The 139,873-nt window shown below is 45.5% G+C and overlaps 7 protein-coding genes and 1 long non-coding RNA gene across 27 annotated transcripts in view; 4 read left to right on the top strand and 4 right to left on the bottom strand.

Annotated features, from left to right (window-relative positions):
• Positions 1–1,409, bottom strand: part of CLPS (colipase) — a gene marked incomplete at its 5' end in the record, with an annotated part of 4,601 nt that extends 3,192 nt beyond the window's left edge. For 2 of the 6 annotated variants that reach the window (XM_080367293.1, XM_080367294.1), the window contains 2 exons: positions 543–633; positions 901–1,409. In XM_080367293.1, the coding sequence (XP_080223419.1) occupies positions 543–633; positions 901–1,409 (600 nt within the window). Of the gene's footprint in view, positions 1–542; positions 658–746; positions 761–900 lie in introns of those variants that run through there. The other 4 variants (XM_080367295.1, XM_080367296.1, XR_013924097.1 and 1 more) reach the window with 4 other exon arrangements.
• Positions 1,410–1,675: 266 nt separating this feature from the next.
• On the top strand, positions 1,676–8,149 carry LHFPL5 (LHFPL tetraspan subfamily member 5; the record flags this gene model as incomplete). Of its 2 annotated transcripts, none has more annotated exons than XM_080367302.1 (4): positions 1,676–2,087; positions 4,437–4,673; positions 4,952–4,984; positions 5,232–8,149. In XM_080367302.1, the coding sequence occupies 3 exons, from the start codon at positions 1,676–1,678 to the stop codon at positions 4,966–4,968; spliced, it is 666 nt and encodes a 221-aa protein (XP_080223428.1). In that variant the 3' UTR covers positions 4,969–4,984; positions 5,232–8,149. The 2 variants fall into 2 exon arrangements, with proteins under 2 accessions (XP_080223428.1, XP_080223429.1); XM_080367303.1 differs by lacking the exon at positions 1,676–2,087 and adding an exon at positions 2,998–3,758.
• Positions 6,345–34,631, bottom strand: SRPK1 (SRSF protein kinase 1). Of its 3 annotated transcripts, none has more exons than XM_080367244.1 (16): positions 34,610–34,631; positions 34,033–34,093; positions 21,918–22,036; positions 20,046–20,154; positions 19,536–19,623; positions 19,243–19,330; positions 17,672–17,778; positions 16,812–16,977; positions 15,756–15,781; positions 15,051–15,264; positions 14,337–14,762; positions 12,848–12,948; positions 11,834–11,941; positions 10,361–10,430; positions 9,722–9,814; positions 6,345–8,842 (listed from the first exon to the last, which is right to left on the bottom strand). In XM_080367244.1, coding segments are annotated over exons 1-16 (1,962 nt in total). In that variant the 5' UTR covers positions 34,611–34,631; the 3' UTR covers positions 6,345–8,657. The 3 variants fall into 3 exon arrangements, with proteins under 3 accessions (XP_080223370.1, XP_080223368.1, XP_080223369.1); XM_080367242.1 differs by lacking the exon at positions 34,610–34,631 and adding an exon at positions 34,177–34,564; XM_080367243.1 differs by lacking the exons at positions 34,033–34,093; positions 34,610–34,631 and adding an exon at positions 25,470–28,834.
• Positions 34,632–39,180: 4,549 nt separating this feature from the next.
• On the bottom strand, positions 39,181–60,488 carry SLC26A8 (solute carrier family 26 member 8). Its single transcript, XM_080367247.1, is given in 19 exon segments — positions 39,181–39,781; positions 40,923–41,101; positions 41,230–41,284; positions 42,855–42,866; positions 42,870–43,214; positions 43,464–43,522; positions 44,389–44,509; positions 44,598–44,690; positions 45,525–45,594; positions 47,002–47,108; positions 49,747–49,860; positions 50,809–50,956; positions 51,318–51,400; positions 51,635–51,784; positions 52,474–52,582; positions 52,584–52,636; positions 53,151–53,326; positions 57,128–57,779; positions 60,402–60,488. Coding segments are annotated over 18 exon segments (2,178 nt in total). The 5' UTR covers positions 57,219–57,779; positions 60,402–60,488; the 3' UTR covers positions 39,181–39,568.
• A 262-nt stretch (positions 60,489–60,750) lies between these two features.
• MAPK14 (mitogen-activated protein kinase 14) lies at positions 60,751–86,978 on the top strand. Of its 2 annotated transcripts, none has more exons than XM_080367292.1 (12): positions 60,751–61,036; positions 68,310–68,439; positions 71,791–71,849; positions 72,221–72,332; positions 72,859–72,888; positions 73,357–73,404; positions 73,856–73,970; positions 75,017–75,088; positions 82,925–83,004; positions 83,547–83,625; positions 83,929–84,102; positions 84,555–86,978. In XM_080367292.1, the coding sequence occupies exons 1-12, from the start codon at positions 60,921–60,923 to the stop codon at positions 84,620–84,622; spliced, it is 1,083 nt and encodes a 360-aa protein (XP_080223418.1). In that variant the 5' UTR covers positions 60,751–60,920; the 3' UTR covers positions 84,623–86,978. The 2 variants fall into 2 exon arrangements, with proteins under 2 accessions (XP_080223418.1, XP_080223417.1); XM_080367291.1 differs by lacking the exon at positions 82,925–83,004 and adding an exon at positions 80,734–80,813 and having other exon boundaries at positions 60,766–61,036.
• On the bottom strand, positions 85,775–88,966 carry LOC308054447. Its single transcript, XR_013924104.1, has 2 exons — positions 88,872–88,966; positions 85,775–88,768 (listed from the first exon to the last, which is right to left on the bottom strand). It is a non-coding gene; the product is annotated as an uncharacterized lncRNA (long non-coding RNA).
• On the top strand, positions 88,767–106,170 carry MAPK13 (mitogen-activated protein kinase 13). 3 transcript variants are annotated; one of them, XM_080367286.1, is made up of 12 exons: positions 88,767–89,618; positions 93,389–93,518; positions 93,889–93,947; positions 95,055–95,163; positions 96,203–96,232; positions 96,659–96,706; positions 97,673–97,787; positions 98,168–98,239; positions 98,758–98,837; positions 99,296–99,374; positions 100,650–100,826; positions 101,152–101,959. In XM_080367286.1, exons 1-12 carry the CDS (start codon positions 89,500–89,502, stop codon positions 101,229–101,231), a joined length of 1,098 nt encoding a protein of 365 aa, XP_080223412.1. In that variant the 5' UTR covers positions 88,767–89,499; the 3' UTR covers positions 101,232–101,959. The 3 variants fall into 3 exon arrangements, with proteins under 3 accessions (XP_080223412.1, XP_080223411.1, XP_080223413.1); XM_080367285.1 differs by lacking the exon at positions 101,152–101,959 and adding an exon at positions 105,277–106,170 and having other exon boundaries at positions 89,485–89,618; XM_080367287.1 differs by lacking the exons at positions 88,767–89,618; positions 101,152–101,959 and adding exons at positions 91,612–92,887; positions 105,277–106,170.
• On the top strand, positions 105,874–139,179 carry BRPF3 (bromodomain and PHD finger containing 3). 9 transcript variants are annotated; one of them, XM_080367224.1, is made up of 15 exons: positions 111,275–111,412; positions 112,680–112,850; positions 113,470–114,398; positions 116,983–118,385; positions 119,449–119,605; positions 121,062–121,193; positions 123,173–123,301; positions 123,680–123,992; positions 125,090–125,356; positions 125,525–126,025; positions 128,792–128,885; positions 131,363–131,460; positions 133,416–133,513; positions 135,557–135,711; positions 138,447–139,179. In XM_080367224.1, the coding sequence occupies exons 4-15, from the start codon at positions 117,001–117,003 to the stop codon at positions 138,628–138,630; spliced, it is 3,513 nt and encodes a 1,170-aa protein (XP_080223350.1). In that variant the 5' UTR covers positions 111,275–111,412; positions 112,680–112,850; positions 113,470–114,398; positions 116,983–117,000; the 3' UTR covers positions 138,631–139,179. The 9 variants fall into 9 exon arrangements, with proteins under 9 accessions (XP_080223354.1, XP_080223353.1, XP_080223351.1 ...); XM_080367226.1 differs by lacking the exon at positions 113,470–114,398; XM_080367228.1 differs by lacking the exons at positions 111,275–111,412; positions 112,680–112,850; positions 113,470–114,398 and adding an exon at positions 105,874–105,979.
• Positions 139,180–139,873: the final 694 nt, after the last annotated feature.

Below are 139,873 nucleotides of genomic sequence, written 5' to 3'. Positions count from 1 at the left end.
CTGCAGCGGGGCTGTGGGGACAGTCCCCTCCCTGCCTGCAGCCCCAGCCAGCCCTAGAGCTGACAGGGGGGTCCAGGGGCACGCAGCCCCCCACGCCAATGATGCTGTACCCCATGCACCCTACTCCAGGGGGGGAAGACCCTGGTGATACCAGCTGGGAGGGCGGAGGGGCACAGCTGAGGTGGCACAGCATCTGGGACACATCCTGAGGCACATGACACATCCTGGGGAGCATCCCGAGGTGCACCCTGGGGACATCCTGGGACACATCCAAGTGCACGGTGCAGCGCAGGCACATCCTGACACATGTCCTGGGGATGCACGGCACATCCCGGGGCACACAGCGATGCCCAGAGGGCACAGGGTGCATCCCGGAGCACAGCTCAGGGGCACAGGGCACATCCCAGGGCAGATCCCACACGGGCCTCATCCCACAGGCACTGGGCACGTCCCAGGGTGCGTCCTAGGGCTTGCGGTGGGGACACAGGGTGCATCCCCAGGGAGCATGCCCGGGATAGAGGGCATACCCTTGGGACACATACCAGGGGTGCATCCCTGCGGCACATTCCGGAGACAGAGGGTCCATCCCAGAGGCTTATCTCGAGGACACAGGTCCCATCCCAGAGGTGCATCCTGGGGACACAGGGTGCATCCCAGGGGTGTGTCCTGGGGGTACAGGTCCCATCCCAGAGGCACATCCCGGGAGCATAGGTCCCATCCTGGAGGCACAACTCAGAGGCACATACCGGGGGTGCAGGTCCCATCCCGAGGATACAGGTCCCATCCCGAGGCGGGCAGGTCCCATCCCAGCGGCACATCCCGGGATCCCATCCCGAGGACACAGGTCCCATCCCGGGGTGGGCAGGTCCCATCCTGGCGGCACAACTCAGAGGCACATACCGGGGGCGCAGGTCCCATTCCGGGGTTCCATCCCGAGGACACAGGTCCCACCCCGGAGGTACATCTCGGGGTCCCATCCCGAGGCGGGCAGGTCCCATCCCGGGGGCACATCCCGGGGGCCCATGTCCCATCCCGGGACCCCATCCCGAGGACACAGGTCTCATCCCGGGGCGGGCAGGTCCCATCCTGGCGGCACATCCCGGGATCCCATCCCGCGGGCGCAGGTCCCGTCCCGGGGTCCCATCCCGAGGACACAGGTCCCACCCCGGCGGCACATCCCGGGGTCCCATCCCGAGGACACAGGTCCCATCCCGGGGGCACATCCCGGGGTCCCAACCCGAGGCGGGCAGGTCCCACCCCGGCGGCACATCCCGGGGTCCCATCCCGAGGACACAGGTCCCATCCCGGGGGCACATCCCGGGGTCCCATCCCGAGGCGGGCAGGTCCCATCCCGGGGGCACATCCCGGGGTCCCATCCCGAGGACACAGGTCCCACCCCGGCAGCACATCCCGGGGTCCCATCCCGAGGCGGGCAGGTCCCATCCCGGGGGCACATCCCGGGATTCCAGGTCCTACCCCGAGCCGCTCCGCCCGGCTCCTCCCGCTCCCACCCCAGCGGCGGGGGGGGTCGCGCCGGCTCCTCCCGGGTCCCTCCCCGGCTCCTTCGTTACCGGGGCGGGCGGGGCCGCCGCTCCGGGGCGGGGCGGGGCGGGGCAAGGCGCGGGGCCGGTACCGGGGGTCGGGGGTCCGGGGGTCCCGGGCCGGTGCCCCCGCCATGCCCAAGCTGCTGCCGGCGCAGGAGGCGGCGCGGATCTACCACACCAACTACGTGCGGAACGCGCGGGCCATGGGGGTGCTCTGGGCCCTCTTCACGCTCTGCTTCTCCATCCTGATGGTGGTGACCTTCATCCAGCCCTACTGGATCGGCGACAGCATCGACACGCCGCAGGCCGGCTACTTCGGCCTCTTCTCCTACTGCATCGGCAACGCGCTGACCGGCGAGCTCATCTGCAAGGGCAGCCCCCTCGACTTCGGCACCATCCCCTCCAGCGCCTTCAAAACTGCCATGTTCTTCGTAGGCGTCTCCACCTTCCTCATCATCGGCACCATCCTCTGCTTCAGCCTCTTCTTCTTCTGCAACGCAGCCACCGTCTATAAAGTCTGTGCCTGGATGCAGCTGGCAGCAGGTGAGCGGGGCCCAGGGGCTGCTTCCCCCTCTCTGCCCCCCTGTTGACTCCACCATGCGGGGGCTGGCCAGGCAAGGGGCACCAGCATAACCTCTGTGTCCCATTTGCTCCCCCTTACTGGTTACCAGTGGGGAGCTGGCAGTAAGCAAAGCCTTGTTGGAGCAGCTGAGACCCAGCGGACTCGCTGCACGTTGGCGACGCTCTCCCCCGTGCACTGCTGCTGCTGCTGCACCACGCGGCACCAACAGCCCAGCCACGGCCCGTCCCCGCTTACCTGGGGGAGGTTTCCTCTGGCCATCGCTCCTGCTCAGCTCCACGGTGCAGCTTCAGAGCATCGGTCCAAGAGCACCGCATGCCGCAGGGCCGGGGCACGGGGCTCCCTGCCGCGTTCGGGATCCTGTGGGAACGAGGCAGGGAGACAGTGATTACAATTGCTGGGTGATTTTGGTAACTCCCTGAGCCCAGCAGATGATGTACTGGGGAGGTAGAACAGGAGGACGGGACTGACCGTAGTAGCACTTGGTACCATCACCCACATTCTCCTGTTTCTCTGCTCATCCCTGCACATCTCCAGCCTTCCCCATCCCTCCCCCAACACTGCGAGACACCCGAGATACCCGGTAACCCAGCTCCTGCAGTCGAAGCCTCAGCTGAAACCCAACCCAGCCCTTTGCTGCTCCTGAATCATTCATGCCGGCACCAGCCGCAGCCCCCGGGTGCCCCCCCGGCAGGGACCCCCCGGCTGACACCCCCCGGGAGGACAGCTACGGCATCGGGGTTGCTCCAGTTCCCAGCTAAAGCAGCGGGGCTCAAGCAAAGATTTAGATAAGAGGCTTGGGGCAGCTCAGCCTCCCCAGGGAGCAGAGCAGGGAAAGGCTTTGCTGTCGTATCTGGGGCTTGTACATACGATTTTGTGCTGGATGGGGGAGAGAAACCCAGCACCGGCAGCTCCAGCCCCACGGATGAGCCTGACCCATCCCCAGCAGCCCACTTTCTCCACCTCAAACGGGCTCTCGGGAGCTTTTGAGCTGCCACTGGGCAGGTGCTGCTGCATTTCTGGGAGTTATTGTACAGAGGGGGCAGGCGACGAGAGGATCCATCTTCTGGCCTTTGCACCAGGGTGTGTTTTCATGGGAGAAGTGATTCCTTCCCGGCTTCCCCCATTTCTGTGCGCCCCTCCTCTTCCTTAGCTACAGCGAAGAGTAATTAAATACAGGAGAAACCAGCTGCTCCTCAACGAAGAGAAATGCTCCCTGCAGACATAGGAGGCTGCCCGCTGGCCTTGCTGCTCTCCCATCCCCAAGCCAAGGGGAAAAAACCATGGACAAAGCACAAGGCAGCTGCCCCAGAGTGTTTTCTGGTCGACCGAGCACCCAGAGATGGAGAAAAGGCACCGGCGTGGGGCAGGGAGCATCTTGCTGCTGCTGCAGGAGGCTGCGACGTCCAAGATGGGCAGGGACATGCGTGTGCTTGTCCAGGGCTCCCACCACGGGGGTGTTTCAGGGCTTCACACCCGCACAAGAACACGTGAAGGACCAGTGACTCCCGTAACAGCGGAAGATGCGAAGAGCCTCCGTGAGTCACATCCCAAAGCCTCGTGGATGAGCTGGGCTCTTCTCCCTCCCCAGCCCCGTCATTCTTCTCATCCAGCAAACGCAGGGGTTTCTCTGGGTGTGTGTGGAAGGAAAAGCACTTTGGAGATTTTGGGATGGGAGCTGCTTGGCAGCTTCAGCCCTTGGGCAGCTGGTGCTGAGCCTGGTGCAGCTCCCGCAGCAAAGCTGCACAGGCGCTGTGCCGGGGACCTGGCTGCGTGTGCCGGGGCTGGAATACTGCGGGAGGAGCTGGTGGCTGCCGGCCGGGCTGGAACCACCACAGCTGAACAAGCAGAATAATCTGTTGGCAAAGCTGCAGCCGATGGCAGCTCTACCACACGCTGAAATCCAGCTACACGCAGGGTGCCGGTGAGGGTCTCCACCTCGCGCAGGCTGCACCCATTCGGGTTTTGCTTGGAGAAAATATTTCTTTGGAGCCACGTGGCCCGGGATGCGGAGGCAGGAGAGATGTTGCCTGGGCAACGCAAGGATGGAGATGCTGCTGCAGCATGTCCTTGACTGGGAGCCTTGCCCTGAGCCGGTGGGCAGGCAGCGTGCCGCATCCTGCTCCGCCATGGGAGCGGAGCTGAGCCCATGCGTGATGGGCAACCACAGGGCTGCTCCAAGCCTGGTTAGCCGGCCCGTGGTGGTTTATCCCTTTGCAGCACGGTGTGGCCGTGCTCCTCCGCTCCCCATCTCCGCACGCCAGCCGGGCTCGGTAGCTCGCAGCCGCTGTAACATCTCCCTCTCCCCGCAGCTACCGGGCTGATGATCGGCTGCCTGATCTACCCCGACGGCTGGGACTCGAGCGAGGTGAAACGCATGTGTGGGGACAAGACGGACAAGTACACGCTGGGCGCCTGCACTGTGCGCTGGGCATACATCCTCTGCATCATCGGCATCCTCGACGCCCTCATCCTTTCCTTCCTGGCCTTCGTGTTGGGGAACCGGCAGGACAACCTCCTCCCATCTGATTTTAAAGTGGAAAATACAGGTAAAAGCACCTAGGGCTGCTGCAGGGCCTCTCCACCCAGCAACGGATTCGTGTTATTTGGGAAGATGGTGGCTTCCTCCAGCGGGAGAGTAGGAGAGCTGGCGCTGGCCACAGATGCCAAACTGAGCCGGGCTGCATCTCACACACCTGGGCTTTCTCCCCATCCTGTTTTTATTTATTTTTTTACCCCTTTTTGAAAATAAACCTAGAAAACACACCTGCATCCTCAGTTTTCCACCATACGCTATTAACACTGCAATTATCTTTTTGTTTTACAGAAGAGGGTGAGGACTGACAGAGCTGATCACCACGTAAGTGATGCCCATGGTGATTCTTCCCAGCACACGTTAGATTTTAATTACTGAAGGACTGACTATAAATTTTGGTGCTATAGTCCCCCCCTTTTTTTTTTGTGATTAAAGGGGAAATACTTCACTTTGCCTCCAGAAAATAGAAAAACAAATCCTTGCCTAGTGACCAAAAAAAAAAAAAAAAAAAGCTTAAAATTGGAAGTCACACTCTATTTGGTAACATCTGACCTATTCTTTCTGTTCCCAGGATCACTGAGAGCTCTTCCTCCATCAGCCCTTCACTTTAAAGTGACTTTTCCAGGAACTTTACACTTACCAACTTCTGTGGATTTTCTACAACCGTTCACCAAAGGGGCCACCGTCAGCTCGCACCGAGTTTATTGGATAGAAATAGCCCAAAGTGGACACAGGATTTTTTGGGGGGAAGGGAAGGGGAGGGATAGTGATTTGCTGCTTCTTGGGTTTGTACATCTTCTTTCAAGGAAATTACTTCTGAATAATAAAAAAAAAAAGTGTTAGTGTTTTGGATTTTGTGCTAGTCTCCTTGGGGCAGGGGACGTCCTCTGCCACATCCCTGACTGCCCTTGTCCTTTAAGACACCGTGACACAGCCAATTCCCAGCAAAGCCATGACTCAGCTTTCCACTCCGGGCAACAATAACCAAACACAACCTTGGAAAAAGGGCATTTTTCAGGGGGAGGAACAGAAGCAGGGCCACAGCAGCCCTGTACCGGTACCCGCAGACTGCAGCAGATGGGGCCAGGCAGCAGCACGCTCCACCACCCAATTAATCCCCCGGAGCCATCATTCCTCATCACATCCAACACCCATCTGCAGCAGCCTTTGGCACACTTGTGCAGAAGACAAAGCAGCAAGTCATCCTGTCCGGCTCTTACCTGGTCACAAAACCCCCAAATTAGCCTGTGTTACCATTTTTCATCTCTACTGGGCTCTAATTTTCTGGGTTCCCGCAGCACATTCAATTCAGTTCTAACAAGCACCGTCCAGTTTTACGCTCCCCAAACACTTTTTGCGAGGTTGTTAACACAGCAGACGCACAACAGACTTTGAGAACATCTTTTAGAACAGAAAAATTCCAGCAGATTTGTCCTACTATTGACTACTCTTCTCCCCTTTTTAAAATACATCACAATACCAACAGCAAAATCTTCAGCTGCACCATCTCCCTGTGTCTCATTCTGGAGATCCCAGTGCTCACTAGCAAAGAAAATGGAATCAATGGGCCACTAGCTCAGAAAGAACAGACTTACAGAGGGAATATATAAGGAATAGGGCTCAGTTATTAAATAATCTGTTTATTGTACGGCTTTCACAAAGAAAAAAAGACAAAGCACCCAAGTAGAAAGAATAAAAATGTATTTTCCTTCAGGTTTTAGACTGACACAGCAAGTACAAATCCTTTAGTGTGAGCACTTTACGGCAATTTGGAAATTTTAACAAACCCCAAGTGGATGAGCACACGGTACAAGACTGAATCCTGACAGCTCCTTCTCCAGGTCTTCAACTGACAAGCTGAGTCTAGCCTTGGCCATCATGGTCACAACCTCCTCCTCCACTCGGGAGGCAGAGGGAAGGGAAGGAGCTCTCAGAGTCGAAGCGTGCAGACAGACCCCTTCTAGGAAAAGTTTTCATCAGCCAGCCTCAAGCGCACAGGACCGGGTGAGCTTTCAAGACAACAGAAATTGGTTTTGCCCTGCTAATATATCTTCACAGTATGTAGACAGTAGGTATTTTGGAACCCAGTCCTGTCTGCAGGGACGGAAGTGACACGCAACTGGAAAACTCCAGATGAAAGGGGGGAAAAAAAAAGTCAAATCAGCAGTTTAAAACTCTTGGTATGTTACCTTCCTTTAATTTTAGATTATATGCAGAGAGAACCTGATCTACCCCTAAAAGAACATGCAGCAGGATTTGCATTAATAAGCCCAATCAGGCACTGGACCAGAGAAACTCTTTTCAAGTGGATTAAATGACGCCAAGGGTTATGAAGGAACGACCCTTACGAACCAGGATTTCCAAACACACATACAGGAGTGACATGTTAACAGCGGTCTTGGCAGCTTTGGCAACGTCATCGTCTCAGATAGCATCTGTGTGGCCTCCAGCGCGCTCCTGCAGCGACTTCTGTCCTCTGAGAGCCACCAGGAATCCAAAAGGCCTGTTTGGTCCGGGGTAAGGAAGTGCCTCTGAAGTCTCAGCGCTGCCAAATCTCGCTTTAGAGTAGAGTAGGATGCACTGCATCTGTAACAGGATGTGCAAGTCTAGAAGAAGCCATCATAAAACTATCAAATGCCACAGTGATTTAACTTTTAATTAAAAATTAACCCATCTACTCATTATATCCAACCGCCTCTGAGAAGTTTATGTAGAAACCCCACAGAACATTTTCATTTGGGGTAACTCTAGAAACAGCTTCTAATCCAGTATCTACATGGAAAAGTCAGTTCTCTTCCACTTCTGCTAGCTCTCCTTGTGCTAACGGCCCAGAAAATAAAAGGCAGTCCCTTCCAGGGAAGTTATTTCTGAAGGCCAGCACCTGAAGCAAGTTAAGGGAAAAGAAATCTGTACACTGGGCCTTCAAGTGTTGATTTTGAAAGTCACGGGCTATAGCATGGCTGTGATACAGCCCCTGCCGCCCTTTTCCTGGGAAGAAAGTGAATGGTCAAAAATTAAGAGCCAGAGTAGACTGCATCAGTGAAAGCCAGTCTCTCACAGACACAGCAACTGCTTCAAGCAAGGCAAAAAAGTGCCAGTAAGGGGTAAGAACCAAAAAACTTAACAGCTCACTAAAATGTTAAAAGAGTTGCCTGTAACAAGGCTGCCTCTGCAGCCAAAGGGTGCACCCGTCAGTCTGCTGAAGACCGTGCATCCCGTCAGTTCCAGCTTTTGCTTATCACCTTTTAGTTGCAGGCATTAAAGTAGAAAATGTCACCGAGTCCAGAAACTATTCTGACTATCTGGGCACAGGGAAGGAAAAAGTAAAGGCAGGGCACTTCGGAGAAAGAAATTAAGGATACTAAACCCTAGGCTTAAATAGCTCTTTACAAAAGATTTAAGCAACTAGAACTAAAGAAAAGTTATGTGACCGGAAAGCAAAGAATACAGTAGACGTCTAGAAAATGATGGAGGATTTTGAGGTCTTTGCTCTAACAAGGAACTAAACACCACCGTGGTGCCATCTGTTACTTCTCACCCCATTGCTAGCTACCGGATCAACAGCAGGGAATCGACTCCTGAGTCAGGGAGATAAGGAGGCGTTCAGATCTTCACATCCCCCCCCACGAAGAAAGGAGAGCTGAAGGTTAGCTAAGAGAGCTTATGCGGGCACAGGGCGAGCTCACATCTGTAACACACGGTGCGTAACAGTGAGCAGACTCAGGGAAAACTTCATATTCTAGTCAATTAAGTCTTTGGCGAAGCCCAATCAAGGCAAAACACAGATGATGCCCACTGGCTGAGGAGAGTCCCCATCGAGTCACACAAGCAAACTCAGCAGAACAGATTAGATTTATCTAAAATCTTGGAATCCGTGAAGGAAGAACTTCACACGGAAAATGAACAAGGGAAAAAACAGATCTGGGAAGGGGCAGCTGGGTGCGTGTACGCTATGCTGTAAACCAGAGTGTAGTGCTGTGGCATCGGGCTGAAGCCTCTAGGAGTTAAGCCAGGGGTGCCTGAGACACTCTGCTGCTGTAGCTCGTTTCTCCGGGATCAGCTCCAACATAGGTAATAAGAAGTCTGTGAATGCAGCTGCCTCATCTTGGGACCACTCGTATTTTTCCACCAAGACTTCAAAAAGGCCCCACGGCTTCAGTTTGGTGATGTGCTTCAGATCACCTGGAAACCAAGACAGACAGGTTAAGTGCAAGACACGGGACCAGAGCAGCTGAATAAAATAGGCTGAAGAGCTACACAAGACAGACTGAATTCAGAAACTGTTCGGAGTAGCCGGCTGCAGGGAGCATAAAACGGTAGGGCGTGCTGAAGGAAGAAATAAAATTAAACTAAAACCCCTTTTCTATCTGCTTTTGAAGACTGTTCTAGAAATGTACTTCCTTGAAGGCTTTTTTTCCCCTCCTGCTATTTCTGATCAAATACCAGCAAATTATACAAGTTGACATGGCAGATAAACACTGTGCCGTTGACTTTGGAATACACGAAGCAATGTTTGAGGAAGCAATACACTACTAACAAAAACGCGTTTGTCTTATAAAGAAGTATTAAACTAGGTCAAAAACTTCTCGAGACTCAGTACATTTCTGAGGTATTCAGGGCTTTATGATAATGGTATAACGTGTCCTGAGCAACACGGCTCAGGATACAAAGCACTATTTAGGTGACTGGCATGCTAGAAATGGAACAAAGTTGTCTAGAGACAACTTCAAAGGCGAGTCAACACCTCTAGTTGACAAAGATCAGCTAAATAAAGCCAAATCAGTACTGCGGGTATTTCTTCAGACTTGTTTTTCTACCTGGTGTATTTGATCTACACCAGGATGCCAAGTACTAGGATGTAGGATACTTTTAGCAGTTAAGACAAGAACGTCTTATATTTAGCTGCTGTTTTACTGATTAAGTCTTTCCTTTGTTTTATGAAAGGCTTTAAGAGGCATCTTTGCCAGCATCTATTGTTAATTAGTATTTCCAGCAAGGTACTCTTGTGTATTTGGGGCAGGGGATGAGGGGATAAGTGACATTTGCTTTGTCTCCTTTTACCTTTTTTGGTGAAAAACTCCTTGGAATATTTTCCTGCCAAAATGAGCTTGCGAGGTATTTTCCCCAGAAGTTCTATGATCAATGCAATGTGATCTGCATTTTTTTCAAAAGAAAAAGACAATGAGACACATCCTCACAAGACAACTGCCTGTCCCCGTCTTTCTTATAAGCCCCCTTTCAGTACTGCCAAGCCACAGTAAGGTCTCCCCAGAGCCTTCTCCTCCCAGGTGGAACAACCCCAGCTCCTCAGCCTGTCCTCCCAACAGAGGTGGTCCCAGCCCTCTCATAATTTTTGGGGCTTCTCCTGGACCCATTCCGAAAGGTCCATGTCCTTCCTATGCTGGGGACCCCAGTCAAGGGGGAAGGGGAAAGAGGTAAAGGCAATTTGAGGCACGATCAGTTTGAGAAGCAAGACAGACTCCAGCGGTAAGAGGAATGGGAAACACCAGAACAAGAACAGGGACTTTATTGCAGTGTTTTACTGCAGAGGCTTGAGCACAGTTGGTGCCAAGTTGGGTAAATAATCTTTTTGCAAGAAGGCGCCTTTGCATTGCTAACTCGTAAGAGAAGGCTCATCCTGAAGAAGCAACCTGTATTTCGTGGCCCATTTAAAAAAGGAAGAGACTTAGACAAACATACCTTCATCCCGTGAGTAATCTTCCCCAGAATGAGGCTCAAAGAGATAATCTCCTGTTGCTAACTCAAAGGCCTAAACAAAGAGAAATGAGCACATTAAATCACTTTAATACATCTCGCACACCGTCAGATGTGCTGCAGATTGATTTTTGCATATCTCTGTGGGCCAGAAGCAAAGCTGCTGGAAGATTAACCTGCAAAACTCCAGTACATCATTACCATCTGAAGATGTGCAATTACTTTGCAACATTTTAACAACTGCATTAAACAACACCATAGACATACTTATGATGAATTCTGGAACGCGGGGTAATGCAGTATGCTTGCGTGAAACTGTAAAAAGTTAAGGCATTTCATGCGCTTCGCCTCTCTTCTGCCTCAACAGCATTTTGCAAAATGATGTCATGTCCAAACTCTAGGGTTTGTTTGGGTTTTTTCAGAAAGATTCTCCCCTCTCCCCAGATTTCAGATGAGACATTTTCCAAACAGTTAATTCCTGAACATTTGTCTGTAGATACAAAAATGTTTTAAATGAGAAAAATATTTTATTCATTTCAACTCACTGCTCCTAAATTCCACGACATTCACCCATTACATATTCACTTTTACTCAAAACAGTACCTCTGACTTTCTGTATTCTTAGGTTTTTTTAGGGACTGCTGTTGACAAACTAGTAAATTAGGACTCGTGAGTAACCACTGTATCATTTTGGCCCCACGTTCTGCAGAGACAGCATGACCCTACCGCATTCTCTTTCACCACATTCATCAAAATCTCAGCTTGTTCTCCCAGACAGCGGAAATTATTTTACTCACTATTTCCCAAGTTTAAAATATAAACCTCAAGCTCTGATTTGTAGAAAACAGAGAATGGAGACACCAAAGAGGTACACTGAGTAACTGACTAGACTGATTATTTTTTTTTAATCCTCATATTCTACATTTGCCAGCTATTACGGGAACAGCTACAGCCTCATCTCAGCATTACTCAGATTATAAAAGGATTCCAAACATGCAGAGCATGCATACAATTAAAATATGAAAATATACTGAAGGTATCTGTGAAACAGTGCTGAATGCAGCAGAAAGGCTCTTTATATAGAAAGATTTTTGTCTTCAGAATTGCATAGTTGTCTTGTTTTTCCAGAAAGCATGACGACAATGTACAATCATATTTGAAATCTGCCAGTGCTGTACAACAAAACTTTCAAAAGGAAAGCCACACGTGGCAAACAGAAAAAAAAACCAACCCAAAAACCAAACCAAAAAAAACCCCACCAACTAAAAAAAACCCAAAACTCCCCAAAAATTTTGGTATGGAAGCATGGTATTCAGCAAGTCTGTAAGTTGGCTGAACACCTGCAAGTTTTTTTTGCCAGGCCAGGCTAGTAACTTGGCAGTCCAGAGTGTGCAGCACCTGAGTTGCCCCGAAAGCCCTACAGAAACAGTTTAAAATCCCCCAGATGATTGCACTCACCATGCACGCTGTGCTCCAGATGTCAGCAGGGGTGTTATACCCTGACCCTATCAACACCTCCAAGGATCGATACTGTCTTGTCTGGATGTCTTCAGTGAAGTGCTTGTGCTAAACAGAAGAAATATTTTACTAAACAGTTATGAGACTGCTTATAAGAGGAGAATCAACAGCCTGGAAGGCCAGAGTAGATCAAAGCCATTCCTGTTACATTTAATCTGAATTTTACATCCTCATTAAATATATCCTTATATTCCTACAAGTACTGTTTAACTGCTCTACGTGAGACGCTCCTACTTAAGTAAAACAGTCCAGCAATTTAGAGAAAAGCAAGCCACAAAAATAGAGTAAGGAAGGACTGTTTCAGAAGCTGCACCCTCTCCGATCGCGACAGACAGGCCACGACACAGCTACCTTCAAGTGGATAAGCAAGACCAATGTAAGAGAGACCACCCTGCCAGGTGCTGCAAGCCTGGTGTGCAATTCTGAGCCTGAGCCTCATCTCCCCCATGAGATCGGAAGTATTTTGCCATTTAAGAAGCCAAGTAAACCAGACACTTGTTCTATTTGAAATGTCAAACCTTTAAAAGCAGCACAGCCATCAAAGAATAAAACTCTGAGTCTCTTTCATGTGCTCATGAATCCACTGAAATGGTTTGACAAGCTAATGAACCACAAAACTAGCACATCAGAGCGGTTGTTTGCAACTCACTCTCTCCAGGAGAGCCAGACTCCTTCAGAAGTTTCACATATGCAGATTTCTACACATTATATGTGATACCATTCACAGGCCTATTAGAAGTGATGTCATGACCAGCGAGAGGCACCCAGAACACAGGCTGAAATCCCACGTTAGAGTCTCCACTCCCTTCTCTTCCCCCCCCAAACACAGCTTCAAACTGCCACTACTTTCCCAAGCAGGCCCAAGAATTTATTTTGCAGATCCTTTCCCATCTTGGCATACTGTGAACGAATTAGCAGGTTTAAACAGTCAATGTGAAAAGATTGTAAACTTACCACCCAGCAGGCATTTCCTAGGTCAGCTATCTTCACTTTGAGCTTATCTGCATTCTTGGGCTCAAGAGGATTAAGAAGGAAATTCCCAGCAGTTGATTTTCCTAGAGGCAACATGTACAACAGCTGATTAAAGCTACATGGCCAGTGTCACCATCTGTCATCCAAATCCCAGCACCCTCTCCCTACCCAGGAAGGGGTTTTGCTTATGGATCAGAACTTTTCCCTCCCTGAAACCTAGGTATAAAACCCAGCAGCCCGCGCTATCAACAGCAGAGATACCACCATTAACACCCGACTGGTGTTACAAAGCAGAAGGACAAGTAAGCGTATGCAATTAGCGACTGTTTCCCAGCCTTAAACAGTCTGTCTATATCTAACCAAGCTTTTTAAATAAGGGCATTGCCAGCAACAAAACAAGCCTCTCTCAACCCTCAAGTCCTCCTAAATCTTTGAAAGAGAGTTCACCTATTATAGCATCTTTTGACAGAGCCATCACTCACTGCTGCAACACAGACAGTTACAAGAGCTAAAGTATACATTGAGAAAACCTTAATGACACAGCAGAGAGCAAAAATACCAAGTCACTAAATTACATCCAGCTGTAGGTCTAAAGCAATTTGGGAGAGGGCTGTGAGAAGCAAAATACACCTAGTAATCTAGCAGGTGCATTCAACTAAATGCGGTTCAGGTTTCAAAATCTTTAAATCTCACTGGCTACTTTTCATCCATGTAACTCCCCAGCAATACCCTGCCAAAAAATGCTACAGGATTTTTTTAGAAAAGAAGTACAAACGTTAGTTTCTCCCTCCTCCAAGCAGAAAGTTTATCAATTGATTCAAGTTTTTAACACACACACACTGGAATGCATTTAAACTGCAGTTTAAACTATTGATTGTCTTATATTCTCCCAAACTACAAGACTTCCAGTTTTTTCTCCCTGAAACAAACCATATTTAAACAAAGGCATCTTTTTTTTTTTTCCCTACACAGTATAAGCTTTGCTTTAGAATGGCTGCATTTCCAGTTGTGGAAACGCATTTACTCATCTCAAGTAACTGAGAGGAGTTACCCATGCCCCATGATAAAAATAAAACTATCAGAACACACTGAGTAGTACTCAACTCATAATTTAACAGCCAGTGACAATTTTTAGACTTAATTTCTAACTGTTAATGCAAATCACATGTGCAACACTTGATACAAAGGAGTTCCTATACTGAAAAACAGATGTACAGGTACTTTTAAAAAGCGGGATATTATGCAATAGTCAAAACTCAGGTACAACTGTAACTGGAAGCTACAAACAGTGTATGTCTCAGAGTAGGACTGTCAGGTTAATTACTCCTGGCAGGAAGAGTCTCAGGCAGGTGGTTCTGATCACTCCAGCCTACAAAATTCAGGTTTCTATTAATACTCTGATGAAGCGTCGTAACACAACTCTCCCACACAAAGGAGAACAGAGCCCTTTCTTCCAGGGCTCCTCTTATACCTTTGTTGTCTGACGGGCTATTATTCTCATTCTCGTCCTCCGACGGTATCTCTGTCCGGATGCTTTCTTGCAAATGGTTAATCTCCTGCTCATTGAAAGATCGTTCTTCATTGGAGGTGGGCTGACACACCATGGAATCTTCCGAAACTAAGGGCACGAACGAGTCCGACATTGCTTCTTGAGGCCTGTTCTCCGCTTCACCGTTACGCTGGCTGTAATTACAACTATGGAAGTTCTCCTTCTGCGTACGAGGGTGATCGCCACAGTCATTGGCATTGTGAAGGTCATCCTCAAGTCGCACAGACCCTTGATTGCCGGAGTCTGGGAAGTCCGTCATTTGTATCACTCCGTTGCAGTTTATTTCTGGTACGCATTTTTCTACGCTGCTTTCCATTAGAACAGATGGCTCTTGTACAACGACTTCAGCTGGAAGGGGGGAAAAGAAGAAGAGAGCAGAATATATCTCAACAGAGTAATAGCTGAAGCTGTTCAAGGGAGCCCTCGGAAGTAGGCAGTTCTCAAAACGTAACCAAACACAATCATTCATTAATTCAGCTTGTTAGTAAGAAACTGCCTAGCCTCTTTGGGTTGGTAGAGCGCAATGCAAACAGGTTACAACAACAGGCCACCTCTGCTAAAGGTGCTCACTCTACTCATGCCAGCACGAGTAAAAGGACAACGCTGTGCTGCTTCAGCAATACTTCAGGTCCATACCTGTCTTTTTGCTGACATTTTCCTCCGGTGGACTAACTTTTATAAGCATTTCCAGAGGGCTCTGAGCTTCCTCTTCCTCTTCAGGCTGTGTCTGCCCTGGGCTTGCTTCCTTCTCCATTTCCTCTATCTCTTGCATTCGCTTCTCTAACAACTCAGCCTGCCGTTTCTGCTTCTTTTTCAACTTCTTCTTCTTATTCTTTGACATTTTGTCAGCCTACACATAAACAAGCAGAGAAATTGGACTTAGCATCTCGTATTTCAGTAGCTCCAAGACATGTCTAGTTTTAATTTATTTAAGAGCTGAGGAAGCAGTCTGGGATGAAAACTCTAGAGACAGCTGTTCTCCAAAATGAAAAGCAGTTATTAAGGTTTTTGGAGCAGTTGTCTATGGCTCTTACTAGTGCACATCTGTCCTGACCTGAGAAACCTACAGCATTCGCCAAATGAAGGATCTCAGACGCCACAGACAACAGTCACCTTCACAACAGATCTCGGGACCACCAAAAAGACTACGCACTCTGGAGATACATGAGCTAATACTCCTTGTATCTCCAAGACAGCATGAACCCCATGCCTATGTATGACAAACACAAATCACACTTTTCCTTCTGATATAAGGCTGCTTTCCCTTACTGCTGACTGCACTACGATGCAGTAGATACTATAAGTAGATATATACTTACGCACAAAAACTATTACACTTACTGGTTTTGGCTGTGGTGCAGTGCTTACTGAAAGGGAAAGGAAGATCAGGAAATTAGTATGTTCATATTAAGAAACTGCAACTGCCTTCTTATCTGAAGATAAGCTTTTTCCTGTGTGGTTTGGTAACAGCATTTTAAAGATATTGGCAAATGTTATTTTGAAGGCTTATTTCTCTACAAAAGTACAGCCAGAATAATTAAAAAAAAAAAAAAAATCGAGAAAAACATGAAATGAGTAAATAAATACATAATTAAAATCACACATAGCAGACTTGCTTGACTGATTATCAAAGACTTACACTTCCTGCTGTACAGCTTCATTTACTGCATGTATTATACATCTTACAGAACAGAAAATGCAAACCAAAGCATTAAAATACCAAAGTTAAGGCAGCTTCCCTAAGCTCTGCTATGCTATGACGGGCTCAGCTAAATGCTGGTGTTGTCAGATGATGACAGACAGCCTTCCAATACACACTGCAGTAGTTCTTGAAAACTACACACTGGTACAGATGGATATTCTGAGGATGAAAATGAGGAACTAGGAACAAGAGAGAATTTGCTCTCAGATCTTTAGGTCAGTTAGCACATGAAGGAAGCTATTTCTGCCACAAGGCTTTCAAACTTCTGCAAACTGACGCCAGGTAAATCATCTTGTTGAGAGGTTCATGAAACGCATTTCCAGCACCACGCAACAAAAGGAAATTAACTGCTGAAGAAAATGTGAGAAGTGCCTCACCACATCTTCACTCCAGCACTGTACTGAGTGCATTAGCATTTCTGCAGTGTGCTGTAGGAGACCGCCCTACTTTACCAGTGCAGCTGATTTAAAAGCAGGTGCCAGCATGTGTGTATCCTCCATTTTTCTTATATAAACAACTGCCTTCCCCATCATCTTTGAGTTACAACTTATCACTAACGTCACAATTTACACTTGGCTTTTCAGAGCTGACTTGCATTATTGTTCCACTGTACTCAGGAGGTTTTCCCTAGTGAGATTAGTGATGATTTGGGGGGTGTGGGGGGAAATAGCACCAATTTTCAGGAAAAGCAGCACCTGCAGAGCCAGATGGTGGGGGAGCCCCAGATCTCTGCCACTCTGTTGCTTCTGCAGCCAGCCTGCGTATATACTGGTCGTTAACGCAGAGAAGAATGTTCTCAGGTTTAATATCTGTATGAATGATTCGACATTTTGTGTGCAAGTAATCCAGACCCTGAAGAACCTGCAGACAGGACAGAAGGAAATCAATCATTAGAAAAAGCAAAGAATAAGCAAGCTGAGAGTGAAGGGAAAATGCAAAATTGCATAGGATAATTAGTCAATCTAAAGGACTTCAGTGTTTGAGAATACAAATTAGAGTTAATGTGATCAGTTGTTACTACTCAGTTCCAGAAAATATAGATTTGCATACAGATTATACCTATGAATTTAAAATATTGTCTCTTTACCCTCATAAGTTAAGGTTAGATTTTTCAACTGTGGCAAGTTAATACCCTACAATAAAATCCTGCTTTCCTCCTTCCCTCCACCTCACACGCAGAACAATGTTTCTTCTTGGGCAACCATCCAGCAGGAAGAACAGGTTTCTCTTGCTCTTCCCATCACTGAGCGCTGTACTTACTGTGACTTGATTAAGAAAAAAAAAAACAAACAAAAAACTTGCACTTATGAGGAATAACCAGGGTAAGAAGAGGTTAAAAGCAAAGCCAGCTTCCCATTATGGTTTAAGTGTCAGAAAATAAATATCCGTAGCAGAAAGTTTTTGCAGTAGAGAAAGGCAATATTAACCCAAGAATGATTTCGTTGCATGAGATACATCACTGACTTCTAACTTTTGTTTTCTTGGATCTGAGAAAGATCATTGAAAGAGTTCTCGCTGGGTCCAGGGGAACAGTGCAGTCAGAACTAGGGTTTACCTGTTTGATGATCTTTTTGACGCAAGGGAGCGGAAGCCCCTGATAATTTGACTTGATGATCCACTTCAGGAGATGATGCCCTAGAACTTCAAACACCATACAGATATCTGTAACTCAGTCAAGGAAAAAGGCGGACACCCTGAATCAAGGAGCCCTGAATTCCCAAGACTGAGGATCAAAAGAAATCCATACCAGTTAAGCGCTTTATAGTGAAAAACCCTCTTCCTTCTGACACAGCTTAGAGAAGCTGCCTTCCTTAACAGCACCATCCTATCCCACACATCGGTGTCATTATCCCAAACCTAAAATAAAAAGGAATGGAGTTGGTTAGGGCAAAAATAGCAAACTCCTGCTTTGGGTGGAAGCCAGTTACACAAGCAAGCACGCATCAGTATTTCCAGCTAGTATTGAAACAGCTTCAAGCCAACAAGGTGCATTTTGGAACAGCGTAGGCTCTTGCCCCAAGGAAAACTCAATGCCAGATCTCTCTGTACCAGCATTAACTGAAAAGATAATAAAATTTCCATTTCATAAGTCATTAATTTCAGAACAATTAAGTTACTTTCTCTGCCCTTCCTTGCTTCTTTACCAGCAAAACAAACTTTTGACAAGCCTGGACTTCAACAATATTTACATTATCTGCTTTTTGTCTGTAAGATCTCAACAGCTACAGTCACTTTAGTGACATATTTAGTATTGCACGTTTGCTTTAGAAGCCAAACTTCTAGGAGTTTATTAGGCTGCTTTTGTTCTACACTGGCAGAAAGCATGCATGTGTTTCACAACAGCAAAAGAAATATAAGATCAAGACAACACTCAGTGCTAGGTATCAGAAAAAATAGAGGAAACTCATTATGGGGCTATTGTTTTCTAAGAGTGTTAAAATGTGTATAACCTACAGCTCAGTTCTCTCAAGCACCCTCTTAATTCTTGCTGAAATAAAATTCAAGGTACTGCAAAGCAGAAACATGCACAAAACTCTATAAATTTCAGATGTTAAGGGTGTATTATTAGGACTTTGCACAAATCACTGCTTACTAGAAGGGCGTTCACAGAACAACAGCGTATTTTCAAAGCAATACACTTCACACATCCTAACAACATTGATAAAAGTCCAAGGTAAAATGCTTCCCTAACTAGAAAACACCCTTATTATCAAGTTACAGACTGCATGGTTTTTTTTCATTAGCGATCTTAAAATTTTGTACTGCTTTGCTTAAATAAGAGGTTACCACCACGCTGCTTGCAGAATTGAAGGGCTGAGCCAGACGGGCTCTCTTACCACAAAGGCACATCGGACATTCAGTCCTGATTCACAAAGCAGATTCAGCCACCCATCTCTCTCGTTAAAAGCGTGACTAAGCAGCGCCGTCTCCACAACTGACACATCTTACTGAATGATCATCCTGGACCTGAGCTTAGCAGGCAGTTTGGAACCAGATAATTCTATGGCAGGTTTTCTTGGACAGTGAAAGGGCTGCCTGGGCATCACACACCAGCCCTGGCATGACAGCTATCCAGCAAATTCCCAACTTTATGTAATTCTTTGCCTTTATTTCACAAAAGGATACGAGAACCATTAACTCCTGAGATCTTGAAGTCATCTAATAACTGAACAACTCTCTCTTTACTTGGATCATTTGGATCACTGTTGCGAACCTGCAGAGAAAAACAGGATTGTGTTCCTTGAGGTAATTACCAGGCAAGAATATATTTTGAAGTCAGATCTACTGCGTTGCTGTTAGGTTCTTGTCCAAACTCTTTGCAGCTAGACGACCCAGAAATATCAAGCACATGATGAATATGAACTCCCCAAAATTAATAAAAAAAAAATAAAAATTGAACCCCACTCTCAGGCACTCACCGATTTTAGCAACTTGATTTCATCCAGTGCTGTCTCTGTGTAGTGCTCTGCACTCTTCACCACCTTCATGGCCACAAATCTCCTCCCTCTACACACACACGGTAAGTAAATTGGAGATTGTTAATGCTCATACAAAGAATTTATTCTCCAGGATTATCCTAACTCCTTTGCACCTAAGAGAGCTACTTATTGAAGGCATCATGGAAAAATAAGGTTCAAGCACTCATGAAGATTGCCTTTGGGTCTCATTTTGTAAAACACCCATGTTAAGTCATTTCTCAAATAAGTCAGAGATTACTGAACACAAGAGCACTCTTGCCACATACATGGGTTGCCCTGTTAATTCCCTCCCACACATTTGCGTGCGCCATGTCAAAAGAAACTTCTGTGCCAGGATGTGGACAGCTACGTTTTGCGTTTCTGTCCAAAGGTGAAAAGATGCTTCCCGATCATGTTTGTGCAACGCGGTGCACGCCTGCCAGAAACTCTAGCTAGAATAGCAAGACTTACTGGATGTCCCAAGCTAGCCACACAGTGGAGAAGTGGCCCCATCCAAGCTTCCGAATCACATGGTATCGTCCATTAAAGAGATCTCCTATTTTCACAAGGTGGTAACCACCTAGAAAAACAGCGGGAAATTGATATATCAAGAGATCTTCAGAAAGTGCGGAAGAGCAGGTATGGGGAACAAGCATCACCCCTTGAGGCAGACTTACCTGATGTGTTTAAATTTTTAATCATATAAACAAATGCAAATGTTTCTCTAATTGGATCTTGCTAGAACATAGACACAGTATGTCAGAGGAAGAGCTGTGAACAGCCCTCTAGCTGATTGAAGAGGAGGAAAAGTCGGTCATTCTAGTTCAATTATATTAAAACTTTTCAATGTAGGTCACCACTGCAGCATCACAGAAGACTACTTCCTCAGCGAAAGCATCTGAAGTCTGCTAGGCTGAGCCCCTTTGGAACACACAGCTTATGATGTTCATTAACAGTCTTACATCTAAATACCAGCCGTGCTTTTGCACGCTCCATCCCCATAACAGAGTACTGCAGCCAAGATCCCCGCAGTTTCCCTTGCAACTGCCTTCCTGACCGAAAGGCACTCTGCCATTTAACATGGCCACTGAAAACAGGCAAGTCTCCTCCCTGCACCCCTTGTATCTCTCACACTGCTGACTACGCAGGAAGATTCCATGATGGAAGCAAAGACACGAAAAGCCAGACAAAGACACAAGGGAAGCGCAGAAAACAGAATGAGGAGAATAAACTGTGATCGTTAAGGTCTAAATTTTTGCCAGAACCTGGAATTACACCCTAGACTCCAGGCACTTACTGTTATTGTGGTCAGCAAGTATCACCCATGAAATGCATGCTTTGCAAGGAAAACTCATCTCTCTTGATTGAGTTGTTCACAAACAAGACACAGAATTGCTATCCATTACTTCATTAGCTCAAGCAGCAATAGTCCCTTTTCTTCGCTTAAAGATTTCAGTTACAACAGTGACAGCTGCACCAATTGCCAATTCATACAATGGCTTTCTTCTTTCCACCAGCTTTCCGACAAAAAAATCTCACAAATACTCTGGCAGCATGCTGAAAGCAATGTACATGCTTTGAAGTAAAGCACTGAAGCGTAAGAAATGCTGCAACTGAAGTTCCCTGTGCTATTTCTACTTTGCCTTTTTTTTATACATATATATGGCAGTTGTTACATGCTTCTCCCTCTGTCTTATTCAATATATACAATAAATATAAGCAGTCTTACAGAACACTTGGAGGTGGGGGCACAGACTCAAGCTTCAACTAATTGACCAGCTGATTTGTATGATCAGTGTTCTATCTTTTTTTAAGAATTTGCTATGTTACACATAGAGCCTGATCCTTTTGATATTGAATTATATACTGTGGCACCCCCATTTGCTCTGTATTTAGTTTCTGCTCAAAGAAACAGCAGAAGACTGCATTTGCAGACACAAAATTATCTGAGGAATGGATATTAAGATGATGATCTTCAAAAAAACCCTGAAGAATCTGAAAAGCGTCCTTTTCCTGATGAAGTTCAAAAAGGAATCGAATGCCTACTTGCTTTTACCAATTTTGAAAGCCCACTGGCACAGAGGAAAAGCTAACAGCTTTAAACATGTTAAAAAAGCTTTTCAACTCAAATACTGAATGGTAATAGAGGGAACCTTGGAGAAATGAAGAATAGTTTCTCCATTTCAGGTTAGGTTGAAAAATATTATTGTTATGCAGTTTAGTTTCAAAAAACACTTAAAAGTAAGAGGGAGTCTATTTTCATTCTCCGTAGTGGATGGGAAATCGAGGGAATTTCTTGATTACATTGAAAATCCTGCACCTTAAAACCAGGCAGGTTCTCACCTTTACAGTAATCATTTGGATCCTCTTGTTCGTCGTCATCTGATCCCAAGATTTCTTCCTCTTGCTCGGGAAGGTCATTTTCTGAGTGAGCAGCAGGGCCCCGATGCTGAGTGTCGGGTCTGAAAGAGAACACACTGCATGTCTCACACACGTTACTCTTCACTCCAGTAGCTTTCACGTCACATGAAGCATTGCTGATAATGGAGGAGATGCAATATTCAGCCTTCAGAAAAACTTTTCACATTTCAATGCTTTTACTCTTGAGCCAGTATAAAAGTAGATAGAAACAATTTTCCATATACTAGTGAAAAACAGAATTTAATGCCCTAGATTCACTTTTATAGTAGAACAAAGAAAAGACCAGACAAGCTTAGAGATCCCACCAAAACGTTAGTCTCTTTGAACCCCTTCTCAGCCTTTCCTTCAGTGAGGACTTTTCTAAAGTGAGGTTGTATTTTTAAGATGTCACATCACACAAACCCCGAAGATTTAAATGTTGATGAATGCTATTTTAAAGACTAACATCAACCAGTTCTTAGCCTTTTGGGGAAAAAAACCCAAACAACCCAGTTTTAGAACTGGTGCCCTTTGTCCCTTTCACCTTTTGAGATCAAATGAACATTTAACAATCCTCCTGCTTCCAAAACTTGAGAACTCTCACATCCCTAAGATTGCCCTTGATTTCTCCTGTTCTCATGTGGTAGGCTGCATTTCTAGTTTGTCTCTTCCATGAAGGTCTAGAATTTGTTACAGTTGTCTGAACTACAGGGAGTAGGAGTATGCAGAGCAGATGTTCTGTAAACCCTTCTGAGAGTTAGTGATTGCAGAGGGCTTGAAATCAGGCACTGAGGTGGTGGTGGTTTCCCCCCCACACACACTTCCACATTCATAAAAAAGACCATTAATTTTGTTTTTAACTTTCCACCAAATGTGCTACTCTAAGCTCCTGCTCGTGAAGGTCACGTTGGCAAGGGCGACCTCATTGCTCTCACGCATTTAAGCTGTGTTTGAGCTCCCCGAACTAAAACACATCACTACCCCCGCTGCGCCCCATGGCACCACACTGCTTGCAGCCAAACAGTTCAAGAAACAATGATACTAACAGGTAAATTATTTACTTTACAAAGCATTACAGCAACGGTTAAACGTCTACAAAGTTTAATCCTCAATATCCTTTTGTACAAAGCAAGCGTTTATAGTGAAAACAATGCCTACAGCCCATCTGCACTGCCAAGAGCTAATGGCAAAGCACTGCACAGTATCAAAATTAAGCCTCCTTTTCTTAGAAGTGTAAGATATTAAAAAGAGCTGGACTTGCCCAAAGAGGTGGGCAACAAATTTCTTTACAGCAATGACGTACAAGCACGAGATAACATTCTTTACAATGAGCTTCCCCGTCTGTGTGAATTAGCGGAAGTTTCTTGTATTGAAACTATTGTTCCAGTGAAGCAGCAGATATAACTGATACCTTACACCACCCTATTTCAAATTCGACTCATTTTGCTCAAAGGAGTAACTGCTGAGAGAGCCACTGATTGTGCCAGTGGATACGCTAACGCATGTGGGCTTTTGGATGCAGTTTTTTTAGCTTATAACTGAGTTGGAGCTCTGTGCATCATATCATGGCCACACTGACTAATCTTTTTAGTATTTCAGTTTTGAGCAGTTGTATGGCAGAATGGACGTTCAGCATTTACCTACTACACATGCACTCTGCTGAGACTTCATACATTAAATACATACATAAAATATGTGAAAAACTACAGCCACCTTAAACAGCTATGGAGCATAAAAAGGAAGAAATCACATGTTCCAACCTGACCACGACTAAACTTAGAGCCGTTTACAATCTGGAGCTGAAGTTCGTTAAAGAAAAGAAGAGCTACAAAGGTCATCCCGGGCGCAACCAAACCACCTGACGTTCACTTTCAGTCTGTTGTCAGAGCTAGTAAATCCTGCTGATTTTTTAATTCAGGAACACATAAGCAACACAGATTAGTGGCCCAGCACCATAAAACAAGACTGCCAGACAGTCCATTCCACTGCTGCCAGGCTACTGAGGCATTTATTAACAACCTCATAGCTTGTTCCAGCCCCAAGATACTTAGCATTTAGACTTTCCCCGCCCTGTGAGCCACAGATTTACAAGTCAGGGGTAGGAAGAAAGCAGGGTAGGGGGTGGGAAGCCTTGGAGGTCAAAAAGCTCCTTGAAAACTGCTGCATTCCTTTGGGGACAACAGAGCTACAAATAAAGTCATAGGCTATCCCCACATTAAAAGTAGGTAGCAAAGGCAAGAAAGGGCCACGGACAGAACCGTTGAAGGGGAGACTGGATGGTCATATATAGCAAATCCTATAGGCTGGGTAAAGAGAAGCAGAATGCAGCATTGAATAGAAAAGAGAATTTAAACCCAGCAGCCACACCCATAGCATAAGCTCTAAAGAGTAATTCTCCCCAACGCCGTTTCAAGATTTTTCACTTTTGTAACTGTGCAAGATGTAGGGGATTAGAAGGGATTCAAAAGAAAATTCATCTTAAGAACCACTGATGCAGACAGAAACATCATGCCATCCTGCAGTCCCAATGCTTCTCAATAATAAGTCATTTCATGCATCAAGGAAGAAGTTACTGGAAGCACTAAACCCCATTCTCTTGGAAGCTTTCTGTGCCCCTCCTAAGAAGGGACTGACGAATCATGCTGCTGACAACCTCATACACGACACACCCTGTGGTCTGCATCTGAGTCTGTCCTGGGGATCCAAAAGCATTTTACTTCTGTATTACAATCTATTATACCAACTAATGCGATAGTGAGCCGTATTCAGGTCACAGACATTTCTACAATGCTATTTCCTTTATGAAATCAGCTCCAAAACGCATCTCATTTGCCTTCCTGTAAAAATTCAGTAGATGTTATTATATCCCACCACCTTCTTCCCCCAAAGTGATCGTGTCAACTGCAGATGCAGAGACTTAACCAGTGCAGAATGTGTATTAATACCAAAACAACCTGAGACACAAAACCACGACCCTCATCCGTCTGCTTTGCTCACACAGACAGTACTCTTAAAACACAAAAGGCTACTAAAGACAGCAGAAAAATCCATGCTTAGTACTTTAAGATGACAGCTGAGACAGCTGTCAGCAACACTGCTAAATGCAGGTAAAATATAGGATGAGTCTATAAGAAATTGCTAATAGTTTACACATTAAAAAATCAAGTGTTCTAGGGTACTTTTTTTCACAGCCACCTCTGTTCTACTTAAGAACACCTCGACCACCTTTTACTTTTGCTCTCTTGACGTGCTAGTTAATCATTAGAATTAACTGGATTTGCAGGGTCTATCTAAAACTATACAGCATTATTTTACTTAAGGAAAATGATGTAAAAATGCAATGCTATGCCAAAATGCTAGATCTTTTATGGAATTCGTGTGGATCCACAGCTAGAGACCCTCCCAAAAGTCCTTATTCTCTCAGGAACGCCTGAAGAACTACAAATTCACAAGACAAAAAAAAAAAACCCCAAACAATTAATGAGGGTAACCTACCTGCATGAAGCACGGCCTCCCATTGATAAAGATATTCCCGAAGACAGTCCAATAGTTTTCGAAAGAGCCATTAAAAATTAGATGCCACACTGTTTGGGAAGCAGGGGGACATCCACGGCAGGCAGAGGGGCTGGTTCTTCTCGAACGCAGCAAAGCTTTGTGCAAGAGCGATGGAGAAGAGGGATTTGCCTCCACCACCTAGCTGCAGCTGCACAGCGCTGCATTGCAGGTAAAGGGCCTTGCAGCAAGGCTGGGGGTTGCTCTCAGCTGATCTTCCTGCAAATTCAAGTCGTGTTAGGGGTTGAGCATAAACAGATGCATCTCCTCCTCTTGAAGTTTACCTGTCTCAATCTTCCCTCTAATACAAGTAGGAATTCAGTCAGATACTGCGTTTCATCTTCCTGAACGAGCCGGTTTTTATTTGCCTATTCAATAGCCCACTGGATTCAAAGCTTGGATGAAGACAAGGATCATGGTAATTGCCGACAGTGCAACCCTTTTGATACAGAAATGCCAGCACAATCCCACAGGAGAGAAAGGGCGTTCAAAGGAAAAATGAATTTTCTGAAGTAATTCCAAACTTCCCTATCCAGAGTTATGAGAAAAATCGATCCCTTATGCTTAAAAGCTACAAAACAAGCAGAAGGAGTCAAATCTTCTTTAAAAAGGTGAACTGAGTATTTTTCACAGCAGCAGGCACTTCACATCACCCTTCAACGATGCAGAAGAACTACCAGCCATTTCCTGCGCCTGTTTATCCTGCTGGTTTATGTAAGTAATAGGGGAAACAAGTCAGCAGCAATGTGACATAGCAAGTAATAATTTATTTTCTCTGCTACGGAGGACCTTTTATTAGTGAAAGACACTGAAGCTGGCTCCGTGGTTTTAAATCAAGAGGTTTAAGGAAAAATTGGATTCATCTGATTGTGTATCTGAAATATTTTCACCTTAAAAGCTTACTGAGGTTTGAACATCCTTTTAACAGTGTAGCATTGCCAAACCTCTTCATGTTCGAAGACGTGCTAACAACATGCAACATTTCCCACTGCAGCCAAGATTTTGCTCCATGTTCATTGAATACATCACCCAACGACTCTGCTCACCTCTGCAATGCGCAGCGGGGACAGTAACAGCTATTTGCAGGAACTAAGATTTCAGTCACTCCTTCCTCACAAAAGGTGTTCAAAGAGTTTGCGAAAAACCCGTTTGTATTCTCTTGCCAGTTTTCCACAGAATCACTCATCTGGTTCACACACTAAAATTAAGGTGAAATTGATCGTGTAACGTGTGTTCTTACAGACTTGCACTGAGGTAGATCCAACAGCATCAGGAGGATGAGACCATGGGAGACCACAGTCACACCCGTCAGAGAGTGCATCAAAAAAGCAGTGTTCTTCAAGCTGTGGAGCGGCACCGGCACGGGCTCCTTCGCTGTTCTCAATAAATTACGTCAAGCCATCCCAGCAGCCAAGCCTCCACATGCAATTTCACAATCAAAACTCAGAACGTTTCTCCACTCCGATAACTTACAGAACAAAATGCTTGAAGAGAAGTGTTTGGTTCTTCTATTTAAGGGCTACTTCTTCAAAACTCTTCTGTACAGGAAACAAGTATTTTTCCTTGTCCCTAAACCAGCAGAAATACTGTCCACGCTACCCATCTACCTGCTTTGAACAGATACAGAAGCAGATCCCTTCCCCCTTCAAGCAAGGAAGGCAGCACACATTTAATCCAAATCACTTGTGTCACACCTATCACCCTTATATGTGTGCTAACAAAAAAAGATATTCTCCTCACTCCTCTTCACTTGTTTGCCATTCCCTTGGTATTTGCAGAGATGACACCCATCTGTAGGAAACCAAAGACAATTGCTTTCCTAAATGATTTTTAAGCCGCCTGCAGCACAGTTATTATAAACACTGTCATCCCTTATTTGTGAGTGCAAATTACACACACGCACACCATCCCCTGACAGAATTCAGTTCAGTGAACTTGACTAATGACAAATCCAGCTTGTAGCGCAGGAGACAGGGGTAAGAGTACTGTAACACACCCCGGGACTGTTGCTGAAGCGTTGCTTTCCACCTTAACCATCCAGCCGACGATTTCCAGGGCTGTACACCCACTGCAGCAAGATCTCGCCTCAAGTGCTGTTAAAGATTCCTTGTTTTCATTTGGGGAAGAGTGGAGGGAAAAAAAAAAAAAAAAAAAGCAGCTCCATATGGCACGGTGAAAAGCCAGGATTTCAACATCTCTCTCCCGTTTTCACATCCCTGCATCCAGACAATGTCTCTTTAAGGGCATGCTTGCCAGACTGCATCTCATTACTATTCCTTAGCACGCCTCTTAATTTCAAGATCATGTTAAGGCACATCTAGTCAGAATGACTGCTTCTGGTGTCAGCTTCCAACATGCTTACATGCAGATCTGCTGGCAAACCTAGTGTTCAATAAATATTGTAACTGCAGCTGTTTAGACTCAAACTTTCAGTAGGAATTCTGGTCTGAAATGATAGAATTATTTTGCTGCCTGTATGCACTTTACCTTTCTGCTCAAGAAATTGTTAAGTATTTGAGGGGATCATACATCATAGATTGTGGGGGACTTATGAGCCTGTAATCCACGTTATTGTGTGATTACTGCAATTCATTCACTCTTGCATCCCTATTTTTCTGAATAAAGAACTGGTACTTTCTGCCAGTGGGGCAGATCCACAACACTTGCTGCTGCAGGGCAGCCATCTCCGACCTACAGGAATACTGCTGTCAAGAACTTAAGAGGACTGTAGATGGTCTTTCAAAGCATTTAGTTTGGAAAGAACAGTGCTCAGAGGCACCGAGACATACTTTCATTTAGTGGATCTGTGGGAGTTCAGTTTGAAGTAATAATGAATTTCACGTAAGAGTGGTGCTAACGCACGAACAGAGGCAATCAAGTTTCTTGCTCCCCATACCCACTCCCCCACACAAGCACTTAACAAGCTGTTTGTAGAACCGTCTGCCATCCCAGCTATTACAAACCAAGGGATGTCCATGGAAACCAGCAGATCTTCAGTTGTGTCCTGTCATAGTCTAATAATCGCTTCTGCGTTTGAATGAAAAAAATCCTGTGGGCGATGCATTCTGACTCTACCCTAAACTTATATTCAAAATACTTATGAGCTATGTAGCCCCGGCATTAATTATGAAAGACAAGGGAGGAAACACAAACTGTGATCCTGGTCCCAGGCAAAGTTTTGAGTAAGGAGGTTGAGGAAGAACCCAGGAGGGTCAGAACTCCAGAGCTCCACAAAGACAGCACGAAAGTGCTAACAAGCAAGATATGCAATAACAAACTGGAACGCATCAGACTCCACTCAGAAGTTTCTGCCCCCCAGACTGCATAGATGGAAAAATTACCAACTTCCTCCTCTCTCTCCATAGAAATTCTGTTGAGGAAGAAGAAAGTGAGGCTTCACTGCATGCCAAGAGTCTGTCCAGAAAATCACAAGTAACTGTAAACCAGCTTCTTGAAAACACAAAGTATTGCATGCATTTGGGAAGAGGGAGAGGAAGCAAGACTGTACCAACTCCGCTCTGCCATTGCCCTCCCTCCAGGAGTAGAAAGTGCCAGAGGAACTACTCAAAGTCCTGTGAAAAAATCTCTCCCGCTCAGTAAAGCCTGTACGAAAGGATTAAATAAATTCACCAGTGCATGCAGAATTAATACTTCAAATCATTTTTCAGAACAAGCCATATACTGTAACTGTATGGCTGCCACTACCTTTGTGATTATTCATGCTTACAGTAATAAAATGTTCTGCTCTGAGACACAATCGGTTCGACATCCTTTACACAGAGCTGCTGGTTTTGTGCACGAGTAGGCCAACTTTTCCTGAAACATAAAAGACACTGCTGAAGCGAGACACTGGACTTGATAGGTATGTCATTGGCAGGCCCAGACAATTACACTGTTTCACCATCTGCACATCACACAGACCTGTGGTCCAGTTCTAGTAATACACTTGTTTTCTTAATTTCAGAAGAAATGACCTGTAATATGGAACTATTTTTCAGTTTCTTGTCTGCTTCTCTAACTGCTTTGAATCTGGATGGGCTTTTTAGCCTAGTTTTTAAACTCCAGGTCTTAATCTCAGCAGTAACCTAGAGTCCTTTTTTCCTAGGACACAGGGAACAGTTTGAGCTTCTAAGGGTTTGCAACATACAATGCAGGTAGAAAAAAGCCAAAGTATTTTACTGGCAATTATGGTCTAACTGTCACAAGTGCCAGATTCCATTACAAATTACCAAAGCCATTGCTCAAGTAAGTCTATATTTGTATTTTAGTTCCAATAGAAGCTTGTGTTTTTGAATGGAAGCATGGTTTTGAAGTAAATACCAGACCTTTCTTACACATTGGGCTTGTGTTCACACAGTGCAACAAGTCTCACAGCACAGGAAATTAATCTCTTTCAAACAAAACCCTGCAGACAGCACACTCCAGCACCTTTTCAGGCAGGAATGGACATTCTGTTCACACAAGGGCTAACTCAAAGCAACATTCCCCTCCAAACAGCACTTGGGGTCCTTAAAAATCAAGCTTGTAACCAATCTCCTGTTTGCCTGCACCGCTTCTTAAACAGACACTACTTTACTGCACCAGGGCGTTACAAGTACACACGTGGCTGGGTCTGTGCTACGGGACCTGCAAGCCATGGCGCAGCTACCTCGTGGCTGATGAAAGGCTCAGACGGTGGGACACCCACCGCTCCTTCCTCCCGCTGCATTCACGGACATCCCCATCCAACACAGCTCATGAAACACCAGAACACGGGAATTCCGTTTTCAGTTTCTTAGAAGTCGTACGAGGACCTCTCGCACAAGAAGTGTTGCCAGGAAAGCACCGCACAGGTCCCCGCCTTCCTAAAGGCCACTGCAAATATTACACCTAACACATCTGTCTACTGGCGATAAACTCCAGAGATACTAGTAACTCCTTCAAAGCTTCTGTGTTTTTGACAACTGAGCAAAAATAACTACTGGAAGCACCTCACCACATAGACTGTACACTCTTCAAACATTCGTAAGTTTTAGTAAGAAAAAGAGCTTGTAAGCCTACAAGCTCCTTTTTTAAAGACAGGCTTTTTTGACTGCTTTTGGGAATCAGCTGACTGTTACCGCCTGAGATCTTCACACCTCATGAAATGATAAAATTAATACATCCCCAAGCAGCTTTCAGCGAAGCTATCTTTTGGCAGCAACACACATTGCAGTAACCTATGTACCAAACTCCCAATGCTTTATTAGCAAGTAAAGCTTTGACATGCCTATTTCCTGACATATTCTTGATATTAAGGAAAAGGCCAAGCAGAAGCTTGCCTCTCATTTTCTAAAAATATTTTCAAGCAATTTTAATTCTAATTTCATGCTTTTTTGATGGAAAGGACTAAGAAGAAACTGAAATCAGTGCTTCACTCAAGGTCACAAAGCAACCCAGTGATAGTCAACATCAGCACTCGGGATCTCCCTGCACCTAGGCTTGTTTTCAGTCCCTCCAAGGCATTCAGCCTATCACTCTCCCTGTCCTCCCTCCTCCTCAATTCCCACAGAAACGGGAGCTGGGCAAACGTACACAGCCACGACAGTCTCCCAACTCCACTATGGTAGGCACGGGACCGACAAGCAGGCTAGGCAAGCAGAAACTTCCTAAGCAAAGCCGTGAGATGGCTGGTTCAGCGATCGTGCCAGATCACCAAAAGATTTGGGCTAGTTTTACTGGAGTGGGAAGACACAGGTACCTCACCTTTGTATTACGAAGAAACTTAGCCTGCTCCTTCTAGTGAAGAGTATGTTATGATGAATGCACTCACTTCTTCACTGATATCAAATAAAACAGAACAAAAAAAAAAGGCAGGAAGGATGGGAAGAAATAGGAACATCCTGAACTTGGGGAAAATGAAGAACTTGGTTGACCTTCCCATTGAATAAAAAAAAATTTTATACATGGAACTGTGATTAGTATTTACAAGGGTCTCCTATAAATAACCAGTTTGGTCTGGTCTTGTCTGAACCTAAATAGCAGCAATTTTAACTATTGAATGATGAAAAAAAGCAGTGACTTTCCAGTTTTGTTCTATACACAGTCCGTGCTGATTATTTTAACCTTTCCAAGTGTTTTTTTTTTCTGGTTTTAACCGGATTGAGTTGATAGGGAAACATAAAGCAGGTGTAGTTCACTTCTAAAGTGCAAGATATTCTGAGTTACTTTAAATCCCTTTGGAACATTCTCTGCATTTTTATACTTACCCATACTAATTCCTAATATTTACCAACCTTAATCTTTTAAAATCAGTTGTTTCATGCTTTTTCCTACTCTTCCTATAGAAAAAAATAACACGCGTGCGATCTAACCAACTACCACGGAACATTAGATGTTGAAAGGACATTCCATATGGTTTCAAGATTAGATTTTATGGAAAAAGTCTTGCAACAACCCAGTTAAGCTTATTTTAGAAGATTTAACTGGAGCAGCTTTGTATTTAAATAGCAAAAATGTCATGGAACTGCACCTGAAATTAGAGGCTGACACTGGGTTCATTTTGTCATAGAACATAAAGCATAAAGTACATGCAAGGTTCTTTAATTTCCGAGGCAGGATCTATGGTACCAGGCAGAGTTGAAGCATGTAGTTTAAGAAGATAAACACAGCATTTTACAAGTAGTATGGTTCTCCACCCAAATCCAGGTTAGTGGCAAAATCAACAGCTAACCAGCAGCGCGGTTGAACCTGTTCTGCCTACAAGGTTAAAAAAGATTTTAGAAAAAAAAAATAAAAAAAGCTAACATGCCAGCACTGAAAGTTACCATTCAGCACCCTCAGAATTTACAGAGAAATCAGTCTTTCCAGCCCCAACTGTGGGCTCTACTGGCAGAGCCACTATTGTTTGTCTGCAGCTGGACAAGAAGCAGAGTAACTAACAGGTATAGAATTAAACAATAGATTATTCATTCAGAAATTAGGATGCAAATAATAGTAAAGAAAGAGAACAGAATTTCAAAACCTGTCCTAATGCTATCTTCAAGAAATACCAGGAATACATACGTACAAAACAGCATGGAAATGTAACGCACATCTGCCAAAGAGTTTAGTTAATGCTCTTTACCCTTCAGAAGCCACATTTCAAAATAACTGGATCTTTGCTGGAGACAACGGGCAAAAATTTTAAAATCCCCGTGATCTGTCCGAGGAAGTGACTAAGAAAGCGTTACTCTAGGCCTAAAGAAAACCCCTCCAGCTCCCACCCCAAAGCCTTACTTACTAAATCCTTCTGGTTCCTAGCCCCAGGCGAGTGTAAAACCTCCTGAGGTGCCAGAGATTTGGCACAAATAAGCGGCATTTTACCGAGCACACAGAACCGGCTCGAGGATCTGTATCACCTTTCCCTAGAAAGGAATCCGCGAGCAGCACTGAACGCGGTATTTAACGCAGCCTGGCGGGAGCCGCTGTTGAATATTTACTCGCCATCTTTCCATTTTGATCTCTGCAGCCAAAAAAAGTTCACCACACAGAAAGACTTGGGGAAATTCCTGCGGTAGGAGAAAAGCCACAGGAGAGCATCAAAGTTAAAAGGAGTAAATGAGAGATCACAGAGGTTTTACGGCAAGATTAAAAGGAAAATAAAAGGGGGGGGGGGGGATGGTGAGGCAGGGGATGCACCAGGCATTACTGAACTGCTGGGGGTGGTGGTGAAGGGGGGGTGGGGGTGCACCAAGCATTACTGAACTGCTGGGTGTGTGTGTGAAAGGGGGGGGCAGCAGCAGGCGTTACTGAACTGCTGGGGGGGGGTGAAGGGGGGGTGGGGGCGCACCAAGCATTACTGAACTGCTGGGGGGGGTGTGTGAAAGGGGGGGGCAGCACCAGGCGCTACTGAACTGCTGGGAGGGGGTGAAGGGGGGTGGGGGCGCACCAAGCATTACTGAACTGCTGGGGGGAGGGGAGTGAAGGGGGGGCAGCACCAGGCATTACTGAACTGCTGGGGTGGGAGTGAAGGGGGGGGCAGCACCAGGCTTTACTGAACTGCTGGGGGGGGGGGTGAAGGGGGGGTGGGGGCGCACCAAGCATTACTGAACTGCTGGGGTGGGGGTGTGAAAGAGGGGGGCAGCACCAGGCGCTACTGAACTGCTGGGGGGGGGGAGGGGACGGCAGCCCCCGCCGGGTAGGAGCCTGCAAGGGCAGAGCATGACACGAAGCGGATGGTCACGACTGCAGATCCATCGTGAAGGTCTTCTGGGGGGAGGCAGGGAGCGGAGAGCCTTCCCCCCCGCCCCAGCGCCTCTCCCTCCCCTCAGCCCGCCAGAGAACCCCCGGGGGGGGCGGTGAAGCAAAACCCGCCGCCCCGGGCCACCGGCTGCCTGCCTGCGCCGCCAAACGCGCCTCTAATTAAACTCGCGTCACGGAGCCGCCCAGCCCCGGAGGCCGGCGGCTCCTCCGCCCCGCAGCGCCCGCCTGGGCCGGGGTAACAAAGGGGCGGCGGGGCCGGGGGCGGCGGGAGCTGCCGCCTGAGGGGCACGGGGCCCGCACTCACTTCCTCTGGGCCTTGTCCTTCTTGGCTTTGGTCCGCTTCTTCCGCGCCTGCAGCGCCAGCACTGCGGGAGAGAAGGGGAGAGAGGCGTGAGCGGCGGCGGAGGGGGGGTTGCGGGCCGGGGGGCCGGCGCGGCGCGGCGCTCACCTTTCCGCTCCATGGCCGCCAGAGCCGGCAGCGCCGCGAGCCCCGCGCGCCTGCGCGCCGCCCCCCCCCACCTCCGCGCCACGCCGGGCCGCGCCTGCGCAACCCGCCCGGCTCCGGGCGCCCCCGCGCGGCCGCCGCTCAGCCCCGCGCCGTTGGGGCCGAGCTGGGAGCGGAGGCCCCGGCCCCGCCGTGGCGCGCACCGCGGCCGTGACGTCAGCGCCGCGCGCTGTGACGCGTATCCGGGAGCGCCTGCGGGGAGCTCGGGCTCGCGCCGTGGCGTCAGGGCAGGCGCTGCCGCGGGGTCGCGCCGCCGGTTACGCACGGGGGGGGCGGCCTCGGGGTGCGGGGCCCTGCGCTGGAAAGGCCGGTACATCGCCTGCCATCCCCGTCACAATTACAGGCTCTTAATCTTATTAAGTTATGTATTACTTACTATTAAAAAATTAAATTTTTCGGCTACTGGGCCATTCGGGCACGTCGCTGTAAGCACCGAACAACTGCCCGTGAACCGTGTGCCTGCAGCAGAGTGAAATCCCTGTCAGAATCACAGATTCTTAATGTTATTAAATTATGTATTAATTACTATTAAAAAGATTAATTTTTTCAGCTACCGGGCTATTCAGACATTTCGCAGTAAGCACCGAACAAATATCCATGAACCGTGTGCCTTCAGTGGAGTGAAATCTACCTTAGAATCACAGACTCTTAAATTATTTATTCAATAATTATCATAAAAAGGAATTAAACTTTTCAGCTGTTGGGTCATTCAGGTATCTGGCTGTGGAGCACTGAACAAATACCTGTAAATCATGTGCTTCAGTGGATTGAAATCCTTGTTAGAATCACAGATTCTTAAATTTTTATTTAATAATTGCCATTAAAAAGAATGAAACTTTTCAGCTACTGGGTCATTCAGGTATCTGGCTGCTAAGCACTGAAAAATACCTGTAAATCATGAGCCTTCAGTAGAGTGAAATCCCCATCAGAATCAAACATTCTTAAATTATTTAATAATTAACATTTAAAAAATTAAACTTTTCTGCTATTAGGCCATTCGACCATGTCGCTGTAAGCACTGAACAAATACCCATAAATCGTGTGCCTTCAGTGGAGTGAAATCCCCGTTAGTTACAGATTCTCAAATTATTTAATAATTACCATGAAAAAAAACCACTTTCCAGCTATTGGCTCATTCAGGCATTTTGCTGTAAGCACTGAACAAATATCTTAAAATCACGTGCCTTCAGCTGAGTGAAATCTCCATCAGAGTTGAACATTCTTAAATTATTTAATAATTACCATTAAAAAAATGAAAATTTTCTGCTGCTGGGCCATTCGGGCATTTTGCTGTAAGCACTGAACAACTACCCACGAACCGTGTGCCTTCAGTGGAGCGAAATCCCCGTCAGAATCACAGATTCTTAAATTACTTATTTAATAATTACCATGAAAAAGAATTAAACTTTTCAGCTGTTGGGTCATTCAGGTACCAGCTCTGAAGCACTGAACAAAATACCTGTAAATCACTTGCCTCTAGCAGAGTGAAACCCCCGTTAGAATCACAGATTCTCAATTAATAATTACCATTAAAAAAATTTAAATTTTTCAGCTACTGGGCCATTCAGGCATTTCACAGTAAGCACTGAACAAATACCCATAAATCGTGTTCCTTCAGTGGAGTGAAATCCCCGTTAGAATTACAGATTCTCAAATTATTTAATAATTACCATGAAAAAAACCCCCAACTTTTCAGCTATTGGGTCATTCAGGCATTTTGCTATAAGCAGTGACTAAATATCTTAAAGTCATGTGCCTTCAGCCGAGTGAAATCCCCATCAAACATTCTTAAAATAATTACCATTAAAAAAAAATAAATTTCAGCTATTGGGCCATTCGGGCATTCCGCTGTAAGCACTGAACAACTACCCATAAATCGTATGCCTTCAGCAGAGCGAAATCCCCGTTAGAATCACAGATTCTCAAATTATTTAATAATTTCCATCAAAAAAATAATGAAAACTTTGCAGCTGTTGAGCCATTCAGGCATTTTGCTGTAAGCATGGAACAAACGCACATAAATTGTGTGCCTTTAGTGGAGCGAAATCCCTATTAGAATCAAAGATTCTTAATATTATTTAATAATTACCATGAAAAAAAAAATTAAACTTTTTAGCTATTGGGCCATTCAGGCATTTTGCTGTAAGCACGGAACAAACTCCTGCGTTTTAAGGTGGTTATAGATATTCACCTTAGAACTTTTACAAGTTCTGTTCCTCTCTGCACTTTTGCTTAATACTAATTTTTTTACTTCCCAAACCTCACAGCTCCGTTACAAGCACGTTATATATTCCACCGGGTTTCCATCAGGGCTTCTCACCCCCGTTCCTGCCGGGATACCGGCAGAGGGAGTTGCAGCTGGCAGCCGCCGCCGTGGCGTGAGCGTGTCGCTCTGCTGCTAATTTCTAGGACGTGGAATATTAAAATGTGCCCACACGCAGGGCCCGTTGGCTCAGATTAGAAATACTTTCATGGAAACACAGGTCTGTATGTGTGTAATTTTGGAAGACAGAAAAATCCTTTTCAGAATTTGCAGTTGTTGCTGTTACTACAAGGATGAGATGATTAGTACATCTGTTTTGCAGAGTTCTGCGTGAGAAACTAGCAAGATTTTGGGATGATAACACAAATTTCAGCCTTTGCATGACTACTGCATTCAAGGTACTGCTGAGCTGAAAGACCTCAAGCACGATGGAGACCCCCCTGCTAGCGTCACACAGCCACTTCTTACCTCAAAGCTGTCAAAAAATAAACACACAGAAGCTACTGAAATCTGTTCCTAGGTAGCCTGTCTGTCGTCCTGTATTTGTAAAAAAATGACTCGTGCAGTTGGCTCTCCCGAGGTTTGTGATACACTCACCTCTCCACAACCAGCCTGCCACTAATGGCTTTTTTTTAAAGCAGAATAAATGCCCCCAGACGATGATGCCCACACCTAACTGGTTTATCTGGTCCTTCCTCCCAGCTTCCTGCATAGGGTGACACACCGCAGAGCGTGGCCCCAAGAAGTGCTGCTGCCACGCTCTGTGTGACTCCCGAGGTTCCTCAGCCGCTTTATATCTTCTGCACCCATTTCTGCACCAGGCAAGTACGTTAATAAGACAAATTTGCACCGTCTGCAATGATAATGTATGTTTGGGAATCTTTGTCCTCTTAATGCAGTGGGAGAGCTGCCTGGGCTTCTGCAGCACGCGTGCCTTGCTAGGAAAACCCTGTGCCATCACAGTAGCCAGGAAGGACATTAAAAAGTTGCTGTGTGCACAAAACAACTGTAGTTGTTGCAACTAGGTCAGGTGAGAACGTCAAGCTGCCTACAACCCCATGATTACAGGCAGGCCTTTGAACTCTGTGACTTCTGTGGTTTTTTAGAGGTATAGGTGGAGTCCTTGGCCATAAAGTACGTGCTTTGTCACTTCACAGCTTGTGTCCAGGGGTTTGCGCTCGGCTAAACACAGAAGCCTTGTGTACTTATGCGGGAGCAGAGTTACGGTACCGCACAGCTGTGAGGGAAAAAGATCAGGATTTTCTGGACTTCCTCTCAGTGAGATATTTGTTTTGCAACATTAATACCCATAATTTGAATGCTAACATACTGACGTCTGAGTTGTCCCCTGGTGCTCAACTTTGCAGAGTCGTGGGGGTAGGAAGGAAAGATTTGGAACTTGGCTGAACAAGCAAAAAGAAAAACCCAAAACTTTTTAAGTTTGCAATGGAGACTTTCGATGGTGCCAACAGCTAGGAATGCCATTTCGTCTTAAATCAAGGCTGCTGTAGGAGAGCCAACAGAACCTGGAAATCAGGGCTATGCTTTTCATGGGTTTTTTATTACTGTTTTGAACAGAGCTGAGAGGAGCTTGGCGTGAAGCCACTGTCCAAAACAATGTAGGGAAGCATATGTGGTTTGAGAATTACTCAATACCATTTCAGCTTTCAGTTTTTCCTGTCTTCCAATCCAAAAGGTATGAGGGTTCCAGGACTCAGTTTCCTCTACAGTAAGCAACTCCACACAGTAATGTTCACTAAAATCCTTTACCATTGCAGTTTACAGATGTGGTACTGTGGCTTCCCTCTAGAAACTGCTTGGAAGCAATATGAATTTAAATGGAAAAGTTGAAAAAAAACCTTACAGGAACTCACTGGAATACATTACAGATAGTTTAATATTAATATTCCTATTAGCCATCTTATCATTGCTTAAATTTAGCAGCCAGGAGCAGCAGAATTCAGAGGAGCCACCTTGCTGTTATTGCACATTCAGAAACCACACAATGCCCAGCAGCAAAAGTTAGAGCTCTCCACGTTAATGAATTTAGCCCAGAGCACAGGATCCGTGCACAAAGGATCCACCATTCACATCCAGGCTTTGCCCCAAAACAGGGTCGGAATGGTGCATGTACACACAGTGCTGGCCACTCATCTGAAGTCAATTCACCTGCAGCTCTTCACACTAGGGAATTTGTGCTACGGGATCGTCCCCCAGACGAGGTCACGGTGAAGCCTTGTGATGTGCATTGCTGCTGTAGTGAAATGCTTCTGCTTTCAGTGGAAACCCAGCTCACACCTCTGTCCTGGTATTGCTGCATCGAACTCTATGGCTGATCTACAGAAAATATAACTAAGCTGATTTTTTTCCCCTCAAGTGCTAACTGTATCTAAGGCTACAATTCTCCTGCCTTTTCAGAACGAAGTGATTACTTTCCTCCACTCTTCACTACTTCAATAAAGGACTATAAAAACCATGAAAAAATATTCTGTTGTTTACTGCGATTTAGTTCTGGTGGATTAGAAGGGGACTGAGGAAGAAATAGTGGACGGACACCATGTTATGTTAGTGCAGATAATATCAACTTCAGCACAGTGTTGAAGAAGAATAATAAAATTTTTCTTTGAAGCTTCACATCATTCTAAATACATCTAAAAATAATGAAACTGCCTGCATGCAATCTGTTGAAATATGGCAGATTGATTTTACTTACTAGCAAGCAATAAATAAATAAGAAGTGCTAATTTAGGACATTTCAACTTCTACAGAATTTCAGAAAACAAGCGCAAATAATTTGCTAGAATTAGCTACAAACCTAGGAATTATACATCGAAATTTCCCTGCTTTTGGCATTGCTGGGTAGCATATCTGTTTGAATTGAAAGCAGTAACATAAATGTTGCTTTTTGTTTAGAACAACAGAACTACTGGAGGCATTAGTCAGGCTATTTTAAGAACTCTGGAACAGAAAAAATAAAAAGAGGATCAAAGGCTGATTAAGAATCGCTAGAACTGTTGCTTAACTGTACCTTTCTCCTCTCTACTGAAATCCCAGTTCCCCAACAGTTGCAGTTCAGGGATTCCTTGTATACTTCCATGTCTTCCCCCAGCCTGGGTCCTGGAAATCCGATTGAAGGGGTGGAGTATCACACTGCTGGAGAGAGCTTGGCTCTGCTTTATTCTGGGCTGAACATGAGATATCTGATACTGGCTCTTCGAGCAGAAGTTTGTTGTCAGAGTTCTTTGCAAAGAAAAAAGCTTTATTCTTTAAGAGCAAACTTTGTTCCTGAAATGGACACAAATGTTACTGTAAACCAAGGGTGGCCAATTTGTTGAGCCAGTCAAGTGTAGTTCCCATGCCAAGGCAACATGAGCAGCGAGAGGGTCATGCTGGCATGGGAGCACAGGGTCGTCCAAGTCCCCAGCTGCCAAGGAAATGAGCTAGCAGAGACCGTCAAAGCTGACATCACTGAGCTGCCGTGGGTCCCATCCACACACCCAGCCCAGCCTCATCTCCAAGTGGGCTCTTGGGGAACCATTGTCACCTCCTGCCTGCTCCCAACCCTCCTGACCATGTCCATTAAATGGAGACTGGGTGAATATATACTGTCACCTTCAGTCTTTGAAGTTTTTTCTATGGGGGAGGGAGTCCGGAAGGTCAATACCCTTGTGTTAGACTATTCTGTACAATGACAAGATAAGAGAGTTAAACAAGTTGTTCCATGAGAGGCGGAACTCAAGAACCCTGTTTTCCTGCAGATTTGGGTAAATTTTTGCCTTAATCCTCACCTCCTGCAGCTATAGCACCCCAGCCTGGCAGCATGCATCGGATGATTAGCCAAGGCTAGGTTCTTTCCCTAGGTGGGGCAATTACTGGAATCTTCCACTCAGAACAAGGGCTTTTCCTGGAACTTGCAACAGTCTGCCCTATTCAAACTTGGCTGAGACAGCCAGTGAGCTTAAAAATTGCAGAGTACTGACAGAAAGAGCATGTGCATAAAACTTCAGTTCTTCCAGAAATCAAGCTAGCACTGTCCTTCACTTTCCTCATCAGCACCAAGGGAGCTGGCGCGGTAATCTCTGGAAATAAAAAGTCTGGAGCTTTTGCTTTGCCCTGGCAGGGTCCTTCCTCTGTCAGAAAAATGGAAACAATTTAAAATGCAACAAAGTCATTGCCTGTCGCAAAACTCAGCTGGATGCCTTTCCAGCCTGCACACAAAGATGCCTTTCCCCAAACAGGAACAGAAGATTCAAAGAAACAAATTGGATTATCGATCCATTGTAAAAAGGCAAGTACCTGTGAAAAACTGGAGAATTCAAAAGAGCACCTGCTCTGCCCCCGTTTTCTCAGCCACAGGACAAGATTTAAGCTACTGACAGGACAATTTAACAACATGGAGGCTTAAATGTTAAACTAAATATTCTACCTTCTGCCGTTCAGCTAGTGGTTCTTGAGCAAACTCTTTTGCAGTAGGTCCTAGCTCATCTGGCTTTTGATGCTTGTCCAAAGCAGCCAGCACAGCATCATGAAGGGTTAGAAAGAACCTTTCTTTGGTGATGCAGCTGTCAAAGAAATCACTCTTCTCAAAGTCTGCTATCACAGAGACTATAAAAAAATGGGGGAAAATAAATAAAGCAGCAAAATCCCACTGAGCAGCACAGCTAAAACATTCCACTTAAGTTTAAAACTTATCCTTGGAGACAAGTCAATTAGTAAACAAATACTATGCTCACAGTGACAGCCAGCTATAAGGACTGTAAGGCCAATATTGTGAAACATATGTATGATCTGTGGAAAGAATTCAATACAGGCATTAGAGCAATTCTGTGTTATACAAGTGCACTAGAGGGGAAAACATAAACAGGGAAAACATCCCTCGTAGTGTTTTGTCTCTGAAGAAAACCCTTGCTCTGGTATCTCAAATCCTGTTTTTGAGTTCAGCACATGCTGGCCCTCCTGCAGTACGCTACACAGCACACTGTGTTACTTCTTCACTTAAACAAAAAGTTCTCACAGGAACAGACAAACTTGAAACATCTCTCTGTACGCAGATGCCAGGCCCATGTGTAAACAAGAACAGGAACCTATATTTGCAAGTGTGACCTGTAATTCTGGTTGTCTGAATTCTCATGTTCAACATTTTTAGATATATCAACTTAGTGTTAAAGGAATCAGAGTTCAGAGTAGATTCTCACCATGTTCTCAATGCCTAACCCTTTGTAATGAAAAGATCTCAAAGCAGTTAATTGTTTTTTAAAAGGCAATGAAACCCATTATTTCAGAGAATCACAGAATTTCAAAATATGGGGCCAGAAGGAATCCGGAAGGACTGATTTTACCTGTCTTTCCCAATGGAAGGGTCATTTAATAGGTGGCAAATAAATCTTCAAGGCTTTTAGGGACATCAGTTCAGTCCACAAGTATTCCCAATAGGTGTTAGTCTAACCTGTTATTAAACAAAAACCTTTTGAAGCTGAGCTGCAGAGTCTGAGGAAGCTGACTAAGAATCCATCTGGAACTGTATCTTTCTGAGAAGCACAGCTACATTAAATTTATTTTTGCTAAATATATATCTCCATTGGCTAGGCTCCCCACTTGAAAACTTAAAAGTTCAAGGCGTACTTCAAAGAAAAGGTTAATTAGGTAGTCAGCAATAACAACAAAATCACTCTAGGAGAAGACAGCTGGTAGTTTTATATTGTAGAATCATAGAATCGTTTAGGTTGGAAAAGACCTTTAAGATCATCAAGTCCAACCATTAACCCACCACTGCCAAGGCCACCACTAAATCGCGTCCCCAAGTGCCACATCTACAAGTCTTTTAAATACCTCCAGGGATGGTGACTCCACCATTTCCCTGGGCAGCCTGTTCCAATGCTTGACCATCCTTTCAGTGAATAAATTTTCCCCAGTATCTAACCTAAACCTGCCCCGGTGCAACCTGAGGCCATTTCTTCTTGTCCTGTCGCTTGTTACTTGGGACACACTTTGAAACACTTTGAAAGAAGAGCATTTTTTTAAAGCATCCAGCCAGAAGAAAAAGTAAACTGCCAAAATGGAAAAAAACAAAAGCAGACATTTTTATACATGTGGCTTTAGTTTACATGATTCTAGAACTGGTCACAGTGGAGGATACGTTTTTGCATGCCCTTTGTATGAAGAGTGGGATTTTTGTTTTTAAAAGAAGTGGTTTTATGGAAATTTATTAATTTCTGAAACTCGATAGCTAAATCTTGCACCCTTAAAGGTCACCTGGAAGGTGTGCAGACTGTTATATAGCAGGACATTTTAGGCTAACAGGGAACCTAAGACATCAGGTAGACCAGGTTTCACATTTACGTGCTCTTAGGTTGCTTACCTGTTGCAGTAACTAGGAACCTATCAAATCCACAAACTGCACCATGCTGAAGTCTAAAATAATGGTGTGAACTGGGCACGGCAAATGCCTTGGCTGTTCTGCCTGATGTAACTGTACTGAGGAATTATCTGTTGCAGAGCCTGGTGAACGGCCGCCTCTTCGCCTTTCGTCCTCGTTCTTTTCAGTCCTAAGTGCCCTGTTACAGCCTGGGGACGTACACTGTGCATTGGCTGCTCCCATCAACAGTGTCCTAGAGCTGAGTTTGTCTCCATACTTTGACCAATGTACCAGATTAACTGAAGATGACGAGGAATTGCTGTCTGTGTGACATTGCTTCACCAGCTTCTCTCTACATGGTATCTAAGATGGAAAATGGGAGAGTATACCAGTGATTGGAAGAACAGGTCCAGGAGGTGGAAAACTTTTTGGTGCAAGTAAGACAGCACTGTAAATAATATGATATTTCCTTCTCTCATGGTAAAAAAACACAACTGAGACAACACTAAACATAGGACAAAGCCACAAGAGCATGCAAAGTAGCAGGTGACTTAGGCAAGCCTCAGATGTTGTTAGCAGAGTGTTTTCAGCCACCAAACAGTACAGTGGTACCTTACTCTTCCACACTTTGAAATGGCCTGTGATACCGGACTCTGACTTGCTACTTCCACCTTTCAGGAACAAAAAAGAAAAAGACTGTTCATGGCCATTGCATTTCTGAGCAACGGTAAGCTGACCCTTACTGGCTGAGTTCTGCAGGCCTTTGATTCATCTACTTTCTTGTATGGCAGCTGGTCACATTTTCTCTCTCTTCATAGTTCCAAATGTGTTTTTTTCCTTTTTATAACACAAGAAAGGAAAAGTCACTCTCTGCATTTTTGTACTTCAGAAGATGATGTTAAATTACCTATCACTTCCACTTCCTAAGCACCTTGGTGCCACTTATGTTTCCCAAACCACTGTCTTTCAACCCATTTCTCATACAATGGCTTTTACAAATCACATATAACTGCTTGAAAAATATCTTCTGAAGGCAGTCCATTGTCTAAGACAATTCAGAAAATTCAGATAAAGAGGGATACAAGTGACTCTAGAAGAGGCACAGTGGCCAGTTATAGTAAAGATGAGAAATCCTCTCATGATAATTGTAGCTGCCTTTGAGGTACTCTGCACTTGCACTTGGCAGTATTGGCAGTGGAACAAATTCCTTATAAGCAAGGGAACTCTCTCAGTTCTATGGGAAAAAGGAGAAAATCCTCACTGAAGAACCTGACAAAATTAATTCTTTCAGCTGAGGAGAGGATATGATGAATACTTCAACTGCTAGTTAATTCAGCCAGCCAGCTGAGCTACTATTGTTCTATCACATAAAGTATGTGTAAAGAAATACAGTGGTAATGTTTGACTATTTTCATACAGCAAATACACATATGCTTTATATAAACATTTACAGCTTTTTCAGTACTGGCAAGTTAAGAACATTGTCCTCAGTAACATAAAACGAGGCATCTCAATCAAACAGACTAGGTAAACACACTTTTAAAGCTGATCCTAGGTGGTGGTAGAACTGGATGACAGACACAAGAGCATTTAAGGTCTTTTCTTTCCACTCCAGCCCTCCCTTCACTTTCATCTAGAGGCACTGCTTTCATGTCCATCTGAAAAATAAAGGCAGTTTTATTAGAGTTTTTATCTCCCTAAGGCAGGCTCTTAGAAACTTCCACTGACTGAAAAACTGGCATTTACCTTGTGTAACAAATAGGTTTTGAAGTGATTCATGTTTGCAAAAGAGATGGAAGAACAACATTGGAAGATTTTGATACCTTCAATCTCTCTTACCTGTAACACAGAAGTTGTTATCTGTGAGGGTTGTACCTGGCAGAAGCTATTTTTCCCCCTCCTGCCTGTGTTGCAGTCTGCAAGGTCCTACCCTCAGGACAGTTTTGTCTGGTGACGTTGTTGGCTACACTACACACTGGCTGTGGCACTGGCAACATGGACCTAATTGCCATAAACTAATCTGCTTCTCTTGCAATTAAAAACATACCTCCAGCAGATCTATCACAGATGACAGTTGGCTGCTTTAATATAAACCAAGCCAAATTATTTGTAATGCTCATTACAGAAAACGTACAATATACCTTTGTCTTAGTAATGCCCTTAAATTATTCTGATTTTTGCAAATCCATCAGCATAGCTTCGGGAATGTACCCATGTGGCAAAGCTCCCTACTTCTATATTGCTTAATTCTGTATGGTGCAGTCTTGAAAATAATGTGTTCAAAAGGCCCGTGCCCTACCTATTTCCCCATCACCGGGAAAACCTGTGAGTCAGTCTAGCACATGCACAGCTGTTACTGTGAAAACACAGGCAGAGTGGACAAAACCAGACTAAGAAAAGCAGGTCAGCAAAAAATGCCAAAGAGCTGTGGAAGTGACAGCAGCGCAGCTTCTACCATGGGGACAGCACAGACCAACCCACGGAGCTTCACAGGGCCCAGGCAGGCCAAGCTAGGTGTCTGAATCCCTTCACACTACAGACACTTCAGCATTCTTCAGTTTTCAAAGTTTTGAATCAAATGGACTGAGTCTGAATGGTCACCTCCCAGGCATTTAAGGGAAGAAGCTGGATTACACAGAGAGATTGAACATTTGGTTTTTTGTTTCCTCTTACGGCTCTGTAGACGGATAAACTTCTATAAATATTCATGTTTGGAATCTGTCCCAGCACCATCATCTTCCTTCTGAAACAAGATGTTTATTAGGTTTTCACAGAGAACAGAGAAAAACCATCTGTTCCCAAAAGCTAGATCTCCATATTTCTCTCCTCATCACTGGATACACCAACTGTAACTTAGAGAGTATGAGTACAAAAAGTTATTCACTCATAATTAGGGTTCTTTGAGTAGGGGAGCACTATGCAAGCACAGCCCCCAGCTACACTGGTGTCCTCAAGAATGTACGATGTTTCATTTCTAGCGCTGGAACACTTGGATTATTGTTATTATGCTAGAAAGCGTGTTCCCTCTCTGTCTCCCCACTGCCCTCAAAGATACATCCACACAGACAGGTTGAAGCAGCTGTAACTTGTGCTTAGAGCTGGCTGCACACAGGCTAGGTTTGATTCAGAGGTCGTCTAGCAGCATTAATGCAGGGGTTTGCCTCGAAGGAGAATATCCTGGTTGGGGTACCATGCTTTTCTGCATTGTTTTGGGGCAGGTTCTGGTCAGTTCAGGGCATGGGTGTAACAAATATGTGGCTGGCTGGTTGCTGAACTGGAAGGCAGCAGACTCTGATGTATGGAAAACTTGTCAAACACACTCTATTCAAAGCAATCAGTTTGCAGATAACTCCCCGTGCTTTTTTGAGTGTTGTTGGCATAATGCTTTCACTGGTAGAATGACAAGTGGTTATATATCCTGAAAGTAGTATGGACATCAGGGATACTTAACGGAACAGCAGCTGCAGAAATGCCCTTTCACAATGCTGATTGAACCCCAAGGTAAACCCAAGAGCGTAACTGAGCAGAGTTTCAGACATCAACTGAAACTCTTCCTGAAGGTATTCCTTCAGAGCCACTCTGGATCAGACCACAAGCAGCTGAATATCTGCAGCAGCTGTTACTTCCGATCTCTGTCCATGTTATTCTAGAGGCTTCGATCTACTCAGACAAACACCTCCCTATCATGGTAAATCTCAGGAGGTGTGGCTTGGATTTATGAATTATTTTCCTGTTTGGATTAGGAGCTAATAAACTGAGTAATGTGTGCCTGATGTAACCTCCCTCCCCTATCACAAACTGAGTTTATGGAAAAGATAAAGCAACTTGGTAAATGGCAGTGAAGACTGAGGAATGTATTTGAAATTAAGGCACAACATCTCATTTTATCCCTATAGCAGTATTTATACAGATCGCCTCTCCTGGCTGATGCCTACACCACAATAAGCAGTCTTCAACAGCAGAAGGGATCAATCCAGAGCCCATAAACTCAAACAGATTACTGGTTTGGGATAGCATTAGGGAAGCTCCAGAATAACCTGACTGAAGTGTTGACAAACATGAAACAGCCTTTTCACTGTCAAGTGTATAACTATCTCTAAAATATCAACTCTCAGAAAAACTAGTATTTTGTTTTAAAAGTTACAAGTACCTGTGTGACCTAATGGTGATTATGAAGAAGGTAAATCCCATGGCGATCACTAAACCGACATCAAGACCAAAACAAACCACTGCAGCAAAAGTTACAAGCCAAATAACCTTTGAACAAGAGACAGAACATGAGCAGTAAAAAGATGCTAAATGACCTCCAACTCAGCCCCAGCATTTGCAAATTGCAGACAATAGAAAAGGCTAGAAATGGTAGCATGTGAAAAGCTTTGTTGGTATACCTAGACTAACCCAGTCCTGGAAGCAGTTGCAAAGAACAATCACAAATCACTGTTCAAATCTCCAGAGTTTTTAACAGAGCTTCAATTATCAGGAAAAAACACATCACATTGGGTTCCTTCTCTTTATGAGAAATCCTGCATAAGAGTTGACATGAGAATGTGGCCCTGGATGGCAGCTAGACAATCTCCTTCTTTGGGAATCTGAGAAGCAACAACAATATTCAGTTTCCCCTGTATTCCCTGCTTTGCCCTGCCCTCCCAAAACATCCATTTCTCCCTTTAAAACACATTCTAAATCCTAGGTGGCTTTTTTTGTCACTTACAGAACGATACTTATCCCATCTCCACAGGATGGGGATGTCCTGAAATTTTTCAAGAAAAGGAAGCATGTTAAATACCACAATAGCAGCTAGTATACCCTGTGCAAATCAGAAAAATAGCATCTATTATTATTTGGTTATTTTTTGCTTGCAACCACAAACATGCCAAGGAACAGACATCCATGAAAAAAAACCTGCTTGAAATTAAAACCTTGTAATAGCTTTATTTCCATGGTTTGTATAGATACGTATAACAGTTCTCTGAACTGTAAATGAGCATGAAACTAGGATATAACTTCTTGTTTGATTTCACAATCGCTTCTGCCAATACAACTGGACTTCCTCTTGAAATGCTATGTGTAGTTTCCATTACAGTGTTCTTTAGTGAATCCCCATGCCTCCGGCAGCACTACGAGAAAGGCCAACACTATCTACAGAATTAAGAGTTGCTGTTTCAAAGAATGGTTTCAATTAGCATGCATAGTTCATTGCCAGATTTAGGAAGTTGTTTGACACCATTTGTTGAAACAGCCTTTTGGCAAAGAAAAGGAGACCAAAGGGAAGTAGATAGTTAAATTCTCTTTTGTCAGCTAGTTTTGGGAAAGGGATTAATTCTCCCATCGTACAAAGAGGCCAGGAAAAAAATCAGGAAGTAATGCTCTGTCAGTGATTCCTTAAGAAAAACAGGGGAAAAAAAAGGAAAGTCTAGATAAAAATTTAAGGGAAAAGCAGAAAACTGAGTACTTTGAATAATCTATAATAACAAAATGTTTATATTTCTTGTACTGGCAATGCAAAATCCACAGAAGGAAGTTTAGGAGTCCATATGGCTTTAAAATAAACCTCAAAGACCAAGCTAGAATCAGAGAAACTAAACCCAAGTTTCTATTTGGAAGATTTTTTTTACTTTAAAGATTTTGAATCACCTGACTTGGAGCTACTTCTACTGATGCAAGAGAGAAACTCATGAATTTTTTTATAGAAGTGTGCAAAAGCTTGGAAGGTGTGAAACCAAAACTGAAATACAATGTTTAAATTACAGAGGCTGGCAGTGAAATTTCAATCCAGTTTTAGCCAATGAATTTTAGCTTGTACTGATCAGTGGGAGATTGGAGAGAGATGCAATATTTGTTAGCTAATATGTTATCCTGCTGAAATTTAGGAGAGTTTAAAGTACTTGTTTTGGTTTGGTGCATCTCTGAAAACTATTAACTCTACAGCATGATATAATCCTTAACTATCCCAGAAAAGTCTTCACATTATGCTTAGAAACTCTATTTTCATTTTACCTTTAGGAAGCAAGTAGGTTGCTGCCATAACTATTTCAGGGTCACTTACATTAGGCATCATCTGGAAAAAGTGTCCTAGTTTCAGCGCAACAACCAGCATCATAGATGCTCCAATCACTGCTGCTAACTGAACAGGAACACTTTATTAGAGGCCTGACAGAGCCATTTACTTACTTGTCTGCTCTAAACCAGTAGGCATGGCCCACGAACCACCACTGACTGGGAGGAATAACCAGCAGACAATTAACAGAGGCCACAGGTATGCTGCAATGCATGGTGCAAGTTCTAGAATACTCAAGCTGAAAGAGTTTTCTGTAAATATAAATTTGGCCTTAACAGACTATTCTTAGGCACAACAGAACAATGCAATGCAGGATTTTGGTTTGAAAATTTCTCCTGAGTAATAAGATACTTCTCTTGCAAGTCAGACTTTGGAATCAACTCTGTATTAAATAGAATTATTTCTATGCTGCAGTGAAGCATGTACAGACATTCAGTTAAGAGGCATGATAAAAACATTATTACATATTAGACTCTCCCCCTAAAAAACCAAAAGATCACGAAGTACTCAAGAGTTAGCAAGAAGTGGCAGAATGAAGGGTGCATGAACAATCTTCCATTTGGCTTTTTGGGTATATTCACTAAAATACAGTTTTAAACTGCATGAACATACCCTATTCTCCCCACAGGACCTCAGCTTCCTTCATGGCACATCATGTGCTGTAAATATCATGTAAATATAGTACATAATATAACAACACAGAGAGGGTATCTGAATTCACATTGCAAGATGGGTAACTTTTATCTCTCACAAATTAAATTAAATGTCAGCCTATACTCGGCATACAGTGATTTCAGATGAAGATTTGGAAGTTTAAACCAATCCATCCCAGCTCACCTGTGTTCTTCCACCCGTCTTCTCTCGAATGATGGTTTCAGAAATAGCACAGCTGACAACAAAGCTTTTGAAAAATGAGCTGCAAATATTGCATAGCCCCACAGCTATTAGCTCCTGTAAAACAGAAACAGAAGGAAGCTGAGAAAACCCCAAATGAATTACTTGCCTTCATAGAAATAGTTTATCAGGAATTCCCTTCCTTTTGTTCACACTTGCTGGTTGCTCATCTGTGTCGCTAAGCTCAGGAAACCCTCTCGAAAGCAAGGTCCCCCATGGTTAAATGAGCTCTCTTAAAAGGCATACAATTTTCACAGCTGAGGATCTCATGGACCCAAAAACTCAGTCCTTTCTTTCAAAGAAATCCACTTAGAACCCCAAAGCTATGAAGCACTGACCTTCAAGCTAACATGTGGCAAATCTCAGTGTGTAGCATAGTAGACCTGGACAAAAGCTGAGTGGAAAAGACATTCCCTTCGTATTTATCCCCAGAGGCTTCAAGAAGTCAGGGCAGCTTCCTTACTGGCTTAGTTCCATTCCAGTAAAGATACAAAGCCATCACAACAAGCTAAACATGGAGCAGTGCAAAACACCTAATGCTTACTAAGTCTATCACACTGGGAATTAAACAGTTTTAGCTTGAAAGCCTCTCAGAGGAATCACTCTGGGCAGAGAATCCATACAGCGGGATAGTAGCCACATATAGAGAAGAACTACGGCTGCTCTGGCCATATACAATTTCAGCTATTATAATTCTGTAGTCTCATGGATTCATGGCAGCAATGGTCCTCAACGATCGGCCGCAGCACTATGTGTGTGTGAGGTTCACCCCAATCACTGGGAACATACAAAGGCCTCTTGGCTAAAGGTGGCCATGTTTTGGTCTTCACATTATTGGCTTAAAACATCCACTTTCCATAGGGAAGGGTAACAAGTTGCTACAAAACCATCATCTGGCACATTCACTCCGTCCTTACATTTCTACCACTGTCAGATAGTTAGTGGCGTTGCAAGTTGAGTTCAGCTTGCTTCTTGGCCTAGGAAGTACGGTAGTTTTGTTCTTACCTGATTGCTGGCAACATTGTAGTTGTGAAGTGAAGCGTACTTCTCCCCAACAAAAACAAGAAGGAAATAGCTTACAATAGCAAGGGAGAAGGCATGCAGTATGAGCTTGCTCAGGTTTGATAAATCTGGTGGTGTAGGAGGCAGAAACCTACAGGATCAGAGAACAGATAAGTTTAGACCCGTTCTGAGCTCTCTCCACGTTAACTTCAAACCCAGGACTGTCACCAGAGGCATCCAGCACCCCACAGGAGATGCTCTCAATCTGTAAGACATCCACCTGACAATAAAAAAGCAAATTCCCAAATTCCTTTTTCTTGTGTACTAATGAAACCTGAATCTAATACAGAAAACTGCATGTGCTTGGACAGATGCAATTAAAATTCTTGAACAGTTACTCCTCTAGCTGTGCTTCCCAGTAAAAGTCAGCCCATGTCAGATTTCAAGAAAAGGCTGAAGCATCTCTTTCGTACCTCAAAAGTATGACTTGCTAAACAGCATAGATAACTAACCTCTGAGGAATCATACTGATCACAGCACTACTAGATTCAGCATGCAGATGAATGCGGTTAGAAATAACGGTGACTCTGATAATCTGGGAAAGAAACCAAGAAGTAATACCAGAGATTATACAGCATTTGCTCCTGAAACTGTACACAGTCCATCTAAAGACAGTTAATCTTGCAGGAGTATTTAAAGGACTTAAGCACAGATTCAGTGTGTGAAAGTAACAGCATTTTGAAGTAATATGTGAAATGTTTTTTGAAATAAAGTATATTATACTCTCTGTTACTTCAGTTATCACAATGGCATTTTGAAGATCACTTACCAAGAGAAGTTCCATAGGAAATGCAATAGGAATATGTTTATAAGTTATCACGATAGATGTACTGAGTTGTAGTGTGGCCACGCTGAGCAAAAATAGCAGTATGCTGGTTGCATTAGCCTTTGGGAGAGCCAGGATGAAATGAAATAGATTCTGAAAAAGAATCATCATAGACAGGATCAGAGTCAGATACAACTATTTTTATATTCCAGGAGACTGACATAGGTTGCCCTGACATTTGCAACTCACCCTTTCTGCTATGGTGGTATCTTCAGTTAGAAGAACAATGATGCAAAACAATATTTAAAACCCCTAACTTTTCTATTGCTATCTGCAGAGAAAACACTGCCACAAACAGCTCAGACCTAGTACCATCCTTCTTCTCTCTTTTACACTATTCTCTCAAGTTGCCTGGTTGACATTATTAAAGTAAATTAGGATGAATTAGCTTTAACTTGTCTTTAGCTTGGAGTCTGCTGCCTCTTTGACAGATATGACAAAGATACAGTGTGCCCAACAGCTTGCCCATGACGACCTATTGAGGAAAAAAAGTACCTATTTCTCCTTCCTTTGCTTTACTACAATTACAGACATGCTGAAAATATATAATAGAGCTACATAAGTAATTAAAAATATGCACAGAGTTTTCTTCTTGCATGTAACACAATAAGCTCCAAACACTGTTCAAGGCAACAGGAAGGTGAAGTAAACCACAGCTGAGACTTGCACAAATATCCCTTAGCAACTGACTTAGATTGAAATTGCCTTCAATTTCTGAAGGTGTTCTTTTCTTTCCCTTCCAAGAAGCATGTATTTCTTCGACTAATAATGGATTGACTCACATAGAAAATCTCCAGGGGCCTCTTAGGGAAGTCAAGCATGATGTCAAAAATAAAGGTAAACTGTGACACAATGACATGCAGCGCTGCTGCAGTGAGGTAAGCATCACTGAGTCTTCGGCACATCTGTTGTTACAAACCCCAGGCAAAAGCAGCCTAGCAGCAACTGTATGGAACAAACGAGAAGTGAGATGCGATATAATTATCTAAACCTGTCCTTCTTGTTTTCATATTTGAAGAGCATGACTCTTCCCTGCCATACATGATGGATAGCTATTTGAACATGCTATTTGCATTATGCACAATAAAGTCAGACACTGCCAAACCAAAATAGCAGTTTACATCAAGTGTGTGCAGTTATGCAGGACTACCTAAGGGTCCACATAATGCAGAACTGGTCAGCATAACAGATAACCATTTACTTTTTACATTAATCACGAACACATTAATCTTAACCTATCGTATCTTTTTCAGACAGCATGACAGGAAGAGACAGACCTTCATGTTCCACTTTGCACAACATATGTATTCAAATGGGCTAAGCTTAGTATTTGTTCGAAGAATATGCAAGCAGTTCCAGTCCTTACATTTGTATGAAGAATGCACATAAGGATACATCATTAAGATATATCATTATATATCATATATATATGAGGATATAAAATAGATTCTTCTTCTACCTGAATGATGCCAGTCAAAAATGTTACTGATGCGGTAAGTGTGAAGGCCTCCATGTAATCTTTCATAAATGTCGGGTCTGAGAAGTTGTTCAGTGAACTGTTAGAGGACAATGTTTGGTTGAAATTATGAGACTTCAGAATGCTTGTCAGCACCATATTTAGGATGCTGAACGACCCTGGAACCAACAGAACAGAGAACAGAAAATAGAACTGCCTGAGGTGTTGCAACAAAGACTTACCTTAGAACCACACATCTATCTCTCCCCTCCCCATCAGTCTGTGCAGTATGAGACAGTCTATTGTCATTCATATATATAATCCACATATATAATTCATTTTCACTGTTTCTGAGTAAGTACTTTCAGTAAGTTTTCAAAGTCCTGCCTGAAATTTTCAGATCCCTATTTTATGAGCGAAGTCTTCAGTTCGTCACATGGACAAAGATTTTAATGTAAAGCACAGAAAATGGATGCATGACAATAAGCTGCCAGAGAGGCTGAAAAATGAAGTCAGTCAGAGAAGGAACTGCCAAGTTACGTAAGAGGCCAGAGCCCCACATACCCACTTATTATGATAATGTGAAGGCCCTTCTCACATGTAAACAGCATTTTAATAAGGTAGCTTCTTAACAAATTAAGAATGTAAACCCATCAACAGTTCAGCCATGGCAAGAAACTGCATATAGAAAACCGTGGGGAACACCAGAAGCCAAATCACGATTCACAGTAACATCCTAGGGGTAAATGTGAAGCAGCTTCCCACTGGTCCTCCATGTAGGAGACACAGGACTCTCCATGACACTCCAGCCATCACCTTTGCACTGGTGTCCGTGATGATACAGGAGCTCGGTCAGCTCACATCACGGGGGTACAAAGCACCTCGCAGCTGCAACTTGACCGACTTGGTGAAATTCTCACCACAGGTCAGCTGCAGCAGTGGAACAACAATGAACTGGGAATCCGGGGGGTCTGGATTCTCACTTAAGTAACATCCACCTGTTAGATAGGACATCGTGCCAGTTTTTTGAAGCAGCACTGAACATAATCTCCAAGTTCTGCAGAAACATTCCACAGTACAAAATAAACCTCACTAATTGAGATATGATGTGAAGTCCCGAATATAACATGTATCATCGAGCAGCAGACAGCAGAAAGGAAGCCATTGGTATTTGGCAGAGGTAACCTGGTCAGCCAAATTCCTAAAAGCCCTGAAAAGCAAAAATCTATTGCTAAAATCAAGCAAATTAGGAAGGCTCTCTGTCTTTGGTTGCTATTTTTAAGTAAAATTTTGCTGATGAAAACCTGACCACCTTTATGAAAAACCCAGCTGTTCAGGACCTGATAAAGACAGGCTAGTTAGTGACAAAAGCCAATGTTGTTTTACCACACGAGCCCTTGCTAACTAGAAATTAGACAAAGAAGCAGAACAACTCTTCCTGCAGGCCATCTATTAGTGGGGTGGCTATGCAGGTGAGTATCTAAGAGACCTGGTTTTGTAAGGTGGATTTTAAAGGCCGTGTTATTCTGTTTGCAATATAGGAAAATGCTGCTATTAGGTTATATTTTGAGTAGTGTCCTGTCCTTGAAATTACACCATGTGACATCTGATTACAGAAAAGAAGTTCTCCTGCAAATATGCAAATAAATAGATTTAAACTATGTGACATCTGATTACAAGAAAAAAGTTCTCCTGCAAATATGCAAATAAATAGATTAATGATTTAAGGAACTTCCAAAGTTCAAGTTCCCACATAACCTGATAACATTAGAAAGAACAGAAACACACAGAGGAGACAGATTATGAAAAGCATGATAGACAAAGGAAGCTAGAAGTTTTTTTCTTTTCTCTCTGCCTGCCTTGAGGAATCTGAAACATCCCAGAACTTAGGCCTGCATGTAGATCCCTCAAGATCCATTCTCTGAACCGATATGAAAACAGCCAGTTCAGGACAGGGAACATTTTGAGTGTGATCTTTCTGCACCTTCCCCAGGAGAAGCTGAAAAGAATCAGATAAACTAAGCTATATGCAATACCTTTTACAATCTGTAAAGCACTTCTCTCTGCAGCACTTTCACACGGCCTGATGCTCTGCAGGCACAGGAGCCATACTGCTACGGTTAGCTCTCTGCAGGCACCATATACCATATACCGTGAGCCCGCACAGGCGTTAGCCTTCCGCAGATCCAGCTGGCACATAACATGAATCCTACATAGGCACCCCCCTCCCTTTACATTCCATTCAGCTGAATCGCAAATACTCTGTGTGCCATTCATATGCTAGTCTGTCAGCACAGGAGCCCAGAGCGCTGAATGCATCAATTACTTGACCTCATTAACACCGCAGAAAAATAGGAGATGGTATTTTGATTCCTCCTATTCTGATCTAGAAAAAAACCCATGCAAACACTAGATCTGGGGGGCAAAAAACCCCAAACCTGTCCTACCTCCAAAACACAGCCAAAATTTCCTGTATTACGTTATTTAACAAGGAGATGCAAGCAGGACTGGACCTAGATGATTTATTTTGCGTGTATGTTTTTGAATCAGAATTTCCAGTAGGTAAACTCCAACTAACCCCACAGTCCTGTGGCTCCTTCTTCCCCTTTTTAATCCCCTGGCAACGTTGGTGATTTTCTGCTTACAAACCAGATGTAAGTGATGTAGTGTCTGCCCAAGGCTTCTGGCAGCCTTGAACAGTGGCTGTGGGGACTGACCCCAGTTAACACTATAGAGCTAAATCCCTGGGCTGACAAGTGGATAAAAAATGGAGAACAGAGAAAACACATGAGATACGGAAGTGGAAAAGAAACAGGGGGAAAAAAAAAAAAAAAAAAGAGTATGAGGAAGCAAGGCAGACATGATTCTTAAATGATGAGCTGGGGGAGGGAATATGGAGATTTTCTTATTAAGCATCAAGTGCAATGATAAAGTTTTCAATAATATTAGCTATGACTTTAGAGCAAAATTCTCCCTTTGATCTCTGGGCAAGATTTATTTTATTGCATCAGGTGTGTCTGGACAGACAGACTGTTAGCTGTAGATCACATGTCATAATTATACACAATTCACCCTTTTCCATCAAGTAATTTTGTTTCTCTGACTCCAGAACTTCATCCAATCTCCTTCTTACATTATTTTTTTTTTAATATATAAAAAAGACAGCGCTAGAACAGAAGGCTATTGCACAATCTAAAGGATCTCACTATTACAGAGATTAATCTTGATGATAAGTCTTCATGGTGAATGAAAACGAGAAAACACAATAGCAACTCCAACTATGGCTCCACTTGCCTTCACTTATCAGCAGGAAATTACTTTACAGCAGTGTTAAGTCAGACGTGACCCATCGTTTTAGGCTGCAGTCCCACAAACAGCTGAGCTGATGTAAGAGCTAGTTACACAGAATGAGAGAGGTCTGGCTCCCCTACTTCCCTTTCCCTGTGTGGTCCTGTCCCTTCTGGCAGCAGCAAGCTGCTAGATTAGCTCACCACACCTTACGGAACCTCACCCATAGCTAGACTTGAGTCTCAAGTCCTACCATGGTCTCAAAACAACAGTTTAAGTTTCAGTAGATGTTCAGCACACATGCTGAAACAAAGCCCATATAACTGATGATTCAGAGATTTTGTATTTACTTTCTTAGGAGGACTTTATAATAGAGTCTACACAGCCATAACAGCTGACAGTCCACTCAATCCAAAAAAAGATTGAGAAAGAAACCCAAGATATTCATAGTCAAACAAAACTAACAGGGAAGCTGATGAACAGGCTCCCTATTTTTTATTATATTTGCCTTGCTGGAAGAGCATCAGGAATTCTCCTATGCTGCCAACAAAGACCGCCTTCTAGTGAGCCTGCAGGGCTCCTTTGGCAGAAGAGATGCTTCTGCTCCTGGTATAATACCCAAAAGAGAATTTTGGCAGATGGGAAAATGAGGCTGTGGAAGCAGTAATGCTTTATCAGTACCCTAGCCTCACCCGTTCTCCCCAAAGAACACAGGACCATGGCTCCAAAATAATGCCAGAGCAGTTCAGTCAATCCCAGTCGTACCATTATCCAACTTTCCATGTCTTCAGCTAAGAGGGAACAGGAAAAGGCTCCTGAAATTCATGAAATAAAAGTATCAAAATACACAAATAAGAAAAAAGCAAATGAGAGCCTGTGTCTGACAGCTAGGATGAGGGAAGCACTGGAGGGAACTACAACTATCGGCACTTTCTCTTTACGGTGCATGTATCCCTCATACTATCACGGTCCTAAAGTGAACAGACACTTTCGCAGATAGCAAATAGCAACTTGGGTAAAGATCAGCGCTAAAGTGATCTTGCACGTTTCAGCTGCAAGCTGCTGTGTACTGAGTGTTCTGCTTTGGTTATCAATGAGTGCCGTTCAGCATTTTAATTACCAGCTGTGGTACTAACTTTTTTTACACTTGGGCTTGAAGAGCCTCCTTAGTTCCTTTGCACCTGATAAATTCCTGGCATAGAACTCACCTGTGTTGTAGTTGTCTGCTCTCCTGAAGGACTTGTAGCGCTCCACCCAAGGTGGAGGACGGTTCTCTTTCAAAGTATGCCTGGAAGTGCTCCTCTGTCTGCATTTCTCTTTGGACCCTGAAATCTGCTTGGTTGCCTGTAAGTACCAACAGTATTGTTGTCAAGCACCATATTTTCCTTCTGAACAGTCAGTTAAAACCAGAGAAACAGCAAATGTGGGAGACCACAGTGAACACTCTCTTTCTTGGCAGTGAGACTGCAAGAGAGAAGCAGTCACTGACTGAAATACCTACTAAAACCAAACCAAAAAGTATGACACGTGATCAGTCCATCCCAACATAACTCCTGTGAAGCCTGTAGTTACAGCAGGGATAAGCAAGGCTCTGGAGACCGAAATCCACGAAAGATGTGCTGCTATTGAAAGCAAACAAATCAATTGCCAAATGAGTTGCAGGAACACCAGGTCCTCCTGGAACTTGCCTTGTCCCTACCCTGTAGGAAAGACCAGTCTGCATCCCCTCCATTTTGTGATCCCAAAAGCAGGCCCATGTTTAGGGAACCAAATACAGTCCTTCTCCATAAACCTACCACAGCTGAGGAAAAATTTTGAATTCTCTTTGTTTCCAATCCTGGAGGAAAAAGACTTAGTCAGAGAACAGCTAACTCTGAGGCTCTGCGAATGCCAGAGCTTGCTGTATAAAATCAGTATCTAATACCACTCAGGTTTTTAAATCCCAAAGATCTTGGAGTGACATTCCTCAGAATTTTAATATCATGAAGGAGATCTGAATTCAGTCACTGTCACTCAGAGTAGGTGAGATGTGAGCTCCCAGAGTTAATACTGTGTAAGTCAAGGTCCAGTGACAAAGTTGTCACACCAACAGCTGAGGCAGGAAAAAAAAAATTCAAATCCAGAGCTACCAAGTGAAAGTACATGTAAGAAGGGTGGTGACATATAGGAACAAATTTTTTTGCTATGGGCAGAACAAAGAAAGAAAAGAGGAAATATAAAAAGGCTGTGAGTGAGCAGCTGTGAATCTATCCTGAATCCAAGTTTAAAGTCTCAAAACCTGCAAAAAAATTCATTGGGATTTACATTTTCTCCTCGTATTTCATTTCCTGAACCACCAGGATCAGTTTGTACAGGTCTGGTGCTTTGCATCACTGAGATCTGCTATTGCTAATACAGCAACAGGGACTCCAGCACAGTACTTACTGTTTTGTGAGACATCTACAAACACGTACACATGCCCCGGTCGTTCTAAACCACAAAGAGAGCTAGCAGTAGGCAAGTTTCAAACACACTCCATCCCTAGGGCATAGTTTCTCTCTCTGACAGAAGAGAGAAATCAATGTCTTCCACAGGTGAGTTCAAGAGTAATTTTGTTCATTAGCTTCTCACACCCAGTACGAGCTTTTGAAGCCTTAGCCATTTCTGACATCTTTGAGCACAATCAGCTCTTCTCAAGGCAAGGTAATACAACAAGCAAAACTAATGTGAAGCTAGAGTTTGCAAATTAAAAGCAACAAAACCCCCAGCACGCCAGAAGTGTGTGCTTTTTAGGTGCAAGCAGTGGTAACTTTCAGCTGTTCGCATTTAGACTTCAGTGATGACTCACAGCAGCAGAGTGCAGGGTCCCACTCTGTGCAGGGAAAGAAAAAGGCTTTTTACATGGGAAGCCAAATGTTTTAAAGGCAGGCTTCCATACCCCGTTCAAAATGCGCCTGTCTTGCACAGCACTGCTAACAAGACGCATCTTCCTCAAGCTTAAGATCAAAAGCTAAGTGGCCTTAAACTCAAATCCTTAACATTATTTACTTGCTGTGACATTCTGTACTTACTACGTGGTAAAGGTACCGCGGGCTCCACTCCAAAACGTGCTTAACCTGCTTGTTACAGTAAGTCATGACTTTGTTGAGTCTTAGGCATGTACTTGAAAGCAAGCACATACAGATCTTTGATATTGCAAGGCCTATTACAGTATTAAGAAATAGTTTACTCTCCAAACACACAGAGGAAGATCAGGACAATGGGAAATCTGGGCAGGGAGAGCTTAGCACTCCCCATCACTCCTGGCGTGAAGCCCCTGGGAGGGAACAAAGTGTCCTTAGGAAGCTTCTAAGAGCAATTAATACCGGCTTGTAAGACTTCAGAAGCACTAGAGCTACGGTTACCCTGAGGCACTCCATGGCGGGCTGCTACTCACCCTAACAGGATACCCTGGGCCTGCAGAAATGCTGCCTTAGAAAAGCTTTTTCATCTATTTCCCTTTTTAAAATATTTATCTAAAGCACACGCTAAGGTGAGCCGCACAGGAAAGCCAAGCAGGGCTCGCGGAAAGGCGAAAAAGCAGCAGCAATTCCCAAATTTTAGCGTATTTACAGCGCTGCAGGTGCACGTCGATCCATCCTCCTCCCCCCCCCCTTCCCCAGCCCGGGAAACACCCGCCAACCTCCCCCGGGCCCCGCCCCGCGGCGCCGCTCTCGCGAGAGCCCACCGCGCTGGTTCCATATTGGGTCATCTCTGCCCTGAGCGCCTCAGCTCTCGCGAGAGCTGTCGTGACAGGCGATTGGGCTCAGCCGTGGCGGCGGAGCGGTGTGTGTGGGGGGGTGTGTGTGTGTGTGTGTGTGCGCGCGCGTGTGTGTGTGTGTGCGCGCGCGTGTGTGTGCGCGTGTGCGGGGCCGCGGCCAGGCCCAGCCTGGGCTGCGCCGCTCGGGGCGGGGCGGGTGGTTGGGGCGTCGCTCTGAGCCGCCCTACCTGCAGCGGCAGTGTCTCCCCTCACCGCCACCCTGCCCCGCTCGCTGCCGGCTGAGCGAACCGCCGCCGCGCCTCGCTTCACCTCAGCTCACCTCCCGGGGCTATCCCGCCCCTCAGCGAGCCGGGGGAGGGGGTAGGCGGGAGAGAAGCAGGGCGGGAAGGCGGTGACAGGGCCGCTGGCACCGCGCCCCCATCCCCCCCGTCGTCCCCCCCGCCCCCTGCCCTGAGGTGAGGGGAAGGCGGGAGCGGGACGCGCGAGCCGCCCGCCTGAGGGGGCGCGCGCGAGCGGCGGCGGCGGCCCCGGCGGTCGGCGGCGTGAGGGGACGGCGGGGAGGGCGTTGCTGCTGCTGCTGCTGCAGGGCCGCCCCCACCCGCCGGAGAAGCGAGGCGGGGAGAGGAGGAAGGAAGAAGCCGCCGCTGCTGCTGGAGGTGGTGGTGGCGGCGGTGGTGGTGCTGCTGCAGCCGCGGGCAGAGCCTCCCCCTCCCGCCGGGCCGGGCGGGGCGGGCTCCGGAGCCGAGATGTCTCAGGAGCGGCCCAAGTTCTACAGGCAGGAGCTGAACAAGACGGTGTGGGAGGTGCCCGAGCGGTACCAGAACCTCTCCCCGGTCGGTTCCGGGGCCTATGGCTCCGTCTGGTGAGTGCTGGCAGGGGACCGGGGGTGTGTGTGGGTGCAGGGTGGGGGTCACGTCAGGTTGCTGCCCACCCCTCGGCCCCCTCTCCGCCTGGAAACCTGGCCCGGCGTGCAGGGACCCGCGGTGGGATGCGTGCGGGGCGGGCACGGCGGGAGGAGAGCGGGGCTGGCTTGTCCTCCGGCCGTGCCCCTCTCCCCCAGCTTTTTACCCGTCTCCTGCAAGGAATGTTTTTCCTCCCGGTTTAAGAGCGGCACTGCTGGGAAGCCGCAGTCTTGGCTTTGGAATGCGTCGGGGATTGCACCACATGGCAGGTGGCACTAAAACATTTTTGCAGGGGAAGATAATCATGTCCCACCCCCCCACCCCCCCGAATGATCTCATATAGACATATTTCACGGTGCCTTCTCGCAGTTAGTAGGTGGGGGGTGGAGAGGGATGGAGGCTGGCAAGTCCCCCTTAGCTGGCTTTGCAGAGCTAAGGGCCTGGCAGTTCTCGTCCCAGTTTCCTTCTGGACCTGAAGTGTAGATTGTATTTGAGGCAACTATATTTTAACTGGAATCTGTTGATAGGGAGGGAAAGTAGAGGGAGGGCTACCGGGGCTCTTTTTACATCCCAGACTTGTAACAGTGGGTTTACAAGTATTTCTTTTTTCTTGGCAGTAGTATATTAACACAGGAAAACTTCTTTTATTGCTATAGAATGACAGAATTACTGCAGTATGCGCTGCATGGGAGAGTAAAGTCCTGCAGAAATACAGAGAGCTTGAAGATAAGAGTTCAGTTTTTAATGTTTACCTGGTAGGAGCAAAACATATGACAGGTTACACGTGCAAAATACAGTACGTCCTTAATTTGTAGTTTCTCTGCTGAAGTATGTTGGATTGTTAAACAGAAATTAACTGGCTTGCATACATTGTTTAATCTTAAAGACAAGGTTGCATTTGACTTGGTTTGACATCTAGACTTGAGCAGTCATGCAGTAGACCTGTATAGAAGTGTTCACAAACTACTGTGTCCTTCTGCTAAGAAATGTCTTCCACACAAACTTTCTGGGCTTTATTTCATGTTCTTTTATTCGGTGTCTAGACTGTGCCTTTGCCAAAAAGGTTGGACCAGGTGATCTGTGAGGTCCTTTCCAACCTGCTGTTCAGTGATGATTCTGTGATTCCTTGACTCTGTCCAGGTGTGACCTGAATTTTCAGATACAGGTGCATAATGATTACACAGCTGCTCTGTGGCTATATTTGAGCAGGCATGCATATTTTTTCATTAACATAATGTGCAAATTTATATCGAAAATATAATTTATGTTAAATCATAATGAGGGGATACATACTGCACTCTGCTAGTAAAGAAAAGGAGTTGTTTTGAATGTGCCGCAGTTTTAAAGAAAGTTCTCAGCTGTTCTTAACCTGCTGCTATAAAATTGTTAATAAATTCAGCTTAAATAACATGCATTTCTTAAAAGTGCTGTGCCTCAACTATGCAAATGCTTGTATTTCATAAAAGACAAAGGCTGGTCAATTCTAGTAGCAAGATTAACCAATGTACTTGCAGAGGTTTTTTAGAACAGATGGGTTTAGTTTGTTGAAGGAAGGGCCTCACTGCCATAGCTGATAAATACCCCTGTAAGTGCCACGGAGTTGTGTAACTCCCCAGATGTAATAGGAAATGAATCTTAGTGCCTTGTCCATTGTATTTTTAAGGTTGATCCTTTGCAGTCTACGTTCCTCTTATGTTTTCCCCCTCCCCACAATCTCAATTGTGCATGTAATACTTCCAAAGTTTGTTTTCACAACCAATAACTAGAGTTTGCATCATGAATTTCCTGTTTTGCTGTGTCAAAACTTTTAAAGATTGTGCAACTGTGTTCAGGCCAGATGAAACAATTTTGTATTGGAAACAATTTCAGCCATGTGGCATGTGAGTCTTTTTACAGTCTGTGCTAATGGCTTTCTGTATGTTCTTCTAAAAAGGTGTTTCAGAAAAGATTCAGTGATATAGCTTCTTCAAAAAGACTGGTGATATGGAGAAAGTATGTCAGAATTAAAAAAAAAAAACCAACAACAAAACTACAAACAACCCCCCTTGCATTTATATGTAATTTTATTAAGCTGTGAATGATGATGCATAGTATTTAGGCTGTTCCTGCAATGACTTGTTCTGTACTCTGTCCCTTTAGAAATTTTGCTTCCCAGTAAAAGGATACCTACTTTCATTTGGGACTTTGGTCTTCCTCTCTGTTGGGATAGTGAATTGCAGGGCTTTAACCACCCTTAAACTGAATGGTTAACTATATTTCCGTGTATGCCTACTGCATTATTATATTAGAATTTAATAAAATGCTTTGTTGTTTATTTTGTTGTCAAGATGAGGCATTTAAAAATGAGGAGTTTCTAGAAAGTGGGGGGAAAATAATAGAAAAGAAAGAAAGCAGAGTAATCATTTAGACTATGGAGCTGTCTGCTCTAGGCTGCTTTAAATGTCTAACGCGAGTATGACTCGGAACACCCTAATATAAGAACCTGACTTTATTTTGTAGTCAGTGGATGGAGAGAGACAGCAGGCAGCCTAAGGCACCCGAGGCACGTGCTTAAATTTAGAGCAAATAGTCCAGTGTTCTCTGAAGTATTGTGTGTAGTATTGGAAGAATGACATCCAAATGGCCAACTCTGGTATTTTTCAGGATCTGTTTTTAAAAAACTGCAAGTATGTGGAGATGCAGATAGGAACTCATTTCCAAAACTTCGAGAAACATTGATATGTATTATCAGATCGATTGTTGCTAAGTCACCTAACAATTGCTGTGACATCTGTTGTGTGAAATGCTGTTTCATTTATTCTTGCAACAGTTTTGTATATTCATACAACATAGTCTTTTGCATGAAAAAGATTTTGTAACCAGGTCTACACTAAAACACATGCAGGTTTCTGAAGTGTCAGTGTCTTAAGGAGGAGAGGGCTGAGATAATGCAGCGTTTTGCAGTGGGAAGTTGCTGAGTGGAGATGGGATTGATCGGTGACTCACAGTTTAGCTGCAGGATTGCTTCGTTTCTGGCATGTGCTGGAGGGAAGTCTCAGCAAACGGCATTAGTTCAGCCAGCTCTAAGCTAAGCAAAGAGGTGTTTTGACAGTCTTTGTCATCAGTTTCCAAAATGCTGTGAAGGCAGACTTGGTATGCTCTTAGAGGAGTTTACCTCGTTCTTTTATTTTTTGCAGTGCTTCTTTGTGTGTTGTATCGATAGCTTTTGTAAAAGAAGGTTTTTGTTTTATTGCTTTGCAGGCTATCTGTATTGCCTTATTTAATTTGGAAAGGAATCAAACAGCCAAGATTTGCTCTTCCTCAGAATCCTGCAAAAGAATTTTTTTAGGGTTTTTTTGTTTGTAGACTGTCAGGTTATATAGCCCTTCCAAAACCTGTGATTTCTTCCTGTGTGAACCCACAGCTGTACCAACACAGACTCTGAATTTCCTGGGTGTTATGAAGATATTGAGATAATTCCCCTCTTTTTAAATGAACAGAGAAACACTATGGATTTAAGACATTTTAAAACATGAGACTCCAGAGGAAGTGAAGTAATGACCCTAAATATGACCTCTGTAACAGTTTCTCAGTGGATTCTTTTTGTTTTTTTTTAACCAGTCTGTGTCTTTAAGCTTATCAAAGTGTGCAGGTGCCTCCAGAGTAGATATGCACTTGGAGGGACAGGTGCCTGCTTCTCCAATAAGGTGTGGTAGATATGTGAGGAGTGATATGAAAAGAACTATAAAACTGAATGGGATGAAGCAGCCGTACAGGTAGGATTAGCAGAACACATGTGAGGAAGGGGGAATTGAGTAGGAAAGATGGGCATGCACAGAAAAGCCATGGGCAGAGCTCTGAAAGCGAAGGTAGTTTGAACTTCATGGGAATTCTGTATATTAAGAAATTAAGTTAGTAGTTAGTGTGAGCGCATCTGTCCTATAGGGAGATATTTTTTTTATTGCCACTTTCTTAGAAGCAGAAGCCAATGTAGCAGAGCAGAATAGGGTTTACAACTTTCTGCAGTGTGTTGGGAACATTGACAGGCATGTATATATAGCCTGAACTCAGAAGTGACTGGTGTTATTGATAAAACTGTCAGGTACTGAGAACTGTGTTTTTTCTGCCCATAACTAGGGGTGCATAAGCTAACTCCAAAGTTACACTGAAGAGATTTGGTTAGCTTGAGTATTTGCATAGGTGCTAGCGATGAGCAGCATACCGTTTAGCAAAATAGTCTTTGCACAAAAATTAACATTCTGATCATCTAATGTTTAAAAAAATTGCACTCTTAAGTAGTTTTGTGTGTTCTTCAGTTCCTCAGGCTACTTTACATATTGCTTCTAAGAAGATGTAAGTTGAATCAGTGGGTAGGTTCTCTAAATTATTGTTTAATTCTAGCTCTTATGTTGTGGATTCAATTCAGGTTAGCTCAGAGCTGTAGTTTTAGCTCGTTTAGGCTGAGGTAGATGCAGTTCGTCTGCCATAGCACAATAGTATGCAAGAGGTTAAAAACGAGTGATAAATGCTGAATTTGTGCTGATCTTGTTTTAAAAGGGATTTAAAACTGTGGCTCATGCAATTTTTTCCCGATTGGGCGTTTTTAGCTGAATATGATCAGTGTAATGCAGCTGTTTTAAGTCGGTGGTGAAAGCCAGCTTAATGTTCTTTAAAACATTCTCCAACATGACAGCTGTTCTGTAGCTCTGTGTTCCCTACTCATGCAAACCATTAGGTGGTTATCTATATTGGCAGAAAATCACTCAGCACGCCTTTATCTGTAGGCACATAGTCTTTAGGCCTCAAATACGACTGAGCTTAGAATTCTTCTGACTTCAAGAGTAGCTCTAGATTGCGACTGTGCAGTAATACAAAATGTTCTTTCCCGGGCTTGTGCATAATGTCCTTGTGCTGGTGAAACAGTTTCTCGGTACTGCTGATTGCAATTCTCCTTGGAGGTTGTGCATCTACTACAGCAGACTTGATACAACCCCAAAAATCTTGTTAAGAAGAAGGTGAAATTAAATTTCCTTTGGACTCTGAAATAGCTAATATCATCTGGTGGCTCCGAAATCTTGTCTAAAGAGAATCTTGTGGGAACCAAGCGAGAAGTCTCGACTACGTAGCTGTGAAGGTGGTTAATATGCAGGGGATCCCCTTCTTTTCGAGATGAAAGTGATACTGATATATGCTGCCTTTTGTACCCAAAATGCTTGAAAGCTGGTAAAGGTTCATGACTAATTCACAGCAGCATGTGTTGAATTAGGATGACTAATCTTATTTTTGATCAAAGTCCTAGAAAACACCTTGAGTATCATTAAAATATTGTCATATAACCACAGCCTGAATTAGGTATGTTTGTATATTGCGAAACGGTGTATGTGAAGCTTTAAAAAAAAATAAAATTGAATTCTGTGTTTCATGAAGTGTTACAGCTTAAATATTGATATCCTAGTGGTGTGTGAAAACTTGCTGATTAGAAATCAAGGTTAAAAGATGAAGGCTTAATAGCTTATTTTGTCTGCCCAGGCTGAGTGAGGTGTACAGAAAGGATAACTCGTGTGCAAGTGGTTGATAATGGACATTCTTTGAGACAGGATGGTGTATACAGCTTGAGTACTTCAGCTCTGGCAGTTCACTGCTCCTGTCATCTTAACTGTCTAGCTGTGTTTTCGTATCTTTTCCAGAGAGCTCTTTCCACTGTGTATACAGGTGCCCCATTGTAGAGGAGGAGATGCTCTTCTTCCATCGTGCACAGTGGGTTTTTCCATTCTCTTGCAGGACCTGGGGGAGGGATTGCTGTTCGTAGGGTTGAGCTTGTATTTTGTTTCCTATTTCTCATAAACCTCATATAGCAAGTTCCTTGGAAAATGAGGAACTTTGCAAAAAGACTCCTTATATCAACTTAATTCCAGTTAGTTGCTTTAAAAATAAGTGACAACTAATTCACTTCAAACAGCTTCTTTGGCAGGGCTGGGGGGTGAGGGTTGTATGTGCAGTTGTGGGTTTGTTGTAGAACTACTTTTGTGATTGGTTTTGAAATTTCTGTTAGCTAGGCTGCTTCACGCTTTAGATTTATAAATGTGTAGCTTTCCTTTTCATTGGTTTTGTTTTTGAGTTTGTCAAGAACTAGTGCATACTCATTTTTAAATCAGGAGCTCGTCCTGAATCAAAATGCAGCAGAAAAATAAACAAATACTGTCCTTCTCCAACTTTATCCATTCCATACTTTCCCCTGTTTATCTTGAATCAAGTGTAACCTTGATTTCACATCCTCTTTCTCATCCTCCTTCCTTTTTGACAAGCCAGAGCTGTTTTAGATAAGAACATCAAAGAGAAAAAAAGAGGGGTAATTTGGTTCAGAGTTAAAGACCTATGTTTCTTTAGTTCCTTGAGTATAAGCCCTGGAAGATTTTTATGCAGTTTGTCAGAAATTTAACATAGTTATTAATGTATTAAATTTTTGGTTGTTTCAGAAGTATCAGGCTTTTGCTTCTTAATATTATAAATAAGTTGTATAAAGACATACTTCAAAAGTTTATTTTTACAGTACGAAATATATTAAAAAAGTGTAATAAAGTTAACAAATAGGATGGAATTACTCTTTATGGATTCTAATATTTGTATGTAAGAAGTTTCTGCTAAAGGGACAGGTTTTGGTAATGCACAGCAAAATATTCATATGCATTTTTTATAACAGGACTTTACAATTAGATGTGACTTACTGAAAAAAATTAATTTTAGTTTCAATTGTGATGAACAACTGTTATAGTTGATTTTTTAAGCACAGGCCTTGTGTTTTTGTATGGACGTAACATAAAGGATAGTATTTTGAGCATAGCCATTTGTGATGAACTGTGGTGTATGAAAATATGTTTAGGAATACAGGTAATATTTACAAGTACTCGTCTTCTCTCCAGAGTTTTATTGCCCTATTTATGTTTGAGAGCACCACTGGTTTTAGACAGAAAAGTCATAACCTTTTCTCTTTTTTTTGAAAAAAATTCCTTTTACTGTGTGAAGAAGACTCATCTTTTAAACATATTCTGTAGAAACCAGCAGTTGTGTAAATATGTGGGGATCTTGAGTGGGTGTGCAGGCTGTGAACCAGGATACCTAGAAATTATTTTTACTGGAGAAATATTGTTGACTGTGACTCTGTGTCCAGATAGCTGCTATCAGGAGTTGCTAAGTGTGGATTTGAAGGTGTTGATAAAGAATATGTTTTGATAATTTGATTACTCTTTATTGTAGTTCTGCCTTTGACACAAAAACTTCTTTGCGTGTGGCTGTAAAGAAGCTGTCCCGACCATTTCAGTCTATCATCCATGCCAAAAGGACCTACCGAGAGCTACGGCTACTTAAGCACATGAAACACGAAAATGTAAGTTGAAGGAGGTGGTGTGAAAAGTTGGTCTGAAGTTGATCTATCCATTGAGCATCCGTCATGATTGCATTTAAGGATCTTGTTGCATACCTTTACTAAATAAAAAACTTGCAGTAGTCCAAGGGATTCTAGCTGTAGAAGACAATGCAGATTAAAAAACCAAACCCCAAGAAATACATAACCAATTTTGTGTTAAAAGATCTTGGTATTTCCTAGAGTAATCTGGAAATTACTGCTTAGCAGGTTCATGCTGTCTTAAGGATTTAGGACACAGGTGATAGCACGTATATTCTCCTGCACGCTTGCTGTAGTAAGCTGTAGTTTTAATGTTAAGTATTTGTTTTAAAAAAGAAAATCTAAGCTTGTTTCTAGTGTCTCCTAGAGGGTTTTTCATACTTGTTTTGGCTTGCCTGCGTCAGAAGGGTGTGGAGTAGATGTTCACTAGATTTCTGTAGGTAAAACAGGGAGGAAAAAAGGGAGTGGAAATTGAATGGCTTTTCATACAAGCCATCCACTTAAATCATCAGCAGGGAAACAAAATAGGATGTGACAAATATTATGTTGAGCTTTTTTTGATATAACCTCCATTTTGTATAGAAAACAGGTGGTTGACCAGATCTTTGTGTTTGTGGCATTAACACACCAACATATTTATATTCCATGCTGTTTGGAGCAAATACTACATGCAGTGGAGCAAAAAGTCCTGTCCTCTGTAGAGCTGTCAGAATGTCAGCAGGAGAGGAGGGCTCTTGATTTCTGTTGTCCAAGCAAGCTCCCACTTAGCAGGAGGGAAATCTTGTTTTGGAAGCAAGCTGAGAAAACCTGGGACCTTTATCTGGCACTAAAAGCCAAACAAGCATAATTCCATTGTAAGGTTCTCCTTGGGTGGTCTGTTCAGAATTTCTTTTGTTGTGCAGTGGTGGTTGTGTGTGATGGCTTCAAACTACCTCGGTCAGCGGCTGGTATCCTCTAAATCTTCTTGGTGTTTTTAGTGTGGCCAGTGTAATTGGCACTTTTGAGACATGTACGTACCATTGTCAACAATTCTTCCTTAGTGCCTCTGTACGATACCATTGTCTCGACAGTAGGGGTAGCATCTGATCCTGCTTAATATCCATCCCCTGGAGTTTTTTCTGGACCTTTTCTCATAGCTGAGATACTCTCCAAACAAGAAAGCTTTGAATATCTGTTGCCAAATTAAAAAAACAAAACCACAACCAATGGTGTATCAATCCATTTTGTCTAAGCTAATAAAGTTAAGCAATGAAAATTAGGTTGTGACTGGTGCTACAACAGTTCTGTGTTTGGCATTAATTGGTATTTTTGGATTAGTATTGTGAAGAACCTATGTAGCTTTGAGTAAAGGATAAAAGGAAGTGAAGTTGTTTATATATAGAAATACTTACTATCAGTTCATCTTACCATCATCTATCTGTGGGAAGTTTATCTAGGTTGTGGTTTAAAAATCCTGCAGATGCAGAGATGTTCAGAGCTGGTTCAGGCAGTATCTTGACTATTCAGGTCTCAGTTTGGAGGTAAAATGCTCGGTTTTACGTGGCACAGAACATGCCAGCAAATCTGGAAGGTATGGTAGTTTAAGAGGCTTGACTCAGAATGGTTTTCTATATCCTGTATCTAGCCTGGCTCGTGATGATCTTGAGCAAATAAATGGACCTGCAGAGCACTGGAGTGTGTCTGCATTACATTTTCAAGTTCCAGGAGGTCTTGTTAGTGTGCATAAAGCACAATGCTGAGCAGATACAGGTTTGTTGTCATATGAAGATGTTAATAAGTTCTGTGACATGCTAAAATGCTGGGAGGGGAAAGCAAAAGATGAAGAGTTGGATTCTGAATTCACTGGTGTTCATGCTTCCATAGAAGTGAGTCAGTTATTCTGCAGCACATCACTGTATTTCTGAAGTCTAGATAGCAAAGTCAGTTTTTGTCTTTCCATGCTAAACTGGGTGGATAATGTTGAATTTTTCTGTAAACAACAATACAGAAGAGTCCACCAGAAAAGGAAACTGTAAGCACGAGAATTATTAATGCAGGATGGGTGTGAATGTTTGAAGAACATGCTGTCTAGAAATGGAATTGCCACAGTATATATCGGGGAGGCAGGGAAGTGTTTTTCTTTCCAGTTTCTTCAATAAAAAGTAATCTATAATGTATAATATAGATTAGACAGAGACTTTTATTTCCTACCTACTTGCTCTCTTCCAAAAACATAGCCTAGGTTCCCCAAAGATACTGCTTTTAGGCAGAAAAACTAAAGACAGTATCTCAGTTGATTCTGACATCCTTGGCAAGTGTAAACAATGGGATAAAAAGGATGGTGCGAAGGGGAACAAGGGGATCCAGCTCTTGATTTTGTCTGCATGCTTGAGCCGTTACTGAAGTTGCTGAAATGTGTGTGATGCTTGTGTATCTGAGACAGGCGAGCTGCTGACTTGAAAAGGGGAGTGTTTTGGAGGTGGATGAAGGAAACCTGTCTCTGTCTCACATTCATAAAATATTATTTGCTATTAAGAGAAGGAAAATAAGGTTTAAAAGCATGTTTCAGTGAATAACAGACCAAACTTTATTGACCAGATGGAATATATTTTTTTTTTAAATGCTGTAAATGACCTAGAAGATAATTATGGGATAATAAGGTGTAGCTCTTCTTTTGCACAAAACACATGCATATCCTTTTACCCTCAAATAGTTCAGCTGTTAAACAAAAGGTGGAGTAGCTACTCTTTGGGCAGAAAATACAAATGACAGTGTGAAGCTGTCAAGTGTTTGTGAAAATTGGGTCCTCATTGCATTGCACTGTTTCCCTGACTACTTTTCTAGTGTCATCGTCATTATTCATTGCTTGTGTTATGGATCCTTGAATTTTTCTAGCCATTACACAAGTGAAACAAGTATAGTCTCCCAATTCTGATCTTAGGATCTAGTCAACTAAGAATTGAGCAGGAAGCAAACAGTTTTGCCTGGTGGTTGTTTTTTTTGTTTTTCTCATCCATTTACTTCCTGAACAAACTTTAGTTGATTTTGGAAATAAGATATTCTAACCCAGTGTTTACACCTGCTTTTTGTTATGGCTCCTGTTTGATGCTTTCAGTGGATGGCTGGTGTGCAAAGACAGCTGTACATTTTTAACCTTAATGGTTTTATTTTTTTTTACACAAGAATTGGAATGGTTTTTGCTGATCTTGCATGAATACTAATTTGTCTACGTCTGAATGATTCATGTAGCTGGAAATGAAACATCTATTGCAATGAGTGGTTTCTGTTCCACAAAGGATCTTAGTACCTATGAATGTATTTCACAGCTTTTTCACTTTACTGTTTTCTTTCTAGGTGATTGGCTTGTTGGATGTGTTCACCCCTGCCAAGTCCCTAGAAGAATTCAATGATGTGTAGGTAACTTCTCTGAAGACTGGAACAAAACATCTTTTGTATCTTCCTTATATCTCCCAGATTATTTTAGAAGTATTTGCCACCTTAATTTGTCTGCTGTCATTCCAAAAAATTCTGAATTCCAACAAAAAGATACTAGGACATCCTAAACTGTTGGACTCGTCAAACTTGTTCATTTGTGTTTTGTTGACCAGTGCTGTAGGAATCAGTGTACTAATCTACTATGTTTTTTAAAGCGTTGTGAACTATATTTCATTCAGCGACATGCTTTTGGACAGTCAGCCCTGCTACTGGAGCTTCGTAGGGAATTTTTATCTTAGTACTGCTGAAGGGATTGCTTCATAGCCTATGTGTTTCCTTTTGTTTGTAGGTACCTGGTGACACACCTTATGGGAGCAGATCTGAACAACATTGTGAAATGCCAGAAACTCACTGATGACCATGTGCAGTTCCTCATATACCAGATTCTTCGGGGACTGAAGGTACTTGCACCTGTCCTACCTGAATGTTGATGGCTCATCGACAGAGGTGGAAGTTCTTGATGAATGTCATATCCTCAGAGATTCATATGAGTACATAGTGGGGCTTCTGTAACTTTCCTAATGTATCATAGGATAACCTTTTACTATCGTTCTTTCACATCATACGTCTTTGGAGCTCTGTATCAGTAAAGTTGTATATCATTTAAGACTGTATTTTTATATGTTTCTGTGGGCAGAGTCTGGAATACCATGCTGCCCTCTAATCTGCTCAGACTATGAATCTTCCATTTCTTCAGTTTTGTTTACTTGTGTTGTTCCGTTCGTAGTGGCAGTGCTGGGTGTTCCTAAGGAGAGACAAAGTGAAACACCTACCTGCTTGAAACCTGTAGACGCGCACTCAGTTCCTTCTGCAGACGAGCTGTAGCATTTGAATTGTGTGGGATGGGGTAGGGCAGTATTGTCTAGTGAAGAAATGAGAAGGAGGGTACTTGGACTGATATATAAAATTTGTCATCTTGCTTTACAGTACATCCATTCAGCTGACATAATACACAGGGTAAGTATTTATCCTAAGATTGCTTCCTGTACTGAACAGATGTCTTTAAAAAAATGCAGCACAGAATCTTACAACATGGCACCTATAGAGACCAGGAGAAATTTTCTGAGAATTATTTTGGTTAAACAGTCAAAAGGTTAAACATGGGAGGTGGTTGTCAAGATGCTTAGTTTCTGTTCCAGCCTGAGTTTGACTGTATCTTTGTGAAATACGTTCTCTATTTGTTAAATATACCTCTGCGGCGCTGGTGTTGTGATAAGCCTTTTATGCATTTTTGCTTATACATGACACCTGTGAGGACCACAGAAGAGATAGCTGACTCTGGGGTAAAATAATTTTCCCAAGTATGGGAAGTTGATATCTACAGCCAGTTACAATCTATTTTCTATCTGCATTTACATTTTTATCTACTTTGGACTTGTGAAACAACATATATACTAGTGTTAATGCTAATGTTTAATTTTTTAGGATTTAAAACCTAGTAACCTAGCTGTAAATGAAGACTGCGAGCTAAAGGTAATGTAATCACAAGGTCTAGTTGGTTTGACTGTGATTTGAGTGAATGCTGTGCAGATGTCCCTTGGAATTAAAGAGACAATAATTCCTTATGGCAATACTTTTGTGGGCCAAAGTAATAACATCCTTCCCAGCTGTAAAGGCTGTAAGGATGTTTTTTCTGTATTTTTTCCTGTTTTTTTAATGAATCATCATGAAAGTGAAGAGTTAACAAGTTTAGATCGGGTTAATTTTTTTAGAAGCAAGATATCCAGACATAATTCTGATTGTTGAGTCCTGTGCTGTTCTAGGCTAGTTTCTTTTAATGGGTTGTGAAATTCAGTTTCATAATCTGCTTTTGCAGCTGCAACACTTCTCCTTCACCCAATCCAATAACTTCCTAGTGGTTTGCTCTTAACTCGTTCGCATCATTCCACTGCAGTAGTTGTTAGATGTCTTTTCTATTCTGTAGATCCTGGATTTTGGCTTGGCCCGACACACAGATGATGAGATGACGGGGTATGTGGCTACCCGGTGGTACAGGGCTCCAGAGATCATGCTGAACTGGATGCATTACAACCAGACAGGTAATGCATTTAACTAACACAGTGCTTTTCAGTTCCTGACTTGTGGAAAAAGAGAGGTTGTCCTTTGTAGGTGCTCCTTTCCATTTGATTGCGTAAGTTGGCAGTGATGGTAACTACGCTTCAGTAAGGGTGATTAAAAGAAGGAAGGCATAGAATTAGTATTCAAACCACAGTGGACCAGACGTAAGCTAAGAATCGTTGTGATAGCATTCATGAGACTTCTTTAGGCTTGAACCTTTGAAACTGCAATCAGCAAAATACTGTCAGCACTTATCCCTTATTTTTCCTAGCACAGTGGTTTTTAAGGTGAGTGAAATGTATCTGGATGAGGAGAAAGTGTGTTTCTAGGCAGCTGCTGGAAACACGTTGAAGAATGTCTGGAGTTACGGTGTGAAGATATGCTAAAAAGTGTATAAATCTCCATTCCTGTCCTCTCTTCTTAGCCAGTTCTTCGCAGTTTTATCTTCCTCACAGTTTCCAGTATCTTCTCAGCAACACACTGTGCTTCCCTACAATACTCCCAGTTCAGGCATAGAGAAGAAAAGCAAAGGCGAAGAATAGTTCTTGTGCAGGAGAGGATATGGATCAAAGAAAATAATGTGTTACTCTGATTTCATACTTCACTACTTTTTCTTCTTTTCTCTTCTCCTCTTGCATGTATATGGACTTGTCCTGTATCCGTAGTATTAACAGTTGGTGGTTGTTTGGGTAGAATTTACATGAGGCCATATGCAAGCTCATTCCTTAGAGCTGTCTTGAACAGGTTTCTTCCTCTTCGATTGCGTAGATTCCTCCCCAGCTCTGTGGTGTTCAGTGCATGTTACGCTCTGGAAGGAGATTTTGCTTGGTCTAGTGTTCCGTTACTTGGACCATTCTTAGACTATGTAGTTACTGAACGGTATCAGTTAGCTTGCAATGTTTCATCAATTGTTTCAATGCCATAAAGCTATTTAAGGGGAAAGTTGTTTCTACTTGTTGGATAGGGTGGTTCTATTAAGACTGTATTCTTCTGCATTACATTGTTTTGTTTATTTTATTTTGTTTAGTTGATATTTGGTCAGTGGGATGCATTATGGCTGAACTGTTGACTGGAAGAACGTTGTTCCCTGGTACAGACCGTATCCTTTAAAAGTAATATATTTTTTGAAATGGGAGTTAGAGATCTTCACTTTCACATACTTGACAAGAAAAGAAGTTCTGGGGTTGGTTGTGGGGGTGGGTTGGTTGGTTGTTAAATGAATGGCTTTTTGCTCACAGTGCGATGAGGTGAGTTCTTGGTTTTACTGCACATGAAACAATTATGGTGTGCAAGAAGGCAAATCTCTTTATTGTCTGTTAGCATCACTGGAATTACTGACATGTTTGTTTCTGGGAGTTACATTCCTTTAAGTTTATTTAAATTCATTGCTCTAAGAGTTTGTGGAAAATAACTGCATGGAGTAGGCTGTCTGCTAAGAATTCTCTCACGCTTCAGGTTTCTAGCAAATGTGAAGCATCCCTTCTGGCCTCTCTTCTGTATCCTGGTGGTATGCGGGGAAAGCAGTGGGTTTGCACATTCTTTAATGCCAAGGATCTCATTCCAAATAGCTCTGAAATGTTTAGTTTCCGCTTCCATGCTTGAGTGTAAACAGATTGAGCCTTCTTTTGCTGTATGCTTCTACTGACGTGAAAAATCAAGCTTGAATAACTTCTTTTAAAAATTATTTTTTTGCTGCACCGAAGTGGGACAGGTAGGACACTGCCAAATTTATGAGAGTGCACTTCATGAGAGTTGCTTGCATTTTTCCCCAGGAAATTATAACAATCTGTGTCAAGTGTCAGTTCTACTTGCAGCTTTTGTTTGTTTGGCTGCACGATGTACAGCAGCAGTTTACTACTGGGAAGATTTTTCATTGCCTAGAAATTGGGCTTTATTTGCCAGAGGAAATTACATTGCCCACCATTTAACAAAGTTTATTCTTTCAACTGCAGTTTATTTCTTTTAATAACTTTTGTTAATAAATTATTAGTATTTGTATCCGTTAAGTCAAATATGTTAGCATTTGCTGAAAAGAAAACTAGTGTTAGAAGTGTTGGCCTGTATACTGCATTACTTCTGGAAAGCATCTGGATTCCAATACTCTTTGAGCAGGGGGGGAGGCTCTCATTCCAGTTTTGACAGTTTCACCTGCCTTTTCAGTGTGCTTTAACCCTTTTTTTCTGCCTGTCTCCATCTCATAATCTCTCTCCACATTTGTTGGACTTGCTGTACTTTACTGTTTAGTCATCTCTGCTGTATTTTTCTGTTGTCAGAAACAGAACTAGAACAGCCACACAAAAGTGGTTTTGAAGCTAGGAAAAAGTTGCCATATTTCTGTCCGCTGATTTAGCACTTATAATTTGGTTTGGGCAGGTTTTTTAATTTCTTTTCAGGAAAAAATGAGAAATTGGTAATTGTTGATTCAAACAAAGCAGAAGGCTTTAAGCTGCTGCCATTATTTGACCCTAGTAACAGGGACACTTTAGATTTTTAAAAATCTTGATACTTGCAAATAAAATAGTTGCTGATAAGATTTGCAATATGTAAGAAATACTTTGTGATGGGTTCTTTATGAATTGAACAAAAGAGTTATCTTCCAAGCCTGAGAAGTTGTTTTTTCTCTAACACTGTTCTTAGCTGTGAATTGCAGCCAATAGTATCCACAATGCAAAATAAGGTTTACTTTTAGGATTGAAATTGTTTGCTTTGTCATATTAAGATACTTTACTAACTTTTATTTCCCAGCAGATGCTTGTGATTAATTTCCTTAAATGCTCAATTTCTTTCACAAATGGCAGTAACGCTTTTGAATTAAATTTGATTTTAAGAAAAATAAAGCCAAATCCTTTCCTTTTGTAGCTAAAACTTGGTAGTATTATAGTTATGGTTTGTATGTGATTCCCCGCTTTATGTAACCTATATGCTGATTGATCATGAGGTGAGAACTGTCAGGGGAGCAGCATTTGTGATCTTGTTTGTGCATGTAACATTTATCCAAGTCTCTGGAAAGGCACCAAGCTGTCAGCTTTCACTGCAGTTTTGCTGACATCTAAAGAGAGCAGCCAGGAGTGAGGTAACAATTGGTTCCAGCTTCTTCCTGTCTTGGAAGTTTCTTTGAAATCATTATATGCGCGTGATTTTTGGAGCAAGTTTTAGGAATTTTCCAGATGTAGATCCTGTTGGGTGCTTCTGGCTCTTAGTAATTTCTTTGTACCTGCAGATTTGTTGAGGCCTCTGTTCCTCCTGTAGTGACATTATGCAATTGCTGACTTAGTGACTTCGCAATTAATATTAATATGCTTAATTCAAGGTATATTTACCATGCTTCTGGGAGCCAATGATACAGTATATCTAAATCCACTGCAGTTCTAGGGAATTTCCTTTGTAGTTGGAGGCAATGTGACACTGTATTCTGTGTGTTTCAGGAAGCTGCAAACTGTTCCCATTTGACAACTGAAAATTTGACGTCGTTCTTGCATTTTGGGCTCAAGATGTTGATTTTCTTAACTCTATAGCTTCACATTTCCAAAATTAAATGGATAGAAACAGAATAGGTAGTGCCTTCTCAGGACTATCATCTTCCTGTTCAGATGGTTTGTTTGAAATGCTATTCCCTTTAACCCAGGTTGTAGCAGAAATGGTGTGAAGTTATTTACAGTCCATCAGATGTTTCTTTAAACAGCCTGGAGATGCATGTATAACTTGTAAGGGGCTTCAGTACAGGCAAGCTGAACAGTTAATTTAATCTGGTAAGTAATAAATTTGTATTCTGAGATGATCTTCAATTCTGCCTATGGTGATTATGCCACTGATAATGCCAGATTTGGTTTTAAGTTCTGAAGGACTTAATCTTTAGAGGTTCTGAACATGGCTGTCATTGACATAAAGCAAGAATGGTAGGTACTCTTAGGAAAAAACCCTATGATTAATATCTGCTTAACTCTGCAGGATTGTTATAGTATTCCTAACTTAAAACTGAGTGTAAGCTAATGGAATTGTTGCTATTGTAATCAATGGATGGAAATACTTGGATGAAAGATGGATTTCTCATGCTGGTAAAACCTCTGCCAGGAGGCAGAGAAAGGGAGCAAGACTGTGGGAAAGACTAGCCAGAGACAAAAAAATTGAGGTGATGAAAATCAGAGTCCTTTGGGCTCTTAATGAGAGGCATAGCTAGAAGCTTTCCTTTTGGTATTACCCTGTCTTATGCCAAGATTAGTTTCTGTTAAACATGTATATTCTTCATTTTTTTTACAGCTCTTGTAATGTGAATGATACATACAAATAAGTAGGAAAGTTGACTTTGTTTGACAATTTGACTTGCATAAAATGATATAAAGTACAAATAAGAATATCTTGAATGTTTCGTACTAGTTTAGCCAATTTTCTGATTCTGTATGTTTTGAGTTGACTGTATTCCCTTTAAACTCTGAAGAATGTGTTTATTACTATTTTTATTCAGTAGTAAAAGACTTCTATGGTAACTAACCAGTCTGAAATTACATATTCTTCTGATACATCTTACTCTTGCTTGTGGTGGCAGCTAAAACAACTTCTGAACTTTGCTTTGCCTGGATACGCTCTTACAGTCTTGTGGTGCCTGCTGCTGGTGGTGATGGCAGGTTGTTTTCTGACTGTTAGAAATCAGTGAGACTCATCAGCTGTTGGAAGTACCTCGGTGATGGCATTTGGGGTTTGCATGCTGTGCTCTCCTTCTCCATGCACATGTGGGTTTTTTTTCTTTTGCTTTGTATTTACTAAGTCTTTTTTTCCTGTCTCTTAATTGCTTTATGGCTCATTTCTCTGGGATGTGGTAGGCCCTGTAGTTAAATGAATGGTGTAATTCAGCAAGTTGGAGATGGCAGGCCTAAAACTGGAGGCGGGGCTGGGGTTTGGTGTGCTTATGGCAGGGCTGGTTACACGTTCTGTGTTTTCTTTGGTTTATCTGAAAAGTCACTGAAGCGTATTACACAACTATCTTCCAGTAGCAATTTTCCCTGGGAAAAGAACTGACAGCAAACTGGGCAGTGCTATTGTTGGCACACCTGGTGCACGCGATATTAAATACCTTTAAAAGAATTTAAATATTTAAACTGAGGTATGGCATGTGACTTCTGAGGCAGCGTGTCAGCAGTCTGATTTGCACCACTGTTTCTTGCACAAGAATGAGTGAAAGATGTAAGGGCTGTTTTAAATGGCACTGAAGAAAAGCCAATTTAATTGAGCTAATTGCGGTTAGTATAGCACCTTCTGCTAATTCTCCTACACCAGTGGATATACTGATTTCATTTTAAGCGTTGACAATTAGGAGTCGGCAATTCAGCAGCTAAGCTAAATTCTACTAGATACATTAGGTGGGAGTTGGCCAAGCAACTTGAGAAGTGAGAAATTAGTTCAGCTGTTCTGACAAAGTACTATTTCCAGGGCTTTTAATTCATTTCATATGTAAAACTTAAGACCAAAGTTTACATCAAAAGATAAATGTTTCAGTGAAGTACTGGTGATTTCCTTCAATAGGCAGTTTGTGCCAGTATTACAGGAACTCCAAGGCATTTTTAAAAAAACAGGAGACACTTTTTGAAGTTCGTGTAGTACTCAAAAGATATTCTGTCAAGGATTTGTAACTGTATCTTAAAACATCAGGAAGGCATTGATCCCTGAAAAAACATTGTCTAGTAAGTAGGCTACTTTTATTGGAAGGAAAGTGTGTGACTAGCTCAATATAATTTTAAGAGCAAATATAAACTTTACAGACAGTCTTAAAATCCTTAGTAGGTTTTGAAGGGCAGCATGGTGGATAATTCAGAGAAGAAGGGAGATTATTCTTTTAATGGTTTTGAAAAGATAGCTTGTGTCTCTTTACTATCTTGAGGTTTTTGACATAAAACTGTCTTTAGTGGATTTTTTGTCCTCAAGTATATGTCTTGTCATTTATGCTTTGTTAAAGAGGACAGCTGAGGGTGGTACGTGGCCTGGTGGAAGCTCTGTTCTGGATAACACTATTTGCATCTGCGATGTTATGTCTTGTGAGCTTTTTACACAGAGATTCTAATTCTGAGCTCGTATTATGTTTCTCTCCACCACTGCAGCAGGTCTGTAGGCAGAAGGGAGATGCAGGTGCTTTGGCCTCCCCTCATGCTGGCTGCAGGGGAGCTGGCAGGGCCAGCACCCTCTGCCAGCTGCGGCGCCCCACCTGCTCTGGGCCTGGGACACGTGCACCCCCTGCTCAGGTGGAGGGATGCTGTAGGTCGTGAGCAGGGTCCAGACACTTTCTTGCTTTCTAAGTTTTAGAAGTGCCTGAATTACCTTGGAAGGTGTTCACAAAAGGCCTGACTTTTTTAATATTAGTGCTACACTTTTCAGCCTTCTGCTTAACTTCATCTGTCACTAACACAACCTAATCCTGCTGACTGCTGCTACTTTGGTGTGGGGCCTGAGAGGGTGAAGTGAGCATGTGAACTGATCCTTTGCCAGTGGGGCAAAAGCTTTGACTTCTGCTCCTTGATAGTTAAGGATGCAGTGACTGATTCGATGCATGTGGTGTATCTGTAGACAAGTTGTTCAATCTGTCTGATATGGACAGAGCTGGTATTCGATTGTAAACGAGAGGAATGAATATGGTTTGCTCAAAACAGCTTTTCAGTCGAGGCCTTGGCAGGCATTAACTCTAAACATTAATAGGCTGATATATCGCACTTTTCATTTTGATGTGTCCCAGCATTTTCCTTTATGGTCCATCATTAGATATTGATCAGTTGAAGCTCATTTTGAGACTCGTTGGAACCCCAGGGCCTGAGCTTTTGAAGAAAATCTCCTCAGAGTCTGTGAGTTTACACTTTGATTGTAATATCTGCCCTTTCGGAAGTCCCAAGTTTGTATGTTGCCCTCCTCTAGTCTATCTGTAGTATGTGTTGGGATTTATTTTCTGTTATTTTTCTTCCTTTGTCATTCTTCACTCTTGGATGGCTTTGAGTTCTTACGCTGTGTGTATCTGCTCTTTATTCCTCTTACCTCTGCCTGTGGTATGATTTTCTTCCTCCCATATTCTCATTTTACTGCTTCGTGACTTTTCTTTCAGTTTGTGGGTTTATACTTCGTGATATATTGTATGATCAGATGCTGCTGGGGAAGTATTTTTCACAGCTAAGAGCTTGAGGCTCGTCGCAATTATTATTTCTCCAGATTGCCCACCCAGGGATCTTTCTTAACAGGAGCAAGTGTGTTATCCTCTTAACACACTCAGTCCCTTCTGTAGTATGATTAATTTCTGTAACGCTACTGCTACCAGCTTTGTTTTTGTAGCACAGAATCCAAAATACCTTTTAGGTGCTTTTGTGGCAGCTGTTTCCAGAGCACACAGTGTAATGTAGTCTGCTGAGAATATAACTAACTGTGCTGCGTATTTAAAGGGCCCTTTTATCAAGGTAATAGCACAAAGCTTTTTACAGTCTCCTTTTTTTAAAGGGTGACCTCTACTTTCAGCCACACTGCCTTTTTCTATATTGTTCTATTCTTGAATTGTGAACTTCTGCAAAGACAGTATTAAATGGCATTTCCTTTTACCTGTTTCTGAAGGTGACGTGCATAAAAGTTAGAGCAAGTGTTGCCCTAACGATACGGATTAACAAGTTATTGCATAGTGAGCCATCAGCTTCCGTAGGAGTAACTAGCAGCATACTTTAGCAAGTCACTCTGCTGTTTCTGATACGTAATAGAGGATCAGCGTGGTGGAGAGTGATGATAAGATTATTTTCTACTGCAGCTTATGTTCTTTTTCAGGTAACAGTGGTAAATGCGAAACGCGAAGTTAGTCTTGAATTACATTTGATGAAGGTAGACATGTGGTGCAAGTTGGAATCAGTTGGCCAACTTGCTGAATATTGCAGTGGTTTAAAAACCATGGCATGTTCTGCCCTTCGAAAGGTTAGAACTGAATAATGCAGGTTTGCTTTGAGTGCCCTGTGACCTGACCTGAAGGGTAGTCCCCTATTTGAAGTACAGGGGATTAGCAAGAGAGATAAGCTTAAAGGTTGACTAGGTTAAGCAAAAGATTAGTTTGCATACGTAAGATTGAGCGAGTCTTTTTTTTTTTTTTTTTTTTTAACATTGCACAATAAAAAGAATCATTGCTCTTAGCCAGGTCCAAAGCAAGAGTCTGTTTAAAAAAAAATTAATAAAATACTGTTTCTGCTTTTTTTTTTTTTTTCATTGTATGGAGACAGCAAAAGTACTAAGTGTTTGAGGGCCTTTAGTGTGTCACTGTAACAAATACTGGTTTTCTGCTGCATTACTTTACACTGTTACTTTCTCTGTTCACTGACATCCACTAACTCTTTCTTATGCAATGCTAATGTTTTGCTAATTTTGCATTTATTGCCTTCTGTCACCTCGCCCACATACCAAAGTGCATTCAAAGCTGTTTAGGAGGAGGTGTCAGCTGTGAGCCGATTTCACTTTGCACCACAAGGAATTTAAGTACTTTCTATGCAGCAAGGAAAAAAGCTGGTAACCAGTGCAGAGGATACAATTTTTGTTTCTGTTTTAATTTTTGTTCATTTTCCTGAGGCTGTATGTAGCTGCAGCAGCCTTGGAAAATTTTTAAGTAGCAGCTTCGGCCAAAGGAAACGTCTGCTCTGGTGGCTTAAAACTGTTGGGAAATGTGAACACAACTGTGTTGGAGTGTAATGCAGCTTATGGCGGACAGAAATATTTTCTGTACTGACACTGTTACCAACTGATCAGTAATGCTTCATTGTTCTAAGTGTTCACCAGTGCATTTGCTAAACTTTTCACAAGTATTTGAAAAAAATTAGTAGACCCTGCCTGTATGGCTTTTACCTTGTGGTTTGCAGAAGAGATGCTTTGTATGCAGCTGTTTTCTGTTTAAAATGATTTTTGCACTGTTTTTAACAAAGCCCTTGACGTGGCACTTAAGATATTAACCAGCTTCAGCAGATCATGCGTCTGACGGGAACACCCCCTGCATATCTCATTAACAGGATGCCCAGCCATGAGGTGAGATCTGAGCAGATGAGGGGGGTTTGCAGGGCAGGTCTTCACTTGCAGTGTTTGCTGCTTCTATAAATGATATGCTCGCATGTGGCATGGGGTGGGCAATTAACTATCTGCTTTTGAGCAAGATCTTTGTACTAAATGAAGACTTGAGGTTTGGGCAGTGCGTACTCAACCACAGGCTTCTGAGGCTCAGGAGAGCCTGGATGTGAGTTGGTTTTGCATTGTGCGCCACGTTGCGTGGCTTACCGACAGACACCACAGGGCACACAGCCTTAGCAGGACTCTGAGGCAGGCAGCTCTTGCAGCACCTCTTTGCTTTTCAGTCTTGCATGAACCCCCAAGGAACGTCAGCTCTTCCTCTGCTGTCTTGAGTGGCCTTTAGTTGGGAAGGGATAATGCTGATGGGCTTAGTATCAGAATCAATAAGGAGAAGGTAAAGGAAGGAGACAGACCATAATAACCAGTGCTTCAGGATGATTGAAATGTACTTTGTCTTGGCGACTGGCTCGTATTATACTTCAACCAAGCATTTATTTCCACAGGCAAGGAACTACATTCAGTCTCTGTCTTACATGCCGAAAATGAACTTTGAAAATGTGTTTATTGGTGCCAATCCACTAGGTAAGGCTTGCTTTTTAAATGTTGTGCTCTCTCTGAAGCTAGCATGTCCTGGGACACAGGTTTTCCCAAGGTTTTGTTTTGACTGCAGAAGTAGTTCAGAACGGAGCTACATACCGTTTTTAAAGTTTACAAAGGATGTGTGGGCTGAGGGTATAAGAGGAAGAAATTGTGGGTGATGGGTGGGTCCTGAGAAACTACAGATTCCTCTTATACATTGGGCTTTTATGAGCTTACAATTTAGAGTACGGTGTCACACAGCTCACTATGTAAAATCCTTTCTCTTCTGTTTCGGTGCTTTTGCAGCTGTGGACTTGCTAGAGAAGATGTTGGTACTGGATACAGACAAACGTATTACTGCAGCAGAAGCACTGGCTCACGCCTACTTTGCTCAGTATCACGACCCGGACGATGAACCAGTGGCAGACCCCTATGACCAGTCTTTTGAAAGCAGAGAACTTGAGATTGAAGAATGGAAAAGTGAGTTTGAGGGGTGGGAGGGAGAGCCAACCTGCTGCCCTTGCTGTCGGTTCCATCAGCTGCGGTTCAACTAAGCCGTGCTGGTTAGAGGCACAAAAGAAACTGATAAAAACATGGGCATCCTGTTCTTTCTGAGATCCTTACACTGAGCAAATATGTTGTGTGCTGTGCAGGCAATTAGCATAGTCCCTGGTAACTAATTACTATGAGCATATAAATATGTAGATGACATAGTTGCTCATGTGTTTATGTTTTCAGACTTACATCTCAACACTCTGGAAGTATCTTTTACTGCGTACGTTAATCTCCAAGAGTGGTGTAACCATTCTTCTTAATCAAACCATGTTTTTTGTTTAAAAGAGTGTTAGAACCTTTAAGATTGTTGCAGGTTTTCTTGCATGAGGGATGTCTTCAGTGCTACCATTACGTTTCTGTCATGCTTTTCCCACCAGGCCTGACTTATGATGAAGTAATCAGCTTTGTGCCACCACCGCTTGACCAAGAGGAGATGGAATCCTGAGAAACTGCCCTCTTCTGTTCGTCCCACTTCACTGTGAGGGGAAGGCCTTTTTCATAGGGACTCTCCAATTATCGTTCAAGTGCCTCGTCACAACAATATTCTCCTTGGTGGAGGGGTTTTGTGTGTGTTGAATTGGGGAGGGTGGGGGGAGGGAAGAAAGCTGAGTCTATGTAAACATGCTGCATGCTCTCTTGTATTCTGTGTACAGCCTGGGGCGAGCCTCTGACCTGTGCTGACTGCTCTTCAGTCCTTCCAGAGTAACAGTGCTCAGCCAGTTTGTGCTGCTGGGGCAAGGTGGGGAAGTTGACCTTTTAAAGTTTGGTTACAATCGTTGCCATTTATCAATTCTTCTACAACTGAGTAACCTCAAAATAATGCAAATTGTTTTATAGGCTTAGAGAGTCCTCTGTTTTCTTCAGGACTAAAGGTGGGGTTGAGGGATGTCCTTGTTCAGTGCCAGATGGCTGATTTACGTCCAGATCTTCCTGGTACAGCAGAATGTACAGGCCTTCTAATGTCTGATTCTTGGAACATGAAAAGGTTTTGTTTGAAACTGTAAATATGTTCGTGCCTTAAATGAATGGGGAGAGAGGGGAAAGGAAGTCTGGAGTGGAAATTCTGACCCACTGTTTTTCTGGGTGAAGGCTCCCAGATAGCCAGGCGTGAACTCTGTGTAATAGGGGAGTAACTTTCTGAGGCAGCAGCCTCTATCCCTGGATTGAGTATTCCTGTATCTTTCCCTCTTCCCCTCCTCTCGTTCTGAGGCTTCCCAGCACTAGTCTGCAGGAGACAGAGGCTGGAGGAGGTTCTTGCTAGCCACACATTGTGTATTTTGTTCCTTAAAAGGTGGGGTGGTTTTGCATGTCATAGCTGTATGTGCATGTAGAGCTGCTTGATTTTTGTCATTACTTTTTGGGGATGGCACTGGGGCAGTTCAGTTGTCAGTGAACTATTTTACTGAGTACCTCAGCCAGTGCCATGAAGTCACAGCATCCTTCCTCTTGTGCTGCAGCTCGTTGTGAAATAACTGCCATTCTGGAGGCTTTGATGAGGAAAGGATCAAATATACGGCATAGAAACATGCACCTTTTTCTTTGTTCTGACCTTCTGGTTTCAAGGGAGGAGAGCATGGGATGGAGGGTTTCTTGTGAGATCAAATGTTAAAAAAAAAAAAAAAAATAGTTCTTGAAAGAAACAACCATGGCATCTTGTGCCAGAACTTAAGTTATTTCCTGAAAATAATCTTTTTAGAAGTATTGGAATCCAAAGCAAAGAAATAAGCATGCATAAAACCACAATCTCCCTTTCACTGTCTGTATCTATAAATATAAATATTTATATATATGAAACTAACATTTACTAGAGGATTTTTTTACCCTCTCAGATAAGAGCTTCTTGGCTGTTTTTTTAGCAGGTTGATCTCTGCCTGAGGAGACATGAAAAGGGAGTATGTTTGAATACAAACATGGTTCAGATGTTTTGTATTTTCTAGGACTCTGCATGAGTGAAATGCCCAGAGTTAGAGACTGGCAGGAGGGAGGTTTCGCAGCATGTTTGTGTGCTAGAAACGCACCCGGGGAGCTCAGGAGCCCATCTTAGGACTTGTGGAGGAGGCTTTTTTTTTTAGATGCTTATTTGTTGCAGGCATCCTGTGTGGGCAGCGTACCTGTGTATGTGAGGAGAAAGGCTTTTGCAGTATTTTGTGTTCTTGTTACCTATGGGATGGAGAGGAACTGTTCATAGTGTTTCTACCCCGTGGTTGAAGAGGCGGCACAAAGGGATGGGACACGGATGACAAAGCCATTGATTCTTCCTAGGCTACTTTCCAGTGATCTGTTCAGGTCAAACACTTAATAAAGGTCAGGGGTGAGATGAAGAGAGCAGTTCTTTTGTGCTCTGGGATAAAACTCTCCTCGGCCCGAAAAAGTCAAGACAGAAGACCTCCCTTTTCTGCTGGACCAGCAGTCCAGGTATTCAAATGAAAATGTAGATATACTATGTAAACCTACAGCAAGATTATTTTTATCAGCCATTTTATGTGTAGATGCTACAGTGTGATTTCATGCGGAAATATTGCTAAAGATTTTTAAAAATATAGATGTTGTGTGTGTGTGTGTGTGTCTGTGCGTGAGTGGGAATGTTTCATTCGGAGTCCGTGCTCTAACGGGAGCCCACGTGGCATGCACTCCCTACCTTCAGTGCAATGCTGTTCAGCTGCCTGCAGACTGGGCAGGAGGACGCGCTTCAAAGAAAAGAGATCTGCTATTTTGTTTCTATCCATGAATTTTGCTGTAATTGGTTATGCCAGATAAGATGTCACAATACCACTGGTTAAAAATAAAACCTATTTTTCAGATTTACTGCGCTGATGGTACTTCTAGCACTAAAGGGTTGGGTTTAGCTCAGTGTAAGTCTCTCCCTCGTGTTGTGGGGGACCCTCCATGTGGCCGCTGGGGTGGGGGGCTTGTTGACCCCATGTCATGACCAAGGCCATGTGGCTTGTTGACTGACTCCATCTGCTGATGCTGGGTTTGTGTCCGTATTCGTTCCCAGTGAATTCTTTGCTACAGAACTAGCTTAGAGTCTGACTGTGAGTACTGGTCACAGAAAAAAATACTCCTGTTTTCTGTTTACTATCTGGAAGCGCTTAGTCAGCGCGACAGGCCAGTGTTCTGCTACTTGCCCAGACCTGGGACCCTTCCCCAGTAGTACTGGTTTGTGTGTGTTTGCTATTTAAGTGATCTTTTTTTCCTCTTCAGCTGCCATCTAGTTGATGGTGGAAGGGTGTTTGTGGGAGCAGGAGCGTCGTGCCCCCTCCGTAGCAGACATTTTCCAACTTCTATATTCACTCAGAAGAATGATTGACCAAAGCTGTGTGCTTCACCCTAAAAAAGCCTCAATAACTGAACTTCCCAGGCCTTGATAAACCAAGGTGGTTGGCGTCGGTCCAGGTCAGGCAGCTGATCTCCGCTGCGTGCACACTCCCTGGTCACGCAGCAGTGCAGCAGCTGCTTTGAGTAAGTACATAGAGAAGTGCAAGGGTGTTGTCAGCTACATGGAAGCGGCCTTCCTGCTTACCTTCACCTGCTCCCCTTGGCACAAACTGAGAGGAGAGGGGAAAACAAACGGGACCTGCATTTATTGTTTTATGGGAGAAAAAAAAAAATCCAAAATAGCAGAGGTACACAATTCCAGAACGTGCTTGGTTATGGTATATCCTGATGAGCAAACCCCCCCCCCCCAAAATTAAAATCGGTGAGAATTGAATTGGGAAGAAAAATAAACTACATGTACAAAATCAAATTGCTTGACTCAAGGTTTTCTATTCGATTTGAATCGGTGACTTGAATTAATTCATCTTTCTACAGCCGAGACATGCCTTAGATATTCAGAACTCCTTAATTGTGCGCTGATTACCGGCGTGTGCACGCGTAGTTGAGCAAGAGTTGTGTTCATAAAATAACAAATGAGTTACACGTTTGCTTATGTACCTGGAGTTTGTGCTGTAACACCTCTTGCTCACAGGAGTATTTATAGAACCAAGGTTTATTTCCTGACTGCGCTGTCACTATAGCCAGGGCTTTTTTACACATACATGCATAAGTGAGGTTAAAAAAATTGCTGTAGCGCCTTGCCCCTGGTTTGCGTTTTCTAGAACAGAGCTGTTTGTTTGAAGAACGTAGGGGCCAATGTTAATACTTACCCTGTGAGCTGGTAAAATGAATCTTCCCTAAAACCCTGATGGTGTTTTCCATAATTCCAATTTATCAGGTATTTTGGCTCTGATCCTGCCGCACAGATGCGCCCGGAGCGGGGACAGCCTTGCAGGTGCCGCGTCTGGAAGGAGCAGAGGCTAGGCTGCGGGCAGGGTGGGGGGCTGGCAGGGTAGAGCACGGTGGAAGCAGCTGGGCTGGCTCGGTAAGGCGCAGCTTAGTCACTTCCTTCGGGAAGCGTGTCGGATGCAGCTCTCCTGTGCGGGAGCCTCACCTGAGCCACCTCAGCTGGGAGCAAAATGTCAAGGTGTTCTCTGCTTACTGGGAACGGACCTTCCCGCAGGCTGGGTGTGCTGGCCCGGACTGGTCCCAGCAGGCACAGGAATGGACTTGGGCTCGGTGCTGGCCAGGAAGACCCAGGAAGGGGTTAGACCTGCTGCATGAAAGGAGACCAGAGCCACCAAAGCCTGGGGCACAAACACTTCTCGGGGTGTTCCCAGCTCATGGCTGCTCCTGAACCTCCTTGCTGCACTCACCTGGATGAAGCTGGAGAGCCTCAGTCCGCTTCTGCCACATCCCTGCTCCGCTGGGAATCCGGGCACAGGAGATCCCCACCGCTTCCTTGCTCTTCTGTGGATGTGACCCCCTGGTGTCCTCCATCACGAGCCTGGAGCTGTCCTCCGTCAGCTGGGAAGAAGAATGTCCCCGCTTGTCTGATGAGGCGCTGTGGCTTGTCCCCCAGATTCCCCAGCTCGACGAGCCCTTACTCATCCGCTTGTTCAGAGCGGGGATTTCACGAGACCCTCTCCGAGCCCCACGAGGACATTTCTCAGCTGGTGACCCGCTGGAAGCAGGGGAGCCAGAGCTGTGGGTGACGCTGGTGGAGGTGTGCCTGCCGCGGGGCTGGCTCCAGTGGCAGAGTCCAGAGGCACCTGCACAAGATCGAGGCGTGTCGGGAAGCCTGATGCCTCGCCTCTGCCAATGTGGAGGCGGAGGGAGGAGGGCCAAAAGACATGTCCCTTCTTGCAACGGCTGAAAACGGAGAAGGAAACTCGCTAGAGCCTTTTTCACCAGCACAGGAGGCCTCACTGTCCTGCTCTCACCCCAGAAGCCCTCCCGTACTCCAGTACTCTGGGGGGGTGGCAGTCCCGCACCCACCGGGCGATGAACATCGCAAGGAGAAGAGGCTTTTACAGACAGGAGGTGAACAAAACGCTCTGGGAGCTGCCCAGGAGATACACCTCCCTTCACCCGGTGGGGTCTGGAGCCTACGGATCGGTGTGGTGAGTGGGGTCGTGGGGCGAGCTGGGGGTGTTTAAAGTATCACGCCTGGGGGGAAAATGAGGAGGTGCTTGGGTGCACCCCTCCATTAGGAAAGGACATTTGCATGAGTGATGAAGGCGGTTTGCCTCCTGGCGCGGGCAGCGCAGAGGTCACTCGCAGAAGCTGAGACGTTTCCTCCTGTGGTCGCCCTGGGTGGGCAGAGAGGGGGGTGCTCCCGTTAAAGCTCCCATCCCAGCTCACCTCGGTGGGCGTCCCTGGGCAGCAGCTCGCGGACCGGCTAGGCAGGGCTTCCGGGTGCCGTGGGACAACGTGGGCTGCCACCTCGGCGTTGGAGGTCAGGCAGCTTTTGAGCTGCCTTGGTCTGCAGCTTGCATTAAGGTTTCTGTCTGGTAGCGAAGCGGGGGGGGGGGGGGAAATAACGGGGTGCCTGCAAGCAATTTGTAGGTGGTATCAGTGGTGGGTGCTGGGGCAGGGGTGGCTGCAGCGTGTCCTCTGCAGCATGTCCCTGGTGCTTAGTCCCAGGCAGCACACGCTGGGCTGCCTGGGGAAAGGAGCTGGATGATACCGCTCCCACCTGGGTGCTGCTTCCTTGAAATCATAAAATAGAAATTATTGTAAACCAGGATCGGTAACAGGCTGGGACTTCCTTCCCGGCTGATGATAATCCTCAAGCTATGAGAGAGCAGCACGAGCTGTCGATAATTAAATCAGCTGGGCGAAGGTGTCTGTAGAAGTCAGACCTTGCTTGGTTTACGTTGGCAAGCTGGAGGAGACAGGCGAGTTTTTGAAAGGTGAAGAACGAAGCAGCACTTTGATAGGATCTGAAGGGAGCCCTTGTTTCATAACACACAGAGCTAAGAAAATAAAAAGAAGAAGGTGTGTCCCCTTGTGTAGGTGTTGGGCAAAGTCTGTCTGCTGGCTGTTGCAGCACAGATCTGAAACCCTGCGGCTTGGGTGCTGCGCTTGTCCCCTGGGCTCACCGAGAGGCACCCGGTGCTGCCTTTCCCCGCTCTGCTGTCCAGGTGCATTTAAGCTTCTGAGATGCTTAAATGAGTCCTGCAAAATCAGGCAAGTCTAAACTTGACTTTCCCCCCCCCCCCCCATATTTGTACAGTCTTTTCTGGGTTTTATCATAAAGGCAGGCAGGAAGACTAAAAGAAAATAAAGACAGGACAAAAAAACCCAAAAAACAACAACAACAAAAAAAAAAACCAAAAAAACCCAAACAAACAAAAAAAAAACCAGGGAAAGATACTTCCAAAGCTTCCTTGCCCACCAGCAAAAGCCAAACACCAACAAATCTTTTACAGGTCCCTGGGAAAGTCTTGGCTGCTCTGGAGGTCTGGGGGCGAGAGGGATGCGTGTTAGAGCAGCCCAGGGATCCAGGGAGGTGCTGGTGGTATGGCCTGGACTGTGCTCAGCAGGAAGGGCTTGGTGCTTACTCTTGTGCACAGCAGAGGTGGAAGCATGTGGAGTTAGGATTTGCTGTCCTCTGCTGGGAATTGCTGGGAAGCTTTCCTATCTGCTGGCTTTTCCACCCTGAGCAGCTGAGAAACTAACTCAGGAAAACCAGCAAAGACGTGTTTCCTCCTTTCTTAATTCTGTCAAAATTTGTAGCGATTTGGCTTCCAGCTGCGTGTCGTTGTGGAAAAGTGTCTTCTGCCCCCTCCAGCGCTGGTCTGGGGATCCCTGCCAGCTAAAGCAGGGCCACAGCTCTGCCTGCCGGTCTGGTTCCGAACTTCAGAGCTCGGGAAGCCTGTGCCGGGAAGGATGCGGTGGGCTCTCCCAGTTGCTTCAGCTGAACTGACTCTTGGCTGTGCCTCACGGCAGGGCTGGAAGTAGCGCTGGTGGCGCTGGGCAGGCTGCAGCTTCATCCCCCACCTCTCCTGTGATGGGGGGGGGGCGGGGGGGGGCGCAGATGGGTGGTGGGACCAGCAGCTGGGCAGGCAGATAAGAACATGCAGCCTCCGATTAGGGAATCTGCCTTGACTTCTGCAGAAGCTGTTTGACTATCTGGTCCGACAGACCTTCCTCTTATTTCCCTGGCTCCTTGGAAAACTTGACGCTGTGCTGTCCGCTCTGCCAACACCTGATCAAGACCTGAAACTGAGACAACTCTTCACTGTCCTCCTAAAGACGTCTTTGGTGCTGAAGCTGCCTTGTGTAGCTGTTCCTGCGCTTAATTTGGTTTTCCTGGCTGAATGCATTCAATGAAATCGCCGCCATACCAAAGCTCCCAAAGGATGTTTTTTGCTCTCATTATGCACAACTTAAAGCAACTGGAAGGGACCTTAGTGGCCACGGGCAGGGAGATTGCGCAGCGGTACGGGGGAGGTTGGTGAGAGCTGTTGATAGCCCAGACTGCCAAAGGACACACCACAACTGATGGCTTGTGGCTGGCAATCGAAACAAGCTGGGCAAGAGACTTCCCAGATTTGCAGCGAGGAACTGATAGCCCCTCCTCAGCACTGAGCCAAAGGGAAAGCCACGCGGAGCGGGATATTCCCACCTTCCCTGTTGCAATTGGCCCTAAACTCAGCAAAATGCACCGTTTGATCGTGTTAGTACAGGTGGTGTTTCCCTGTTTATTTATCAAGTCTTGCCTCTGAGCGGTGGCCCTGGAGGTCATGGTGACGTTGCTTTGCAGCATTGTTGTACCTGCCTTTCCCTGTCTCGGGTCCCCTGGGGGCCTCAAGGAAGAAGTGGTGGCTGGGGACTGTGACAGGGAGAATCGTGCATCCCTTTGGAGAAGGAAGGCAGCATTCATGTGGGCTCGGTTACCAAAAGCTGTGGGATGGAATGTGCCGATTTATAGCACTTCCATCTCCTCGGGAGATGAGATGAGGGTTTACAAAGCTGTGGGAACTGCTCTGGGAAAGGAGAACCCTTTCTTCATCTGTTTGCCTCTTGGTCAAGGAGGGGTTGAGGCACCAATGTGTAATGGGGTGCACTGAGACCCCCCTGGAAAACACCACCAAGCATCCCGAATTACAGCGATCTTTGCCTGGGGACCCCCCTGACCCCCTTCTTCTCTGGTGAAACCTGGGGCCTCCTTCACCATCTGATCAAAGAGCTCCTAGAAGCAGAGAAAGTGTCGCGGGATCACCCTATCCAGCCACAAACAGCAAATGTGACCAGAGGGAATAACACGTCACGTCTCCAGCAGCGGCTGTTGTACCATCTTTTCATTAGCTTTACGAAAGACTCTCATTTTCAACCAAACTTGCTTTTACATGGAAGCATACATGCAGCATCAAAGATCCGGAATGTGGGTGAATTAATTCCAGAAGCCTGGATTTTCATTGCGTGGCATCTAGTCGTCACTCTAGAAGACTTAAGACAGCAACCTCCAGGCAGCTGGCAGAGCAGAAAATGCTTTATTCCCTTCTGCCTCTGCGTTAGGGAAGGAGAGGGCAGAGTTAGAACTAACCCTGACCTTTAACCATTTGTGTTGCCCTCTTCTCACGGCTCTGTTAGCTCCAGCTCACCTCTGCAGGTTAAGGGGAACAACAACGAGCCGCTGATACGTTGTTTGGTATCCCACCTAGTCCTCCAAAGAGCGCAGGCAGTGGTCTGCGCTGTCACACATTGGTCATGCAGTGGTCATACAGGGTGGCATCTGCATGTGCAGGGCTCCGCTGGGTTTCTCAAGGGCCCCTTGCTGTTCCTCTGCGAGCTGTGGAATTAGCTCTTTTCTAGAAGACCTTGGCTATCGCAAACTTTGTTAAAACATACTGCTGACAGCAGAACTGATTTTTGTCTGCCGCAGCTCAGCCGTAGACAAGAAGACAGGGGAGAAGGTGGCTATCAAGAAGCTCTGCCGCCCGTTCCAGTCAGAGATCTTTGCCAAGCGAGCGTACAGAGAGCTCATGCTGTTGAAGCACATGCAACACGAGAACGTAAGTACTCATTTCTTTCCTCTCCTGCTGAAACAAGGGGGATTTCCCTGCCACCTGGGAGTAAGTCCTTTCTGGTGGCATCACCTTTGTTTTAATTGAGAGGCCCTGACATTTGGCACGTGCAGGCAGTCCTGGGGTTTAACTGCTGTCTGTCTGCTGCACCCAGTTGGCACCAGGTTGAAACCAATGTGTAATGGGTACTCCCGTGTATTAGTAAGAGGAAAAGCAGCATAGCGAGGAGTCCTCGGATTCCTCAGATGGAGTTCTCGGTGCTCACCCGTGTGCGCGTGCGAAGGGAGGGCTGCTACCTGAGTCCCATGTGCACGGCAAATGCTTTCCAGGTTTAAACGTGCACTTCTCTTCTCACCAGGTCATTGGGCTGCTTGATGTCTTCACCTCTGCCACCTCCTACCAGGGATTCCAGGACTTGTAAGTTTGGAATTTGCATTCCCTCTACCTAGACTCAGGCATTGGCCAGAGACACCTGTGACTTAGCAGCAGGGTAACAGATCAGGCTGGGGTGCAGTCCAACAGACTGAGTTGAAAAAGAGCCAGGCTAAAGCCAGACATCCCCAAAACCAAGGAGAGTCAAAAGCACAAGTCAGTTCTCATGGCTAAAACACCCAGGGTACATAAACAGATCCCACGCCGTGCCGTGCTCACTGCTGGGAGAACACGGTATATATGGACCAATGTATGTAACAAAGAGTCGTTGTATTCCATGGCATATCACATGTAGCATGATCCGTGCCAATGTGCGTCTGCCGAGCTAAGAGGCTGCGCTCAGAATGGGAGAAATATCGTTTGACAGGCCCTAGGGTCATAAAACTGAGAATTTTTAAATCTGCCTTTCTTTTCCTGTTGATTCCGGCTGCTCTTTTTTGTTTGTTTTTGGCATTTCCCTCAGTGTTTGATGATCAGGTTGGACAAGTCGTTTTCTCTTCCCCATCCCTGGGCACGAGCAGCGTGCGGCTGGGTTGGGTTTTTGGCTGCTGGCTGGGTATTTAGCAGCCTGCAGGAAAAAGTGTTTGAAGGTTCTCAGATTCCGGCTGGAAGACCGTCAACTAATTAGCACTCTCAGCAGGCAGGCTGAAGACTGAAGGAAGCTAGATGTTGTCTTCTTAGGGCCGGGGAACGTTACAAAAATTAAATTTGGGAGCCAACGCAGCAGTTTTGCAAGACTCTTTAAAGCTGTGCAAGATGTTTCCACTCCCGGATGGTGTCAGGCCATCTGGAACTGACCATCACTTGAGGTCTAAAGTAAACTAGCTCAGGATTGTTAAAGTTTGGAAGATTATTCTTCCTTGATGTCAGATAGCCAGTTTAAGGGGAGGAGAAAGAGCACCTTTCAGAGCAGGTTGAAATCCCAGCATCACTGCAGGCTCTGCTGGTTAGTCAGGAACGCTGTCACAACTACTCATCTTCGTTACAGCATGCAGCCAAAAAAGGCCAAAGCAAGCCCAAAGTGAGAACAAGGCTAGCCTGCTTCCCTGTATCTTTCTTCTAGACTCAGGGCCTTGTCTTACTGCCTTTTAGCTACCTGGTGATGCCATACATGCGGACAGATTTACAAAAGATCATGGGACATGAATTCAGTGATGAAAAGATCCAGTACCTGGTCTACCAAATGCTGAAAGGGCTGAAGGTAGGTGGGTCTGGAGGAGTTTAGTGACTCCCCGTGTCTCCTCTACACATCACCTCTGGGTTGACCATAACTAAACCCCCTTCTGAGGCTGTGCAGGAAGATTTGGTGGTTTATGGCATCCCCTGAGAACAAATCCTTCTTCCAGTACACATCAATAAAATGACTGCTTGTTGGCATCAGTCAGTCGGGTATGGAAGCAATCGGCAGCCATAGACCTTGCGGTGGTTTTTCCGCGGCAGCAGACACGTCACTCTTTGACTTGCCAAAACCCTGAGCAGCAAAACTGCGTAGAAAGTAAGAGGCTGGTAGCAACAGGAGCTTCTGCTGAGTTCCTAAGGGAGGCTCTCAGGAGAAGGTGGAAGAAATGATTTTCTATTCAATAGAACAAAATAGAACAAAAGAACAAGGAAAGACGCTGTAACTGGCTTTGGGAGAGTAGACAGCAATCCCTGCAAGCCCTGGGATGTCGAGATGTCTTAATGCTGCCCTCTGTGGCATTCTTCAGCTGGAGTCAGTGACTGACAGGCATTAATGAGCTGCCCTTAATAACACCTTTTCCCAGATCACTGTTATCTTGAGTTTAAATAAAGGAGGAAGAACACACAGAAGGTTTGACTGGTGTGATAACAGGCTTGTAGTCGGTTCTTACCATTTTGTGTTTTAATGATGAGAGATTTTTCACATGGTTTAACACCCAAAATGACAAAGATTTTGTGTCATTGACTGGCCACGTTTCTACCTGTAATCCTGATGCTTTTGAGAGTTTGAAACTATTCATGTGCTTGCTCTAAGGAACGATTGCTCCATACCTCCTCCTCTGCTCTATGCCTCTTCTTTAGACTGGCAATATCCTTGCAAATCCTGTCAGAAATTCCATGTAGAGATTTCTTTTCCAACCGGTGCCCTGGGGCTGGGGACCTGCAGCAGGCTGCAGAGTTGTGTTCTCAGCAAGTTCTTGTTTGTAGCTCTTGTTTCTCTACTGGAGAACAGAAAGTCTTGTCTGCTGGTGATCACATTGTGGCTCCTCTTTTTATTGCAGTATATTCATTCCGCTGGCATCGTCCACAGGGTAAGTTCATGTGCACCTTTACTCTGATTTTTGTCAGTTTAGAAGAAACACAGCTTGGTCGTAAAGTTAATAACTGTTTCTCTAGTAGTCTTGTCTGCTTTAAAGTCTCCCTGGCGTCTTCTCTCTTCTCCCTCCTACACACTGGATGTGTTTGGATTTGCTCATTTATGCAGCATTTTGAGGAAATGCTGTATTTTCTGATGAGCTAAGAAGCATTTTATGATGCTTTTTGAATTAAGACAGTTGCGGAAAGAGAAATAATAACCTAAAACTGTACAGTCTAGCAGGCGTGGTGTCATTGGGGTATTGACACTGGACTTGGGATGTTATGGGGCCCCATCAAAGGCGAGCAGAGGTTTGGCTGAGGCTCCTGTTGATGTGTTGCAACTCAAAACTTCCTTATTATTCTGCTCTTGTCTTTTGTAGGATCTGAAGCCAGGCAACCTGGCTGTGAATGAGGACTGTCAGCTAAAGGTAGGTGGAAAAGCACCACTTTGTAGCACGTAGGATATCAGATTGTAGAGGAACTGCTCTGCCAGCAGGAATTTGGCACCCTCATGTTTCCTCTTGCCTTCCAAGACTTGATTCGAGGTGTTTCATTACTCGGCAATTGCAGGCGCTGAGAAATCCTCACCTGCTGATGTAACTTGCTGACTCAGGGTCTAAGCCTTGGAATGAACATCCTGTCGCCGTAATTCCTGTGGCACGGCAGTTCGTAACGACTTCCTAAATCAATTCAATGCTGCTGAGCAATACTTGCGTTCGGTGAACGATCCCTGAAGGATAACTGGACTGAATCACAGCTGCCCTTTGGTTCTCATTGATGTGACGGTTGTGATTCCAGACGTTATTTTCAGTATGGCTCTGAAGGTTTTGCTAGCAGCTCCCTGCTGCAGTGCTCTAGTAATGTATATGACATTATATACGTTTCTATACAGTGCTTTTCTGTAATGTATATTACAGGGCATGGCTCTGTTGCCTGTAAAGGTTGGGCCAAGCTATGTTCATCTCCCGTACCAAGGGAGAGGCCGTGCCCTGTCAGCTGCAAGGTGTTTTTATAGGGAAGGGTGAGTCGTGGTGGCCTGGGAGCATGCCTTTGCTGCCAAGTTATAGACCGACACCATTAAATAAAGCCGTTGGAGTTGAAACTTAAGCTTCAAGAAAGGAAGTGACCTTCCGGGTAGCATGCAGCACTGAGCCTTTCGGCAGGGCCTTTGCACGACAACTGGTTTTGCAGCCAACTTGCAATTCACGGTTGGAATTAAGACAAACCTGTTAGTTCGTTGAACTGTCCCGTGGGTGGCTGTGGTGTAGTTGGAGCTTTGTCATTATCTGATCGGATCCACTTCGTTTCCTCTTAGAAGTAGATTCTCACTTGCCTGTAGGATTTTTCTTTTCTTTCCTGCCCTTCCTTCTCCCTCTCCCTTTGGTCAACTGCAGATCTTGGATTTCGGCTTGGCCAGACACGCTGATGCTGAAATGACCGGCTACGTGGTTACGCGCTGGTACAGAGCCCCTGAAGTCATTCTCAACTGGATGCACTACAACCAGACAGGTGAGCTGCCTTGCTTCGGTGGTGTGACTGTCTGGTGACGAGCATGTGGGGATCCCGCTGTCACGCCTGGGTCAAATCATATGTAATCCTCCAGATGCTTTTCGTCTTTGTCATCACTTTTCATCTTTGTCATCAGTGTTCCCTGGAGCAGAGCGAGTCCCAGGGCTGTCACAGGGCTCCCCGAGCTAGTGCCTGTGGGAAATGATGAATGTGTGGATTTTTAGCAGTGCAGAAAGAACAGGAGAGGGTGGAAAACGGGAGTGAAACTTCAATCAGTGCCTGCTGCAGGCAACAAAGCAAGCAACAGCCCCTGCAATCATTGCTGCCTTTTTACTGTCTTTTTAAATTTTTTTTATTTCCTCCTTTTTTTCTCTGGACAGTGGATATCTGGTCTATTGGCTGTATCATGGCAGAAATGCTGACTGGGAAGACGCTGTTTAAAGGAAAAGACTGTATCCTTTCAAGCTGAACCTTTTCCCTGGGGAGGGAGTAATAATTCTTGGTGTGTGTGAAAGGGCTTTTATGAATGAGGCTAGGAGAAAAATAGGTGTCAGTGTGGTTTTCCAGGAGGTAATCGCAGGGACCAGTCTTTTTGGTGAGGAAAATGGGGAGAAGATGGGAGGGGGGCTAAGCTCCCCTTAGAAATACCCCTGTGTGCTGGCCACAGGTGGTCTACGTCAGCAGCCTAACCTTCTGTGGCCATAGCTCTGTCCCCAAACCCTTGTGTATCCCCACAGCCTGCGGGCATATGCCCTGGCAGAGTTGTGCCAGCAAAATTATCCATTGATGATAAACGACCCTTGGAGCTCTTCTTGCCAGTCTAATGAGCCTCTGCTTGTGTGGCTCTGTTAGGTTTGTATCATAACCTACTTGTAGCTCCCCCGGGTCCTCGGGCTCTCCAGCCACCCCGGCGCGGGGGGTAGGTCCAGGGCTCGCTCCTAGATGTGTGATCCTTAACGCAGCCTGCCAGACCTGGACCAGCTGACTCAGATCCTGAAAGTGACGGGGCATCCTGGAGAAGACTTCGTGGAGAAGCTGGAGGACAAAGCGGTAAGAAAGTTCACTGCGACTTCAGGTCCCGCTGGCGGGGAGAGGTTAACCTGGTCATGTTAACCATGTCTTTGAGATGGGGGAGGCGCTGCTTTTGCAGCCACGGCAGTCTTTTCCCCTTGGCAAGGAAGATGCTTCTCTTTGCTAGTGGCACATCTGATGGATTTGGTGTTGCGTTGGGAACGGGTGTGGATTGCAGGGACTCCTGGGTGAGGTGTCTGATGCCCCAGCAAACTACCAGCCTCCTCCATTGCCCAGTTTGGCCCTTAAAGCAGCAATATTTCTGTATTTCAGTGGATGAAAATAGTTCCTTGCATACTGGCCACTGAAACATGACATCTGGGATGATTTGCTGTTCTCTTCTTTTGCCTTTGCTTGTCTGAGCTGTGAGACCCAAGAGCTGCATTTCACAGCCCTCTCGTTCATGTGCAGTGAATGTGCTTTCCTTTCTCTTTCAGGCAAAGAATTATATCAAATCCCTTCCTAAAATCCCCAAGAAGGATTTGTCTGTGCTTTTCCCCAAAGCCAATCCTCAGGGTAAGTCAATGTCCCACTGTTTCTCGTGAGTTTTCACAGCTGGAAAGGAGTCAGGCTGACTGTGACAGCTCAATTCTTATTTCTCCTCTTTCTCTTAATTTCTTGCTACTTTCTCCCTTGCAGCTTGTGCCCCTGCCCCTCCCCAGGACAAATATGTGTGAACTAAAAGCAAAACAATTCTTTATTTGCATTACCATGGCAATGTTCTGCTGTTCTTGGCCATTTACTTCTTTCTTTTTCCTTGCTTTTTATTCTAAAATGGCACAGCCCATAACACACAATATTTGAAGGAAGAGAGAAACTTCTGACTGTTGTGTCAGTGAGCCAGAAGATGGTGGATGCTGGATATAACGGGATGTCTAGGTTCTGGGATGCAAATTGTGGGATTAGGACAGTTGCACATATTGGCTCCACTTGGTATGAGAGTTAGGATGAATTTTGGCTGATACTGGCTTCCAGAGGTTGTTGCTTGTAGCCCAGCAGGTGATATGATCAGTAGCATTTAGATGGACAAACCACCTCTTCTTTGTTCGTTGTTATCTCCCAGCGCCACATCTGAGGCATCATAGGTCTTGGTAAAGTGCTGAGAGAGCCCCATGGTCCTCTCTGGTATTTTTTTTTTTTTTTCCCCAGTAAACCTTAGATCCTAATGGTTTGTTGAACACCTGGATCTATTGATATGAAACAGGCAGCTGAGATGTGCAGTTTTCAGGGTAAAAATTGATCTCTTGCAAGGAGCTCTTTTCCCAAGTAGATTAGTGGTGACAGCAAGCAAAACTCTTCTAAAAGAAAGCATTAAGACATTAAAACCAAGGGGGAACGGGGCTGGCAGACTAGTCAGGAGCTGAATTTCCTGCCTTCCTGTTTACCAGGGATGTATAGATTTCTGTATAGATTACTCATGTTAAGATTACTTTGAGTTGCAGGGGTCACAGTGAAAGCAAATGATTAAAACTGAAAAATATCTTGATGTTATTGGTTTGCTCTTTATGTTCTCGCAGCCCCATCTGTGCAGCAAGGTTTATTCAAGACTAATTTGTTCTTTCTGCACAATTTACACCTCCAGCTCTGTTGGCAAGAGCTCCCTGAGGCTGCTGCTGGGCAGGCGTTGCATCCCCGCTGACAGGAGCTACCTTGGCTAGGTTGAGGAATCTCTTTTGTTTTCAGGTCTGGAGATGTAGCACTGGAAACACTGGTCCCATCACCTGCAGGGTTCGTGCACAGGGTGCCTGTTCCCCGGCATGCCTTGCTTACCCCTGTTCCTCTCTTCTGCAGCCGTGGACCTGCTCGACAAGATGTTGCAGCTTGACGTGGAAAAGCGTCTTACAGCGACGGAGGCGCTGGCTCACCCCTATTTTGACCAGTTCAGAGACGTCGAAGAGGAAACGGAAGCGCAACAGTCCTACGATGATTCTCTGGAACACGAAAAGCTTTCGATAAATGAGTGGAGAAGTAAGAAATTTATCTTCTTTGAAGTTCCTTGTCAGCACAGGACTTCCCTACTCCTCTCTCTTTCCTGTGCATGTGCTGAGGGAGGCTGCGGTTGCCTGCTGGGGCACATCTCCCCTGCCTTGCTCTTGCTTTAATGTGGGCAGCAAAGAATCCCCCCAGCCCTCCAGGAAGACTTTTCTCACCTCTCTGCTTTGTCTATCTCTTCCACCTTGTACTTGCCATACCCTTCCCACTGAATACCGCCTCTCTGCACATACAAAATTTGAGCTTTCATTTATGTCCCCTAAGATCACGCATTCATGGTTATTCTGTTCTGTTTTTCAAGAGCATATTTACAAGGAGATCTTGTCCTTCAGTCCCATTGCGCGAAAGGACTCAAAGAAGCGAAGTGGGATGTCATTATAGCAGGCGGTGCGGCTATGGCTGGGATTCGTTTCTCCTGGATGATGGATTGGATTTACGGCGCGCTGCCTTGCTGGTGGCCATTGTTTGGCCTGTGGGACTTCTCTGCCTGCTGCCACCGTGCTGTGGGCGTTGGACTTTGTTCTACTAAAGGGGGAAGCACCCCAAACAGTTTTCAACACAAAAGATAAATATATCCTCATTGAAACTTGAAGTGGGAGAATTTTACCTGGTGTTCCTTTTTTTCCATATTTGTCCACTTGAGAGAGCAGGGATTTCATGCTCCCTTTCTCATTAGTCTTTCCAAGCACAGAGTTTTAGTACATTAATTATGGATAAGGCAAAGAAAAAGGTAAAATTGTCTGGGAATTGAATCCCAAGCAAAACGATCAGAAATAGTGAAGTTCAGCATAACAAGACTTTATCCAATCTATGAGTGCGTCCCCTTTCCCTGAGCAGTCAAAACCTCACCGTGCAGGATGTTGTGGCTGGGATGATGACGGCTCCAGGACACCATGGGAATCCAGTTGATCATGGGATCAGTCTGTGTTCAGAGCAGCTCCAGACTCTTGCTATCCACACACCTCCCTGCTATGGTCCTTCCCCCTCTGGACACCTGCTGCCTCCTCTTTTTTTGTTTGTGTTTTTGTTGGTGTTTTTTTTTTTTTCTCTGCTTATTTCATTCCCTGGGTTTTGATCACTGCTGTCTCCTCCTCCCTGCTAGCTGCAAACACATCCTGGGAATTCAAGGCCACATCCAACACTTACAGAGCGGGTATCCCAAGGAGCTGGGTTACAATCCAACATTCCTGCTGCCCACCCTTCCTACTCAGCCTGGCTTTCCTGACAGATTTCTCTTTCCTGAGCTTCTCTCTGGCTGGGCACCCTCTCCCTGGAGTCACCCTGCCTGCTCCAGGCTGCCTTTATCTCTCAGCAGGGCTGGTGTTTTCTTGCACAGCCCAGCGATGTGACCCCTTCCGCTGGCGTTCCTCCTGCCCTGCAAGATCGGTCAAACCAGGGACCTCTGCTCCAGTTCTCTTTAATGGCTGCTTGTCCTTCAAGATGAAGAAACACTTAAACTGATCATTTGGGAAATAGTCATTGTCAGTCCTAAGGCTCAGCTCTCAAAGCAACTAAAAAAATCTTAAAAAATCACATATTGAGGGGGGAAAAAAGCAGAAAGGTATGTTGTATAAACAATCTAGCATTGGCAGAAAGAGGAACGTGATAATTCAACTCTGTGAACTCAAAATAAGTTCAGATATCTTAGTTTATTGGTATTGGATTCACTCCTTCAGTCAGCATCATTATAAATTGCATCTAAGATAATCTTACTAAATAGACTATCTGACAAAAACTGCTACAGGCTAGAGGATGTCCTTCTGAATAAGAACTTCACAGATTTCCTTTACTGCGCTTCCACTGAGTTTTTGCATTTCTTATTTGTCTCTGTAAAATTTAATTCGTTTAGTTATTTAGCAAGTCAGTCTTGATAGCTACCAGAAATTGTCTTCTCTGAGATGCTCCGAGTCCCCCAGTGTGACGGGGTGGGACTGTGCCGTGCCGCTGGCACTCGGCTGGGGAGAGCACGCGTCCCCAGCCAGCTGCAGCCAGCCCTGCTCTGACATAGTTTCTTTAGTAGATATAGAGCTTTATACGAGATGAAAACCAACACAATAATCTCTTTTTTTTGCTCCTGGGTGTGGACAAGAAAAAACATAAGATGATGTGAGAAAATCCAGACAACTTGCCTGGATGTAATTGCTTTGGAAAGGTGTTCGGATAGCATCGAGGTGAGAGGAGCATGATACATAAACAGAGGGAGGTTGTTTTATGAACACAGACCAAACAGCCAGTCATCTGCATCCTCCCTCCAGGGAAAGTTTGTTCCATCTTTTGGTTCTACAATATGTGAAGTCATTAAAAATTAAAAGTATGTTTTGATCTTTAAAGTCATTTGATGTACTGGAGGTATATTGATACCATCTGAAGCCTGGCATTTTTTGATGTGTGCGCATCAGTATGTCCCAAGCTGCCACTCAAGCACATAGGTGTTTGCTGTAAATGTTATTACCATTAGAACAGAGGCGAGATGAAAAATAATTACAAGCACAAAATAAGCAAATGGGATCTGAAAGTGACTGCGGTGTTATAACTGTGGCTGCGGGTTCTTGCCTCGGTGAGTCTGGGTCTCATACGAGCATCTAAACGCTCGTGCTTCAGAACCAGAGTGTAACTCATCCCCGGGGTGGGATATGCCAGGATAGAAGATGTGGAAGAGCAGGATTTTGGGGAGTAAGGGAACTCCAAGGTAGTTTTGAAGTTTGATAGCTTTGTAGTGTGAATGCCTGGCTCTCCACGGCAGCCCTCTAATACATCCTGATGATCTTGTAGGCAATACCTCTCGTTAGTCGCGATGAAATACAGCCCGTATGCGCTTGTGTGGCTTATGCTAAAGCAGCGTAACTGCTGGGTCCTGACCACTGGTACCTGAGGTGGTGTCGGGACCCTTTGACACCTGAGACAAGGAGACCAGATAGTATTTTTTGAAGAATTTTTCCCTTCCTCCTCTATGCTTGTAAGTTCTCCTCATCCATGTGCTAAACCGGAAACTTTGGCAATTAACTAAGTACAATGGGGCCTTTGGGGGCTGTTTATCCCCCCTCTGCAGTGCTACAGAATGTATTTTTTTTTCCTCTGACAGGCCTCTACTTATTCCTGCTCGATATATAAATGAGTACGCTTCACTCCCACAGAAAAAATCTTTAAGTAGATATTAGGACGTCCCCCAACCTGTCACATATTCCCTTAAACACTGCTCTGGTTAATAATCACAGTCCTGGAAATGCTAATTGCTAACTCAAAATTTATAGAGGTGCTTATAAAAAAAAAAAAAAAAAAGGCATAATTTTCTGCTGAGCAGGATACAAGCGCAGAGCTATCTGTAAAGAGCGATTCTGTAATTGGGCATCTACCTGCAGCTTGGCTGATGGATGGAAATTGTTAATTTTCTTGAACTGACTCTGATAAACCTCTGGCCAGGTTACATGGCCCTGCATGTTAACATTAGTGCAGAGAAAAGCCTGAACAGTAACGGGGCTACGACTTGCTCTGGTTCGGTCCCTTCTGTGGTCTGACAGTCTGCACGGGAGCTCAGACTTACGCAGCCGGTCCCTGTTGCAGAGGTGTGCTGCGAAGCTATCAAGCGTAAGGCCCACCAGCAGTAACATGGGGTTATCAGATGCAAAATCAGTGTGTGTGCAAATCTGTATTTGTGGCTTGGACCTACAATTTTTCCCTACGATTGCAGGCACTATCCCTAGAGCTGCTTGCTTGCAGATGCACTGTACGCAGTGACTCCGGTGCTGCCCAGCCTGTAAGATCTCTTGCCAATGTATTCTGCCTGCTGTTGACAGCAAAAACTAGAAATACACCCTGCAATCGCATCCCAAATCCTTCCCTGGATGGTGATGGCAACGGGCAGACCCACCCTGCAATCCGGAGGTGTGACTGTGGCTTGTGCAAGCCTATCTGCACTACCTTTAAGCTACTGAGCTTGGTATTAACAGCACAGTCTAAAGGAGCAAGGAGCTCAGCACAAGTTAGCCTGAATATTTGCTCAGGATCTTCAGAAAGCTGCTCAGCCTGTGCTGAATGTCTTCAGCTCCATGGCTTAGCGATCTAGTCGCTAGATAGTTCAGTGCTAGGCAGGGATGACTGTTGGTTGTGATAACACCTTTGGACTGCAGCAGAAATATCTTCTTAGTTGGCATCTTCTTCCCTATTATGGCCAGTCCGGTTCAGCCGGTTGTTCCTAAGTCCATCCCAAGGGATGTGTGGCAAGAGACAAGCGTCTTCTCTGTGCGAGAGCTCAGAGCACGCAGTCCCCAGGGCTATAGAAAAGTATTTGTTGAGCAGGCACGTGAACTCAGTAAGGCGTGCAGCGTTTCTCAGCTCTCCCCCCCTTCTGTAGCTGCTGAGTCATTTTTGGTTGGGTTTAGCCGGGATGTACATTTTCAGTATCTCTAATTTTCTTCTTTGCCTTAAGCGATACCCGGTTTTGCTGCACAGACCTCCAACAAGGGAAAACTGCAACATTACCAGAATTTTCCAAGCTCTCATCTCCACCGGGATCTGGACAAGGAGACGTTGCGTTTCTTGGCTCTCTCTGCTGCAGCTCCTGCCATCTAGTACTTGGGATGACCCTCCAGCGACTGTAGCTTTTTGATATGACGGTGTTGATGTTATTCCGCTGTAGCTGCACAGCTGCTCCGCACTGATGAGATCTGGTTTCTCTTTGCTCCTGTCTCTCTGGGTCACTCCGCACTTAGGTAGCAACAGCAAGCACAGAACTGTTGTGACAGTCCCTCAATTCCCTTGAAATTCAATGTTTTTGTTATGAAAAGGTGAGCTGGAGGACATGCAGTGGTATCCTGCTGCCCCTGCCTTGAAGAACCCCAGTTTGATGAGGGTAAGGGACCATCCTTTCCTCTTCCTAAGCGTAAGACGACCTGCATTTTCCTTGAGCAGTGGAAGGGAGAAGTTCCAGCTGCATCAGTCAAGCAGCAGTTAAAATACTGTCCTCTTGACCCTGGCATCTGGCTTGGCTGCCTTGTCCGCTGTGTGATCTTTAACAGAGGTGAGAGAGGAGCCCGCTGCCGTAAGCATCGTGGAGAGCTGTGGGCGTTTAGAGCTGCCTGTGCCCTGGTGAGATGAGGCTTGGTGGTCAGCGGCAGAGGGTCGTCATCCAGGTGAGTGCCTGCAAACACCATGGGAGATGGCTCAGGAGCGTGGGTGAGGCAGGGTGGCGTCCTGACTACGTGTAACTGTGGATGTAAAGATGCAGAGAAAAGTTTTAAAAGCTCAGTCTTGTAGGGGAAAAAAAAACAACAAAAAAAAGAAACAAACAAAAAAAAAAACACAGGAAAAAAAAAAAAAAGAGTACATTTATGGAGACTTTTGGAGTATAGAGCTTTCCTTCAGAAAGTCAACTGTTAAGGTGAAGAACCTGTGCGGACAGAACTCATAAACCACTTTAAATGGGAATTTAGGGTGTGATTTAATCATCTGCCCCCTCTGCAAAACGGGACAGGCAGAGCTGGGGAGGATTAGAGTTTGCTGGCTCTCTGATGATGGCTGGGGGAGAAACTTCCTCGTCAGGATAACGTTACCGAGCAGTCTGCTGGTGGTTGAAAAGGCCTCCGTAGTTCTAAAGAATAACCTGAGATGCCCTTTGGGAATTGTTTGTCTGACCAGAGGACGAGCATGGAAGAGGCGCTGGGGACTTCATGGGTGTAAGAACAAGTGTTGGGTACGTACTCATTTTGCTGTTGGAGCAAGTGTTAATCCCCTTTGTTTCATGGATAACATGTAAAGCCTCCTCGGTATCAGTTGTTCCTCTGAATATACTTCCAGAAAGTGTTTTGTGTTTCAGGGAAGTTCCGCAGGTTTTCTCTTGTGAGAGCTCACACCAAACACTCTGAAATCACGAGAGCAACCTCGACAGCTGGTGTGAGGGCTCCACACTCTGGTTTCATTCATTCACCCAGTGACAACACAGTGCCCGAGAGGCAAACGCTACCTCTGCTGCCATTCCCGATGTCCTGACAAAGGCGGGGAGCTGGTGCTCTGCGAGGCCAGGAGCCCTGCAGTTACACCTGTATTTGTTTTTTGTGGTATGCACCAGCCAGGAACTCAAACTAAATGGCAGGAAATGTAGCAGGTTGGTAGTGGAGAGGCAGCGTTTGTCTGTAAAGACCAACCGTCCTGGTGCTCGTATGGCATCTGAGGACACGCTTCAGCAAAGAGCAACGAGCTACTTGAAGGAGGGAAAAAAAAAATCAGTCACATTTCATGAAAGGAGCTTGAAAAGCACCTGCTCAGCAGAGCCGGTGACTCAGGCTGAGGTTTAAAATACTTCAAAATCAGCACCAGAAAACAGAGGGGGTGTGTGACCCTGAGAGACACTGTCAGTCAAAGAAGAAATTATCCTGCACTGAGGCGCAGGTGTGCCTGGTGGCTGACCCACGCTGGCACATGTTTGATCTACATTCCTTTTGTTACTTTTGTTTTTTCCCCCTTGTGTGGTTTACATACTTTAAAAACACAAAATTGAGTGATAAAAATCACCCAGCCATTAAGTGAACATCCAAAATTCTGTGAATTACGCCAGCCAGAAATACGTTTGCTGTTTATATTATGGATGATAAAAATCTATACAGGTAGAATTTTTGTGCCTTTCACATAACATACAGATGTTTACCTTGAAATACTATTTACTTGTTAATCCTACATTTCTTTCGGAGTTTATCATTTAGCTGTTTAGTTTATCAGTTTAGCTGTTTATTTTATTTGGAAAGTGAAGCCTTTGTCGTAAACAATCTTTCTGTGTAAGTTGTTTTTGACAGCTAATTAGGTCTGTGAAGTTACAACTTTGTGGGACATATTTATTAGGTACTTCCAGATGTAAGTGGGAAAGAAAAAGCAGATGAAGCAATGCATGGGGCTTTATTTTTTATTTTTTTTTCTTAAGAGACACCACAAAACGATCAGGATTTTTTTCAGCAACACAATACTTACTGTGTTTTGGACATCACCTAGAAACCTTTCTGTGCAGAGCCTTGAAGGTGTCTACAGCCTCTTAGAAAACTGTACACTCGTTTTATCCTACAGGAAAAAGAAAGAGCATCTGTTTTCATATATAACCTTTTCACATTCTAGGTAGCAGACTACACAATTCTCAGGTTTTAAGTATGTGATAATGGGAGAAAAGAGAAACATAGAAAATGATAAACATATCTAAGAACTCCAGTGAGATACTGTACAAAGGGTGGTAATACCTTTTCACATTTCCATGTCTTGCTCTTGCCTGAGCAACCAGGGAAAGCATTCCTAATCCTCTGCGGTTCCCATATCGTGGGTCAGTGGAGTGTTGGCTGGTAACGTGATTATGGCTCTTCTTTTCCCAACTAAGAGAAACAAGACATCAAAGAGAAAGATTTAATGAAGACCGAAGTAGCCAGTAGTAATTCATTTTTTTTCCCCAAATGGATGAACACTCGCCGCACTAATTGCAGTCATCACAGAATCATTTAGGTTGGAAAAGACATTTAAGATCATCGAGTTCAACTGTGCACTGGGAAAATGTCAAGAGTTGCCAGGTGAATGTGGTTTATGGGATGTTTCCCCCAATTTCTCTCTACAAGGCTGTTTTCTGAGCCACACGGGTTTATACAGCTTGTAACGTGACATTCAGCCAGTGCTGCTTCAGAACTGATTCAGTCAGCACTTCGGCTGATTGATAACTCCTTTTTTGTTGGATTGCGCTCTATTAAATGATACTGAAAGGTTAGTATATCTCTTCAACCCTCATTGATTTTCTGTTAAATGAAAGCGAGTCAACTCCTTTTAGCCTAGTTTGGTTGGAAAAATAAAAATACTGCCACCATCAACTATAATTTTAGATCAGTCTCCAGAACACTTCACCTGAAGAAAAAAAAAAAAAAAAAGGTTTTAAAGCTATGATTTGCATGTTAAGATTAAAAAAAAGAACACACTGAGGCAATCGTGCTGGGTGCTTGTGTCACCTCTCTGAAGTTAGTGAGACCGAACATGCTAGAGTCTTAGAAAGTGCAGCTGAGCACTTGCAAATCCAGCTGAAATAAATGGCAGCTGAGGCTAATCGCTTTGAGATACCAGGCTTTTAACCTTTAACACACACAGGTCCTGTTTAGCAATGGCATTAATTTCAACAATTCTGAAAAAAATGGCCACAGAACAAACATTACGCATTTCTGAGGCTTAATGAATCAACAACAAGAAGGTCAGTTCTGAATTCCAAATTACACTTTAAAAGGGGAGAAAATTATGGTTGATTTACTTGAATAAAAATGAAGAAAATTATAAAATGATTGAAGGTGCCCAGCCCTGTTTGAGCTGTCAGACTGCTGCTTTCATTTGAAGCAACATTGCTGGTTTTGAACTTGCACCCTTTAAAAACCCGGAGAGCAAAGAAATTGAATTAAGTTGTGCCTCTGGGATGTGAGATAAGTTCAGAATGTTTTTTCAAATAACACATTAGCTCCACAGCTCTGTTATAAAACTAAATGATGGATAACTTGTTTTGATGTTGTAACACATGGTCCCCACTCTTCAGAGATGTCTGTGCACCGCTTTGTGCACGAGTCATCTTACTGAACTTACCAGGGCTATTCACATGCTTGACATTAAGCATGTATGCAAATCTTTGCAAGACTGGAACCTAACGTGATTATAATAAGCCACTTCCAGTGTGAATCTAAGAGTATAAAGTTTCAAAACTGAGATTAAAATGAAAGACTTTGCAAAAGTGTGTCGTATTAAAAAGAACAAAGGACACCAGAAGTGCTAGGAGAAAAATGTTAACACCCACTGTTAAAATTAAGTTCTTGCATAAGGGAAAATGAGATAGTGAAATCGCTTATCAGTTATTTAAATGATTTTACGGTTTAACTGTCTTCCCAACACTCAACTCAGAAGCACAAACACCTATAAATTTTTTTTTTCAATCCTTCATGGACAGGACCATGCTGTTGCATGTTGTTCTTTTGGGGTGAGGCGAGATCCTAAGAGATGGTACAGAAAATCCTTGATAGGTTATTTTTTTTATGCAGGATGAGAACAGAATATATTATTACTTATTTTTGAGTTCAGATACATTGACAGTAGGTTCTTTAAAAAGTATACACAGAAAGGAGTAGGTAGAGGTTGGCATGTAAGCCTGTTCAGCAGTAACGTGTTTTTCGATGCTTTAAGGCTTCAGCAAGATGAGGTCCCACCCCGGCACTCTGCAATGGACTTGTCATAGACCAGCCGCTTGTTAATGTACATTAAGAGACAAAAGATCTCTAGTTGGACAGTAAATGAGGGAAAAGAGCATGCTTTTTTTTTTTTTCCCTTTGAAAACAATTCAGTTAATTCTGTAAATTCAGGTGGTGATATTACACAATACCCTGCACAATCTGGGAACACCATCTCGGTGGAAGGTGGAGCGTGCATATGCCTGAGTATGCGGTATGCTCTATAAAAAGTAAGTGTAGGAGCCTCTGTAGTTCCTATCCCACCACTTCGCTCAGCTGCAAGTGTAACTTCTTCCTCGCTGGCTCCTCTCCCGCTGTCCCTCACCCATCACACCTCTGCGCGCTGGGAAGCCCATCTGGACCTGTAGGATCAGGCTAAAGAATAAATATGAGATATTCCCATTCCCGTAGCTCGGTGGTCGCTGCCCGTTGGGCTAGCGGCGCAGAGACAAGGCCGAGGGGTCCCTGGGGGTCAGGACCCCAGCCCTCCCGCAAATAAAGCGGGTGCAGGATGCAGGCACCCCAATGCGCCTGGGGCTGGAAGCCAGCCCGTTCACCCCCAGCGGCCGGGGGGCTAAGGACGGGACCCCCACGGGTGCACCCCAACCCCGCGGAATGGGGGGCCCGCAGCTAGATGCAGACCCCCGCCGGGCACGTGGCGCGCCCCCCCCCCAGCCACGAGGGACCCCCCCAACCCACACACACACACACCCCCCCGCCGTCACTCCGCAGCCCCCGGGGCCTCCCGCTCCGCTCGGCTCGGCCCGGGGGTGGGAAGGGACCGGGGAGGGGCGGGCGGTCCCTGCCCGCGGGGGGGAGCGAAGCGCGGCAGCCCCCTCCCCCGCCTGCCCGCTGGCTGCCGCCTCTCCTCGCCGCTCGGCCGGGCTCCGCCGCCGCCACCGCCGCCTCCATCTTGTGCGTGTGTCCCCTGCTCCCCCCCCCCCCCCGCCCCCTTCGCCTCCACACAGCACCGAGAGCGGCGGGGGGGGGGCCCGGGGGGAGGTGAGGGTGGTGGGGGGCGAAGCGGCACCGGGGCCGGAGCGGCAGCGGCGGGAGCAGCGGCGGCAGCGGCATGAGGAGGCGGCGCTGAGGAGGCGGCGGTAGCCGGAGCGGACGGAGCCGACATCTTGTGCCCTCCCCTCCCGCCGCCGGCTGGGTGAGCCCGTCCGCCCCAGGGGGGAGGGGAGGGGGAGGCGGAGAGGGTTTAAAAAAAAAAAAAAGAAAAAAAAATCCCCAAACCCTGAAAACAACAACAACAAAAAAACAACAACAACAACAAAAAACAACCCAAAAGGAGGCGGCAGCAACGGTGGAGAGCGCCGCGGCGGCGGCGCCTGAGGCGGCCAGGTAAAGCGCTGCGCGGGAGGCCGCGACACCCTTCCCTCAGGGGGTCTCTCCTCCCTCACACACCCCCGCGCCGGGGTCGCGGGAAGGTGACCGGGCGGGAGGGAAGGAGCCGGGGCAGCCCGGTGCACCGCAGCCTGCGGGCCTTCCCCGCGGCCCTGCTCGGTGCCGGTGCGGCGGGAGCGGCCCGCGACCCCTCGCCGCGGAGGGGGCGGCGGCGGCGAGCGGCTGCGGAGGGGGAACGGGCAGCGCCGTGTCAACCGGGCCCCCCCCTTGCCGCCATCTTGGGGCCCCCCCTCCGCGGCGCCCGTGGGGGCCCCGCCCACCTTCTCCCACGCTATTGGCCCAGGCGGGGCCGAGAGCACCCCGCGGTAGACCCGCAAAGCCTCGCGTTGCTATTGGTGGTGGGGCTGGGATGGGCGGCGGCGATAGCCAATAGCCGCGTGGCGCTGCCTGCGCGCTCTCTCGCTCTGCGCCGCCCTAGCCCCTCTCTCCTTGGGGACTCTTTTCGCGCCCCGGGGCGGTGGGCCCGCCTGGCAGGGCCAGGTGCTGAGGGCCGCCGTGCCTTCCCCACGCCCCCGGGGGTGGCTTTATTTCTGTCCAGGTCCTTGCTGTCTTGACCCAGATCGCTGGCTGCTACTGGGGGTCCCTGCAGGGACTATGTGGCTCTCGCTGCACAGGGGAGCTCCTGAGAGGAGCTCCCGGCTGGCATCTGTCACAGCTCATGGCGTGCCATGGTCCCCTCAGAGCACTGCTGAGGCCGGGCACAGCTCATGACGTGCCATGGTCCCCTCAGAGTGCTGCTGAGGCTGAGCACAGCTCATGACGTGCCATGGTCCCCTCAGAGCGCTGCTGATGACGTGCCATGGTCCCCTCAGAGCGCTGCTGAGGCCGGGCACAGCTCATGACGTGTCACGGTCCCCTCAGAGCACTGCTGAGGCCGGGCACAGCTCATGATGTGTCACGGTCCCCTCAGAGCACTGCTGAGGCTGAGCACAGCTCATGACATGCCATGGTCCCCTCAGAGCGCTGCTGATGACGTACCATGGTCCCCTCAGAGCGCTGCTGAGCCCGGGCACAGCTCATGACGTGTCACGGTCCCCTCAGAGCGCTGCTGAGGCCGGGCACAGCTCATGACGTGCCATGGTCCCCTCAGAACGCTGCTGATGACGTGCCATGGTCCCCTCAGAGCGCTGCTGAGCCCGGGCACAGCTCATGGCACACACCACCTCTTGCTGAGCCCAGGCTTTACCTTAACCTTCCTCCGCAGCCCGACATGACGCCTCGACCCTCCCGCTCCAGAGGGAGCTCCTCTCCCATGGCTTGGGGCATCCCCCGTCAGCTCGGCTTGGTTACAGGAGTGCCAGGGGGTCGGTAAGGGTCTCTGCATCGATCTCTGCATCGCAGGGACAGGCAGCTCGGAGCACAGACGCGCTTCATTGTAGGTGTCATCGCAGGCGTGAGGAGTGTAAACCCTCGTCGGGCGCACGAGGGGAATATGGGCCCATGGCAAGCACAGATGCGGTGGGAACGTGGAGGGACATCGGTGAGGGCAGCAGTTTTGTTGGTTGGCAGAACAAAGGTGGAAAGGGGGCTGTGACTGTTCCAGGCTGTTTCTTTCCTCTGGCATCCATTGCTTTTATTTTACGGATGCTTTTCTTAAATAGCTCCGTAGGCATCTGTTCCTCACTGTGCAGGAATGGGATTTAAATCCCAGCAAACAGCAACAGGTGGCTGCGAGCGCGGGACAGGGACGTGGGGGTACGTCTCCAGACCTTGTGGTTGATGTTCCAAAGCTTGGTAACATCAAACCCCAGCCTGTTTGGGGCTGTATGAGCTGAAGCCACTGCCAATAATCACGGCGCTCCGGTGGAACAAGAACCACATTGTTCCCATCTGCTGCTGCCCACCAAGGTCCAGGTGACCTCCTCCTTGCTGCATATCACTGAAGTTCTTCATCGCTGAGCGACGTAGCTCTTCACTGGGATCCCCAAGCCATGCTGGAAGGGGCCAGGAAACTCCCCCAGCAGCCTTGAGCTCCAGCCTTGTGTCCTCTGCAGGTCAGCAAAGGAACCTGGTGCTGGAAGGAAAATCTTTGGTTGTTCAGCGTGGGAAGGCTGGAAAGAAGGACTGCCGTGGGAAGGAGGGGTGGGAAGGAGACTGAGGTCTTTGGTGGTGTAGAGGGTGCCTCTGACCCTTGGAAATGGCCAGCGCAGCATTGCGTGGGTGTAAATTGCGGGTGTAAATAAAACGTTTAGCCTGCCCCTTAGAGGATCTGCTTCTGCTGGTTTTTTCGGGTTGCGTGTATAATAGGGGCCTCTATTGTGATGTTGTTCAATATGTGGATCTCTCAGGTTTTTTTCAGTGGAGCTTTTGACCCCTTTGTAGTCAATTTAAGTCTCCTGATGTCGAGCTTGGTTTTTTAGTCGCCTTGTGCAGCCCCCCAGGCATCTCTGGCCCACAGACATGAAAGCTGCTGCTCAGGAGAATCAAACCACTCCGGAGCAAACTCCTGGGGTAGAATTAAGTTCATCCCCAGTGGCTTTGTGCATTGTAGCCACATTGTTTGCTCATTTGTGCTCTCTAGGAACCTCAGCCCCTGCTCCTGGCACAATACCCAGCGGAACTGGATGATGGGAGGTTTTTGGAAAGCCTTGAGCAGGCTGTGGTGACGGCGAGAGGGTGACTGACTGAACTTTCTGCTTTCACATCAGCAACCTTTGTCCATGGTGGGACAAAGAATCAGCATGGGCTGAAATAGCAGTTAACCCCACTGAAGTCAAGTCTTTTTAGCGTTACAGCATGCGTGGGTGCTGTTTGCAGAGGGATTCTTTGTTATCCGTGGCTGGGAGGTGTTTTCAAGTGTGCCAAGAAGATAAAAACATTCCTAGATTGCCGCTTAGAACTTTCTGTCGTTGCAGACAAGGTTGCAATGTTCAGCTCAGTGTGTCCCAGTTCATTTCATCGGTGCTTTCAAGGTATTTTGGAGGTGGGTAGCTGTGTCTCTCCTAATAACCAGGTGCATGTCTTATCCCAGGCACTCAGCTCTTGCTGGCAGCAATTTCCACGCCGTTTTTAGATGCTTCTACATAGCACTAAGTAATTGTGTGTTTTACAAATGGGTTGTTTTATGGCAGTCGATTGCTGCAATGGAAAACCCACTTTGGGAAATTTCTTTAGACAATATACTGATTGTTTCAGCACCATTTTTCAACAGGTAAAGTAACCCTCCCTTCAGGTGCTTGTTTTGCTGCAGATGGCTCGTCCCTCAGCACTCCCAGCAGTTGGCTAATGCTTCATTTTTCCTGAACACAATACTAATTATGTGTGGTCAGCTCATGCTAATTACTTTTTCCTCCAATATCTTTTTGCTCTTATATCTTTTTGCCTCCGGTTTCTTCATTGCTCGTACCTGCCTGAGTTGTAAGAGAGCTGCTTGCCAGCAAGATTTTCTAGGTTTTTCATTTGATGATCAAATTGCTTTTATACCCTTATTTTAAAATCCTTTTTTCCTGCTGATTGAAGCCCTTGGGGCTCAGCTGGGACGAGTGGAGCTGGGTGTCTGCAGTCTGCTGATCAAGTGGCTGATGAGAGTTTTAAGGCAAAGGTCCTGAAATTTGCAGGTGGAAATTGTCATCTCTTATTTTGCATCTGAGATTAAACTGTGCCTGCAGGCTCCATCGATGTGGGTGTGTGTACTGAAACTGGTACCTGTAGCTTCTTTCTGTGGATGCAAAAGAGAGTTTGGAAACTTTTCTTAAAGCCTGTTTTGTTTCTTAGGACACGTGTGTCACGGCTTAATCTCGTGGTTCACGGAACTGGTACTTTTTTCAGGAAAAAGTGTTGCTCCTGGAATTGTTACTTCTTTCTGGAATAAGCGTGGGGCTTCTTGTAGGTCCTGGTCCTGCGAGGTGCTGATTGCTTTGACTCACATGATTGAGGGTTTCTGAGCCATGTCCTTCACAGAGCAGAAATAATGCAATGGCTAAGTACAAATTATGGGTTTGTACTATGTTTTCTTGTCTGCGGGTCCCACAGAAAGGGGCTGGAAGTGTGGTTTGCTCTAAATAAGGGTGAGTTGCTGGTTCAGGCCTCTGTGTAGCAACAGATAAGCTCTGGGCTGGCTTATCTTCTCGGGGAGATTTTACATTTGCTTTTCTTTGTCTCCTCTCCAGCGTGTTTCAGCCTCAGCCCGTTTCTTCCCATAACTCATGTTCCCATCCCGACGCTGCCCTTCTCGCTTGTATTACTCACTTGGCTTCCTCTCTGCTTTCCCTCTTCGCTGCCTCCCTCCTTCACCCTCAGATCGCCTGGCTCCTGCCGCCATGTCTCCATCCTCCCCCAGGTCATCTCTCCGGCTCCAGGCTTCTTCTCCGCTCCCCCTTGACAGGCACCTCCTTAATGCCAGGAGCTGACTCTCAAATAATTATCTGGGTTGCTGATTAGCAGTTTGCGAGGGCAGAGCTGGCTTGGGCTTTTTGTTAAGGCTGGAGCAAATACCATTGCACAGTTCCTGGTGCGGTCTAGGAGCTGTCTTGCAGCTTTCCTGCTCGATCCCCTGTGGATCCTCTGTGCAGAACCGGCTCAGGTGTGTGAACATGGGTTGTGGCTCCAGAGGGACTAACGCTGAGCCAGAGCTATCGAGTCTGTCTGGATCTGTGCTGCTTGTTCCTGTGCTCATTCCCTTTCACTTCCTCATGGATCCCACCAAAGAGCAGAAGGGATGCACATCTAGCTGCGTTGCTCTGTTCATCCTCTGGTTCTGTTTGGGCTTTTGTGACCCATTTTGCTTGTTGGGAAGGACACAGTCCGTCCAGTGCACTGTCTGGAGAGGGCTGTAAGGAACAGCTAGATCTGTGAGAGAAGGGAAAGCAAAGCTGGAGGGTGATTTTTCATTATGGGACCTTCTGCATCCACAGTGTGGGAAAGGAAGAATGGTGGCAGCCCTGAGGTGGGAAACTTGGAGGAGCAAGCAGTCTCCTGGACTGAGGGAGCACTGCTAGTTTTCTCATGTGGAGCTCAGCAACAAAAGAAAATTGGGAACTGCTTTCATAGGACAGGAACAGTGCTTTCCTTTCCACCTGGAAAACATCCAGCACATTTTGTGTGCTATTGGGGATATAAAAGAAAAGCCACAGAGGCAAAAGAACAGAGGAGAACTCCTTGGCTGGTGTGGACTTAGTATGTGAACGGTGCAAGCAGATGTGTTAAGTACTGTTTGAATTTCAGAGGATCTGAACGGTTTGCTGAGCTGAACGCACAGCAGAGTGTTGGGATGCTATGCTGTAAAATTAATTTGAGCTCTTCTCATCTGGCGCTATGGGGGTCTGTACATGTCCTGACATGTAGATGGAGATGGTTGGAGGGTGCTGTGTGTTGCTCTGACACACATTACAAGAAGTGGTTGATATATCCATCGTATCTAAGGCGGTGTAAAGTGTCAGCAAGCCTGAAACTGCTGGAGTCTCTAGTAGAAATGTTGCTTTGTTGAAACACCGAGTGAGTTTTTGAATCTGTGCTGCTCCTTGCTTGTCTTCTGGGCTTACGCTATCCTCTGTCCTGTTTTGGTACAGGGTCTCTGAACTGCAGCGATGAGGAAGCCTCGGAGGAGGTCCCGGCAGAACTTGGAGGGGAGGCGCTCTCCCTCGCCCTACAGCCTCAAGTGCTCACCGACTCGAGAGACACTGACTTACGCTCAGGCCCAGCGGATCGTGGAGGTAGACATCGATGGGCGGCTTCATCGCATCAGCATCTACGATCCCTTAAAAATCATCACGGAGGACGAGCTGACAGCCCAGGACATCACAGAATGCAACAGCAACAAGGAAAACAGCGAGCAGCCCCTTTTCCCTTCCAAATCTAAGAAAACACCTTCCAAAGGCAAGAAGAAGGAGTCCTGCTCCAAACATGCACCAGGGACATCTTTACACTTACCCCAGCCCAACTTCCGTGTGGTGGACTCCTTCGGCCAGCCAGACGCCCCTCCTCTCCCTGCTGCTTACTACCGGTACATTGAAAAGCCTCCCGAGGACCTTGATGTAGAGGTGGAGTATGACATGGATGAGGAGGATCTGGCGTGGCTGGACATGATCAACGAGAAGAGAAGGGACGATGGTTATGGGACAGTTTCTCCAGACACTTTTGAGCTGCTGGTGGATCGGTTGGAAAAGGAGTCGTACCTTGAGAGCCGGAACAATGGGGCTCAGCAGTCCCTCATCGATGAGGACGCCTTCTGCTGCGTCTGCATGGACGATGAGTGTCACAACAGCAACGTCATCCTGTTCTGTGATATCTGCAATCTGGCCGTGCACCAGGAGTGTTACGGCGTGCCCTATATCCCCGAGGGGCAGTGGCTTTGCCGCTGCTGCTTACAGTCCCCTTCTCGCCCTGTGGATTGTGTCCTTTGCCCAAACAAAGGTGGAGCCTTCAAGCAGACTAGCGATGGCCGCTGGGCTCACGTGGTTTGTGCCATCTGGATCCCCGAGGTCTGCTTTGCAAACACTGTGTTCCTGGAGCCCATTGAAGGGATAAATAACATCCCCCCGGCTCGGTGGAAGCTCACATGCTGTATCTGCAAGCAGAAGGGCATGGGAGCTGCCATCCAGTGCCACAAGATGAACTGTTACACTGCCTTCCACGTCACCTGTGCCCAGCGGGCTGGTCTCTTCATGAAGATCGAACCCATGAGGGAGACCAGCATCAACGGCACGACGTTCACCGTGCGCAAGACTGCCTATTGTGAGAGTCATTCCCCGCCTGGAATGGTGAAAAAAGGGTCTTCAGCTGCTAGCGGCGGGGGGCAGGAGGACACTGTGAAGGAGCAGGGAGAGGAGGAAGCCGATTCTGGCCCTCCCAAAGGGTCTCTGAAAAAGAACCGAGTGAAATTGAAGCAGAAGATCAAAAAGAAGCCTGGTGGTGTGACCAACGGGCATTCGTCTGTGCCCATGGTGACCGTTGCACAAATCCCCTCTTACAGGTGAGTGTTGCAAGTTTGGGGAAGGAGCTGGACAGCTGGAGCTGGACAGGGTCTTTTCTGAGGACTCGGTCCCTCTTGGGGGACCCTTCCAAGGTCCTCCCTTGGAAACACTGAATCTTCAGTCAAGACCTAGCAATAACTGTGTTCAGAGTCATTCCTGACCAGTGTTCTTCCGTGGGAGTGTCACTGGTGCATGGTGGTTCCCTGCTTTGCCGAGCAGCCACCCCAGACTGTTGTGTAACGCAGAACCCATGGTGGTCCCTAACCCCTAACAGCAAACACCCACCGAGCACCTGGATTCAGATAGATGGCTGTGAAGGTGTTTTTCAAATACTTCAGGCATTGCAGGTTGGCAGACAGATAGGGGTCATCCCAGTATTACATATTTTTTTCAATCTCCTCGTTTCATAGTTTCTTAATTCCTCCTTTTATTACGCAGCATGTCAAACCTGTCCATATTGCAAGCAGCTTTGAATTTGGCTGGGCTGTTTTTTTTTTTTCTCCCAGCTCTCTCTCATGCAGAACTAGGTAGCGCTGAATTTTTATTTGGTGCCTTAGGAAGTGTAATGGTGCGTCGCTGGTATTTTAACAGATAAAGCTCTGGAGAACTGCTGATAAGGCACTGCATATAATCTAATGAATGGTTCGAAAAGGTTGGAATAGGTGAGATATTATTCTTGGACTCCTGCCAAGTTAGTTTCCCGGGCTCCAGCTTACTAACACCAGGCTTAATTGACCCCCGGGAAAGTTCTTGACACTGAAACTAGTTTTGAAATTAAGGCTTGGAGGCAAGTAGGCGATTGCGTACTTTGACCGTGCTGTGCCAAGTGCTTGGTGAGAACCTCCAGCTGAGCTGCTACTAACGTAGGGATATATTGGGAAAATTAGGCACGTGTGACTTCACGGTGGGGAGATCCCAGATTGTACCAGTTGCATGTGTAGTTCAGAGGGTGCATTGACACGACACTGCAAAGCTTCGTCGGGAAACCTGATGGTGTCACAGGGTCCGCAGAGTCACGATTGCTTTGCGGTTGGCTCCCTGACACCTCTTTGCTTCCTTCAGGTTGAACAAAATCTGCAGTGGCCTCCCCCTCCAGAGGAAGAACCAGTTCATGCAGAGGCTCCACAACTACTGGCTGCTGAAGCGGCAGGCGAGGAACGGGGTGCCGCTGATCCGGCGCCTGCACTCGCACCTCCAGTCCCAGAGGACCGCGGAGCAGGTACTGGTCCCCAGCTGAACCCGTGTGGGAGGATGGAGAGCTCGTATTCCAGGGGCAGATGCGCTTGATGCATGGCTGGGAAGGGGAATGAGGGTGGAAGGACCAGAGGGTGACCTGATTTAAGTCTCTTTTGGTCTCCTCTTGGTACGCTCATGCGTGAAGAGCTGCGTTAGCATATCAGTGGGATATCCCTTGTGCTAGAATTGCTGTGGATGAGGCAGCTGGTAAGAGTTTTTCCCCTGAGTCAGGAGACCCAAAATTGTGCAAGGGCCCTTGGTGCACTGATCTCTTAGATGCATCATAAACCCACGTTCCTCACGAGTGATTAAAGATCCCCTCCCCAACAGAATGGGTGTTAGCTCCAGAGTCCTGGCCATCTTCCAGTTTGGGTCATTCTTCCTGCAGCTTCAATTTCTGACCCTCCCATGCAGATTCATATGGAAGTTTAGACATAATCATCAGCTCTGGACTCCTTTGCTTCCTCCTCTGAGCTGGCATCCAGAGTCACTCGGTCTCGATGCTGTTAAACAGTACTGCTTTTGGCACGAGAAGTAGTTGGTGAAGCAATCAAGCAGTCGGACTCTACCCTCCAACATAGCCTGTCAGCAGGTGGTGTGCGTGCACGTATATTTTTAATGTAATTGGAGGAATTTATAGGCTTTTGGTTTGTGTGAAGACTGCTCTGGGTGATTAATAAAAAAAATATTTCCCGCTCATCGGTCTGGAGCTTGGGGAAGCACAGCATTTCCTTCACGTACTAAGTTGGCATTTACCAGAAGTAAGTTCTTGAAAACCAATGTCCTATCAATATAAACCATCAAGATCTTGTGAAGCAATTGTCCTCTCTTGGCAATCATGCAAAAGTGTGTACACTTCAGGTATATCCTCCAAACCGTGTAAAAAGCTACAGATTTAGGAGAGGAAGGATGATTGCATTGCGAAGCCACTGAACTGTGCCTTGAAAGGTGTGAGCTCATCTCCCCACAGTGGCTGCTCCTCTGTTTTGGTAAATCTCTTTCCATGACACTCTTATTGGTTACAAAGAGGATAACAACAGTGCTTTTCTCCCATGCTTTCGCTTGCCTTGCCTTTATACTGTAAATGCTTTGGGCCGCCTCTTCAATGCACAGCAGCCAACAGAAAAATTTCCAGGCTCTGTAGTGAACTTGGATATAAAAGCAGGGAGGGAGTAAAGGAGCATGCACTGAGGTGTGTTCCCAGAGTGTAGCTACAGCACGATTTAGTCCTAACTTCACAAATAACATGAAATCCTGAAAGGCTGGTGTTGTGTTTGTGAGACAGCTAAGTGCTGAGGAAGGCGGGGAAGCAGTCTGAGCAAGAGACAAGTAAACAGGAGGAAGATTATCAGAGCTATTTGCCAGAGACGCTGAGACAGGGGGGGAGATGCAGGAAGCCACTCGTGTGTTTCATCTCACCCCACTGCTGTGTCTTACAGAAGGAGCAGGATGAGAAGACCAGTGCCGTGAAGGAAGAGCTGAAGTACTGGCAGAAACTGCGGCATGACTTGGAGCGGGCACGGCTGCTCATCGAGCTGATCCGTAAGAGGGAAAAACTCAAACGGGAGCAGGTAGGGAGTTCTGGCTTTGAGTTGCTGCACTTGGCTTCGATCCCGTGCAAGCTCTCTGTGCTGCAGGAGGCAGAAGCAGTTTTTCTTGAGTTTTGTCCCCTTTCCACAGAGTCTGACTGTTGGATGGACTCTCCTTTCATTACTCAGAACCAGGATTGGGCTGCAGAGTGCTGGGAAGATGTATTTGCATAACTGGTAGCAAAACTGATTCCTGCCCTGCAGTACCTCTTCTGTTTCTGGGCATGGACTGGGTGTTTTGCAGAGTAGAAATTAGATCTCCTTTAATGATTATTTCAGGAGTTTGATAACACCTACTCCAAAAAGACATCTAAATAGGAGTTCTGCTCTTCATTTCTAAAGCTGAAAATTCCTGGGTTTCCCTCTAAGTACTTTTTTTTAGAAGAAAAAGCTTTACGATGGAGACCATTTACTAAATTTTCCAATTTCCACTTTGATCTGTGTGCAGTTCTCCAAAGTTGCACCGGTTGAGGTTGCTTCCCCTGCTTGCTAGCTTTGTCTCTTGAGGGTCTTTGCGTGCTGTACCTGGTTTGTCACTGCAGCCACAACTGTGCTGTCTGGCATGAGTATCTTCAAGGCCAGCTTCATGAAAGACTCGCCCTGCATAGAGTGAGCAGGTACATGTGGCCTCAGGCATTCCCTGGGTGTTCTCAGGCTGGCTGCAGGAAGCCAGGCAGAGGGAAAGCGGCATCCTCTGTGATCGCAGCTCCTCTGTGCAAGCTGGTTTTTTGTGGCCAGAAACTGCCCACAGCTTTTCTGGAGTCCTTTTGATGCCAGCACTGGTTCATTTTCTGCGTTGTCCTTCATTTACAGTGGTTGCTCAGACCTGCTTGCTGTGTGGACATATTTTAGATAGGAGGATAAAAAAAAAAAATCACTCTTGGGCTTTGTTTGCTTTTGGTATCTTGATATATCCCTATCACAGTTGGCTAAATCCATAAAAGCTTGTTAAAACGATGATGTGCTTTATGAAAGGATAAGATATCACGGAAGAGTGTATCTAGTTGGAGCTCTATCCTAGTCCAGCTTTTAGGTGAGTGGAGAAGGATGCTCTAGAGTCCTGAATCCTTGTTCGGCTTCTTTCCCGTTTTGTGGGGGAGAGCGTGGTCTTTATATCCGTCTTCATTCATTGTCTTATTGATGCTGTCTTGTATTTGATGTGCTAAGCAACAGTTTGCTTTATGTAAACAGACTTGCTTTCCTTTCCTACTGACGTGGTTGCTTTAATGACATAATGAGGGATTATAAGATCAAAGACATTGAAACGTTAAAGGAGAAATAAATACTTCTATTCTGTTCCAGTCTCCTTTGAATAGAGTTTCATGTGAGAGATCAAACCAGTGCTACAACTTGTTTGCTTGAAATCAGTGTTAGAGACTTCATAAAGGGTGTAAGAAACCGTATGAGGAATTTGCAGACATCTAACCACTGTTGTTTGGCTTCTGCCTTGAAGTGTGAGAGCTTATATCTTAAACTTTGTTTATGCTCTCTAGCCTAATTATGGGTGTTGTTCATGTAAACGCCTACATGCTTTTAACTTTTATATAGTGTTGCTAATTGGCATAATAATATCTTGAGGGAGGGAGTCCTACAGGATAATTTACCAGGCATGAATAGCTTCTTCCTGTTTTCATTTTCAGTTGTATTATCTTTTAATTTTCTGTGGTTTCCTCTTGTTTTGGCTTTATGAGATGGGATAAGCAGGAGTTCCCCTTACGAGAGGACTGGACTGTGCAGTTAGACTCTGCAAAGTGCTGTCTCACGTGCATCCTGCACATGGAGGGGACAAGGTGTTTCCCAGAAATTCTTCGGCAATGAGTCTACCAGGCTAGTGCTGTGATGACCTGAGATTTCCACCACTGAGTAGAGCTTGGGTGATGATTTGGGAGAAACCGGAGGGAGACGCCACTCCTATGTCCTGTCGTCGATAACTGTGCTCATTTGTGTATTCCCGTTCCCAGGTCAAGGTTCAGCAGGCTGCTATGGAGCTACAGCTGACCCCTTTCAATGTACTTCTGCGCACAACACTGGACCTGCTGCAGGAGAAGGATGCTGCCCAGATCTTCGCAGAGCCTGTTAACCTGAACGAGGCAAGTCTCTTTCCTAGAGGTGTCTTAACGGGTTGTAGATGAGCTATCGCTGGGCAGAAGCTCATGTGCTGTCATAATCCTGGAAGCACAAACCAAAACCACCTTGTCCCAAGCTGCTGGTGGAATGTCTCAAAGAGGACTCCCAATGTGGGTATCCTTCCGGGCCAAAAAAGGGTATTGTTTTCTGGAAGCTTCAGCACGTCTCAGACAAGTAATGTTTTGCAGAGCCAGGATGTGTCTGCCTTGACTGGGTGACACAAAAATGACCCGCTGGCGCTGCCCCTTGCTGGTGGAAAGGGCATTAAGAGTGCTTATGATGGATACGCTCTAGTTGGCTAGTAAATGGTTTTTGTAATTGTACAGGTTTTATATGTTTAGGTTCCAGATTACCTGGAATTCATTTCCAACCCAATGGATTTTTCCACCATGAGGCGGAAGCTGGAGTCCCACCTGTACCGAACATTGGATGAGTTTGAGGAAGACTTTAACCTTATAGTTACCAACTGCATGAGGTATAATGCTAAAGACACGATTTTCCACCGAGCAGCTGTCCGGCTCAGAGACCTCGGAGGAGCGATATTGCGTCATGCACGGCGGCAGGCTGAAAACATCGGCTTTGACACTGATGTGGGGATTCACCTGCCTGAGTCGCCCAAAACCGAGGACTTTTACCGCTTTTCTTGGGAGGATGGTGAGTCTTTATTATTAACCTTTTTTTTTTTTACAGGCAGGTCGTAACTGTGTTCTTTGTTCTGAGCATGTCACTCAGCCTGCATGGAAATCACAACCATTGTTCAGCATACAAGAATTTTCCTATCGATGTATTTACGTTAGCACATATCTAAGTCCTTTAGGGCCTCAAAGGGCAGGATTTCAGGTGAGTGGGGCACTCTGAGCTAGGTGCAGCTTAGCTCCAGCTCTCCTAGTGCATGTCTGGCTCTGAAGAGCCTTGTAACTGCCCGTGCTGTTTGCTTTTTGGTATTTTACAAGAACAGTGCGAAGGTGGCTGTAGAATCTTTTGCTCTGAGGAAAGCTCATTCATTTCATCGGCAGTTGGCAAGGTACAGAGCAACTGGGTTACGTGGAGCCCTGAGGACTGGGAGCGGGTGATGTGGGGTTCGGGTACTGGGACCCAAGCAGTCCTAGCTGAGGCTTTCTGTTCACAACATGACCGCTTCCATTCCCACAGCCGTCTTGAGATGCAGCCCCAAGGCACTGGTTGAATAACTTGGCTAAACTTAGTACAGGGTACCGCTGCCATCCAGCACGCCGAGCCTGCAGTCTGCTGTCCAGTTCCTAAATGTTGCAGCCTTCTTGGGTGCACATGGACAGTCTGTTAACAAAATTGGTGTTGGTGTAGGATAGCATGTCTCTCAGCTGTCTGCCGTGCTCCTGTGGATGCCAGCCCTTCAACACAGCCAGGAGAATGGCAAACGTGTTTTGTTTTGGCCAGTTCTGTTTGTGGTATGATTTTTGTCATTTAACCTGGCAGTGAAATAGGTTTCTGGCATGGACCTGGACTGTGAGCTGCCTTGGGTGCAGACACATGTCCTTTCACTGTTGCCCCTGGGACAGTAGCAGGAGCTGGAGGGCAGTGCAAATTAATTCAACTGCGCTTTACCCAAAGGAAGGAAGACCGAGCTCCAAGGTCAGCAGTTGCCAAATCCCCAAACTAAAGCAATTGGTTCCTGAATAGCATCAAAGAGAATGAGGCATGGCAGTGGTCCCAAATACTTCTTCAGGAAGCCTTACTCCTTCCCTTCACTGGTTCAATCTCTTTTGATGCAGTGGATAACATCCTCCTGCCGGAGAACCGGGCTCACCTTTCCTTGGAGGCCCAGCTGAAGGAGCTGCTGGAGAAGCTGGACATGGTGAGCACCATGCGGTCCAGTGGTGCCCGGACGCGACGCATCCGGCTCCTGAGACGGGAGATCAACTCCATTCGGCAGAAGCTGGCCCAGCAGCAGAACAAGAGCATGCCCAACGGGGAGCCTGTGCCACGGGAAGAGGGGCCGGATAAAACATCAAGGGGAGGGGACGAGGAAGGGGAGAAAGGTGAGAGGTTTCAGCAGGATTTTAGCTCCAGCTTTCTAGTGCATATCGACAGTCAAGGCTTGCTGTTTCTCCTGTCTGTGGCCCTAGTGAAAGACAGGAACGGCTGTTGTTGGTTTTGGGAATAACTCTTTCTGAAATGTTAGAGCAGATTCTTTATTCCTTTAACAGATGATGCCAAGCCCCCGCACCCTCCAACCCTGGAGCCCACAGGACCCGCACCCTCCCTCTCAGAGCTGGACTCTCTGCAGGACCCTCCAACGCTCAAACCCATCAGTGACAGCAAGTCCTTGAATCAGCTGCAGAAGAGGGTGAAGCCGGACAGGGAGCTCTTTGACAAGAAGGCTCTGCAGCGGGAGAGCCAAGCCTTCCAGCGCCTGCTCAGCGACAATGGCCTGAACGGACTGGCCTTGCCACCTGCGGATACCCCTGCCAGCCCCCCCTTCAGCGGCGTGGGCCGGCGGACATCTGTCCTTTTTAAAAAAGCTAAGAACGGGGTGAAGCTGCAGAGAGGCCTGGACTGCTCCCTGGAGAACGGGGAGGACCACAGGCAGAGCAGGCCGCTGTCACCCTCCCGCCCGGATGGGGAGCGACAAGCTCGGAAGCGGCCCCAGAGCAGGACCTGCAGCGAGAGCGATGGAGAGAAGTCACCCAGGCAGGCAGGGCAGAGAGGTAATTCCTTGGGATCTCTCTTCCTTCTGAACACCTGGAAACTGCGAGATGGGGCTGAGGGCGTGGAAATCCTGGGGCCGAGACATCTGCATCCAAACTACTCACCTGAAACTCACTTTAATGCTTGGGGGGAAATACAGTCGCTGTAAGCAGACGTGTGTGACAAAAGCATTGTCTCTTCCACACATTTCTAAAATAGGGCAGACAAAACATGTCCATAATGAGTTTCTGGCAACTTTGTTCAGCTCTAGATGCCTCCGTTTTAGACATTTAAAGGTACCAAGATGAAGCCCAGGGGGTCATAAGTAATTCTTCTCTTTGCCAGTCCGCAGGGCTGCTGTGAGAGAGGGTTTGCCATTTTTTGTTGCGTAAAGCCAACGTGCCCAGCCTCTTCCAGAGCTGTTGAATGGCCTGACTGGAGACTCCAGACTCTCCAGTAAGGGCTGAGAGGTGCTGGCATTCCTGCCCTTGTGGAAGGGTTTGTGTTGGCTTGGCCACTCTTAGGAGTAAGAGTTCCCTGCAGCAGAAATGGTGCAGTTGGTTGGAAGTGTGCAGTGGACCAGTAACACAGCACCCATGTAAGAAAGATGAGGTGTTAAACATGTGTACCCTCAGTTCTGGAGTTTAAATAAAACTAGTGGGAATACCAAGCAGGTTCCTTTTCAGATTAGATCTGCAAATGAGAATAAGCAGCTGAGATGAAATTTAGAAAGATGCCGGGAACATCCGAGTAACAACAATGTGATTTCTTTTTAGCTGTGTTAACAGCTGTTGTGGGACAGTTCCCATCTGTACTTGACTTAGCCCACACCTCAGATATTATCTTGAAGTTATTTGGCTGTCAGAAGGCTGCTAGCAAATCGAGAGGAGGAGGAAAGCAGATGAATGTGGGCATTGACTTACCAGGACAGGTTAAAGGAAACACATAGACAGTTTCTCCAAAGAGTTGAGGGACTCACCATTGTCATCTGCCAGTAATTAAAGCAGAGAGGAACTGCCCACAGTGGATACAGGTCAGAATGAGAGGCTGCAATTAAAAAAGGGAAAATAAAGGCAGGATGCTGGAAAATCACTGATGACTAGGCAGTGACATCTTTCCTCTGCTGAAGCAGCACTGCTGGCTTTTTCCTATGAGTTGCAGCACTGCTTTTGTGATTCAGCTCCTTCCACTGCCTCAAACACAATTTCTCCTAACTGGAGGGAGTTTCTGGTGTGCCAAGTCTGTGTTACTGCAGGAGCAGGTCAGTGTGATCGGGACTGTCGGAACAAGGTGATTCCCAGAAATGTGCCTCTTGTGGCAGTGCTGTATTTACAGCTCGAAAAAACCACTAGTGGCTTTGGCATGAATTTGCCCATTGTATGGTTGACAGGCTTTCGGTGGGGAACTTGGGGGTGGTGGGTCCCTGGAGGGGGGAAGGCCATGGTCATCTGGCTTCGTCAGCCTGCTCTGGGCTTGGGGATACACTCGGGGCTCGTTCCCTGTCCACCTCTGCCTGTCCCTGGTTGTAGGATCTTGTCTAAACTTGGAGGTGAGCCCAGCTTTCTGTGTAGGTGTCCCTCCAGTGCACGGAGCAGTAAACCTGGCAGTGAAGAGAAGGTTTCCAGCACTGTCAGTATCTGGGGCAAAGAAGTGAAATATTCCGCTTACAGCTACAGTGACGTTCGTACCAGCCAGAGAGGAAGGTGGTGGGAAACCTTCTTCTACCCAGGGGGAATTTGCTTCCTCAGTGTCTGCTCCGTTCACTGGAAAATCTCATTTCCAGAAACCGAAACAGTGAGTTTTTCCTAGAGCGGTTTTCTCTCAGCAAGGAACCTGTAACCAAATGAGCTCTGGTTTTATATCCCTGCTCCCCAGGGAGCGACCAGCCCGGCAGCCAGGCCTGGGGAGAGGCAGGGAGAAGTCTGTGGCAGTCGGCGTGAAACCTCCATGTCTTTTCCCAACGACAGCTGAAGCCAGATGAGCAAGTGGTTCATTTTCTGGCCTCTGGGCTTCCCTGGCGAGCTAGGTGCTGCGTAAAGCTCTCTTCTACCATCCCTGGGCACTTCTCCACCACTTGCTTCTTCAGAGACAGCCTAATTTTTTGTGTGCTGGGTGTAAAAATACCTTTTATTAGTCACCACCTGGTTGCAGCTGAGTCTGGGGAACTCTGTGCAGGATTTCCCCTCTCTGGTTGAAGTATTCAGCATCTTTGTGTCTGTGAGTCGTGGGACAGTGACCCTACCTGAGCCTTGGTAGCATCTTTATGTGTTGCTGCTGCTTCTGCATTCAGCTCTGAGGCCCCCAACACAGGATCTGTTGGAGTAAGTCCAGAGGAGGCCACAAAGATGATAAGAGGGCTGGGACACCTTTCTTAGGGACAGGCTGGGAGAGCTGGGGTTGTTCAGCCTGGAAAAGAGAAGGCTCCGGGGAGACCTTACGGGACCAGTAGGAAAGCTGGAGGGGGACTTGTTACAGGGGCATGTAGCAACAGGACAAGGGGTAACGGTTGTCAACTGAAAGAGAGGAGATTTAAATGAGATATTGGGAAGAAATTCTTTGCTGTGAGGGTGGAGAGGTGCTGGCGCAGGGTGCCCAGAGCAGCTGTGGGTGCCCTGGCACGGTTCAAGGCCAGGCTGGACGAGGCTTGGAGCCACCTGGGCTGGTGGCAGCTGTCCCTGCCCATGGCAGGGTTGTTGAAGCCAGATGATCTTTAAGATCATGTCCAACTCAAATCATTCCATCATTCTGTGATTCTTTGGGCTGACTCCCGTTTGTCTCCTGGGCAGGAGTGACTAACGGCTTTGCAAAGCACATGGAAAGTGGCTCTGACTCTGAGTGCAGCTCCAGCCCACCGCCCAGGCCAGTGTTTGAAGCCTGCAGGTAAGTGCCCCCTGTGAAACTGTCCCCTAGAACACCTTGTGTGCCTGAATTAATCTACCTAGTTTTATTCAACTTCTTTGTTTCAAACCCAGCCCGAACTGTTACTTCTTTTGTGCATTCACCCTAAAAGATAAAAGCTGCTGAGGTTCTGTTCTGTCCTCTTAAGCTATAGGTCTCAAAAGCGGTGCGTGATTTTTCAAGCAAATGGCTATCTGTTCCACTTCTGTTCCTCAATGCATACACATCCTCTCTGCTGATGCATACCTCCTTGCAGTTCTTGAGAGCCAAAGCTAGAAAAACCGTGAATTCTAATGTCCAGATCAGCACTGCCGGTGAAGCTGAACTTGTGCCACCTACTGAAGTGCTGCTCTCTTCCTCTCAGAGGTTTAAAAGCAGAACTGGGCACTTCAAACAGGACTGAACAGACTTAAAGTAAACATCTGTCATCTTTTGGCCCAATGCAGTAGGCACCTGTGGGTACCATATCGTTTTTCTGGTCTTATCTACCTGTCCAGCCCTCTGAACACTGACTCAAGTAATTTCACAGCCCTTTCACTGCACAGTAAAACCTGTATTATGCCAGAATCACGTTTGTGTGTGTTAAGAGTGACAGGCTGGGGACGTTTGACCTTGATGGGTAAGATCATCCAGAACAGGCAGAAGCAAGGCTTTCTTAGTTGATATTCTTAGTAATATTTTCAGTGCCTTGAACGAGTCGTTGCCCTCTGCTTGTCTTTGGTGACCCTTGGGGTGATGACCTGTCACTTGAGAAATATGTTCAGACATTTAATGCTTCCAATGCAGGTGCTCAGTTAGTCCTGTAAGACTTCAAGCTCGCAATGTCAGTTGGACACTTGAAATTATAAAGCTCCCCATGCACACCCGTTCTCAGGACTGAAGCTACAGTTTAAAACTGTTAATCAGCTGCATAACAAATTATTCTGCAGCGGGGTTGAATCCCAGGAGCATTTTTCGAATGAAAACTTCACTCTGCTGTGCAGAGTGATCGTAAATGTTAGCTGCCAAAAGAGTTGTACAGTTTTGTAGCTAAGGTTTGATGAGTGTTTCCATTAGAAATCCGTTTGCAGAAGCTTTTGTGCCTATGATGAGGGGCAAGGCCCTGGATTTAGAGAAGCAATTTTAGTGCCAGGGCTTTTCCCTGTGGCAGGGTGATCCCATCTCCACAGTCAGATGCTGGGCAGCCTGAGAGAAGCACGTGGTGCCCCGATAAATTAATCTCTTAGAACATGCTGAGCCCCTTGGAGGCATAGGACCTCCGGCTCTTCTCTGGGATGGGACACCCACCCCCCTCTTCATCTCTCCCCTCTCCTCTGGGCTGTGTGCCCAGATCTTCAGGTCAGTCATTGCCTCTTCTGTAAGCTGGATCCCACCATGACCTCCGTGCAGATCTCGCAAGAAGCTCTTGCAATCAGCTCTCATAAAGCAAGGAGCTGCATCAAAGGGAACAAAAAGGAGGGACCTGAATTTGAGCATAGTTGTAGTGTCATTTAAATGAGGGCCCTTGCGTCATGCAGAAATCCTTTGTGGGGAGAGGATGCTGTCAGAACAGGACCAGGAGCCAAAAGCTCCCTTTCAAACCATGTCTTGTCTGTATGGCCCCACCGTGCTTGCCTCTGTTTCCCCACCTGTCGGTGAGGGAGACAAATCTGAATTCACAGGGGAGCGTGGGGATTTGTTAGTTGATGTTTGTATAGTACTTTGAAGATGAAAAGTGTGATCTAAGTGCTTATTACAATAATTGCAAGCAATTCACATAGCAAAAATTACATTAGAGCTGTGTGACACCCACAAAACAAGGAATTAAAACCAAGCTGATGTCTCATGGATAACTTGTACAATTATTCTATTTAGGAACAGCTCTGTTTACTGCTTTTTCCCCAGTCTTTCTTTTTGAGCCCCAAATTCACTCAGAATGGGTTGCTTATTAGAAAATCATAAAAAAAAAAAAAAAAAAAAAAAAAAGAATTACAGTAAGTGAAAAAATGCGATTGCTTGAGGTGGAGATAGTCCATTTTCTGAAATGTTTGTACTAGTGAGGTGAAAGGACATTCAGGACGTGGGCTGATAAGAGTGCAGTTGTACATGTACTGGAGTGGTGCTGGGGGGCTGCTCTGTCATCTCTGAAGTCCGTGCACGACTGGGTGAGCTCATGCAGGCTCCAGGCATCGCCGCATCAGCTCGGCGGCGTGAAGCCTTTGCTGAATTTCCTCCTCGTGTTCATAGCTCCGTTTCTGTTGGGCCCCTTTCATCACTCATGGCAAAGCTGGGATGATGTCCAGCGTACTTGCACCACCAGAAGAGGTGTGTTGGTGACATCTTGCTCAAGTATTCGGTGTTCTTTTCATGTCAGTGATGCCCCAGTACAGTAATTTTCCAGTATTTTAAACAGAGCTGGGGAATCCATTTACTTGGCTTTGTGTTCAGGGGTCACCTGTTTTCTCCTGTCTTTCTACCAGCGGTTTGATGCCTCCCAAGCGAAGTCGAGGGAAGCCAGCTCTTTCTCGGGTGCCCTTCTTGGAAGGTGTGAACGGAGACTCTGATTACAGCAGCTCAGGTGAGAATGGCTGCACAGCACGCCCTGCTGCGGTCCCACCGCGCCGTAGGGCTGGCAGCCTCTGGACCGGGGGGTCGCAGGTCTCCACATGTGCCAGGAACCAGTCCTGCACGAGCTACCCAGGTTGTACAACCAGGCTGCTGACACCTGGGCATTATTACTTGCTTCGTTACAAATTTCGGTTAGTGCATTAAAGGTTTTTCCTGCTTTTGCTGATTGCCTGTGCTCTGTGTTCTCCTCAGGTGGGTGCTTTCCGTAGGTCTGGTGTGTGTAATATGCCTGGCACTGTCTTCTCCTGGTTTGGGACTAGTTCTCTTTCATGATGCTGCGATACAAACAGTAAATCATAATTATAGGAGGGGTTTTCTCTGGAGATGACTTCGTAGCTGTTCCTTCTTGTGTTGCTATCATTGCTTTCAAGGTCTGTGTCTTGTTTTTGTCAAGTTGTCGTTGTCAGACCGTGCTATACATCTGTAAAACTGCGCCACGCTCCTCTAATGCCACCCAAGGCACTACGCCACTCTTCCAGCGCTCACACGACCAGACTCTTGTCTTACAGTCTATCAATGACAGAGTTATTGCAGGTTTATACTGAAATCAGAATTCAGCTTTGACTCCCTGGCACGCCTGTGCCCTGTACAGCTCCTGGCTCCCTGGGAACCGTTATTATCCTGGACCCTGTGCGCTCAGCAATCCACTCTGGAAATAAACTTACGGAGCGGGGCTAGTACCGGCAGAATTAGACTCAGTGGGACAATTCTGTGGTTTTGTACCTAATTTCGTTAATGGAGGAATACATCTGCAATGCAATAGTGGAGGAGCACATCAGGTCGTCTTGGCAGGGTGCTCATTGGGGTTGTGCTCTGCATTTTCTAGATGCAGTTTGACTTCTGGTAAAGGCAGTGTTTGACCATTCCCCCCCTACCCCCAGAGCAAACACTACTTGCTATAAAATTCACATTAACGAAGACGACTCCTTTTTGGGGACCAGGAGCTGGCAGATTAGTTATTCATGTCTGGAATGGATCTTTTGCAATACTTCTGACATCAGTTTGAAAAAAAATTCATAGCTAATAGGCTTCTGTCAGCTAGAACCAGGCACTTCCTGCAGAGATCAAATAGCCCCAAGGTATCTGGCATCAGCATAGTCTAGATATCTGTATTTAGGAGGAATAAAAAGGAGCTCTCTGAACACTGGTCCAAATTAATCTCAGGTAAAGCTTCATCAACGCCATTGAGGGTGGATTTGGCTTGGTGGAGCCTAATGGACCAAATTCATCGCTCGTATACCCATTTGATTTCAGCAATATAGCAGCTATTCACTCCAGAACTGAATTTGATTACTATTTCCATATTGAAGAGTTCATGTGAAGCTATGTGCATGCACAGACTTAGACTCATGATTTAGGAGACTGTGGCTTTGTCTTAACGTGGAACATTACTGTAGTGACAGAGGATAAAGAAGGCTGGACATTCACCATGGCCAGGCTGGATCTCACTGCACATTAAATTTTATCCTAAACTTAACGGAGATGAGATGTGTGTCTTACCACCTCTGGTTTGGCTACCCAGTGCCTATAGGGACAAATGATAAGTGGCTTTCCATTTTCCTCTAGTTCTTGATGAAGAGAAATGGTTTGGAATTACGCATATGTGCATGCAGTGATGATTAAATGTGTGCTCTTGCATGACGAATAGCTGAACAATAGGTTTATTATGAAAAAAAGGTGAAATTCCAGCTTTCCGCTTGCTGCGGAAGCGAATAGGTTGAAAAATTAAAACAGAAACCTTGTCAGTATGTTTTAAGCACAATAGTAGTTCATCTTTTCTAGCTGGTTGCTGGTGAGGCAATGCAAGCTGTCATGCCTGGGTTAAACAGCAGTGTGGTTTTTTGTGTTATCAAACCCCCTTGCTTGCAGTTGCCCTGCTAAACCATGTTTCCTTCTGTCCCTTAGGCAGGGCTCTCCTCACGTCCTTTGAAAATCAGGCTGAGCTGGAGCCCTTGGAGCTTGTGTGGGCCAAGTGCCGTGGCTATCCCTCCTACCCTGCCTTGGTAAGTACCCTGCTGCTCTCTCCCAGCCTGTACCCGCAGCGCAGGCAGCCCAGGACACGATGCTAGTGTGCAGTGTAACCAGACAGAAAAGGAAAACTTCCCAAAGTCGTGCAATATGTGCTTTTTTTTTTTTTTTTTCCCCCTTTCCCCTTCGCACAGTTAGTTTTCCCTCTGCTCATTGTTTCACAGCATTGCAGAGGACTCATAAAACATTGGTCTCTCAATGCCAGGGATAGGAGGAGATCTTTCTTCTCCTTTGCTGTTCACTCTGCAGTTATGAGGAAAGTCATCAGTCCTGTTGGCATGAGAAGATCTAAATTTTATAAAGGCAGGCACCAGGATCCACTGGTGTCTTAACTGCCCACACATTTTCCTATCTGTAGTGAGTACAACTCCATATGTAGGTGCCCAGCTGGCCTTGTGTTGTATATATCCTCTTGCAATAACCATATGTTTGATTTAAATATGAGAATATATGCACGTGTTTGCACCTAGTCCTTCAAACAATATTTCCTTCATATTTATCCGTCTTTGGGTATTTGACTATTAAGGTGAAATCCATAAACCTGGCTTCAGTGAGCACCGCACTCTGTTCCAAAGCAAGCCGCGACGTGCAGCCTGTGCTAGGAAGTGCCAGTACCACTGCAGGCTTTGAAGTGCTTGTTAACTTACCAACCGAAGTTGCTGAAGTGGGTATATCGGTAGGAATGTGAGATAGGCTGACTACAGTTTGTTGTTTCTACTACTTTTAAATATATCCGTTGAGCCGTGGCTCTTGTGCTGTCTCTGCTCCGTGTAATTTCTGCATGGCTGCAGCCATCCCCTGAAGTACCCTTATGGTTGGGATCGCTGGGACAGACTGTGCCTTGCGACTGATGAGAAATTGTAGGGGGTGAAAGCAAGTGTAGTCATCACGGAAATTACACAAGTCTCTACATCCAAGCAGCAGAGCTGTGAAACCAGGCGTAAGCTGACGCAGCGTGTGTGCCAGGCCATAGCTGAGCACGGGTCTGATGCCGTCAAAAAGGGCAGATTTTGCTAAAAGCGTGACCCTCATCCCTGCGCTTACTCTTCAGTGGGAGCCCAGAGGAGGGAACAGCTGTGTATCTGCCAGCCGTGTCAGCCAGCCAAAGCATTTTTAGATCTCTGCATGGCTACAGCCAAAGTTAAACTGTGCTTTAGCGTGGATTTAAACACTGGGATTGCCCCCCAAAAAGGCGGTTTTTTTATAGCAGTCCGTTGTGGTGATAAAATGTCTTAATAAATTCTTACAGTGGGCCAATATCAAAGCCAGGCTGCTTTTTCAAGCCCTTAGGAGCTGAGATCAGGAGATGAAGAAGAGTAGACCACGTACTGCATCCACCCTTTGCTGTTCATTCTCCTCCTGTGATCACATAGCACAAATGTTGGATGCTGACATTTCTGCTTTATGTGGGGAGAATCGAGGCATCTGTTACTTCTCTCCAAAATTACTGTAGTCTGTGTTCCCTTAGCCTGATAAAGCTGGCACGGCTCGTCAGCTTTTTCAAAATATCGGGCCTGATTCTGATCTAATAGCAGTATAAATCTGAGCAGTGCTGCTGAAGTCAACCGGATTGCAGCAGAATGAAGCTGTTGTGATATCGCAGGGTGCTGGCAGAGTATGGAAGTGGTGTTACGTTTATTGTGTGAGTTTGGAGGGAGGGAGGGAGGGAGGGAAATCCTTCGCTGAATACAACAATGCTGAGTTTGTACGAAATTGCCAGTTAATGTAAATGCATCTACCTCCACACAGAACCACATACTTCATGTCCTTCTTTTTTAAGGTCAGGTGCTTGGCTTTTGGATGGATTGGCTTCCCTTCCACAAAGGAAGCCTTGAGGACCGGAAAATTTTTTTTAAAGAGCCTCTGAGACAGAACAAGCAATTTTGCTTACCCATCCTAAGTAGATTTTAATTCTCTTAACTTGGATAGACTGAAAGAACAGGGCAGGGGTGGGGAAATGCATTCTCTGCAGTACTTGAAGGGTTTTGTGCTTAAATATCCTTTCCCTGTGTCCCTAGATAATCGATCCCGAGATGCCGCGCGAGGGTTTGCTCCACAATGGAGTCCCCATCCCAGTCCCACCCATGGATGTGTTGAAGCTGGGGGAGCAGAGGCAGACAGAGGCAGGAGAGAAGCTCTTCCTTGTCCTTTTCTTTGACAACAAGAGAACCTGGTGAGTGTGTGCAGGCAGGCGGGTGCCGAGAGAGAAGATTTAACATAATCTTTGATATATGGGAGCATACAGGGATGATGCTGATCATGTTACATGGAAATGGGGAAAATTTAAACATGCAGCAGTCAAGAAAAGTCTGACTAAGGAAGCCAGCCTGCTTTTCCTGGCCCAAGAGCACACCACCTTACTGCTGCACTTCCACGGTGAGCAGCCCAGCATCCTTCACCCAGGGGTCGCATCACCACAAAAATACTGAGGCACGTGAAGAGCCAATTTAGTAGTCTAAATCTGCAGCAAATTAGAAAGAGCATTTGACTCTAAAACACCAGCAGACTCAGCAGCCAGTTCCACTGCTGCGCAAAAGATTTGCCAAAAATCTCCACGGTAACATTTGCAAAACGCTGGGTTTATTCCATATTTAGACTTGCCTGCTTTTTCAGAGGTGACAAGTGCCTGCAGCTTTCAAATCAAGTTATTTGTTTAAGATGGAAAATGTAGGTGTAAGCACCTGGATCGGGGCAAGTGAAATATCTCAAGGCTTTTTACTGTTCTGTCTCAGGCAGACCGAATCTGCTGATTTTAGTATCGTTGGCTGACCACGCTTACGTGGCAACAATATCCCAGCCAGATATAATATGTCACAAACCAGTGACGTGCCTTAAAAATGAGCAATAAGGCTTTGAAATCCGTGTATGAAACAATTGGAAACTTGCAAAACTGGAGAACTATCCTGGAAGATGTCAGGCAGCTGCGTGCTGAACCCACTGGATTATTTAACCAGCGGATGCCACATGTGGGACATGAACCAAGCGAATAAATTGTCACGCAGGAGGTGATACCTGTGTGCAGCTGGGATCCCCTGGGATCCAGGGAGTTTATAATGTGGACAAGGCAGATGCTGGGCCATTGGGGTGCCCATGGGAGCGGAGGAGAGAACAGGCTTGCCTCTTCTGCTGCTGCCTCTATGAAATAACATACCAAGCATTTAAAAAGGAGCCTGGTGGCATTCAACAGCTCTTCTCCAAGCATTTAAAATGAGCCTGGGGGTATTCAACAGCCCTTCTCCTCCTTAGTCTTCTGAGGAAGGTCTTTGCTGGCATCCCTGGGAGAGCAGGGAACCATGAGGTCAGGGAAGGGCGAGGTGCTGGAGGAAGGAGGTGAACGTTTCCCGGAGGCTGTGTCACAGCTGGAGGGAGGGTACATCACGGGGAAAAAGCAGAGCCAGTCCCCCAGCGGGGTGCAGCAGCAAGGGGGACTGTTTCCCCTACATTTTGGGGCTGCTGCGGTGTTTTATGCGGTCCAAAGAGATGGAAGCAAGGTGCAACAGAGGCAAAGGAAAAGTACATGCTGTCTTCTTGGGAAGCTGAGAAGGGGATCACGTTTGCATCACCTGATGAGAATGGTTGTGTCCTCTGGGGAAAAGAGGGGCCAAGGGACACACTCCTGAGGCTTTTTATTAGCACGCTGCATTGTTTCACTGCCCCTGATTACCAGAACCACTTGATACAGGGCACGTTCTTCGAAGAGGTACTAATGATTTTTAGTGGAAAATCAATGGCAGTGCTATGCTTGCTGTTGCTGTACTCATCGGTTTTGAAAAATCTAAATCCAGACTTGGAATTGAAACTACCTTCCCAATAAAAATCAGCACTTCGGCTTTGCCCTGCTCTTGTTGAAGACAAGCTCTGGTGGGTGTTTACACTCTCAAGTGGCCACTTAGAGCCTTGTTTGCAGTTTGTGGGAAGCTAAGGTGCCTCAGAAAAGTCATAAAAACCCTTCTTGGTGCCAGATCCGAATTCTGCTGACTTCAGTGGTGCCACAGAAGGATCACGAAGGCTGAAAATCGGTCCCTCGTCTTTGTGGTGAAGATGAGCTGAGCTGCCCCGTGTTGCCCACGTTGGCTGGCTGGGAGATGCATTGCCCTGTGCAAGCAGCGGCTGAGGTTGAACTCCTAGGGGCTGGGCTTTGTTAGGAAAGATGGATGGCATGTACCTGAGTGTGCTAGTTAACCTGGGCTAATGATTGCCCAATAAAAACTTGCCACAGATAAGGCACTTGCAATTTAAGTCATCACTTGGAGTCAGCCTGGGCTTGGGACGTGTCTACTGGAAGCTGCCTGTTTCTGGATGATACTCGGGTAGTTATACCCACCCAAACGCTGATGCTTACAGTGTCTTGGGACAAGGCAGAGCTTTCTCGGAGATAAAAACTTAACTTTCCACCATGGAAGTCCCTGTATTTGCTGCTCTGTGGAGCACAGGAATTTCCAACTTTCCCCTGGAGCTCCAGGGAGCATTGAAAGCCTTGAGGGAGGACTCCAAGGAAAGAGAAAACTGCTCGTGCGGGAAGGTATTTTGGCTACAGGTGGGGGGTTCACTATGTCAAATGCGGGTCTCTAAACATTGGTAGCATCATGATGGAGTGTTAATTATAAACAGATAGATCACACGGGTGTAGCCGCTCCTGGGGAGGAGATGACAACCAGTGAGTAGTTGCTGCTGAGGCGTGTGAGGAACGCTTGTGGAGCTTGTGTTAGCCCGTGTCTTGGAAATTCCTGGGACAAACTCCATGGCCTGGAGCAGCCATGCAGTGGGTGTGAGAGCCAGGCACATGGGAGCAGTCAGCCTGCTGTGAGAGCTCAGGCCTCTGCAAGGGCAGGAGGCTCCGGGCGTTTGCTCTTCCTTCCCGTTTCCCTGCCGATGCCCTCGGTGACAAGGCTTTGCGCTCTGTTGCAGGCAGTGGCTTCCGCGTGACAAAGTCTTTCCCCTCGGCGTGGACGACACAGTGGACAAGTTAAAGATGATGGAAGGACGAAAAACCAGCATCCGCAAGTCTGTGCAGGTGGCGTATGACCGAGCCATGATCCACATGAGCCGCGTGCGGGGAGATCATCCCTTCGTGACCTCCAGTTACCTGTAAGGGGTCGGGGTGGCCGGTCCTCCTTTTTCTCCAGACCCCACGCTCGCTGCGTCGGCAGAGCGGACCGTCTCGTGCACTGCCCAGCCAGGGATGCCGTTCCCAGCAGCTGTCAGCACTCCTCAAAGTACCCTGAAACGTGCCAAAAAGCCTGTCCAGCTTCTTTCTGAATGTGTCTCGCTGAAGAGCTGGCAGATGAAATCTCTAGTCTACAGGGCCAGGAGTAAGGTGGTTGGGGAAAGCTGCCAGGTGACGGGAGCCAGGGTGAGCTGATGCAGCGAGCAGAGCGCAGCGTTCGGATGTTCGGACCTCGTGCACCCTCCCTCGCCCCTGCCTCCCCCGTGCCACCGGGGTTTTGAAGTCGTCGGCCAGCCCCGAGTAATTCCCAGGAACCCGTCACCACTGTAACTGAACCAGGATCCTTTACGGAAATCTCAACTGGACTTTCTTGTGCCAAATTTACCCTAACCGTCATTGGCCTTGTCATTTTTTTTTTTTTTTAAATGACATTGGTTGTCCCATCACATTAAAAAAAAGAAATCGTAGCTGGGAGTTGGTGTTACGATTTTCCTGCCTACATACATAGTGTTTTCATGTTAAATTTTCTCTCGTTGCATTGAGAAAAGCTTGAGATATTTTGGTAACCTTCCCCTCTGCTGCACACACTTACATGCACAGATGCACAGAGCTTTAAATATGAAAAGCAAATTACCTGATTTTTTTGTTTGTGTGTGTGTATTACGTCCTAGAAATTTATTTGGTAGTTTGACATTTAAATTCTTACTTCTGTGACTGTGCTTGTTCCAGTAACATTTCATATCATGGTTTAGCACAGTACTGAGTCTAAGCAAAGATAACTTCCTTTTTTTAGAAGCAAAACTAATTTTGGAGGTGTCTAATGAGCTGGAGCAGCTTTGCAGGCACTGAGGTTGATCAGGGTTGGAGGGAGATACATCTTTTGTGTTGGTTTATGCACATTTGGTGTACGGCTCCTCTTCCTTTCTTCCCTTTTTTTTTCTGTCTCTCTAAGGTTTTCCTCTGACTCGGTTTGGGTTGAAACCCAGCACTAACTAGAGCACACAACCATTTTGCCTTTTCGCCTTCTCCCACACACGCGTATCCTTGCCCTGGTGTGGGGGTCTCCAGCGTTGTCATCCATTAAATCCCAAGTAAACCCAGCTCTGCAGACAATCCCTGGGTTTTTTGGGGGGGTTGATTTGCAAAAAAACGGGGACAGCCGATGGTT

Source organism: Falco punctatus (assembly GCF_963210335.1).
Source record: "Falco punctatus genome assembly, chromosome: 17".
In the NCBI taxonomy this organism is placed as follows: domain Eukaryota; kingdom Metazoa; phylum Chordata; class Aves; order Falconiformes; family Falconidae; genus Falco; species Falco punctatus.
Note: the sequence above shows the minus strand (reverse complement) of the source record. Positions and strands in the feature narration are given on the sequence as shown.

Excerpts from the sequence above, each read along its gene's own strand:
- SRPK1 (XM_080367242.1), bottom strand. The coding sequence starts at position 34,549 with ATGTACCGGCCTTTCCAGCGCAGGGCCCCGCACCCCGAGGCCGCCCCC. Across the intron at positions 15,265-15,755 it reads CTGCACCACAGCCAAAACCA|GCTGACAAAATGTCAAAGAA; the intron begins GTAAGTGTAATA and ends GTTTATGTGTAG. Across the intron at positions 10,431-11,833 it reads TCTGGAGCACAGCGTGCATG|GCCTTTGAGTTAGCAACAGG; the intron begins GTGAGTGCAATC and ends CTCTTTGTTTAG.
- MAPK14 (XM_080367292.1), top strand. The coding sequence starts at position 60,921 with ATGTCTCAGGAGCGGCCCAAGTTCTACAGGCAGGAGCTGAACAAGACG. Across the intron at positions 61,037-68,309 it reads GGGGCCTATGGCTCCGTCTG|TTCTGCCTTTGACACAAAAA; the intron begins GTGAGTGCTGGC and ends TCTTTATTGTAG. Across the intron at positions 73,405-73,855 it reads ATGAAGACTGCGAGCTAAAG|ATCCTGGATTTTGGCTTGGC; the intron begins GTAATGTAATCA and ends TCTATTCTGTAG.
- MAPK13 (XM_080367285.1), top strand. The coding sequence starts at position 89,500 with ATGAACATCGCAAGGAGAAGAGGCTTTTACAGACAGGAGGTGAACAAA. Across the intron at positions 96,707-97,672 it reads ATGAGGACTGTCAGCTAAAG|ATCTTGGATTTCGGCTTGGC; the intron begins GTAGGTGGAAAA and ends GGTCAACTGCAG. Across the intron at positions 98,838-99,295 it reads AGAAGCTGGAGGACAAAGCG|GCAAAGAATTATATCAAATC; the intron begins GTAAGAAAGTTC and ends TTTCTCTTTCAG.
- BRPF3 (XM_080367228.1), top strand. The coding sequence starts at position 117,001 with ATGAGGAAGCCTCGGAGGAGGTCCCGGCAGAACTTGGAGGGGAGGCGC. Across the intron at positions 118,386-119,448 it reads GCACAAATCCCCTCTTACAG|GTTGAACAAAATCTGCAGTG; the intron begins GTGAGTGTTGCA and ends TGCTTCCTTCAG. Across the intron at positions 128,886-131,362 it reads CCAGTGTTTGAAGCCTGCAG|CGGTTTGATGCCTCCCAAGC; the intron begins GTAAGTGCCCCC and ends TCTTTCTACCAG.